At 40.9% G+C, this 127242-nt stretch overlaps 12 protein-coding genes, 1 long non-coding RNA gene and 2 pseudogenes across 15 annotated transcripts; 2 read left to right on the top strand and 13 right to left on the bottom strand.

Annotated features, from left to right (window-relative positions):
- Nucleotides 1–7762: 7762 nt before the first annotated feature.
- Nucleotides 7763–8968, bottom strand: LOC105910612 (interferon-inducible GTPase 5-like). Its single transcript, XM_012839336.2, has one exon. It carries the CDS (start codon nt 8966–8968, stop codon nt 7763–7765), a length of 1206 nt encoding a protein of 401 aa, XP_012694790.2.
- Nucleotides 8969–9359: 391 nt separating this feature from the next.
- LOC122133310 lies at nt 9360–10842 on the bottom strand. Its single transcript, XR_006152679.1, has 2 exons — nt 10786–10842; nt 9360–9654 (listed from the first exon to the last, which is right to left on the bottom strand). It is a non-coding gene; the product is annotated as an uncharacterized LOC122133310 (long non-coding RNA).
- Nucleotides 10843–25666: 14824 nt separating this feature from the next.
- LOC105910613 (interferon-inducible GTPase 5-like) lies at nt 25667–26938 on the bottom strand. The gene has a single exon (XM_012839337.2). It carries the CDS (start codon nt 26936–26938, stop codon nt 25667–25669), a length of 1272 nt encoding a protein of 423 aa, XP_012694791.2.
- A 9742-nt stretch (nt 26939–36680) lies between these two features.
- LOC105910617 lies at nt 36681–42996 on the bottom strand. The gene is made up of 2 exons (XM_031576038.1): nt 41692–42996; nt 36681–38078 (listed from the first exon to the last, which is right to left on the bottom strand). Exons 1-2 carry the CDS (start codon nt 42994–42996, stop codon nt 36702–36704), a joined length of 2682 nt encoding a protein of 893 aa, XP_031431898.1. The 3' UTR covers nt 36681–36701.
- Nucleotides 42997–46619: 3623 nt separating this feature from the next.
- LOC105910641 (trypsin-2-like) lies at nt 46620–48892 on the bottom strand. Its single transcript, XM_012839363.2, has 6 exons — nt 48812–48892; nt 48320–48470; nt 47883–48133; nt 47652–47788; nt 47126–47227; nt 46620–46746 (listed from the first exon to the last, which is right to left on the bottom strand). Exons 1-6 carry the CDS (start codon nt 48849–48851, stop codon nt 46699–46701), a joined length of 729 nt encoding a protein of 242 aa, XP_012694817.2. The 5' UTR covers nt 48852–48892; the 3' UTR covers nt 46620–46698.
- Nucleotides 48893–52339: 3447 nt separating this feature from the next.
- Nucleotides 52340–54215, bottom strand: LOC105910642 (trypsin-2). The gene is made up of 6 exons (XM_031575755.2): nt 54109–54215; nt 53867–54017; nt 53316–53566; nt 53066–53202; nt 52655–52756; nt 52340–52416 (listed from the first exon to the last, which is right to left on the bottom strand). Exons 1-6 carry the CDS (start codon nt 54146–54148, stop codon nt 52369–52371), a joined length of 729 nt encoding a protein of 242 aa, XP_031431615.1. The 5' UTR covers nt 54149–54215; the 3' UTR covers nt 52340–52368.
- A 2531-nt stretch (nt 54216–56746) lies between these two features.
- Nucleotides 56747–58794, bottom strand: LOC116222304 (annotated as a pseudogene).
- Nucleotides 58795–64366: 5572 nt separating this feature from the next.
- On the bottom strand, nt 64367–69236 carry LOC116222423 (trypsin-2-like). 2 transcript variants are annotated; one of them, XM_031576423.2, is made up of 7 exons: nt 69135–69236; nt 66375–66456; nt 66133–66283; nt 65574–65824; nt 65324–65460; nt 64872–64973; nt 64367–64696 (listed from the first exon to the last, which is right to left on the bottom strand). In XM_031576423.2, exons 2-7 carry the CDS (start codon nt 66412–66414, stop codon nt 64649–64651), a joined length of 729 nt encoding a protein of 242 aa, XP_031432283.1. In that variant the 5' UTR covers nt 66415–66456; nt 69135–69236; the 3' UTR covers nt 64367–64648. The 2 variants fall into 2 exon arrangements, with proteins under 2 accessions (XP_031432283.1, XP_031432284.1); XM_031576424.2 differs by lacking the exon at nt 66375–66456 and having other exon boundaries at nt 69135–69209.
- Nucleotides 69237–72233: 2997 nt separating this feature from the next.
- Nucleotides 72234–74197, bottom strand: LOC105910644 (trypsin-2-like). The gene is made up of 6 exons (XM_031576446.1): nt 74092–74197; nt 73850–74000; nt 73277–73527; nt 73027–73163; nt 72605–72706; nt 72234–72429 (listed from the first exon to the last, which is right to left on the bottom strand). The coding sequence occupies exons 1-6, from the start codon at nt 74129–74131 to the stop codon at nt 72382–72384; spliced, it is 729 nt and encodes a 242-aa protein (XP_031432306.1). The 5' UTR covers nt 74132–74197; the 3' UTR covers nt 72234–72381.
- A 5916-nt stretch (nt 74198–80113) lies between these two features.
- Nucleotides 80114–82139, bottom strand: LOC105910645 (trypsin-2-like). The gene is made up of 6 exons (XM_012839368.2): nt 82040–82139; nt 81798–81948; nt 81266–81516; nt 81017–81153; nt 80610–80711; nt 80114–80434 (listed from the first exon to the last, which is right to left on the bottom strand). Exons 1-6 carry the CDS (start codon nt 82077–82079, stop codon nt 80387–80389), a joined length of 729 nt encoding a protein of 242 aa, XP_012694822.1. The 5' UTR covers nt 82080–82139; the 3' UTR covers nt 80114–80386.
- A 2864-nt stretch (nt 82140–85003) lies between these two features.
- Nucleotides 85004–87056, bottom strand: LOC105910633 (trypsin-2-like). Its single transcript, XM_012839356.3, has 6 exons — nt 86962–87056; nt 86719–86869; nt 86167–86417; nt 85917–86053; nt 85490–85591; nt 85004–85330 (listed from the first exon to the last, which is right to left on the bottom strand). Exons 1-6 carry the CDS (start codon nt 86999–87001, stop codon nt 85283–85285), a joined length of 729 nt encoding a protein of 242 aa, XP_012694810.1. The 5' UTR covers nt 87002–87056; the 3' UTR covers nt 85004–85282.
- Nucleotides 87057–90149: 3093 nt separating this feature from the next.
- On the top strand, nt 90150–91946 carry LOC105910618 (trypsin-2). Its single transcript, XM_031576449.2, has 6 exons — nt 90150–90216; nt 90356–90506; nt 90697–90947; nt 91060–91196; nt 91530–91631; nt 91727–91946. The coding sequence occupies exons 1-6, from the start codon at nt 90177–90179 to the stop codon at nt 91772–91774; spliced, it is 729 nt and encodes a 242-aa protein (XP_031432309.1). The 5' UTR covers nt 90150–90176; the 3' UTR covers nt 91775–91946.
- A 2380-nt stretch (nt 91947–94326) lies between these two features.
- Nucleotides 94327–113309, bottom strand: LOC105910620 (E3 ubiquitin-protein ligase NEURL3). 2 transcript variants are annotated; one of them, XR_004164690.2, is made up of 5 exons: nt 112934–113309; nt 112086–112589; nt 111823–111975; nt 111192–111671; nt 94327–94793 (listed from the first exon to the last, which is right to left on the bottom strand). XR_004164690.2 is itself a non-coding variant. In XM_031576798.2 (4 exons), the coding sequence occupies exons 1-4, from the start codon at nt 113016–113018 to the stop codon at nt 111523–111525; spliced, it is 891 nt and encodes a 296-aa protein (XP_031432658.1). In that variant the 5' UTR covers nt 113019–113309; the 3' UTR covers nt 110652–111522. The 2 variants fall into 2 exon arrangements, 1 of the variants encoding a protein (XP_031432658.1); XM_031576798.2 differs by lacking the exon at nt 94327–94793 and having other exon boundaries at nt 110652–111671.
- LOC116222484 (E3 ubiquitin-protein ligase NEURL3-like) lies at nt 94792–99184 on the bottom strand. The gene is made up of 4 exons (XM_031576799.2): nt 98556–99184; nt 97026–97529; nt 96733–96915; nt 94792–95068 (listed from the first exon to the last, which is right to left on the bottom strand). The coding sequence occupies exons 1-4, from the start codon at nt 98572–98574 to the stop codon at nt 94920–94922; spliced, it is 855 nt and encodes a 284-aa protein (XP_031432659.1). The 5' UTR covers nt 98575–99184; the 3' UTR covers nt 94792–94919.
- LOC116222485 lies at nt 103020–109764 on the top strand (annotated as a pseudogene).
- Nucleotides 113310–127242: the final 13933 nt, after the last annotated feature.

Genomic DNA, 127242 nt, shown 5'->3' with positions numbered 1-127242 from the left:
GGTATTGAAATAAAACATGACCTCCAGTGTGTTATAAGACTGGTAGGTAGCATTGTGGTATTGAAATAAGTCACTTTATTGTGACCTTGATCACTGAGCACTGAGGTGGCATAGTGTCACGTCTGCGCTGAACTCAGCTCCGGCCATGCCCCCTTTCTTGACTTTGTACTCACACACACTTCCTCTACAGCCTCAGGGACCATGCACACGTACGCGTTACAATGCGTTGATCCAACGGATGACGGAGGAGGAGTCTGGCGCATGGGGTTGTGTTGATACCAGAGACGTTATAGTGAGATTGACAGGTCAACAAACCAATCACGCCACTTGCAAGCTGTTTACCTTGTCAGTAGTAGCATGCTAACATAGATAGATAGGTGACAAAGACACCTCGCAAATCCTATCAGACGTATTTTTCAGTTACAATAAAGGGGTTTTTACATTGTACAGTGTCTATTTCTCGGTAACTTTTAAAAAATCTAAGCAAAAAAAAGTCAAACAAACAACCTTTAGGTACAAATACGACCATCTACGGAGTTTGGTCGCCATCTTTTTTTTTTAGCTTCCCGCTTTTCAGACGTGAGCATAAACGCGATCTGATTGGCTAGCGCCTGTGCTGTCAGTTATGCATGAAAGGCAATTTGATTGGCTGACGCATGTGTTGCCTCTCGAAAAGTTGAACATTTTTCAACTCTTGCTGCAAGCAACGCATGAAACGCAACGCAACGGAACCCAACGGAGCCACAATTCGGTTTGGAAAAAGGATGACGTCACCCCATTCAAAGTGAATGGGGATGCGTCAACCTTGCCGGATCAACGCATTCCGACGCAACCGTGTGCATGCTCTGTAACAGAGCATTCACACGCTTCTGTTGGAATGCGTTGATCCGTCAGGGTTGACGGATCTCCATTTACTTTACATATTTAAGCTGTCATTTACCGGAGCTACATATTCCACCTGTTTTCATTTCAGCTGCTTTAAGTCAGTAATTGTATTATATTTCAATGATATAAACCTGTGCAGCAAATCTTCCTCTGCAGGAGAGCACAAAAGAATCCTATATATCAAGATCGAGAAAAACTCTCTTCCGGTGTTGCCATTAAATCTGACATATTAAACATGAAACCTAAAAGTGGACATTTCCTGCCCTCATTCTAAGCTAACGAAAACACAACAACCTAACGAAAACATAATTATGAACCTCATATTCCATTTCTATTAATGAATGCCACTAAAAACTACACACTTTGTGTCATTGTTTGTGTCATTATACAAAGACTGAGGACAAATGTTGGGTAAAGCCTACTGTAAGCATCCGTTCACATCAAAACTAGAGTCACTAGAATGCTGCCCAACAAGATGGTTTGAAAGTTTCCAGCAGACACGTATCATTTGCACAACGTATTCTCGTCAAAAACATGCATGCTGAAGACATTTGTCATGTTCTTATCTTTACCACACAAAAAAGGGAAACTGTTGTGTAGGTAAATATTTGTATACTGTATTATACCTCTGTTTTTTGTACCTAAATGTATGTATTTATATTTAAAAAAAAGGTTACTTCAGTGTGGGGAACATAAAAATTAAATTGTTGCATGAAAATCATGTCCATTTTAGTTTGAATTGATTAGCCACGTGACATTAGTAATTAGGTAATATTAACGAATGATAAAAGTTTTTTATTAATAGTAAGATTCACTAGTTGTATAGGCTAATGTCTACAATCAGAGCTGCATCACCTAATGCTGTATCGTGTGTCAACATAAAGAAAATAACTCAAAGACAAAAACCTTTCATACAAAAAATGAACAAACATCTTCCAGTGTATCACAATTGTATTAAATACTTACACTTACAAATATCGATACTGTACATTCATTATAACATTTTGCCTCCCTACATTTACAAGGTGGAGATATCAGTAGTTAAAACCGTAACCTTTTCAATCAAGTAAGAAATAATATATGCCTTTTTTGTCAACTTTCTCTGTTGACTTAGAAAGAGCCTTACTGTATAATAGATCATTCAGAAACACTTCTGAAAAGATAAACATTTGAGACCCGTGCGTATCCTTAATTCACTATCACTAACTGCTTATTTGAAGCTATTTATTCAGTGTCTAAAGCAAAATTATTTATTATGTCAGGATCATTTTCTATTACAGTTGTTTATCCAGTTGGCTGCATTATCCTGTACTTGGCTTCTTCTCTGCTGCTACTTACTCACTCACTCCAGCACTCACTCCCTCACTCACTCACTCTCTCACTCACTCCAGCACTCACTCACTCACTCCAGCACTCACTTACTCACTCACTCACTCACTCCCTCACTCACTCCAGCACTCACTCACTCACTCACTCACTCACTCCAGCACTCACTCACTCCAGCACTCACTCACTCACTCACTCCAGCACTCACTCACTCTCTCACTCACTCACTCACTCCAGCACTCACTCCCTCACTCACTCCAGCACTCACTCACTCCAGCACTCACTCACTCTCTCACTCCCTCCCTCACTCACTCTCTCACTCACTCCAGCACTCACTCACTCACTCACTCACTCACTCCAGCACTCACTCACTCCAGCACTCACTCACTCACTCACTCACTCACTCCAGCACTCACTCACTCTCTCACTCACTCACTCACTCCAGCACTCACTCCCTCACTCACTCCAGCACTCACTCACTCACTCACTCACTCACTCCAGCACTCACTCACTCCGGCACTCACTCACTCACTACAGCACTCACTCACTCCAGCACTCACTCACTCACTCACTCACTCACTCACTCACTCACTCACTCCAGCACTCACTCACTCTCTCACTCACTCACTCACTCCAGCACTCACTCCCTCACTCACTCCAGCACTCACTCACTCACTCCAGCACTCACTCACTCACTCACTCACTCACTCCAGCACTCACTCACTCCGGCACTCACTCACTCACTACAGCACTCACTCACTCCAGCACTCACTCACTCCAGCACTCACTCACTCACTCACTCACTCACTCCAGCACTCACTCACTCTCTCACTCACTCACTCACTCCAGCACTCACTCCCTCACTCACTCCAGCACTCACTCACTCACTCACTCACTCACTCCAGCACTCACTCACTCCAGCACTCACTCACTCACTCCAGCACTCACTCACTCCAGCACTCACTCACTCACTCACTCACTCACTCACTCACTCCAGCACTCACTCACTCACTCCAGCACTCACTCACTCCAGCACTCACTCACTCCAGCACTCACTCACCCACTCACTCACTCCAGCACTCACTCCCTCACTCACTCCAGCACTCACTCCCTCACTCACTCACTCACTAACTCCAGCACTCACTCACTCACTCACTCACTCCAGCACTCACTCACTCACTCCAGCACTCACTCCAGCACTCACTCACTCCAGCACTCACTCCAGCACTCACTCACTCCAGCACTCACTCCAGCACTCACTCACTGACTCACTCACCCACTCACTCCAGCACTCACTCCCTCACTCACTCACTCACTAACTCCAGCACTCACTCACTCACTCCAGCACTCACTCACTCACTCACTCCAGCACTCACTCACTCCAGCACTCACTCACTCACTCACTCCAGCACTCACTCACTCACTCACTCCAGCACTCACTCACTCACTCCAGCACTCACTCACTCACTCACTCCAGCACTCACTCACTCACTACAGCACTCTCTCACTCACTCCAGCACTCACTCCAGCACTCACTCACTCACTCCAGCACTCACTCACTCACTCACTCACTCACTCCAGCACTCACTCACTCCACGTTCACTCCAGCACTCACTCCACGTTCACTCCAGCACTCACTCCTGATTACCAAAAGGAACCCAGTCAGGAGGATATTTGGAGATGCACATTATCAATTCAATTCAATTCAATTCAATTCAACTTTATTTCGCCATGTATACAGATACTAGGAATTTTTTTTGGTTTTCTCCATGCAGGCTATAGTATCACAAATAGAACAACAAGACAACACAGAACAACAATACTAACAATACAAACTAAACAAGCTGTGGTAAGTATTGCTAAACTAAACGAGCTGCGGTAAGTATTGCTAGACTAAACGAGCTGCGGTAAGTATTGCTAAACTAAACGAGCTGCGGTAAACGAGCTGCAGTAAGTTTTGCTAAAATAAACGAGCTGCGGTAAACGAGCTGCGGTAAGTATTGCTTTGGCATCCTCCTCCCTCTCTTTCATTCCCTTGGTCAACAGACTGTGGCCATAGAAATTCCTCCTGCTGCAAGGGTGCCAATGCCTACAATAAAGGACATTGCGTACTGCACAGTGGCAGTGGTTATAACCATAGGTGTAGAGAGGTATTGCTTCAGCACGCTTGGATTCACGCCATCCCTAAACTGTGATGTCAGGGCTGATTTTAGTTCCCATACAGGTTTGTTCACTCGCACAGACAGCCTTTGGAGGGATTCATCATCTAGGCCAAAAGCCTTGTGGACTTTGCTGAAAAAGCTCAACAAAATGGCAAAGTCACATGCCAAAGACAGACCAGGAACAGGATGTATTGCAATTGCCCCAGCACCAAAGGCGGTTAACCAAATCATTTTTCCAAACTGCTTTCTTTTCATCGTCAGAACCTCCATAGAGTACACAGGCAGTGACTGAATGAGGGCTAATCTCTTATTCTCAGGAAGATCCTCCCTCAGGGTATCGACCAGATGTGGGAAATCTTATTTTTGTAAATGAAAGGAGGAGATCAGGAAGACCTTTGGGTTTCCTAAATCTCTCAGGTGTTTCTGACAGTTCCATCTGATATTGGCAAGGACCTGCTCTTCAGGGTGCCCTGTAGTCTGCTGCTCTGCGTACATGTCATTGTCTATCTTCGACCTAACAAAGTAATAGTAATTTTTCTGTAGAGCTTAATAGAGCTTTTTCTTCTTTGGCCAGCAAGACATCATTTTCCTTGAATCTCTCGGAAGTGATGATGATGAAGACGTCATACGTCTCGAATTGGCGTTGGCGTTGACAAATGTTGATTTTCCTGCCCCGGCCATCCCAGTAACTGCCATATGAAGTGTGACATTCTGCAGCTGCTCAAGTTTACCCTTAATTATGTTAGTAGCTGCTGCCATTGTGGAGCTAGATTTATAGATTTCAACTATTTCCCTGAAATAGTATTCGCTGTCAAGGTCAATGTAGGTGTTCGATGCTCGTGCCATGGTGATTCTGAAAAGGCAAAGCAAAAGTAAAAATTGTACATGTTACTGTTTTCATATATGTGTAATATGTTATGCTAATCAGTAGTACATTATTTATGCAATTCATATTAACTCACAAAAGTGGCCAGCCTTCATATTTTTTTCTTTGGACATATGCAGACATAGGAATCTGTGACTGTGACCTGTTAGAATACAGAATACAGAATTATTTTAAAAACAACCGTTTGCTCTTTCTTGAGACTAAGTCCCTTGTACGTCGCTTTGGATAAAAGCGTCTACTAAATGACTAAATGTAAATGTAAATGTTTTGTAAAAAGTCTTGGCAAAGTTTCTTTCAAAGCAGGGTTTGCAGGTATAATGGAACCTTGGTGGTGAATACACTCTTATGCAACAGAATTATAGTCAAATCTGTGGTGAGTACACTCTTGTGAAACAGGATTATAGTCTCTGTAACATCTTTGGAAGGAATTACTTTGCAGACCAACAACGGAACTGGGAGTAGGTGAAGGTTTCAGCGTGTTTGTCTGTCTGCGCTTTGCTGAAATATAATATTTTATTAAAGTGGCATTATGCAGTAATTGTACATCAGGATTATGGTTAGGATAAGCAGTTTTACCTTAAAATAACAGCTTTAAAAAAATTGGGGCGCTACAATGACTTTTAATATGGAGAATCGCCTCCGTGCCATTGCCATACCAGGGTCCATAGGCATATTACTGCTAAATGTAGGTTTGCCTGAAGCCGCCTCGGTTTCTACGGTCTGCCGAACTAGTAAGTAGCTTATTTGCCATTCTTGCTTTGTCTTGTGTTGCACTTGCTTGATGTTTGACTGTGTTAGGACAGTTGTTGACTAACTAGTTTGTCATAATGTCAAAGTCAGCACATTTCAAGAGATTTTGTTAGTTTTAGCCGCTAGCATATCGTTAGCGATTAGCAATTGTTCCGTTATGCTACTTTAAAGGACCCAATCTCGGTAAACCTAATTAACCTGACTCTACTCAATTTCGCAACTCAGTTTAGTCCCTGATCTTTTAATGCAATAGTATTTACTCGTAAGGTAGACTGACCTAAGGTCATTTCTTCTGGATGCCTACAATCCGAATGTCTCTCTTGCTTTGTATTAACTGGTTTCTTCTAGGAATAGTGTTGCTCAGGATATCGCCACGGCCATGTTCTTAACTTTGGCGTATTCCATGGCCACAACCTGTTACTAGTTCTGGAGAATAGCTCAGAGGCTGCAGTGCTGACACAGATTGCTACACTTACCAGCATTAGACCTAACCGGTTCAGTTACTGAGCTCCAGGCTGCTGCGTGACCTCAGTATAACCATTTGGCCCAGTGCAGAGGCTGTGAAGCAATCCACCGCTGTATAACGCAGAGTAACAGCACAGTACAGTAACAGAACTGTACATGTCCAGCATTAGCCAGGCACCTCAAGACTTTCATCACTGCTTTCTGGTTTTAAATTAATCCTAGTCATGCGTCGTGGACATCCCGCTACAGACTAATTCTTCTCTTGTTAATAATTTCATCAGAGGCAACAGTGGATCAGAGCATCACAATTTATTTGTCAGGTGCAGTTACTAAGTCAGTTACACATTCAGACATTTACATTCATCTAAAATGAACAATCAAAAGTCCCAAATACCTAAGAGAAGACATATGAAACATTTAAACACCCAGAGGGGGTGGACATACTTGGCTGCTCAGAGGATGATGGGAGAGGGAGTGTCTGGCTACAGAATACTCAAGATGCTTTTTGCAAGGATCACACAGAAAGGATTCATACATGGAGTTATTTTAAAAATGGAGGGGTATGCTACCTCCAGGGGGGGCTTCCTTGCAGCCTATAGGGGTCAGAATGTTTCTTTATTAAAACTAATCTCTTCAGATGCAGGACTGAGACCACTCCACATCACTCACACTGAGACCATTCAAATTAAACCAAACATGAGAAAGTAATCTTCTTGCAATTCCATACAACACTTATGTACCCCTTAATTCCATTTCCTGCCCTTTATTTAACCCTTGTGTGGAAATGCACAGGGAGAGAGAGAGAGAGAGAGAGAGAGAAAGAGAGGGCTAAGACAAGAGTATGAATATCGGTGTGAGAAAAGTCAACCCGGTGGAACAGTGCAGTCCTGGAATGTTCTTGAAGACATGTTCTGTAAACAGCTGACCCACCCACAACTGCAGAGTATTGGAAACTAGAAGACCATCTGTGTGTTATGATCTAAAGATTACCGGCCCGCGATTTCAAACCTTACAGCTTCTAGTTACAATCCTTACATGTGTACCTCAACCTATTTACAGTTTAAGAGGAACATCTCTGACATACACATGTAAATATGTGAGTGTTTGTGGCCACACATTCACATTCATGTACAGAATTAGTTTTTGTGAGAGTATGTCTATTATACAATTGATTCCAAACACATACTTTTCCAGTGTTCTTTGCTTGTAGGTGTTTTGTTGAGTTTTTATTGTGTTGCCTCACTTAGATAGACCCATAGATTCCCCCACCATATAGAAGTTAATGAATCTACTCCTGCTGCAGCAGTCGTGCCTTCTCCAGCACAGATCTGGTATCATTCTCCATTTCTCTGAGGCCTTTATTGAGCAGGTGGTGGATGATGCCTACCGTCACGGCTCCAGCAGGCAGGTGTCCGAATGGGATCACACAGCTCAGGAGTCCCTTGAGGGTCATGATGGCGGCCACTGAAGGCGTTTTGAAAAAAGACATTACCACCTCAGTTGTGACTCCATCCTTAAACCTGGAGGTTATTTCAGCTTTCAAGTCCTGCCAGTTCATTTTCACTCTCTTTGCAAGGATCTGTAGAGAGGTATCTTCAAGCCCAAAAGATCGGAAAATGTTACTAAGAAATGCGGTGACAACGCCATAATCACACACCACCGTCAGACCCGGGAGAGGAACCACGGCTACAGCAGCAGAGCCAAAGGCTGTAAGCCAAATCATCCTCTGAAAATGCCTCTTCTTCCTCTGCAATGCCTCCATGGAGTACACTGGTAGAGACAGAATGAGGGCGTGTTTCTTGTTGTCGGGGAGTTCTCTTTCCAGAGTGTCCATCAACCTGTTGAAATCATATTCTTCGAAGTTAAAGGAGGATATCAGAAAAACCTGTGGGTTTCCAACACTTTTCAAGTTCTCCTTACAGTCTTCTCTGATCTTAGATAACAACTGTTCCTCATTGAAGTCTCTTCTTTTGCTTTCTGCATTGATGTCATTGTCAATCTTTGAACGAATGAAATAAAACAGTTTTTTCTTCTTCGTGATTGCTTTGGCCAGGTTTATGTCATTCTCTTTGAACCTCTCTGAGGTGATGATGATGAAGAAGTCAAAGCGCTCAAAGTGCATGTCAGACAGATACGTCTTGGCGTTAAACTTAGGAGTACCGATACCTGGCAGATCCCAAACGGTGACATTTGGCATTGTGGGATGCGGGTAGGCCGTGGGCGTCCTTGTGGTCTCCGTCACTCCAGTATCAGCTGCCCCCTCATCATCGTTACCCAGTCCCCGTATGGCGTTCACAAAAGTGGACTTTCCTGCTCCTGTATTTCCAGTTACAGCTATGTTGAGTGTCACATGATCCAGACTCTTGATGTTCTCCTGAAACTCTTGTGGAGGCTGTGTAAATCCCTTAGTGATGTCTGCTTCATCATCTTCATTGTAAATGTATATGCCATTGTCACGTTCAGGCTCCGCCACCCTGTCTAAATCACCTGACATGGCGGCTCTGAAAACAGAGACAACTATTAAGAGCCATAATCAGACATGCCAAAGCTGAAATGCTGTTCTATACTGTGGACTTAAATGCTAGAAAGGAAACATGACTTGTAATGTTCGTTACTTGTATGTTTGTAATTATTGTAATTACAATAACAGAAGAGGCAATGACAAATGTCCACACGTGATTAGCCCTGATATAAACAGTGGTGTCAAAAGTAAACACATTCGTTACTCAAGTAGAAGTATTGATACTGGAGTTTAAAAATACTCTGGTAAAAGTTGAAGTATCGACTTAACCTCTTTACTCAAGTAAAAGTAAAAAAGTACAGGCTCTAAAATGTACTTAAAGTATAAAAGTAAAAAGTAACCTTAATAAAAAAAAAAAAAAACATTTAAAGCTAAACTAGTTGGACTTAATATAATTGACACGACTGTAAGAAATAGAAGCTTAATTTAATAGCTGATGAGTGCTACATGGAGCCCAAGACATGGTCAAAAATCTCATACAAAAATATAATAATGCTGTCAAAGACAACAAACTCGAAGAGCATGTTTTTCTCAAACTTTATTGGAATTCAAGTAGACCTCGACCCCATTTGCACATTCGTCTCTCATCAAGGGCCTTTGTAACTAGGTTCATAGTCTTCGCATATTCTGCCAGAAATGCAAGCTCGACAGGAGTAAACCTGTTAAAATAACAAATGAAAAACTCAAAATGTCATATTTTTTTCATGGAAAACCTTCAATTCAATAACAAACCAATTATGTAATGCTAATCATCTGTGCTGAGGGTTAGTAAATATACTGTATTTATAGTGTTTTATAGCTTTTATATTCAAAGTGAAAGAATATAGATATAGTTCAGCTTTAAAAATTAAAAGGGGCAGGTATACATGGGTATTTGTTGTCGCATTCAAACCAACAGGACAGCTCAAAACAAATGTGACACTAAGGACTACATGAATTATTTTGGCGTGATACATTTTTCAGTTATCTCCCAGGACAATCACAAGCCTAACTAACACATTTTCTGTGGGAACCACTGATACATAAACTGAATATTAAACAGCCTTATATTAGCTTACTACTGTGCAGTGGCGTTTCTACATTAGGGGCACGTGGGGCATTGCCCCACCAGATCCCCATGACGCTGTTTTGCAGAAAGCTCAATCTGTGCTTTGTGGCAAAATATATCTTATTTTATTTAATATGCATAGTAGCGTGAATGTGTTTGTGTATGTGTGTGTGAGAATAAGCTTGACTCACAAGCATTATAGTCCTGTTTTGGAGTAATTTGATTCATGTGTGTTTCTGTCTGTGTCCTTGCTCTGTGAAATGCTGCAAAGGAGCTGTCCTTCTCTGCTCTGTGGGCTACGGCGCAAGCTTAAGACCGTTGCCATGGAAACATTAATGAGCGTGAACCACACAGGTCAAAGATAACATTGGGAGATAGGGCACTATCAGATGTGCCCCACGAAATCTGCCTAGCGACTCGAATATTGCGAAAACCGCGAGAACTGTATCCTGTGACCAAGAAAAAAAAAACATAGTCAGATCATATCAGACAGACCAATGCCAGTAACGTTACTGCTAGTTAGCTATCGCTAGTTTTCGAGTATTTTGGAAGTTTTAAGTCAGACTACAATGAGGAATGTAGACTATTTTTGTGAGGTGACATGACCTCATACAAAATTGCCCCAGTAGGCAACTGCTAGCAAGCGAACCAAGGCATGTTGGCATGTTCCTCTGCTAGCCAAGCCGTCGCAAGCATTGTAAATCAACCATTATAATAATAATAATAATAGTACAGAGCTTACCTCTACATGTTTTGAATGGCAAAAGTACGTGGTTCTTGGGTTCGAAAAGTTTGCATCCGACGATTTCGAACAATTCTTTGAGGTAGGGCCAGGGATGTGGAAGGTTTTGCTGTTCTCCATCGCCACTACTGTCTTGCATCTTCAGACCCTTCAGACATCTCGCCAGAGTTGCCATCTCTTTCTGATTCTGCGATTGCCGCGCGTTGTATCATTTGTTCGCCTCTGTTGTCTTGTTTTGCGTCATGCGTAAAGAAGATGGATAGCCTAACCAATGAGTGTTATGGGTTTCTATGCTTCATCCAATTACGCTCGAAATCAGTATATCTGGATGGCGCCATTGATCTGTATTGGATGTCGCACATTTGAAACTTTTGAAATAAAACCGGAACCAAGAGTAACGAGCCTGTTTTAAAAATGTAAGGAGTAGAAAGTACAGATACTTGTGTTAAAATGTAAGGAGTAGAAGTAAAAAGTTGCCAGAAAAATAAATACTTGAGTAAAGTAAAGATACCTAAAAATTCTACTTAAGTACAGTAACGAAGTATTTGTACTTCGTTACTTGACACCTCTGGATATAAACCTATAAATAGCTGTAATAGTTGCAAGCGTAACAGATGGAAGAGCTGGAAGTACAGTACATTATGTGGTGATTTTTTTTTTTTTTTACTTTATTTGGATAGGACAATATGGAGTGACATGAAACGAGAGGTAGAGAGAGATTGGGAGAGGCATTGGGAAAGAGATTGGGAGAGGGATTGGGAGAGAGATTGGGAAAGAGATTGGGAGAGAGATTGGGAAAGAGATTGGGAGAGAGATTGGGACAGGGATTGGGAGAGAGATTGGGAAAGGGTTTGGGATTGGGAGATGGATTGGGAAAGAGATTGGGAGAGGGATTGGGAGAGAGATTGCGAGAGGGATTGGGAAAGGGATTGGGAGAGAGATTGGGAAAGGGTTTGGGAGAGGGATTGGGAAAGGGTTTGGGAGAGGGATTGGGAGAGAGAGTGGAAGAGGGATTGGGAAAGAGATTGGGAGAGAGATTGAGAAAGGGTTTGGAAGAGGGATTGGAAAAGGGATTGGGAGAGAGATTGGGAAAGGGTTTGGGAGAGGGATTGGGAAAGGGTTTGGGAGAGGGATTGGGAAAGGGTTTGGGAGAGGGATTGGGAGAGAGATTGGAAGAGGGATTGGGAAAGAGATTGGGAGAGAGATTGAGAAAGGGTTTGGAAGAGGGATTGGAAAAGGGATTGGGAGAGAGATTGGGAAAGGGTTTGGGAGAGGGATTGGGAAAGGGTTTGGGAGAGGGATTGGGAGAGAGATTGGAAGAGGGATTGGGAGAGGGATTGGGAAAGGGATTGGGAGAGAGATTGGGAGAGGGATTGGGAAAGGACCGCAGGCTGGATTCAAAGCCCAGCCCCTGGGGGCACATGGACCCGTACATGGTTGGGATGCTGCCGCTTGTGCCGCAGCCCATAATACAAATTAGAGGTAAAGTGTTATTCTACTGCTGGGAACCCTGAACACTGTTGTTAAGGTTACTAACATAGAACGACTGGGAATGTAGTGTAAAAAATCTGACCATGCTTTAATGTCAAATTATCTTCGTAGGAAACTTGATAGAATTTTGTATATATATAATAATAATAATAATAATAATTAATTTAATTTATAACGCACTCTATATTCACATGAATCTCAGAGTGCCACAGTGAGAACATAGTTAAAAAACATGGTGATACATGGTATATATATTTATGTACAAAAGTAGTGAGCAAATGTTATGCCACCAACATAACATTTAAGTGAATCACTAGGACTTTGGCTTAGACATGACTTGAATACAATGAAAATAATTTCAGAAATGTCACATATCAGAAATCATATATGTTTCCACGATTAATCGCGATTAAAAGTTTGTTTTTCTTCTTAAGACTAAATCTTATAAATTAACGAGTAATCACTTCATACAGCGTGAATTTTAAACACTGTTGTTTAATTGTATTTTTTTTTTTTTTTAAACACAATGGTGCCCCTCGACGGTAAATCGTAAGATCTTTAATGTGCTTTGCATTAAGGTGATAGCTAAATTCAGCTTGACAAATGCTACATACAACTTCAACTTCAGACTTTCTGCCCAACAATCCCTCAGCTCTCTCCATCTCCAACTACCACAGTGGTTCTCAAACTTTTTCTGTCATTCCCCACTTTGAACAAGGGGGGCTTTTCAAGCCCCACCTGTCCCTCATCGCTCCCATAAAATGGTAGGCCAAGCTTAAAATGGTCAATTATTGAAATAACCTGAAGTAAAAACAAATAGCATCTTATTTAGGTCAGCAAATGTATATTGCTTGGAGTGATTTAATGTTTCATGTTGTAGTGTATTGTTGCTATGGACACGCACACATGGACTATGAAACCATTGGTCAGGACATGTAACAAAATACACCACTTCCAACCACAAATAAGAGATACATTTAAGCCACTTCTGATATTAACAAATACATAGTCTAAAAACAATTGACAGCATGCAAAGTTAATAACAGCGACTTCACGCAGAGGCTCTGGTTTAGGGCCCCCCTGAGCTCAGGGGCTCTTGGGCCTGGGCCCGTTCAGCCCGTTCGGTAATCCATCCTTGCACGCACACACTATTGTATTTCTTTCTGTTGACAGACTTTTACTTTGACAACTGTGACAGTTAGTAACGCACATGTCTAGTAAGCCTCTATTAAATTATGCTTTCCCTTGCACGCTCAAAAACAATGACTACGTTATTTAGCTGTCTCACACTGTGATAAATATGTTTAAGTGACCTATATTTAAATTCTATGAACTGTGTTAGTTCGTTGTAACGTAAAATGTAATTATTATTAATTTAGATAGGTTACGTTCTAATATGTGACCGTTAGCACACCATTCATTCATAACTCCGTTGGTGGCAGACGTTATCACTTATTATCCAGCTGTGTTGTAATCTGTTGTTGCTCTGATTCTTGGTGTAATGAATCTAATAGTAACTTGCTGTGTTTCGTTTCTTGTGTATTATTGTTTCACTCATAAGTTTTCACCTGACATCAATAAAGGAGCAAGGCGAGTTAACCGTAGCCTTCACAGCCCTAACTAAATTAAACTAAAATTGCGCTAACTGCGTTGAAATATTTTATCGCGTTAATTGCGGCCGCATTAATCGCATAGATTAACGCGTTAACGCTGACAGCCCTAATATTAATACATTCAAAAAACCTAGAACTACTGCATAGCCGTGCAAATAGAATAATTAACATTCTTGTGACAGGGTGCCATCACTAGGATTGATCTCTGACTGACATATCAACCATCTAAACAAACCCATGTATGTCATGCCATGTATGTAACTTCATGGTATAGTGTTCTCCTCATGGTATAGTGTTATAGTGTTCTCTATTTGCATGTATGTAACTTCATGGTATAGTGTAAACGTGTTCTCTTCATGGTATAGTGTAAGAGTGTTCTCTTCATGGTATAGTGTAAGAGTGTTCTCTTCATGGTATAGTGTAAGAGTGTTCTCTTCATGGTATAGTGTAAGAGTGTTCTCTTCATGGTATAGTGTAATAGTGTTCTCTTCATGGTATAGTGTAATAGTGTTCTCTTCATGGTATAGTGTAATAGTAATTTCTATTTGCATGTATGTAACTTCATGGTATAGTGTAATAGTGTTCTCTATTTGCATTTGATGTTGTCACAGAGAGCTGGCGAGTTTTCTGATGGCTGTGCCTGGAGACAGATGTATCAGGAGTGTATACACATAAAATTGATGCTCAGCAAAGCAGAATTTGTTGCAGAAATCAGTATTTTTAAAATGGTGTTTTTACACGAAAGTGCATACCTCCATGCACACACTAAGGGCCTCATTTATTAACAGGATTGCGCCCATTTCAGGCGTAAAATAGCGGGTAAAGACATAAAACCGTATTTCCAAAGGAGGCGCACCTGAGTAAAAGCGCAGATTACCGCTGCTGGGTATGGGGCGCCGTTTGTAAAATGTTGCACGTTCGAAAATCCTGCTCAGTTTTGCTACATTTAGCATTTTCATATGGAACAAAAAGCACGACAATATTCGAATGTCACTTTTTCAAGCATTTAGAGAGAAATTCTGGTAAATTCATGCGATAACTTTTCCAAGGATATTTTTTGGCAGTAACACAAAGTTGTTGAATAATATAAATGTTTCATCTAAATGTAAATGTTAAATATAAATGTAAATGTTAAATATAAATGTAAATGTTAAATGTAAATGTTAAATGTAAATGTAAATGTTAAATGTAAATGTTAAATGTTCAGTCTACATGTCAGATTTGAAGACTGAACCTTACAATATTTACGGTAATTGGCTTTCATAGTTTTCACGTCACGTCAGAATTACCAGCTTGCGGGCAAGAAAACACACTCCACAGCTGTCTACCACTGGAATTTATACTGGAACTGACCATCTTTCATTCAAGATTATTTAATATATCCGCTTTAAAATTGTCTGACATAGGTAGTAAAATGCCAGACAGTTGTTGCTCGGTTGGCTGTTCAAATCGGCGGGGAGACAAGCCCGGCTGTTTCCAGCTGATTGTAGACGTCTTCTGGGTCAACTTTTCTCAGGCGGGCAGTAAACTAGCCTTCTTTTTGGAGCTTGCAATAAAAGCATTAACCCTGTTTTGGTCGCCTCATTCATCAGAATAACTACCTAAAACGGGAATAGATCAAGAAATAAAGTCAAGAAACAAAGCATCAACACGATTAAAATTGGATTACCCGGTTTCTGCTCTGAGATTGCGACAAGTACCTAAGCAACTAGGCTAGGCTACTGTATTTTGTCATCCAACTGGTAATACTACAATGCCAGTAGAAAATACTTGGGAAGATAATTTCAGTTGTCATTCGCCAGACCAGGTGGTTGTACTTGTGTTAACCAGGAAATTGTGTAAAATGATAAAGAACAGTGTTGGGTAGGCTAAAGGTTGCTAGATAACAGCATGTAGCTCGCTAGCTGGTAGCTAGCTATTAAATGGCAATCATCTTTGCTCTGATAATGAAGATGTTTATTAGTTTTCACCTTCCAGACGACATTGTTATTAACCCATCCCCTTCTGAAAATTAAATTACTATCTGTGCTTTTGGTAGGCTTTCAGTTTTTGAGGTGTGTAGGGGGATGGATTTTCTATTAGATATATGTAAATATCTCCAAACTGGAGCTCAGGCAGGGACTTCTACGACGTTAGAAATACAAATATCAGCGGGTGCAGTAAAGGGATCACAGGTTCCCAAAATGTAATTTTTTTTCTAGATATCTCTGTCTGGCTATTGTGGTATGATCTGTGTTTGATGGCGATCGTAATTGAGTAGGTTGCACTGCTCGACGATGTCCACTGTTGGTCGACACATTTTGCCCGCAAGGTATCCCTGGTAGTGTTACTGAAAGCTATGAATTACCGTAAATATTCTAATGTTCTGTCGTCAAGTCTGACATGTAGACTGAACATTTACATTTACATTTAACATTTACATTTACATTTAACATTTACATTTAGCATTTGATATTTGTATTTACATTTAACATTTACATTTAACACTTATATTTAACATTTATATATAACATCGAACATTTACGTTTATATTTAACATTTACATTTACATTTAACATTTACATTTATATTTAACATTTACATTTAACATTTAACATTAACATTTAGATGAAATATTTATATTATTTAACAACTTTGTGTTACTGCCAAAAAATATCCTTGGAAAAGTTATCGCATGAATTTACATGAATTTCTCTCTAAATGCTTGAAAAAGTGACATTCGAATATTGTCGTGCTTTTTGTTCCATATGAAAATGCTAAATGTAGCAAAACTGAGCAGGATTTTCGAACGTGCAACATTTTACAAACGGCGCCCCATAGCTGGGAGGGTATAAGGGAAAGTGGGTGTTCGTCGCAAAGAGATGGGAGGAGATGCGTAAAGTGCGCCTAATTGTGTATTAGTAACGAAACAAGAGGTGTTTTAGCATGACATATCAGCTGCTAAATGAAAACCATGTGCCTGCAAGAAATTTGAAAAATACGAAGAAATGTTTTTTTTTTTTTATGTTTATTTTTGATATATAATTTAATATAGGCATATACAAATTGTCCCACCAGCTAGCTGTTACCCAGAATCACCGCTCATTGTATGGTTTAAACCGTATTTTCACTTCATTTTCAAGCACACCGAGTACAGTGCACACCTTCTGCGTAGGAGTAACGGGTATCTATTCAGGAAAAGTACTTGTACTCGAAGTACACTAACTAAACTACCGGAAAGTAGATTGTAGAGACAGAGCATTATATTCATTTCACCTTCCATGTTTATTTTGACGTTATAGCCTCTCGAGCACAAGCTACCCCCAGTGCCATGGCAACCAAACGTCTGAAAACTTCAGTTTCCCCTGTCCAGGCTACAACTCCAGTTTTCAAATGTATCCGCCTAGGGCAGCGTTTTTGAAAAGCATGGTTTTCAGTGCTGGAATACGCCGTTTTAAAGTAAGGGGTGTTGTGTATTCCTACAAGACTATTTAACGGGATGCTATGGCACAGTTAACCTGGCTATTAAGTATCCTAGCTATCTAACTTAGGGAACCATCTTAACAGTTTGCAGTTGCCTGTGTGTGATTAACTCATGTTAATATGTGTGAATATGAACTCGTGAACATAAACTCGTTAATATGAAGCTGCACAGGCACCCTGAGGGGTAACCATAGTAACCCAGAAACTCAATGTTCGCTGAAAAGATTAATTTCCCCAAATCAGCTTACCAATAAAAGACAGTCTTGAATTCAAAGTGATCACAACTTTTAGTGTGGACGGATGGGCTAAACGGAGAAATATTTATAAGTTTCTATATTTACCCGGGTTAGTTTGCTGTAACCTCGTGAACCAAAAGCTCTAATTCTAATTCATCATCCATGGTGGCAGGAACACGCAGGCTCTTTCTTCCCTATTTTAGCGGAGCGCTAAATAACACTAATGGGCGGTGTTAGGCGCTGATTACGACGAGGTTCTAAATACCACGGAAAAATACCATGCGGTATATGCGGTTTGGCAAAAGCGCAGATTAAGCTGCGGTCGCAATGTTAGTAAATGAGGCCCTAAGACTGGTGAGAAGAGAGTGAGGATTTATTTAATGCATATGTATGGTTTCATAAACAAGCCTGATTACCGGGGGAAAATATTATTTCTGCATGATTAGTGGGTCTAAGGTTGCATGGCTGTTATGTAAAGATCAGGTATTGCCAGCCTGGTTCTGGCAAACCCACATCCCTGCATTCACTGTGGTCTGAACCTATTCCATTGGATTCCAGTTTGGGCTCTGGGTGTCAATCGAAATCTATTGAAAGTGATTATTTCTGCTAGTAGCTAACCTCACAAATGAGTTCACCCCGGCAAAATACTAATTAAACTGAGCAAAAAAGTAAGAAGAAACATAATGTGTACCCTGTGCAAAGGCCTAATCGATTCTCTGCCATTTCCCTCAATTTTATCTAAATATCTTCTGATAGAATGCAACATTTTCTCTGCCCCCCTTGACACTAGCCATTTTGAAACTACCTTTGTTGCCATCTCATAAACAATGCCCTAATTCCCATTGAGTAGTCGTCCAAAACCGCATTGACAGGTGATACTTGACCTTAGGAGGGTATATCCTTCACCGACCTTTGGAGTCCTTGTCATGTATTGCACTGTTCGATCCTTTAAGTAGTTTAACTGGGGATTTACTGAAACTGTGAGTCTGTTCTTTTAAAAGTTCTTTTAAGATGTCATGTGTAGTTACATTCCAACCGTTCAGCATTCCTGGCACTACAGGGACCTCTGAGTGATAATAAATCATGCGTTTCCATGGCAATGCTTTGCTGTGCTGAACACGTCACCCCCATATGGCACACTGTGAGACTATAGAGCGCTCTGCCATCTAACCTGCCGGGTCAACACCATGAACAATCTACAGCCCAACGTTTAACCACGGATCATGACTGATTTAATCAGGACATATTTAATTTATTATTATTGTAATTATATTATTAATTATTATTATTATATTTAAATCCTGCTGTTTAGGCCCCTGCTGCATTTAAGCCCCATCATTACGTTTCTGGCTTCTTCTGTTGCAGTATTTACACAGGTAACATAATAATAATACTATATAAATATAATAATAGATAATATTATGAAAGACACAGCAGATTTGACTCTAGACACACTTCACTAACGGCCTCTGTAAGTCGGTTTCATTGAACAGCCCTTTAGCCTCTGCCTGTAAACACCTACAGTTCATTCCCAACAACATTTCTGTTTGTACTGTACTTTGTTACAAAGAAAATCTCTTACCTTTCTCTAGACATATACCAGGCGGTGCACTACAGCTAAGCAATTTGTCTGCAAATTGCTGAATGCCGTGGTCTGAAAATATCAGTCAAAGATAGCAAACAAAGGAATCATTAGGCAGAGTGAGCATAAGAGTTTGACATTTGTTCGCACTGACCAGCTTACAGGCTCCATTTAGAAAACACCTACCATGGAGGACATCAATGGAATATGTGTGACGCCTGTTGGAGTGTAGGTGATTACTCTTTTGTGATGCCTGGGCTGGTCTCTGTCCCAGATCTGGCCTGTCTTGTGTTGTCTGTCTACCAGCTGCTATGTGATCTGTGGAGTAAACGGTTGGCTTTAACGTCGGATAAGAAACCACATTGAGATATGTTTGCAAAAAGACTGACAATTCTTTTTTCTTCTTTACTCACTTGCTATTAACCTGATTAACGATTAAACTGAATGCTTTAATTTTCAATATTTATATCTACGAGGGTGACCAACTCCTGTTTAAGAGATCATTAAATGACCAAAACTCACAGACTTACCTTGGGAGAAATGAATGAACAAGCAATCACTCACGTAAAACTTGCCAAATGAAGTTCTACTGGCTGCCTTTCTTTGAACACCACAGACACTGGGGGTGGAGTCCCAGGTTGAGGTGCATTGGATGTGGTGTCATGTACCTCCTGTGATGTTTGTGTGTGTGTATTTTTCTTGTTCTCCATTGTTTGTTTTGCCTATAATTGTATTTAACATATCACTAAAAGTGTGAATAGATATGAAATTAAAAGTGTGAACAAGTATTGCAATTATATTTTCATTTCACGTAGGATATTCTCCGAATACAGTACACACGTCTAGAGGCATTATGCAACAATGCCACAGCACTGCTTACAGCTTAGCCATGGTACTTCAAAAAAATTATGTTTTGAAATGTTGCTCAACTGGATTGATACCCCATTTACCGACAGGGAAGCAAGGGAATTTTTTTTACTTACTGAAAACATTTATGGAATGTTCTCGAAAAAAACAATACCTTGCACTGATACAAGTTCAGTTTTCCATCAAATGTACATTGGTAGATAATGACATCCTTTCATGATGCATGGCAGTGAGAGCCACTCATGAAGACGCAACCATGGCAACCTCCTAGAAATGGTGCTGTCATGGAAAAAGGTGTCCGGGTGCCAAAAGGGGTCCGGGTGATGTAATATTGGCTTCGAACGACTCTTGAGTGACAGTTGCTATACCAACGCTAGCATTACGTCACTGGACACTTTTTTGGAAGTGACAGACTTGCGCTGCATTAAATACCTCAATAACGCAATTTACCCCAGAGCATCTTCCATTATACTTCTCTACCTGAGACCAGCTTGCCTGTATTTTACCTGCCATAAACCAAGCAAATGTGCTTTATGTTTGACTGTGTAAGGCTGCGTTCACACTTGACTTCTTTTTTCAGCTGCCAGCCCCTTTTTTACATGCAACCCTATGGGAAAAGGCAAAAGGCGGACGCCTTTTAAAAAAGCGGCCGCCTTTTAAAAACTTCTAAAAAAGCGCAACTCCCGATGCCTTTTTGAGATCAATTTTCTCAACTTTTCAGAAAAGCGCTGGGTGACGTCAAGCGCCTTTTTGACAGCTGACCAATCAGGACGAGGAGAGTAGGTACCAGCGTACCTTCCCTAGTAACCTACTGCCTTAGTTTAAAAAAAAATGGCGGACCAAACTCCGTAGTTCATCGTATTTGTACCTAGAAGTTTTTAGTTTTACTTTTTTTTGCTTAGATTTTTAGAAAGTTACCGAGAAATAGACACCGTACAATATAAAAACCACATTATTGTAACTGAAAACTACGTGTAAGAGGATTTGCGAGGTGTCTGAGCTACCTAGCTAATGTTAGCATGCTACTAGCCGTTAGTGATTAGCAATTCCTCTGTGTTTTTGCAAAGCATCTGCCCCAACTTTCTTTTCCCGACATTTACATTTATCTTGTACATAATCCATCCCCATAAACCGGAGATTTCAAGAGTACAGAAACTCTCCTGAGCAGGCAAGAGTGCCGATATGGGCTAACGAGTTGTAGCTAAAGCCCTAGCTAAAGGGCTAAACAGCTCGCTAGCTATTAGCACTCTAGCTTGCTCAGTAGAGTGCTAAGACACAGCAATTATTCACGATTGTATCAACATGCTGCATTTCACTTAACAGGTCAGTCATTCCCTAAATCTTTAGGAATAGAATACAATTGTATATCTGTGTTGGCGCATTCAACAGCACAACATATCCCCTCAGCTTTTTGAACTTTCTGTGGGTTGTGACCATAGGTTGTAACCTTAATGTCTCTGTGTCGGACACAAATATGGCGGCGCTTAAACACAGTGACGTCACATGGTATCCATGAATTCTGAAGCGCCCAAAAGGCACTGAAGGCAGCGTTTTTTTTCTAAAAAAGAAGTAAAATGTGAACGCGGCCTTAGGAAAGTTGTTGACTCGCTAGTTAGTTATAGTATCAAAGTAATCAAATTTCAGGTTCGCGCTAGCATCTTGTTAGCGATTAGCAATTCCTTTGTTGTGTTGCTCTAAGAAAGTCCTTAATGTGTTGTGATATTTAGACATATCTGACGGCACCCACAATTACATTTTCACAAAACAGGGAATTGTTTGCAGCACCTTTAACTGTAGAGCACAACGAAGTAATTGCTAATCGCTAACGAGATGCTAGCGGCGAAACCTGTTGGAATTTGCTACATGATACCTGCAAGGCAGGTGTAGCTAAAACTACAGCTTAGTCTCTTAATATTGTGCCTAAAAGGACACTATGTAACCCGGACACTTTTTGGCTATCAGTCAGATAGTCTCAAGAGTTGTTCGAAAGCCATAACCTGCTTTTTAGTCTCTTAATATTGGCTGCCAGTCTCCTGTAAGTAAGCACATAGGTTTAGCCACTAGCATCTCGTTAGCGATTAGCAATTCCCCCGTTGTGCAACAATCTTAAGCGATGTTCAGTCTCTCATATTGTGTAAAAAAAACCTGCAGATCAGTCATCAGCAATGAAATACACCACATAAACTGATTTTAGGCTAATCATTTGGCTGCCTCCCATGCCCTGGAACAGGAACGATGTGAATGCGCACACCATCGTTGTCAGACAGTTGGACAAGTCAATGTCAATGTGTATGTCGTCATCTGGAATTTATCACAATGTTTAGTCAGATATTGATAACGATAAGTGGTGGCTTTGCAACGTGCACGTCTTTCATGTTCATGCTCAGGGGTCTCGGTTAGCAAGAATTGAGGATTATGAATTGTGATGCATGTAGAAATAGAAAATAATGCTATAATTCTGTATATATACTGTAGGTCTGTCATCTCAAGTAGCTATTTATAGCTATTTCTGTGTTATGATACACTCTTGATGGCAGCTCAATACTTAATTGTCAGAAATGTTGTCATTCTACAGGTCTAGTCTATGTCAGACCACACCTTGACCGGATGGTAGAGACTGGAGCAAGTTGGACAACATTCATCAGATGAAGATGATTTATTTTCCTCAATGAAGTCCAGAAAGTCAGAAGGTACAGGGGAGTTACAAAGGTACCTAGCCTGTGTCTCAGTCAATATGGATCTGCTGAACGCCTTTCAGAATATCAAAAAACTGTCCCTGAAACTCAATACTGGCCTACCTGCCTTGGCCGCCTGCGAGCGACTCTTCAGCTGTGCTGGATAGCTGTTCACTGCAAAGCGAGCCCGGATGAGCTCTACTCACCTTGAAAATCAGCTGCTGCTCAAGCTCAACTAGAAGTTTGTAGACTAATGCTCTAAAGGTGGACACAAGTAAAGTAACTAAAGTTTAAATATACAGTGTGATAGTGGCATTTTAACTTTTATTTTAGCTGTCTTGTGGTTCATGTCTTGACATGTCCTCCCAAAAGTTCCTAAATGTTGTGTTAATGTTTAATGTCATTGCAGTTATATTTATAAAGATTCTCCTTTAATACAAAATAAATCGTTTTTGTATTGGATTTATGACCCCTTGTCCTTTTTTGCACTATATAGGAGCGGCCCTCATCAAGTAACTAAGTAACTTTTACTTAAAGTACATTTTAAATGAACTACTTTTTACTTTTACTTGAGTAGATTTTTAGATGGGTAATTTTACTTGTACTTAAGTAAAATTTCATCAAAGTAATTGTACTTTTACTTGAGTACAACATTTCAGTACTTTTTACACCTCTGCTAATAGCACAGTATCTCTATGTGGCACAGGATCTCTAATAGCACAGTATCTCTAAGTGGCACAGTATCGCTATGTAGCACAGTATCTCTAATAGCACAGTATCTCTAATAGCACAGGATCTCTATGTGGCACAGTATCTCTAATAGCACAGTATCTCCATGTGGCACAGGATATCTATGTGGCACAGTAGGGCTGAACAATTTGGGAAAATAATCTAATTGCGATTTTTCCCCCCAAATATTGCGATTGTGATTAAATATGCGATTTTTTTATTTTATCCCAATTTTTTTCCCAACAAATCGTAATGAATGATTTAAATATGACCAACACAATATTAGATACATTTAGTGTAAAATTTTATTTCCCACATTTTACATTTTTATTTAACGGCTCATTACAGAATCAAGAACAACAAATCGGTGGCTTTGCCACTGTGCATTTAAGTAATTTAAACAAAGTCATTGTAAGAATAAACACAAGGCATGCACTTTTTAAACACTGTGTGCAAAATGTGTGCACATTTAAAAAATTTTAGACCACGTTTTTAATCACGAACGTTGCGGTTAGAAAATCGCGTTCTATCATATCGCGATTAAATCGCAAATGCAATTAATCGTTCAGACCTAGTATCTCTAATAGCACAGTATCTCTAATAGCACAGTATCTCTAATAGCACAGTATCTCTATGTGGCACAGTATCTCTATGTAGCACTCATGAACTCCATCAGAAGAAAGCAGGCAGCACAGCATGAACACAGCCCATCACCAGGCAGCACAGCATGAACACAGCCCATCATGATTTATAGATGAGTCTCAATAGTCTCATAACAGACCTCAGTGCTTCCATTTACCTCAGGCACGAACTGGGTCTCATGCTCTTCCCTTCAGTCAAATGCTTGTAGGCCTGACATAATGTGATTGGTCAACGGTATTGATTAATAAGTAGGGGCATATACAATGGTCCCACCCTGTGATGAGAGTTTTGTCTGGATAGATCAACTGTGGAAATCCTGCTGATATGGACAGCCTGGTTGAGTGGAGACACAGACTTCATGTTTCAACAGTTTCCTGTACTTTTCATGTTTGTCTTTCTTATTACACTGTTGTTTGACAGAGATAGCATAAACATTCTCTGGATGTATTTTTGTGTTGAATTTTAGCCCTAATAGTGACCTTATATCCTTTTTGATAGATGAAATAGTTCCTATCTTATGAAAGCATTATCAGAAAAACAGGATATGTAAGGTGGAGAAAGTGTCCCTGGAATTTGTCAGTCGAGTTTTATTAAATTGTGTTTTTTTCCCTGAGTGTCGCTCATAAGCACTTGCACTCAAGACTCAAATCTGTAAATGTTTCATTCGAGTCAGAGGAAACAGAAAGCTTTGGTCACTCAGGACTAAAATCCTGAAAATTCCAGTGTATTTAAGTGTTCACGGAGCAGTTCCATAAAATCAAAGTAAGTAGGCCATCGATGTACATCTCTGACTGGATAATCATTACATTACATTACAACATTCCATTACACTCAAAGAGCTTCTGTCTGTGGTTGTTTCCCTCTCCATACCTGTCCTTCCTTAAAATAGTGTGTGGCACTCCTTAGGCTCAGATGTCAGGTAGAGGCTCTTGTCTTGTTCTTGGTGTAGCTTATTACATGTAGATATAATGAGTGACATAGACACATTAAGTAAATCACACAAAGCATATGAAAAAAAAATCACAAAACACGCAATGAATTATTACGCGGCCATTTTATTAAGAATCATAGAGAAGGAGTATAACTGACAATGCACAAGTCACTAGATTACAAATATGTTCTTTTCCATCATACGCTGTGTACATTCCTTCCACACACTAGAGAGCACAGTAAAACATATAGTTATTATAGCCATCAACTCTGTTAAGAATGCATGCATAGCTTCCTGTTGTTTGCCTAAGTATCCTTAAAAGGTTGCAAAATGCTTTATGGTTTTGTTGATGCTCATGATTCCTCATCAAATAAATGTTCACTCTGTCTCTCTGTTTGTATTTCATAGGATTTCATTTCACCTGTCCATGCATCTATTGGCATTGTTCTCTCAGACCTTCATTGGACTGTCTGATGTCACAACATGTTTTGACCTCTTTAGACATTATCCTTTATTCCGTGTTTAAATTGTGAAGGGTGACAACCCTAATAGGCCTCTCTATTTCATTATTAAACATCAGACAGTTTGATCCACACTCCGGCGGAGCATGCAGGTATGCACTACTCCTGCTCCTGCTCCTGCTCCTGCTCCTGCTATGGCTCCTTCTCAGGTTCCGGCTCCTTGGTGTCTTTATCTCTGTCCTCCTTCTCTTGCTCTGATGCTTCAAGGCCTGCACCTAACAGCACTAGTTTGGCATCCTCTGCCATCTCATTAAGGCCCTTATTGAGTAGATAAAAGATTGTGCCAAAGGAGACTCCTCCTGTAGCCAGAGTGCCGACGACGGGTATGGTGCTGAGAACATACGCAATAGTTATCGCTGCTCCCATTTCGGCAGTGGTGAAAAACTTCATCACAACTTTCCTGTCAACTCCCTCTTTGAAGCGTGATTTCATCGGCTGCTTGACCTCTTCAGTGGACTTGTCCACTCTTCCGGAAAGGATTTTGAGTGACCTGTCATCCAAGCCAAAGGCGTCGAAGCATCTTTGGAAGAAGGCTATCATTATTCCAAGATTACATGCGAATGACAAGCCTGGTACTGGGGCCATTGCAATGGTGCTGGAGCTAAATGCTATTAGCCAGATTAGCCTCTGCAGGGCCTTGGTCTTCTTGTCAATCATGGCCACTGAACAAACAGGAAGGGACTGAAGCAGTGCCAGTCTCTTGTGCATTGGGAGCTCTTCCTCAAGAGTGTCAATCAGGAGTTGGAAATCGTAACTGCCGAGGTCGCAGGAGGATACTAGGAACACTTTAGGGGCTCCCACTTTCTTCAGATTCTTTGTGCAGTCCTCCCTGATTTTGCTGAGAACCTCCTCTTGGCTGAAGTTCTTTTTCTTCATCTCGGCGCGGATATCATTGTCAATCTTCGAACGCACAAAATAGAACAGCTTCTTCTTCCTCATAATCTCTTTAGCCAGCATGATATCATTCTCCTTAAATCTCTCAGAGGTGATAATGATGAAGAAGTCAAAGGTTTTGAATTTGACGTCCTTGAGGTACTGCTTCGCCTTAAACTTTGGGCTTCCGATACCTGGCAGGTCCCAGATTCGTACATTGGCCATGGTGGGGTGGGGGTACATAAGGGGTTCCATGGTCGTCTCCGTCACCCCAGTCGGTGCTGAACCCTCATCATCATCAGGCACCCCTCGGACAGCATTGACGTAAGTGGATTTTCCAGCGCCCGTATTGCCCGTTATGGCAACGTTCAGGATGACATTTTCAAGCAAGTCAAGCTTCTCTTTCACCTTGGAGGTTGCTGCGTCTGCAGAAGTGTTGTAAGTCTTGATGATTTCAATATCTTCATCTTCAGGGTTGATGCGCGAAAGAGCATCAGCAGAAGGCTCTGGGATGACGTACTCGTAAGACATCTGTATGTATCAATGTGTGTATGAATCTGGAAAGAAACAAATTGTGTTGGCGTTCAGTTTTGTTCTCAAGTTAAGTCCATCTTTGACCTTTGACCTGTGTCTGTAAGGAATTCAGTCCTGGGAAACTGGTTCCAGCCCAGCTGATGTGAGTGTGATTTCACTGTTGATGGAAGATAAAGTTTTCACAAGACTTCCGTCTCATTCCAGCAGTATCTGATTGAGTCCTTATTTGAACTCTAATAGTTTCAAATTCAACGTCAAACCATCTGTTGGATCAACTATTGCTTTTTCACATTTAGTACTGCATTCAGAATAATTGCAAAGTTGATTTCACAAAGTAAATGCTCTTATGATCTGAATTTGAGTTATCTTTGTTATCTGTGCTTGCGTTGTCATATATCACTACACACCTTTTAGTCATGATCATTCATTTAATATTTTTAAGGTTCTTCATGGAGCTTTCAGATTCTGATGGAGTGCCATTTAATTTACTCAATTCAAGGCACTTGTTTGGATTTCAAGTTAAAATGACAAAATGTAACATTTAGATTTTCTATCAAAAGAAGTAATTGTATCCATAACTTACCTTAGTTGCACAGACGATATGTGAGCTACAACAGCACTGCACTACAAAAAAAATCCAAACAAGTGCTTAACTTCCTTCATGCCCTTGTTAAACAGAGACATGGACAGTGGGTGTGGCTTTCAGCCTCTCTGGACATGGCGGATAACATCTGTCCTTGAAGATGAAAATCTGGGTCTGTTAAGTTAACCCCTGTCAGCTAGCTTGGTTATGTTACTCCACCTGTGTGAAGGTAAATGCTGTTACAAATAATGACACGATGTCTATCTCAGTAATGTTATTACTAATCTGTTAGTTACAGTGCATGAAATGCCCTGTATTGTTTTTCCTAGGCTTCTTATTCTTCCGACTTCTTCTTATTCTTTGTGTGATCAGGTTTGCTCATTAGGCTCACAGTAATTGGAGCTTGGAGTAAATGGGAATGTAACGTCTTCCGGGAGATGTAGGGGTATCGCTGTCAGTGCTGGCTCAAAGGATAGGAGCACGCTGGTTTTCCTTGTCGCAACTCCACGCTGTGGCATTGCGTGGCAAGTCTTTCCCCTATTTCTAACAAGAAGATCACAGGTGGCTGGCTGTGTGAAAGTCTGACCACTGTTGTCCCCTGGACATATGAAAATTTCACTTTTTTTAGTGCCTTTACATGATAATTTGGGTATCTGGCATGTCTATCTACCAAAAAACACTGGAAAAAACAACCCAGGTGGTTTGTTATGGTTTCTCTATATCAGAAATGTTACGCTTCAGTGAGCATTTCTGATTTGCGACCTGGTTTTAGTCACAATGGGCGCTCATTAGAATTACACCTACCCATTGCATTGCCATGTAGGGAGTCTCTCTACATGGCCTTGGACCCCCAAACTTTGTGAACGTACGCCATTTTGTTGTTGCATGTGTTGGATAAGCTCAGATAAGCTAGTTAGCACCATGAAGCGAAGTCGGCACACTAACTGCTCCGTGGTCGGCTGCACAGACCTACACCGAACCCCCGCCTCAGAAGAGCTAATTGGATTGATGGGGGGCACGTTCACATGTAGCGGTTGGGGGAAATGTGTTCTTGTATCTGTACATTTGTAAATAATTGGGAACAGGTGAGGGGTGGAGACACAGGTACACTGAACAGGAACACAAGGCAAGGGTAAACACTGGAGCACATGGCAGGAACAAGGAAGCACAAAGGACTAGACACAGGAAGTAAACAATGGCAAACAGGAAGTCACAAGAGCACGGAAGGGATACAAAGTAAAAGCACAAGACAAGGACAAGGCACAATCCTGACAAAAGCAGGCAGCACAGCATGAACACAGCCCATCACCAGGCAGCACAGCATGAACACAGCCCATCATGATTTATAGATGAGTCTCAATAGTCTCATAACAGACCTCAGTGCTTCCATTTACCTCAGGCACTAACTGGGTCTCATGCTCCTCCCTTCAGTCAAATGCTTGTAGGCCTGACATAATGTGATTGGTCAACAGATACTGGTATTGATTAATAAGTAGGGGCATATACAATGGTCCCACTCTGTGATGAGTGTTTTTTCTGGACTATTCATGTTTGTCTTTCTTGTTACACTGTTCTCAAAGTTTGACAGAGATAACATTGTTATTTTTTTTAGCCCCCCTTAATATCCTTTTTGATAGATGAAATATTTCCCAACTTATGAAACGATATCAGAAGAACAGGATAGGTAAGGTGGAGAAAGTGTCCCTCAGTCTTGATGAAGATGCAAGTTGGAATGTGTCAATCGAGTTTTTATAAAATTGTCTTTTTTTCCCCCTTACACGAGTGTCACTCATGTGTTTTACTTATTCATTCTTCATAAGCACTGGCACTCAGGAATAAAATCTGTAAATGTTTCAGTTGAGTCCAAACTTTGGACACTCCTTACTAAAATCATTATGAGCACATAACACCAATATTACACTCACTACACTGGCTCCCTGTCTCTTTCCGGATTGACTACAAAGTCCTTATACTCACCCATACATGCATAAATGGGCATGCACCTCCCTACCTGCAAGAATTAATTACTCCCCAAACCTCCACCTGCACCCTCAGGTCTTCAAACAGCTCGCTCCTCCGCGTCCCCAAAACAAAGCTCCGCACCATGGGCGACCGGGCCTTTTGCTCGGCAGCGCCACGCTTATGGAACAGCCTCCCTGACCACCTAAGGGCAACGCAGACGCTGGACTCCTTTAAAGCTGGACTAAAAACATTTTTATTCAGGAAGGCATTTCTGGCCTTGTGTTAAATCGTATGTTAAAATGTTAAAAAGTTTTCTATGACTGGATAATCAACCAACCAAGTCAATCACTGGTTTCACCCCTAGATGGAGTACAGACGTGTAGCTTTTCATCAGCTCAAGCCTGTAGAGACGGACTTGCATTCAACTTGGGTAGGTGCTCTACACTGGCAGGGAAAAAAAGGTATGTGGAGTATGTGGAGTGCCAGTGAGCTGTGATTGTGTATGACAGAGCCAACTTTTCAAAAAACCTTGGAGTGAGATTCTGTCGGGGGTGACCAACATTTTGCCGCGCACGCAACCACACACGTTGGTGGCTCAAATATCAGGAAATTGGAATTAATTTGGCGTGGTACCCATGTTGTGACCTGCATTCTTGTGGTTTGTGGGGCCCAAACTCGTTGATAGGGACGGCCTACTGGAGATGGACAACATTGGTTACATTCTGTGAAGCAAAGACATAGCTGAAGGTCCACCCCCAGGACATTTTGGTTTAAGTAGATGTTATTTCCTGCATTCTAGTGGATTTTTGGGTGGTATGCTAAAGATGTGCAATACCTGAACTTATTCTGATTCATGTTCATCTGATCATGACTTGTAGGGCTTCTAGACTTGAGCTGAACATTCAACCAGAAAACTATTGTTGTGCCTCAATGACTGTCTATGTACCACAATATAGCCTAATTAATAGACCTGTGTTTAAGATTTGACCATAGGTTGATTGACATTTTGATTACAATGGTATTCAACTAATTCTTAACTGAAACCTAACCTAGATTGTTAATAATTGTATTCTTAAGAGCACTTCATGATTTACGTTCAGAAAACAATTACACAAGATTAGTTAGGGAGAAATATTTTTCATTATTCAAAGCCTCCCACCACACGTTCCATCAAACAACAAAGTGCAACAAATAAAGTGCTTAAACAGTAGCCTTTTTAAGCAATACAATGGATCAACACATGACAAAATAAATGAGGTATCAGATGCAGATCAGAAGCTGGTTAGCCATTTCCTAAGATCTGTGGGCAAGGTTGTACTGGCCTGTGGCCTTCTTGGAGGCCTTGATGACCTCTGAGGGGGGCTCCCATCTGAAACAGGGCTCCCATCTTTATTGCCATTATTGAGGACAGGGTGCCATCCAATGCCAGGCTATTTCTGGTCTTAGTTTTGTTCAGTCCCACAACTGAAAACACCCTCTCAGCATCTGCATTCGAATGGGCAACACCAGGACCAGCTTGGCAACGCAGCAAGCCTCTCAAAAAAATCTAAATGAAAATCAACACAGCTTCATGGAATGAATCCACCTGCCTGTTAAGTTTAGCCCTGGTTGTGAACCCAATGTTCAACTTTTTCCCTGTACAGATACAGCATATCAGCTTAACATAAATGGTTTAACATAGGCTACTGATGCAGCAATATCAGCTTGACACATAGGGCAATAAATCCAACCAGAAGCTCACTGTTGGAAGGACTACCACAAACCTAAGGTTTCTACTCATGAAGTGGCAAAAGGCTAGGTACAAGACTAAATATCACATTTTATCTATCACATATCACAGTGTATGATCATACTAATAGCCAAACACTAACCTGGCAAATGGTTTGCCTTCTCTTTATAGGCAATTTCACAAGGCTCCTCATGGCCTTGCAGAGCTGCTGGAACCATACATTTGGAACATAGCTTGCGTACGAATTTCACCATATATGACAGACATTTACAAAACTAGTATTAGATACCTGCAGATAACAGCTGAGTTTACATTCACCACACAAAATCAAGTTCACACGCACAAACGAATAATTTCTTTAAAGATTTAAAGTTTAAGAGAGTGAGTACTTAATTGAACCACATGTCATTAACATACCTAGTCTCTGCTCAGTTTGGAGATTAGATTTTCTTCAGCGATGTATTCTCTTCCCGAGTTTCTACCGCGTTTGTCTCTCTTTGTAACTCTTCTTCTGTCGCTAACTTCTAGACTTCTTGGGGTAAATAAGGTTCCATGGCAATGTTCCGAAGGCCCATTATTCCGACAGCCCGCTGTTCCGAAATTATGAGCACAGCAACGTGAACCACTATAGCCCACATGCACATCCCAATGAATCACACAATCATAAACATATAAATGCATTTATATTATACACACATGGCATAATGTCCTGCGTCAATCTGCCGGTGATTTCCTTCGCATGAGTGGTACCCCATATTCAAAACCAGATTAGGCTAAATTAACAAATATTGCCTAGGAAAAGTTATATGCGTGATAGCCTGGTGAGCGTCTCCGCTGCGCAAACTAAATGCTGTGTGTGTTTTGTGCCACTTAAAATATTTCAAAATTTCGCCAGGAGGACTATTTTTCGGAATATTGAGATTTCGGAATATCGGGCTTTCGGAACACTGGGCCGTCCCCGTAAATAAGATGTCTATGCAGCGAATAGGGTTACAGATGCGCTCCTTAGCGCCAGCTACCCTCGGTGAGTTTGAAAAGGAACGAACGCCTCTCGGCCCAAAATCAGATATTTTTTTTGGCGTGAGAAATTGGATGTGTGGCGTGAGTGCGTGTGAAAACATGCAAAAGCGTGTGTCACACGGCGAAACCGTGTGAGTTGGCAGCTCTGGTATGATCATTTGCCTTAAATTGAGAATTTAAGATTGAATAGTGTTTATGAGAACTATGAAGAAATTGTGTTGCATGTGTAATGTAGAAATGAAAATATTGATAGTTGACCAGTGACGCTAAGAATAGCGTAATTTGATTGGATGTTTGATTTGATATGAAAGAAAAAGAAAAACACCATGAAGCAGTCAGAAGCTATTGGACATTGGAGCAAGACAGTCTTTTACCTACACTTAATGACAGTTAACTTGTTAGAAAAGTATTATCCTGAATGTTATACTGTATTTTTGAATCATTTTAAGTAAACTTTCAAAAGAAGAATTTCGGATGACAGACTTTTGTTTCTGAACGTTGGTGTCGAGTAAGAAAGAACTTTGAGGTCCTAAGCTAATGGGCTAAGCTAGGCTGCGCCCACATCTAAGTAAAAAGACTAGCTCAAGTCAAGACTTCGCTCCTGAAGCCGAGCGCACCAACAACGCTGAGGTAATCCACTGGGCTAAGCTAGTGAAGCGCTAACGAAGAGCAGTTGTGCTAAGCTAGTTGCTAGCGAAGCAAGAAGACTGAGCCTGCCGAAAACGGAATCGGAGAACAATTCAATAAGAAAAGTAGATGTACCTTCAGTGCGAGCCATCGGCTGAACGAAGCTTTCCCTGGAACAGGTCTGACATTTTCTTTGACTCTATTAGCCTCCTGGCGATGCTAACGCTAACCTGCTAGCGCATCATCTAAAAGTGAGATATCCACTCAATATTCTGTGCAGAAAGTCATTGATCTTTAACTCAAGAAATCCTACACATCCAGTTACTCTTTTCACAAGTGTCTGTGAATGTATTACAAGAGTAAGAAGCTGTGGATAATTCGAGGAATTGTGACAGTTTGTGTGTGAAGATATCTGAAGTTAAATGAAATGGCAGCTAAAAGCGGAGCTACGCGTGTTGAGCACAAGAGGGCGCCAAATCCCACAGAAAAGGCTGTAGAAGAGAAAATTAAAAGGCTGAAATGCGAACGCAAGGGAAAGTTGGCACAGTTAACCAAACAGAAAAATGACTTGGAACAATTTAAGGAAAATTAACACAATGTTAAATTCATTATTATTATTATTATTATTATTCAAGATGAAGCATTACTAATGTTTGAAAGATACTTAGGAGAGTATGATCGCATTAATGAAGAATTGTGTCAGTTGATAGATGAAGAGGATAACAAAGTGGATCAAGATACTTTTGTGAACAGATATTCAGAATTCAAGAGGTTTATTGAAAACGTGTATAGCATGCCGCACCATGACCATGTGAATGCATACAAATGTCACAAATGAAATGACACAAATGACTATATGAACATCTATTTATTGAACTTTAACAAAACTGCAAAGTGCAAATGTAAAACAAATCTTTTTTGTGGCATTTAGTCCAGCGCTTCTTTAATGTGTCTTGTCCATATATTGAAGCAATAATGATAACAAATACAAAATTCTAAATAATAAATACTTTATATAGCCACATATTAAAATAAGAAAATTAAGACACTTTTCAGTCCTCCTCATATATTAAAGCAATAATAATAACAAATACAAAATTCTAAATAATACATAATAAATTCTTTATATGGCCACATATTAAAATAAGAAAATTAAAACACTTTTCAGTCCTCCTCGTGGTTTCTCTGAAGACTGAATCTTTCCCAAGAGTCGGCGATTACCTATCAAATAGGTATGAAAGTCCTTGCAGGTCATGTGTTTGAAATTGTACTGGGTGCACAGAATCCCCTTCAGCACTTGAGATTTTTTGAGCTGTCACCGAATCTGGGAAAATCTTTCTTAGCAAACCAGATGTGCAGTCCATTGATCTGTAGCTGTTGTGATGCTTTAATGTATGAAAAGCAAGGATACCCTCTGCAGCCGTAACAGAAGTGTCTGTTTTACTCACAAAAAAGTCTGTCACTTTACTCGATGAGCTCTCTCCTCTTGCTGCAGTTTTGTGTTTTGCAGAGTGCACGTGAGCTTCCAAATCGCTGCCACCTTTATTTGCCACTGTCACGTAAGTGCCTGCTCTGCATGTCATGCACTCAGCTTCCGAAGCATCACGGCCGAGGCGAAAATATGGGTATTTTTTTTGGAGTTCGTCCGTGAACTTACATTTACGTTTTGGCATGGCTGCAGATGTCATGGCCTGTAAACAATGCAACTAGTGGAGGAGGCGGCAAGGTGCTCAGTGTTGCCAGATTGGAAATGGTGAAGTATCGTACCAAAGGCTCAAAATGGTCGTATTTGGAGGATAATTATCGTGTATCTGGCAACACTGAGATCGGTCGACCAATGACTGTTCTCTCTACAGTCCGAGCTCGCGCAAGAAGGTGGAACGTAAGGGAGATACCATTTCCAAAACTTGTAAGGGCGTAATAACTAGTTTGTGAAATACCTAGAGAAACACAAATATCCGACGAAGCAAAATCCTGGACGTTTTTGGAATCCCTGCCGGACGCATTTTTTAGGTCTCGAAAAGAGGACATGTCCGGGGAAAAGAGGACGTCTGGTCACCCTATGTATGAAGAATTTGAAGATGTTCATGAGTCAGTGGATGATTTCCTTAAGCCAACTACAAGATCTAGAGCTGAACCCCTGATACGTAGGCAAGAAAACCTTGGCAGTGTTGATGATTATGTGCGTTGTGGAGCTGGTAAGCACTCTCTTACTTTCAATCCAAAGCCATCTGTTCAAGTTGGTGCTTCAGATAGAAGAGAGCCATCATCAAGGCTTGTCACAGACAGCAATACTCCACGTCCTGAACGTCATGATCACACTGATTCTTCTACAGGCAGCCTGTTTGAAGTGCTACAGCGTCAGAATGAAGTCACTGAGATGCTCATCAAACAGCAGAGTTTGTCTCAATTGCCTCAACGAGACATACCAACGTTTACAGGAGATCCTCTGACTTACAGATCATTCATAAGGGCCTTCGAGCATGCCATTGACAGTAAGACAGACAGCCATCAAGAACGGTTGTATTACCTCGAACAGTTCGCGAGTGGAGAGCCACTTGATCTCATTCGCAGCTGTGAGCTGACAGAGCTTACGAAGAAGCTAGAACGTTGCTTGATCGTCACTATGGAGATGAACTGACCATCGCCACAGCTTACATCAAGAAAGCAATGGAATGGCCTCAGATAAAACCAGAAGACAGGAAGGGATTTAACACCTTTGCTTTGTTCTTGATTGGATGTTGTAACAGTGAATGATGTGGATTACATAGACGAAATGAACAATCCCACCAACATGAAGTGCATCTTGTCCAAACTTCCATTCAAATTGAAGGAAAGATGGAGAAGTTATGCGTATGACATCCAAGAAAGAAGAAGGAAAAGAGCCAGATTTCCTGATCTTGTAGAGTTTGTCTATCGTCAAGCAAAAGTTGCCAATGACCCATTGTTTGGAGACATCCTGGACTCCTCTGCAGATAATCAGAAAATCTTCCAGAAGAAACTCAGCAGTGCAAAAGGTGAGTCTAGGAAAAGCAGCTTGGCTGTGAACACGTCTGCAAGGGAAAAGGATGTCATTGGAGGCCAGCCTGAGAGGAGAACTCTTTAACTCAGTTAAGTCAGTGAGTGTTTTCCAAAGTCCTTGTCTGTACTGTCCGAAGAACCATGCACTGAACTTGTGACGGACTTGCATTCACCTTGGGTAGGTGCTCCACACTGGCAGTGAAAAAAAGGTATGTGGAATGTGGAGTATGTGGAGTGCCAGTGAGCTGTGATTGTGTATGATAATTTGCCTGTGATAACATAACATTACATTACATTACAACATTCCATTAGACTCAAAGAGCTTCTGCATGTATGTGTATGTCTCTGTGGTTGTTTCCCTCTCCATACCTGTCCTTCCTTAAACTAGTGTGTATGTGTCTGTGGTTGTTTCCCTTTCCATACCTGTCCTTCCTTAAACTGGTGTGTTGCACTCCTTAAAGGCTTAGATGTCAGGTAGAGCTCTTGTCTTGTTCTTGGTGTAGCTTATTACATGTAGATATAATGAGTGACATAGACAAGTTAAGTAAATCACACAAAGCATATGGAAAAAAATCACAAAACACACAATGTATTATTATGCGGACATTTTATGATAAATCAAAGAAAAGTCACTACATTACAATGTTTTTCTTTTCACCTGTCCATGCATCTATTGGCATTGTTCTGTCAGACCTTCTGTCAGACTGTCTAAATTGCGAAGGGTGACAACCCTAATAGGCCTCTCTATTTCATTATTAAACATCAGACAGTTTGATCCACACTCCGGCGGAGCATGTCTCAGGTCTTTGAATCTGTCTTCACATGCAAGTATGCACTGCTCCTGCTCCTACTCCTGCTCCTGCTCCTGCTCCTGCTCCTGCTCCTGCTCCTGCTCCTGCTCCTGCTCCTGCTCCTGCTACCCGCTTCTGCTCCGGTTCCTGCTCCTTGGTGTCTTTATCTCGGTCCTCCTTCTCTTGCTCTGATGCTTCAAGGCCTGCACCTAACAGCACTAGTTTGGCATCCTCTGCCATCTCATTAAGGCCCTTGTTGAGTAGATGAAAGATTGTGCCAAAGGAGACTCCTCCTGCAGCCAGAGTGCCGGCAATGGGTATGGTGCTAAGAATGTACGCAATACTTATCGCCGCTCCCATTTCGGGAGAGGCGAAGAACTTCATCACAAGTGGCCTGTCAACTCCTTCTTTGAAGCGTGATTTCATGGGCTGCTTGAGCTCTTCAGTGGACTTGTCCACTCTTCCTGAAAGGATTTTGAGTGACCTGTCATCCAAGCCAAAGGCTTCGAAGCATCTTCGGAAGAAGGCTATCATTATTCCAAGATCACATGCGAATGACAAGCCTGGGACTGGGGCCATTGCAATGGCGCTGGAGCTAAATGCTATGAGCCAGATTAGCCTCTGCAGGGCCTTGGTCTTCTTGTCAATCATGGCCACTGAACAAACAGGAAGGGACTGAAGCAGTGCCAGTCTCTTGTGCATTGGGAGCTCTTTCTCAAGAGTGTCAATCAGGAGTTGGAAATCGTAATTGCCGAGGTCGCAGGAGGACACTAGGAACACTTTAGGGGCTCCCACTTTCTTCAGATTCTTTGTGCAGTCCTCCCTGATTTTGCTGAGAACCTCCTCTTGGCTGAAGTTCTTTTTCTTCATCTCGGCGCGGATATCATTGTCAATCTTCGAGCGCACAAAATAGAACAGCTTCTTCTTCCTCATAATCTCTTTAGCCAGCATGATATCATTCTCCTTAAATCTCTCAGAGGTGATTATGATGAAGAAGTCGAAGGTTTTGAATTTGACGTCCTTGAGGTACTGCTTCGCCTTAAACTTTGGGCTTCCGATTCCTGGCAGGTCCCAGATCCGTACATTGGCCATGGTGGGGTGGGGGTACATAAGGGGTTCCATGGTCGTCTCCGTCACCCCAGTCGGTGCTGAACCCTCATCATCATCAGGCACCCCTCGGACAGCATTGACGTAAGAGGATTTCCCAGCGCCCGTATTGCCCGTTATGGCAATGTTCAGGATGACATTTTCAAGCAAATCAAGCTTCTCTTTCACCTTGGAGGTTGCTGCGTCGGCAGAAGATTTCTCGTAACTCTTGATGATTTCCTCAACTTCTTCATCTTCAGTGTTGATGATCGGAAGAGCATCAGTAAAAGGCTCTGGGATGACGTACTCGTAAGACATCTGTATGTATCAATGTGTGTATCAATCTGGAAGGAAAAAAATTGTGTTGGCATTTAGTTTTGTTCTCAGGGTGAAAGCTAATTTCATCTTTGACATGTGTCTGTAAGGAATTCAGTCCTGGGAAACTGGTTCCTTCCCAGCTGATGGGTGTGTGACTTCCGTACTTGTGGTAGATGAAGCTTTCACAAGACGTCCGTCTCATTCTAGCAGCATCTGACTGAATCTTTATTTTGAACTCTAATAGTTTCACATTCAACGTCAAACCATCTGTTGGATCAACTATTGCTTTTTCACATTTAGTACTGCATTCAGAATAATGGAAAAGTTTATTTCACAAAGTAAAGGCTCTTATGATCTGACTTTAAGTTATCTTTGTTATCTGTGCTTGCATTGTCATATATCACTAAACACCTTTAAGTCATGATCATTCATTTAATATTTTTTTTTAGTCCTGCCTTCAGAATTATGGCAAAGTTGATATTACAAAGTAATCAAATCATATAACACTCTTATGACCTGAATTTGAGTTATCTTTGTTATCTGATTTTGTTATCTTTGTATGTTATCTCATGTATCACTACAGACCTTTTAGTCATGGTCATTCATTTCATATTTTTGAGGCATGATTTTTTTAATTGCCTTACATTTTACAAATATATAAAACATTTAAACAGAAGTGCTACTCTTCATAGAGCTTTCAGATTATGATGGAGTGTCATTTAATTTACTCCATTCAAGGCACTTGCTTGGATTTCAAGTTAAAACAACAAAATGTAACATTTTGATTTTCTATCAAAAGAAGAAATTGTATCCATAACTTGCACAGATGATATGTGAGCTACAACAGCAGTACAAACAAATCAAAACAAGTGATTGTACGTGATTATTCTTTTGTGATGCCTGTGCTGGTGTCTGGCCTGTCTTGTGTTGTCTGTTTACCAGCTGCTATGTGTTCTCTGGAGTAAACCATTGGCTGATGCCAGATAAGCGTAAACACACTGACAAACTCAAAAACTCGTAGGAGTCTTATTTAAGATATGTTGAGAGAAATGATTAAATTAATTGGTCATTTGTGCATTCTTTTTTCTTCCTTACATACTTTTTTTTATTAACTTGATTAACGATTAACCTGAATGTTTTAATTTTCAATGTGTATATCTACGAGGGTGACCAACTCCTGTTAAATAGATCATTAAATAACCAGAACTCACAGGCTTACCTTGGGAGAAATGAATGAACAAGCAATCACTCACATTAAACTTCCCAAATGAAGTTATACTGGTTGCCTTTTATTGAAAACCAGAGACACTGGGGGTGGAGTCCCAGGTTGAGGTGCGTTGGATGTGGTTTCAGGTACCTCCTTTTTTGTGTGTGTGTTTTTTTCTTGCTCTCCATTGTTTGTTTTGCCTATGATAGTATTCAACACATCAACATGGCACTAAAAGTGTGAATAGATGTGAAAATAAAAGTGTGAGTAGGTATTGAAATTATGTTTTCATTTCACGTAGGATATTGTCTTTATACAGTACCTACATCTAGAAGCATTTGAGCAACAATGCCACAACACTGCTCACAGCGTAGTCATGGTACTAAGAAAATTATGTTTTGAAATGTTGCTCAACTGGATTGATACCCCATTTAATGACAGGGAAGTAAGGGAATTCATTTTGCTTACTGAGAACATTTATGTAATGTTCTCGGGAAAAAAAACAATACCTTGCACTTAAGACAGATTTTAGTTGAGATACAAGTTGAGTTTTCCATCAAATGTACATTGCTAGATAGTGACATCATGACATGATGCATGGCAGTGAGAGCCACTCATGGAAGACACAAATGCAACCATGGCAACCTCCTAGAAATGGAAATGGCCATGATGGTGTAATTCATATCTAATACAGAACTTTGATGAAACAACGCAGTGTCTTCCTGTCTTCAGTGAGTTCCTATTCAGAGCCATATCTAGTCGAATCACAGTATCGCTAATAGCACAGTATCTCTATGTGGCACAGTATCTATATGTGGCACAGTATCTCTATGTGGCACAGTATCTCTATTTGGCACAGTATCTCTAATAGCACAGTATCTCTATGTGGCACTCAGGAACTCCATCAGAAGAAAGCAGGCAGCGCAGCAAGTCAAGTCAAGTAAAATCAAAGTGTTTATTGTCTTGACTTGACTTGCTGTGCTGCCTGCTTTCTTCTGATGGAGTTCCTGAGTGCCACATAGAGATACTGTGCCACATAGAGATACTGTGCTATTAGAGCATGAATACAGCCCATCACCAGGCAGCACAGCATGAACACAGCCCATCACGTTTTTTAGATGAGTCTCAACAGTTACATAACAGGATAGGTAAGGTGGAGAGAGTGTCCCTCAGTCTTGATGAAGGTGCAAGCTGGAATGTGTCAGTCGAGTTTAATTAAATTGTCTTTTTTCCCCCTTACACGAGTGTCGCTTATGTGTTTTACTTCTCCTTAGTTCACAAGCACTGGCTCTCAGGACTTAAATCTGTAAACGTTTCAGTTGAGTCAGAGGAAAAGAACAGAAAACTTTGGACACTCCGGACTAAAATCCTGTATTTCAGTGTTCATGGAGCAGTTCCATAAAATCAAAGTAAGTAGGGCATCAATGTACATCTCTGACTGGATAATTGTTGTGTCAGATTTGTAGGTTTGAGATAAGGAAAAAACTGTATATTCTGATCCAATTGTGAAGCAAATTAGGTTTATTTAGTCAGTGCAATACCAACAGCATAAACCTGAGCTTGTCTCTAGACAACACTGATATTACAATGGTTTGAACATCATTTTATACATTAGCTTGGCCTTGGTGTTTATCCTGTCACCATATATCACTTAGCATTGCCCCTCTAATTGGGCCTGTATGGCCGTGGCTATAGCTATGGCATGACAGTGAAACTTTTGAAAACCTCTGACCCTTTGGAGACTACAAAACAGGCCTTGAGGGATGGGTCTTGGGCCACCTGCATCCAGATGTGCTCTAATTAACCTCTCAACCATCTTGTCTTGTTGTAGCTTATTACATGTAGATATAATGAGTGACATAGACAAATTAAGTAAATCACACAAAGCATATGGAAAAAAAATCACAAAACACACAATGTATTATTATGCGGCCATTTTATGATAAATCAAAGAGAATGAGTATAACTGACAATGCACTACAGTCACTACATTATAATGTTTTTCATTTCACCTGTCCATGCATCTATTGGCATTGTTCTCTCAGACCTTCATTGGACTGTCTGATGTCAAAACATGTTTTGGGCATTATCCTTTATTCTGTGTTTAAATTGCGAAGGGTGACAACCCTAATAGGCCTCTCTATTTCATTATTAAACATCAGACAGTTTGATCCACACTCCGGCAGAGCATGTCTCAGGTCTTTGAATCTGTCTTCACATGCAAGTATGCACCACTCCTGCTTCTACTCCTGCTCCTGCTCCTGCTCCTGCTCCTGCTCCTGCTCCTGCTCCTGCTCCTGCTCCTGCTCCGGTTCTTACTCTTGCTCCTACTCCTGCTCCTGCTCCTGCTCCTGCTCCTGCTCCTGCTCCTGCTCCTGCTCCTGCTCCTGCTCCTGCTCCTGTTTTGGCTCTGGCTCTGGCTCCTGCTCCTGCTCCCTGCTTCTGCTCCGGTTCCTGCTCCTTGGTGTCTTTATCTCGGTCCTCCTTCTCTTGCTCTGATGCTTCAAGGCCTGCACCTAACAGCACTGATTTAGCATCCTCTGCCATTTCATTAAGGCCCTTGTTGAGTAGATGAAAGATTGTGCCAAAGGAGACTCCTCCTGCAGCCAGAGTCCCGGCTATGGGAATGGTGCTGAGAATGTACGCAACACTTATCGCCGCTCCCATTTCGGTAGAGGAGAAGAACTTCATCACAAGTTTCCTGTCAACTCCATCTTTGAAGCGTGATTTCATTGGCTGCTTGAGCTCTTCAGTGGACTTGTCCACTCTTCCTGAAAGGATTTTGAGTGACCTGTCATCCAAGCCAAAGGCTTCGAAGCATCTTTGGAAGAAGGCTATCATTATCCCAAGATCACATGCGAATGACAGGCCCGGTACTGGGGCCATGGCAATGGCGCTGGAGCTAAATGCTATGAGCCAGATTAGCCTCTGCAGGGCCTTGGTCTTCTTGTCAATCATGGCCACTGAACAAACAGGAAGGGACTGAAGCAGTGCCAGTCTCTTGTGCATTGGGAGCTCTTTCTCAAGAGTGTCAATCAGGAGTTGGAAATCGTAATTGCCGAGGTCGCAGGAGGATACTAGGAACACTTTAGGGGCTCCCACTTTCTTCAGATTCTTTGTGCAGTCCTCCCTGATTTGGCTGAGAATCTCCTCTTGGCTGAAGTTCTTTTTCTTCATCTCGGCGCGGATATCATTGTCAATCTTCGAGCGCACAAAATAGAACAGCTTCTTCTTCCTCATAATCTCTTTAGCCAGCATGATATCATTCTCCTTAAATCTCTCAGAGGTGATAATGATGAAGAAGTCAAAGGTTTTGAATTTGACGTCCTTGAGGTACTGCTTCGCCTTAAACTTTGGGCTTCCGATACCTGGCAGGTCCCAGATACGCACATTGGGCATGGTGGGATGGGGGTACATAAGCGGTTCCATGGTCGTCTCCGTCACCCCAGTCGGTGCCGAACCCTCATCATCATCAGGCACCCCTCGTACAGCATTGACGTAAGAGGATTTCCCAGCGCCTGTATTGCCCGTTATGGCAATGTTCAGGATGACATTTTCAAGCAAATCAAGCCTCTCTTTCACCTTGGAGGTTGCTGCGTCGGCAGAAGTCTTCTCGCAAATCTTGATGATTTCCTCAATTTCTTCATATTCAGGGTTGATGCGCGGAAGAGCATCAGTAAAAGGCTCTGGGATGACGTCCTCGTAAGACATCTGTATTTATGAATGTGTGTATCAATCTGGAAGGAAACAAATTGTGTTGGCATTTAGTTTTGTTCTCAGGGTGAAAGCTAAGTTCATCTTTGACCTGTGTCTGTAAGGAATTCAGTCCTGGGAAACTGGTTCCTCCCAGCTGATGTGTCTGTGACTTCCCTGTTGGTAGAAGATGAAGCTTTCACAAGACGTCAAACCATGGATCAACTTTTGCTTTTTCACATTTAGGATGGCATTCAGAATAATGGCAAAGTTGATATCACAAATGAAATGCTCTTATGATCTGAATATGAGTTATCTTTTTTTATCCGTGCTTGTATTGTCATATATCACTACACACCTTTTAGTCATCCTTCATTTTATATATTTTTTTCACATTTAGTCCTGCATTTAGATTAATGGCAAAGTTGATATCACAAAGTAAATGCTCTTATGATCTGAATTTGAGTATTGTCTTGTCTTGTCCCTCTGTAGTGTTTATTTAGTACAATGAGTCTATTTAGCATTTTTTTTTTCTAGGTTAGTATAGGGTTATTATATGTTTAGTATATTGTATTGTATCATAAATCACTACACACCTTTTAGTCATGGTACATTTTTAATTGCCTTACATTTTACAAATATATAAAACATTTAAACGGAAGTGCTACTCTTCATGAAGCTTTCAGATTCTGATCGAGTGTCATTTCATTTACTCCATTCAAGGCACTGGCTTGGATTTCCAGTTAAAATGACAAAATGCAACATTTTGATTTTCTATCAAAAGAAGTAACTGTATCCATAACTTACCTTAGTTGCACAGATGATATGTGAGCTACAGCAGCACTGCACTACAAAACAATCCAAACAAGTGCTTAACTTCCTTCATGTCCTCATGAAACAGAGATGCGAACAGCAGGTGTGGCTTTCAACCTCTTTTATTGAAGAGGAAATAAAATAAAATTACAGTGGTACAACCCTTGTCAAGACAAATCCTGTCAGCTGGCTTGGTTATGTTTTTTATGTTTGTTGTCTGCACCAATATGCCAAAACAAATTCCTGGTAGGCGTAAACTTACTTGGCAATAAAAACAATTCGGATTCGGACTCTGATTGGTTATGTTACTATGTTATAATAACAACATGATGTCTATGTTCATTTTCTGAAATAATAAATAAATAAATGTACAATGCTTTTTGTATATTCTGATTCTTCTATACCATATCCTGAATACATATTTGCCAAAGTAATGAATGCACCCCGTTCTTACAGGGGAGCCCTCGCTCTCCTGCTCTCAAGGTCACCCACAAACTCTCTCCTACCTGGCTCAACAAACGCTCTAAATCACTAGAGCAACCCTTTTCCCCCAAGACTGGTAACGTCGATACGGTGGGCATATACAGCTACTACAGCATAATCGCTTCACGGCTAAGCATAAGATTGTTTAACCTTTGTCAATGTACATGTACGGTTTTGTTTTGTTTACTGAACGTTACTGTTGGGATGTATTTTTATTGTTTGGTTATTAGGTAGTTGGCTTCGCCACACCATACAAGAATTAGTGTTAGTTATGCTCTCCAGAGATGTAGGGTCTCTCATGCATTACTAGCCATTTTTCTTTTCTAACATGGCACCATAATAACACAGATCACACATATGTTGGCCTTAAACATAACCACACAAGTAGAGAAAACTCAAGTGTTGGCCTTAAACATTACCAAACAAGCAGAGAAAACTCGAACGTTGGCCTTAAACATTACCAAACAAGCAGAGAAAACTCAAACGTTGACCTTAAACATTACCAAACAAGCAGAGAAAACTCAAACGTTGCGCTTCACATAGGCAATTTTGTTTGACCTCACTGGTGTTGAGGGCTTCGCACGCAAACATGCCTGCGGAACTAAGGAAACCAAACAAAGAAACACACACATTCTTTCTGGCACACACCAAACACACTTAGGGCCCGATCACATGAGATGCGTCTCTACAGGTACAGCCACTTCAAAAACGTCTTGGCAAAGCGCTCCGGGCAAAACAGCCTGGTGTGCCTGTGGAGCGGGGCTGCGTGCGCAACCATGCGTTCGCCGATTAGTGTTTGAATAATAGGCTGACCTTGAACTATATAGATCATCATAATTAAATACCGCTAATTTTAACCTTTCGTCTGCATTTGCCATTGTCCCACCGTTCCCATAGACACATATACATGTATATATGTCTATGGTTCCTACCGGCATCAAAACAGGAAGGAAGTGGTAAAGTAGTAAAGCCTGCATATGATTGGCTGCCTGGGCCGAGTGTGACATTGATGAGCTGTGCGACTCCGCACCTTGTGCTGAAAAGTTGAGAATATTTGTACTTTTATGCACGCCTAAAAACAGCTAGAAAAACGTGAAGAGCGGCGCATAAAAGGCGCACCGTACCATAGGAAAACAATGATTTTGCTAGCGACGCGTTTTTGGAACCGTGTCTCGGTGTGATCGGCCCCTTAAACAACACACGCACTCACTCACACAGAGACACACACACACTCTCTCTATCCTTCACACACACACGCTCCCCTTTAGTTCAAAAGTTGGGTCCATCTAGTTAGATTACATATTGTATGTTTTACTTCAGATCGCTACTTGAATAAATGCTTTTGGTTGTATATGCTGGTCTATTTAATGTTGCACAAGAGTGAATGCTGCCAATTTTTTCTTTTCAGAACTCCTAAGAGTTATTCAGAGTTCCAAATTGATAGTTTAGTATTTTTTATGAGGCTGATTTGTGACTGATCTTTATTTTGACTACTGGTTGGCACACATTCTGTTCAACTTAATTGATCTGCATAGTTGTTGAATAGTTTATAGTTTATTGGTGCTGCTGTCAGGATAGTACCAATATTATCTTGGTGGCGCTTTTGAAGAGAGTATTACTATTTATGCACAATAGCACCAACATGTACATATATTTATAACATATTTAATTTAATTTAATTTGTTTAATTTAATTGTAATAGCACCACATTCTTATTGAATTATACTTGTACATATATTTCCTATTGAAGTATATAATCCACTAAAAATGAATTTATATTTAATAACATTCAAAACACACTAATATGTAATGCACTGATCAAACACTTCTGTATATTTTTGGGGTTGTATGCGTTATAACATCAATTTACATATTAGTGCTAATTATTGGACATATATTAAGTACACTGAGGTACTACTGAGTTTTTAGCACATTTAAATACACTTTATTTCTACCTGGGTACCACCACTATAAGCAATGCTGTGTAATATGTATATATGTGGATGCCAGACTGCAGTGGGAGTTGACTGACAGTGGTAATAATAATAATAATAATAATAATAATAATAATAATAATAATAATAACTTGGTACTTAGTACTTGGTAGTTATAATAGGTGGTATAGCAGCTCTGTCTAGCTTGCATTCATAAGTTTTGCCAAGTTGTCACTTACACAGTATATATATGTGTGTATACTTTAGATGTTTTTTTTAATAAATGTGGGTGTAGGGTTAGACTATCTGTCAGGATCAGTCTCATTGAAACACTTGGTTGACGGTTAAGGTAGCTTTCTTTAACAAAACAAATGCAAAATGTGACCTGTAAAAAACACAGCACACAAAAAATGTATTTTAAATGATTTTATTCAGATGACAAGCTTCTATCCCTCAGAGCTGAACTGAGATTGAAAAGCAGAGATCTGATCTAGTAGCTGGCCATGGTCTCAGTGAGCCAGCGGTTGAAGAGGCAGACCTGAAGGAAGAAGGCTTGATTAGCAGGAGTACACACATGATGGAATCATCAACCAAATAGTCTCTGTGATTGTGTGGGTGTGACCTCAGATTATTGATCATTGACAGAGTGAAGAAGAGTAGAAAGGGTTCATAAGTCTGTTATATTAGCTATGCTATGATTTTCATTTCTTTGTGTTGGTTCATTAGGGTCTGAGTATTTTTTATTTATATTTAGGGAATGGAATCCAGAGTAGTGCATCAATACCAGGATCCCAAATTGCATTTCAATATAAAATTCCTATTATCAATACTATAAGCACTAATATTGTGCACAGAAAAATAGATTACACTAGTAAACCTTTGGTATTATTCTCTAAATCATATTGGCTGAATCTTACCTTGGCGTAGACACCAGGGTGGCCGGGCTCAGCACAGCCGTATCCCCAGGACACAACACCCTGCAGCTCACCGTTGCACACCACGGGGCCACCAGAGTCACCCTGAGACAGAGAGAGAGAAGGAGAGAGAGAAGGAGAGAGAGAGAGAGAGAGAGAGAGGGAGAGGGGGGGTAGAGAGAGAATGGTTACTCTTTTTTTACACACCATCTGAAACATAAGATTCATCTGAAACATGAGATTCATCTGAAACATGAGATTCATGCTCAGTGTCTCAGAGCGTCCGAGAGAATGCTGAGCACATGTTCTGTTCTGCGTTTGCTGCCCTGGTCTGTTATCGGAGGTGTGCAACAAGTAACCTTATCAATTCAATGTTATTTATATATTATTTATATGTTATTTATAACGCCATTACAATAACATTGTCTCAAGGCGCTTTACAGAGTGTAGTGCCTGAACCCCCAAGGAGGGGCGGCAGAAGGGAAGGGGAAATATATGTATGGTGAACATGTGGACCAATATGCCCTACCTGGCAAGAGTCCTTGCCGCCCTCCATGTATCCTGCGCAGAACATGGACTGGGTGATCTGGCCGGGGTAAGCGTTTTCACAGTCGCGGTCAGAGATGATGGGGATCTCCAGGCACTGGAGCTTGTCACCGTCGTCAACTGCAGGATGTAATGAAGGGGAGCATCACACAATGAACACAAATGATGACCTAGGCTTTGACCTTGAGGTAAACTTCGGGGGGGCCATACTCACAGGAGCTCATGGTGTTGCCCCAGCCGGACACGAGGCACATGGTGCCAGCGGCGGCACAGCTGGTGGGCAGGGCCACGGCCTGCACGTACTGGTTGAGGGTGGCGGGCTTGCTCAGCTTGATCAGCATGATGTCGTTGTCGATGTTCCAGGAGTCATAACTGGGGTGGCGGATGACGCGGGAGGAAGAGATGAACTGCTCGTTTCCCTCGCGGATTCCAATGTGGTGCTCGCCCATGCGAACTTCCACGCGGCTGGAGGAAGGAGAGATAGAGAGAGTGAGTGACTGACAGAATCAGAGAGGAAGACAGTTCACTAACTCACGTAGGAAGATCTGAAAAGATTCAATAATTCAAAGATGCATAACTATTCCAGGGTCTTTCTTCTACGGCCATTATTAACCCTTCAGACGGTAAAAACATTTGATTTTCGTGTCTCACGATTTGTAGCAGTGAGCAGCAGACACGACCCAGTTCTCGTTGACCAGGGAACCACCGCAGAAGTGGTAGCCGGAGTTCAGAGACACCGTCCAGGGCTTGGTGTAGGGCTCACACTCATACCCGCCAACAATCTTATCTTCATCCAGAGCAACTGCACACACAAAACAATTATAGAACATAACAGGAAATGATATGGCATATAGGCATATATTTAGATAAAATGAAAATAGATGAATCCTTCCTTAAACATGAAGGCTAGTCAGGCCCACACTAACAGTCCTCTGCAGGTTGACCCCCAGCCGGTAGCCATTTTTGTTTTTACAACTGGGTGAACTAAGACAATGCAGAGTCTTAATTCACAGCACGTATCAAGTAACTATGCTGGGATTCAAAGCGCTGACCTTTCAAATGGCAGCCTTACCCGTTAGCTCACTAAGCTATGTGCTCTGCACCTGAGAACAGGTGAGACTAGTTATTGAGGTGCATACTCACAAGCTGCTCCCAGGAGCACAAGGAAGACCAGGGACTTCATGATTGCTGAATTATCCTGTCGATGGTGGTCTGACCCCGACTGCTGGTATTTATGCAGACCGGACAAGGCTCAGACCCCTTCATCACGGCCTACAGTCAGAAAACTGACCAATCAGACACCAGTCCCAAAGAGCTGGCAAATGTTATAATGTCAAAATTGTAATGATTGGTGAGATATCTGTTGTATTAATGATTCACTGGCCTCAAGGGCACAAACAGAAAAAGATTAAATGTTCATGTACTGTATCTTTACCCTTCGTGAGAATGTCTAAATACCACTGGAAAGGTGAAATGCACAGATGTAATTAGAAACCGGTGGTCACATCTGATCTGAAGCTTGAGTTTGTCTACGGTTTATCACAATATATTAATTGATAGAAACATTTTACATATTTCGCTTCTTTTTGATGTCTGATTAAACATGAAATCAGGACTAATAAAATTAGGATAGGTGTTGATGCTTGTTACCATGTGACCTTAAGTGCCCTGTTACCTTGTGATGAATGTTTTCCTTCCAAAGCGTCTGTTGTGTTTCCCAGCAGTTGGTGTTTTCTCAGCCCACTTCCATTTTTAGGTCCTTATTTTGCAAGACTTCAGGAACGATTCCAGGAACATTTAAATGAGCTCTCCTGAGCACTCTCAATGTTTTAGGTTCAACAAAAGCATGGTTAAGTAATAAATACTACCAAAATGACACTTAAATCTTGGAAATACATTTACGTTTATATGCAAAAACATGTATTTGCATCTTCATTTCGCTTTTTAGTAAAGAAAAAAAATGGATCTTATTGAATATTAGGAGAGGTCAGCTGAGATTTTTTTTTAACACGCATTACAGATAATCGGTTGAAACAGCAAGGGTAGCTAGCAAGTGAAGCCACCACAATTTACAGAAAAACCCTAATCCACCAGTATTTTGATTTGAGGGCTGTTGCATTTTAAATAAAAATAAAAAATTTGACCCCTTCAGACTGGCATGTTACAATTGTCCTCAGCCATTGTTACAACTGTCCCAGACACAGGGCACTCACTGCATTTAGATGAAAAGGAGACAAATAGTCAGGCACATGTGCTTGAATTAGTGAAGTTACTATAGAGATGAGAGGTGTGTGTTGCATATATGCTGAAGGGGACATATTATGATAATTTCACTTTTTTAGTGCTTCTACACATAGATTTGGATATCTGGCATCTGGTAACCAACCCAAACATGCTGAAGAAAAGACAACCCAGTCCATTTGTTATGGGCTGTCCATGTCAGAAAAGCGAACTCTGTTCTCAAACTGCTTTGTGGTTCCTGGCACAGAGCAGCACCACTTTTCTGACTGTCTGACTGTTTTGCCAACCTGCTATGGCATTAATACTGATAAAGTTGCCATATTACCTACCGTTAATTGTTTACCTACATTTATTTCTTTATCTGTTCATCAAATTGATGTTTACTAACGACATTTTCTCTCTCTAATAGCTTGACCTTTGCCCACATATGCGCACGGCTTTGAAAACCTGTGTTCCTCACCACCGTAATCATTAAGTACATATACGCTATTAGGCAGCCAAGCTCTGCCCACTCACTTTGTCTCTTTTCTCTAGACTGTCTCTGCTGTGGGATGCTGCTGTAGTCTCTCCACCTGATGTACTTGCAGAAACCCTTTGCCTACACACATACACCTACCCATCCCCCCAGCACTGTTATGCATTAATTCTACTCCACTCAAGATACATCTACATACTCTCTGCTAGCCTCTTTCCCCGCAATGTAAATAATTGCCACCATCGACATAGTTTTCTGTTTCATTGATCTAGTAACCCTTGTAATAGTAACCTTACGAGCACACTGTATACCCACTAAGATATTCTACAATACTTGAACGCTCTCTCTCAATCTTATTCACTATCAATTTTGTATGTATCATGTATATACCACATTGACACATCCTGATACATGTAGGAATTAATCTGCCATGTTTCTAATTGCTTCCCCTCCCTCCCCTTCTCCCGCCCCCTCCCCCTTTCTATCTCTACCTCTCTCCCTGCTCCATGCAGATGGCCCCCCTCTATCTCTACCTCTCTACCTGGCCTGCTCCATGCAGATGGCAGGGTTCTGCTCAAGGGTTCTTTCTGTTACGAGGGAGTCCTTGGCCCTGTCACCTTTGTGCTTGCTCCATGGGGGTTCAGGTTCTGGGTTCTGAGAAGCGAGACAATTGTTTTGTTTTGGTGCTATATATTAAAAAAAAATGTACTTAATTTATTTGAATTGAATTGAAGACAGCCCTAATAGCCGTCTAGGTTTAAAAATGACATTAGATACTAACTAATTTAGTAGGTAGAGTACTAAAAACGTTCATCATCAACTGCTATTGTTTTCACACATTGACATTAGTCATTGCCTCCCTCATAATAACAAAAGTAAGAGTTGAAATAATCGTGTGACTGATAAAAAGTAACTAAAAATAAAGATGAGATGCAAAACAAATGAGGATGAGGATGAGGATGGTCACATACATGTAGTGTACAGCAGCAGCAGCTCCAGCACTGGTGAGCAAGGGTGAATATTAACTTCACCAGGAATTCCGGTACACATTATACAAATGAAAAGCCCTAAGACACTGGGATCTAGCATTGAAGTACATTTCTACTTTGTTTTTATATAATTCCAATGTACTTTTGCACCTTTGTGTTAATGTATTACTATTTAGCTTTTAATTATTTCATCTTGAGATTATGAGTATCAAAAACGGCAAGTGTATATTTAACTACAACTGATGCAGTGCATGACTAACTACTGTTTTGGCATTTAGAAAATTGTGGAGGGCATAAACATAAACCTTAGGTGCTAATGTTGTGAAATCATATGTGTACTTATCTTGAAAATGACAGTATCATGTCACACCACACTCATGACATTATTCGGTACTGGTTATTTCATATTGTGCTCTTTGTTCTATAATTCTACAGATCTTCTGAATAAACACAGAGTAGACTTAGTCATGGTCTCACCCACAGTGGTCTCACCCATTGCCCTCACCCACAGTGGTCTCACCCATTGCCCTCACCCACAGTGGAAGTTGGACCATGCCCCATGTTTTTTTCCAGTTGATATCTCTGTCAGTGCCTTCTTGAGTGCAACACAATACATGTGACTATATATTGTATACATTATATACTAAGGCTGTGTTGTCCTACTCACTCCTGTACCAAAACAGTTAAAGTCAGTCAGTGTTTACACCCACAAAATAAGCCAAAAGAGACTGTGTTTAATAATAAAGTTGTTTATTGTGAACAAGATTACTGAGGTAAACTGCTTTTCTCAGATATAGTTCGAACAGCAAAATGGCATTCATTCTATAAAAGAGTTGGATGGAAAAAAGTAAACTCATTGTACAAAACCTGTTCACATTTCACACCTTCTTAAAACTGCAGTGAGTTGTTGCTAAACTGCACAAAATGATGTTAAAGTGAATAACTACATCAGTCAAATGATGTCACTTTGATGTTACTCCGGTGTTGAGACACGCTTAATAGCTGGCCATGGTGCTCTCAAGCCAGTCATTGAAGAGGCAAACCTGGAGAAGCAGGTAAAAGAACATTAGCACATTTATAGAAAGTAGTTGAAGACACTGTCATCAACCTAGTATTTTGCATTTTTATATGCAATTATTTTATAATGTGAAATCATTTATTTTCAATCTCTATAGCACTGCATATATTTTCTTTGATCATTGCTGTGCTTGTTATGTTATGTTAATATTAACCACACGAGGAATGATGACCAGTCTGGATACTTTGTGTCAGCAATCTTACCTTGGCGTAGACACCGGGGTTGCCGGCCTCAGCACAGCCGTATCCCCAGGACACAACACCCTGCAGTTCTCCGTTGCACACCACGGGGCCACCAGAGTCACCCTGAAACAGAGAGAGAGAGAGTGAGAGAGAGAGAGACAGAGAGAGAGAGAGGGAGAGATGTGTTTGGAGAATCCATGGAGTAAGCTACTGCCGTGGTCTCTCCAGATCATCGAATAATGACCATTTTTAGCTTTGGTCTTATTATGGAAAGCCTTATAAACTGAAAACCACAAGTGACTAAATGTTCCCTAATAACTATATTTTGATATTTTGTTTGGCTACTTACATTATAAATTAATTTCAAAACATGTAGAAATAATTAAAGACACTCCAGTGCTAAGGTTCCATTTGTTTGGTGCAGAAATGTACCTGGCAAGAGTCCTTGCCGCCCTCCAGGTATCCAGCGCAGAACATGGCGTCGGTGATCATGCCGGGGTAGGAGTTGTCACAGTCGCGGTCAGAGAGGATGGGGATCTCCAGGCACTGGAGCTTGTCACCGCTAACAGCTTAAGAGACACAATGAGGTCATTAATGGATTGAAAGGGCATCAAAACTAACTAAGGACTGTTTGTCATTCCGGTAGGTTCTGTAATGGTCAACCTCAGGGTGGCATACTCACAGGAGCTCATGGTGTTGCCCCAGCCGGACACGAGGCACTTGGTGCCAGCGGCGGCACAGCTGGTGGGCAGGGCCACGGCCTGCACGTACTGGTTGAGGGTGGCGGGCTTGCTCAGCTTGATCAGCATGATGTCGTTGTCAATGTTGTAGGAGCTGTAGTTGGGGTGGCGGATGACGCGGGAGGATTTGATGAACTGCTCATTTCCCTCAGTCACTCTGATGTGGTGCTCGCCCATGCGAACCTCAACACGGCTGAGAGGCAAGGGTTGCAATGCATACATTAGTACCATGAACACAAAGGTATATTGTCATTATTATTACTTTGATTTATGATGACTTTTGTGAACCATTTTTTGTAATAGTATTATATCTTATCATAACATGAAACACCATTTACATTTTATGAAAGTTCAACGTTCAATGTTCAACATTCAACGTTTAATGTCTGTTGTACACTTAAGGTCTTTGAGTTATTCATGTTGTTAAACCAGGACTTTGGCTTGTCTTGAAATAAAACCATTAATGGTACATTGGTTGAGTGCAGAAACGTACGATTTGTAGCAGTGAGCAGCAGACACGACCCAGTTCTCGTTGACCAGGGAACCACCGCAGAAGTGGTAGCCGGAGTTCAGAGACACCGTCCAGGGCTTGGAGTAGGGCTCGCACTCATACCCTCCAACAATCTTATCATCATCCAGAGCAACTGCACACAAGGCCAAAACATCATGCATTAGTCAAAGGAAAGTATAATACATTGTTTTGCAGAAAGTACAGACATTCTGCGTGTTACTCACAAGCAGCTCCCAGGAGCACAAGGAAGACCAGAGACCTCATGATTGCCAGTTGATTCTGTCGATGAAGGTCTTACCTGGACACCTGGTATTTATACAGATCGTGAGCTGAGGTGCTGTTGTTGAAACCAAGGCTATTGGTCAGTAAGTGACTAATCAGTTTCTATTTCTAGGCAGACTTGTGTTTTTAAGATAAAAAGAAAACAGCTGCCCTTTTCCCAAGACTTGATAATGTATGGTGGCTTCATTCCCTCAAAGCTTATTTAAAATGCACATAATAGCCCGTGTCTTCTGTTGTCTGATACAATTTGACCAAATTAAACATTACATACAGTGTATACATTTATCCATTTTTAATCAGATAATTGTGAGAAACAAGTCTGTAGAAGTACATAGCCTAGAAATCACAATGCTGTAAAACTTCACATTTATTTTTCTGAACTGATGAGCCAGATAATTGAGATCTCTGCAGCTCAGAAGTGCAGGAGAGAATGGAATAAACTCCCTCACTCACTCAATAACAACTTACTCACTTACTGAATCATTATTTATTCATGAAAGCGTTTAATGACGACAATGTGTTTATAGCTGTTAGTAGAAGAGTTACTTATTCTTATTATAGTCACTATTATTGAGCTGCATTGTTTTGTATTAAAGGTGCCATACAAATAAAGTTTATTGTTATTATTATCATACAGCTGCTGTTTTTTGTTTTAGTATGCTGCCTAATTATGTTTGGGCAATTGGGCAACTCATTTCATCACCAGAGGACTATGGAAAAAGTTCTGATTAGAGCCTCTTGCTGCCCAGCTGCCTAGTTCTAGCTAGTTCTATATGATTAGTAAGGGATAATGTATAGTCCAACGGAGGGGTCTTGTTTCGTCCTGAAGGGATTTTACAATAATGGCCGCCGGACACTACATTATCTTGCTTATTATATGGTTACTTGACAAAACAGTAGACGACATTCCTCCAAAATACCTCTTTTTAATGATTTTGCTGACGTTTCGTATTTTCCGCTAAGAAAAAAAAAAATTCTTTATCACGCAAATAGAACTCTAAAGTTCCAGGTTTTGCGTAGCAGCCCATACTTGCTGACTTCAGACTAGTGGGCTACAGTCAGCTATGTTGTTGTGTTTAGCAGCAGTGGGCTACAGTCAGCCATGTTGTTGTGTTTAGCAGCAGTGGGCTACAGTCAGCCATGTTGTTGTGTTTAGCAGCAGTGGGCTACAGACAGCCATGTTGTTGTGTTTAGCTGCAGTGGGCTACAGTCAGCCATGTTGTTGTGTTTAGCAGCAGTGGGCTACAGTCAGCCATGTTGTTGCGTTTAGCAGCAGTGGGCTACAGTCAGTCATGTTGTTGTGTTTAGCTGCAGTGGGCTACAGACAGCCATGTTGTTGTGTTTAGCAGCACTGGGCTACAGTCAGCCATGTTGTTTTGTTTAGCAGCAGTGGGCTACAGTCAGCCATGTTGTTGTGTTTAGCAGCAGTGGGCTACAGTCAGCCATGTTGTTGTGTTTAGCTGCAGTGGGCTACAGTCAGCGCATGTTGTACTGTGTAAAAGGGCCTTTATGGATCCCAGGTACAGCATGCGACTTGTGTTGCGTCTGTCACCAGCCAGTTGTGCACTGTTGTTGTATCCTGCCACCCTTGCTATCCTTATATAACTGAAATGTCCATGCATCATGTCAGCCAACATAACATAGCATAGCATAGCATAACATAACTCATCAAAACTAAACATTTATAACATTTCCAACATGAATCAAAGTATAGACTTGACAAGTTTTGGAAAATATGGAACATTTTCCACAATTTCCTTGAGAATAACAACATGGATGTTGATGGTTGGATGGATGATAAGATGGATTGAGTCCTTATAGTTTTGGTTTTGTTTTCATTTTGTTCTCTCCTTTAAACAATGTAAGCTAGCTGATGTAATCCTAATGACTGTAACACACTGTCTACTGTGACACGAACATCTATTGTATGTGCTATATATGAGAGCGAATTGCATTATATGTGCCTTGTTGTGTTGTCTTGTATTGTTTGTCTGTAAAATGAACACAATTCTTAATAAATATATGTTTAAAAAAAAAAAAGTCTCATCAATTGATTGACATTGCTGGATTATTTGACGAATGTTACCAATCAACATTCAATCAAATATGTCTGGTGCTCCCAGCTTGTATATATGCAGTTTTGTGAAAATTGTGGAGGGCAAAAACATAAACCTTAGGTGCTAATGGTGTGAAATCATATGTGTACTTATCTTGAAAATGACAGTATCATGTCACACCACTCATGACATTATTCGGTACTGGTTGTTTCATATTGTATTCTTTGTTCTATAATTCCACAGATCTTCTGAGTAAACACAGAGTAGACTTAGTCATGGTCTCACCCATTGCCCTCACCCACAGTGGTCTCACCCATTGCCCTCACCCACAGTGGAAGTTGGATCATGCCCCATGTTTTGTTCAGTTGATATCTCTGTCAGAACCTTCTTGAGTGCAACACAATAAGTGTGACTATATATTGTATACATTATATACTAAGGCTGTGTTGTCCTACTCACTCCTGTACCAAAACTACTAAAGTCAGTCAGTGTTTACACCCACAAAATAAGCCAAAAGAGTGTGTTTAATAATAAATTGTTTATTGTAGAGACAAGATTATGAGTATGTACAAGATTATTGAGGTATACTGCTGTTCTCAGATATAGTTTGAACAGCAAACTTGCATTCATTCTATAAAAGAGTTGGATGGAAAAAAGTAAACTCATTGTACAAAACCTGCTCACATTTCACACCTTCTTAAAACTGCAGGAAGTTGTTGCTAAACTGCACAAAATGATGTTTAAGGTGAATAACTACATCCGTCAAATGATGTCACTGTGATGGTGCTCCGGTGTTGAGACACGGGCTTAATAGCTGGCCATGGTGCTCTCAAGCCAGTCATTGAAAAGGCAAACCTGGAGAACCAGGTAAAAGAACATTAGCACATTTATAGAAAGTAGTTGAAGACACTGTCATCAACCTAGTATTTTGCATTTTTATGTGCAATTATTTTATCATTTTTTTATTTTCACTCTCTTAACCACACAAGGAATGATGACCAGTCTGGATACTTTGTGACAGCAATCTTACCTTGGCGTAGACACCGGGGTTGCCGGCCTCAGCACAGCCGTATCCCCAGGACACAACACCCTGCAGCTCACCGTTGCACACCACGGGGCCACCAGAGTCACCCTGGGACAGAGAGAGAGAGATAGAGAGAGAAGGAGAGAGAGGGAGAGAGCAAGAGAGAGAGAGAGAGAAAGAGAGAGAGAGATGTGTTTAGTAGAATCCCAAAAGTAAACTACTGCAGCAGTGTCATAACTCTAAATAATAATATCTTTCAAAAGAGACCATTTTCAGCTGTGGTCTTATGATGGAAAGCCTTCTATACTCAAAACCACACATGACTTTAAATGTTCCCTAATAACTAAATTGTGATATTTTGCTTGCCTACTTAAATTATAATTTAATTTCAAACATTTGTCTGGTGCGGGACTGTACCTGGCAAGAGTCCTTGCCGCCCTCCAGGTATCCAGCGCAGAACATGGGCGTGCGGTGATCATAGCCCGGGGTAGGAGTATGTTCCAACAGTCGGCGGTCAGTAGAGAATCGGGGATACTCCAGCGCACTGGAGCTTGTCCACCGCTAACAGCTTAAGAGACACACATGAGGGTCATTCATGGATTCGAAGGGGATTCAAAAACTTAAACTAAGTGACCGTTTGTCATTCCGGTGAGGTTCTCTGTATGGCAACGCTCAGGGTGGCATACTCACCAGGAGCTCATGGTGTTGCCCCAGCCGGATCACGAGGCCCTTGGTGCCAGCGGCGGCACCAGCTGGTGGGGCAGGGCCTACGGCCCTGCACGGTACTGGTTGAGGGTGGCGGGCTTTGCTCAGCTTGATCAATCATATGATGTCCGTTGTCAATGTTTGTAGGAGCTGTAGTTGGGGTGGCGGATGACGCGGGAGGGATTTGATGAACTGCTCATTTCCCTCAGTCACTCTGATGTGGTGCTCGCCCATGCGAACCTCAACACGGCTGAGAGGCAAGGGTTGAATGCATAGATTAGTTACCATGAACACAAAGGTATATTGTCATTATTATTACTTTTCATTTATGGATGACTTTTGTGAACCATTTTTGTAATAGTATTATATCTTATCAGAACATGAAACCACCATTTACATTTTGTGAATGCTCAATGTTCAATTTTCAACATTCAACATTCAAAGTTTAATGTCTGTTGTACACTTGAGATAGTTCAGTTATTCTTGGTGTAACCAGGACTTTGGTCTGTGTTGAAACAAAACCATTAATGGGTACATTGTTTGAGTGTAAAAACGTACGATTTGTAGCAGTGAGCAGCAGACACGACCCAGTTCCTCGTTGACCAGGGAACCACCCGCAGAAGTGGTAGCCGGAGTTCAGAGACACCGTCCAGGGCTTGGAGTAGGGCTCGCACTCATTACCCTCCAACAATCTTATCATCATCCAGAGCAACTGCACACAAGGCAAAACATCATGCATTAGTCAAAGAAAAGTATAATACATTTTTTTGCAGAAAGTACAGACATTCTGCGTGTTACTCACAAGCAGCTCCCAGGAGCACAAGGAAGACCAGAGACCTCATGATTGCTAGTTGATTCTGTCGAGGAAGGTCTTACCTGGACACCTGGTATTTATACAGATCGTGAGCTGAGGTGCTGTGGCTGAAACTAAGGCTATTGGTCAGTAAGTGACTAATCAGTTTCTATTTCTAGGCAGACTTGTGTTTTTAAGATAAAAAGAAAACAGCTGCCCTTTTCCCAAGACTTGATGATGTATGGTGGCTTCATTCCCTCAAAGCTTATTTAAAATGCACATAATAACCCCTGTCTTCTGTTGTCTGATACAATTTGACCAAATTAAACATTACATAAAGTATATACATTTATCCATTTTTAATCAGATAATTGTGAGAAACAAGTCTGTAGAAGTACATAGCCTAGAAATCACAATGCTGTAAAACTACACATTTATTTTTCTGAACTGATGAGCCAGATAATTGAGATCTCTGCAGCTCAGAAGTGCAGGAGAGAATGGAATAAACTCACTCACTCACTCACTCAATAACAACTTACTCACTTACTTAATCATTATTTATTCATGAAAGAGTTTAATGACGACAATGTGTTTACTTTATAGCTGTTAGAAGAAGAGTTACTTATTCTTTTTATAGTCACTATTATTGAGCTGCATTGTTTTGTATGAAAGGTGTTATACAAATAAAGTTTATTGTTATTATTCAGCTGTTGTTTTTTGTTTTAGTATGCTGCCTAATTATGTTTGGGCAATTGGGCAACTCATTTCACCACCAGAGGACTATGGAAAAAGTTCTGATTAGAGCCTCTTGCTGCCCAGCTACCTAGTTCTATATGATTAGTAAGGGATAATGTATAGTCCAGCGGAGGGGTCTTGTTTTGTCCTAAAGGGATGGATTTTACAATAATGACCACCGGACTATACATTATCCCGCTTATTATACTGTTTCTTGCCAAAACGTTAGACGACATTCCTCTAAAATACCTCTTTTTAATGATTTTGTTGACGTTTCGTGATTTCCACTAAGAAAAAATTGTTCTTCATCACGCAAAAAAAACTTTAACGTTCCGGGTTTTGCGTAGCAGCCCATACTTGCTGACTTCAGACTAGTGAGCTACAGTCAGCTATGTTGTTGTGTTTAGCAGCAGTGGGCTACAGTCAGCCATGTTGTTGTGTTTAGCAGCAGTGGGCTACAGTCAGCCATGTTTTTGTGTTTAGCTGCAGTGGGCTACAGTCAGCCATGTTGTTGTGTTTAGCAGCAGTGGGCTACAGTCAGCCATGTTGTTGTGTTTAGCTGCAGTGGGCTACAGACAGCCATGTTGTTGTGTTTAGCAGCAGTGGGCTACAGTCAGCCATGTTGTTGTGTTTAGCTGCAGTGGGCTACAGACAGCCATGTTGTGTTTAGCAGCAGTGGGCTACAGTCAGCCATGTTGTTGTGTTTAGCTGCAGTGGGTTACAGTCAGCGCATGTTGTACTGTGTAATAGGACCTTTACGGATACCAGGTAGCTACAGCATGCGACGTGTGTTGCATCTGTCGCCAGCCAGTTGTTCACTGTTGTTGTATCCTGCCACCCTTGGGGGTCAGCCCTATGTTCCCACAGCCCTATGTTCCCACGGCCCCATGTTCCCACATTTCTAAGGATTTTTTTTTCACTGACAATTTTGAAAATTATGCCCTATGTTCCCACAGCCCTATGTTCCCACAGATCTATGTTCCCAGATTTGTTTTGAAAAATGAGTCCCGATGTTCCCACAGTCCTATGTTCCCACATTTCTAGATTTTTCTGAAAATTAAACCCTATGGTCCCACATTTCCTGTTAAGCCCCAGCCGTTTTCGGGACAAAAACACCAACAAATGCATTCCTAAATTAAATGATCAATTCCTCCACAATTATACAGTCGATTTGCATGTTCATGTTGCAAAAAAAAAAGTACAAATATCGCCATTTTGAAAAAAATTGCGGACCCGCCCGCGGGTTAGGGTTATTATTTAGGGTTATAGGTAAGGGTTAGGTTAGGGTAAGATGAACTGTAGGAACATAGGCCCTAATTTTGTAATGAATATTACAAATGTGGGAACATAAGACCTCATTTTGAAAAAGCTCTTAGAAATGTGGGAACATAGGGCTGTGGGAACATAGGGCTGTGGGAATATAGGGCTGTGGGAACATTGGGCTGTGGGAACATAGGCACGCTCCCCACCCTTGCTATCCTTGTATAAGTAAAATGTCCATGCATTGTTAAGTTCTCAGGTGTCTTTTGTCTACTCTCTGGCCCAACTTGAAATGGCCTGGTGCACGAACCCCAAAGGACAACTCGTTCCAACTCAGAATAATTTTATTTTTCTTTGTTCGTTTGGTCTGGTTGGCTCATTTAGATTGAAAACCTTAAAAACACAAAAAGCACAAGTTATACAAAAAAGTCAAATAAATTTCAAACAATCAGTACCAAGTACCAAGATTACAACTAACACAAAAAGCCAAACTCAAATGCATGCAGCAAACTGATATGCATGCTGCCTGTATGTGTGCAGCTTGGTTGTTATCATTACACAAGTTCAAACAATTTGTACTACCATCATCAACCAGCAATGACTAACAGCACTTCCAACAACCAATAATTATCACAATAGGAAACAAAACAAGTAACAGTACCAGTGGCTTCTTTGGTTGCACCACGAGTAGATCCTTTGTTTGTGTGTCTCTCTCTTTCTCTGCTGAAATGTTTGCTGAGAACTTACCGTTCCTTCACAGGTGCTCCTACTTAAAATAATGAGCAGGCTGCACTGGCCTGCTAGTGGTGCATTGTGGGACTTGCAGTTTTTTAAGCACAGTCAACCGAAATCAAGACTGACAATGTTCATTTCACCTCAACATGCATCATGTCAGCCAACATAACATAGCATAACATAACTCACCAAAACTAAACATTTATAACATTTCCAACATGAATAAAATTGGACTACAGACAACGCGTGCTGTGTAGAAGGTCCTTACTTAACATAACTCATCATTACTAAATATTAAAGCAGCCTCTGCCTCTCCCTCTCCCTCTCCCTCTCTCTCTTCCTCTTCCTCTTCCTCTCCCTCTCCCTCTCCCTCTCCTGCTATGCTAATTAAGTAATTCAGCAAAGGCTTTTGTGAAACAGCTGTAAAAGTCTCATCAATTCAACAAAGTATAGACTTGACAAGTTTTGAAAAATATGGAACATTTTCTACAATTTCCTTGAGAATAACAAAATGGATGTTGATGGTTGGATGGATGATAAGATGGATTGAGTCCTTTTAGTTTGGGTTTTGTTTTCATTTTGTTCTCCCCTTTAAACAATGTAAGTTAGCTGATGTAATCCTAAAGACTGTAACACACTGTCTACTGTGACACAAACATCTATTGTATGTGCTATATATGAGAGCGAATTGCATTATATGTGCCTTGTTGTGTTGTCTTGTATTGTTTGTCTGTAAAATGAACACAATTCTTAATAAATATATGTTTAAGAAAAAAAAAGTCTCATCAATTGATTGACATTGTTGGATTATTTGACGAATGTTACCAGTCAACATTCGATCAAATATGTCTGGTGCTCCCAGCTTGTAAATATGCAGTTTGGTGAAAATGGTGGAGGGCATTAACATAAACCTTAGGTGCTAATGGTGTGAAATCATATGTGTACTTATCTTAAAAAAATGACAGTATCATGTCACACCACACTCATGACATTATTCGGTACTGTTCATATTGTACTCTTTGTTCTATAATTCTACACATCTTCTGAGTAAACACAGAGTAGACTTAGTCATGGTCTCACCCATTGCCCTCACCCACAGTGGTCTCCCCCATTGCCCTCACCCAGTGGTGTATAAAGTACCCAAAAGCCATACTTGAGTAAAAGTAAAGATACCTTACTGGAAAATGACTCAAGTAAAAGTAAAAGTAACCTTTTAGAATACTACTTGAGTAAAAGTCTTAAAGTATCTGATCTTGACTGTACTTAAGTATCAAAAGTAATTTTCTGATATTAAATGTACTTAAGTATTGAAAGTAAAAGTACAAGTAAATGCTGTTAATAAAAAAGCAAAGAGTCAGAATTTTGAGAATTATGAAGTTTATTCCGACTAGAATGAGCATACTTATAAACTGGGCCTTATTTGAACACAATGTTAACACAATAGGCAATACTAAAGCAGCACCGAAAGTAACAACCCAGTCATTACTTGAAATTGAAAAATGTTTTGTTCATCTTCAAACAAAACGTCCCAAAAAGCCATTATGAATTTTTAAAATTTTAATCTTTGTAACATTTTGTGAATGGGCTGCTGAGTATCCCAAGGCACAACCTGAGAGCAATAACCTGGCGATCTGATACAAAGCCATAGCATTACATCAGGATCATCAGTTTTACAAGCAAGTTATCGGTACAGTGACTGTGAAATACTTTCAGCAACAGGCAGACCCATCCCTTGAACAATAACGTTACTAGCAGCCATTTAGCTCCACACTGCTACGTTACTGTATTGTAGATTGACACCATCCTAGCTAGCTAGTTAGATACCTCGCCAGAGATGGAATAAAGAATAAGAATAAATCATCTTTGTAGGTTATTAGCTAGCTTGAAATATTATATACAGAAATTACCCAGCGGTGAAAGAACATGACTAGTCTACAAGGGTGCTGGTGGCAGTTAATGAAGAGGTTGTGGGGTTTCTAATTTTTTGATTGAGACCTGTGTGCTTTTGCTTCGATTATTGTTGTGTCCCCTTCGTTGTTGATCTTAATGTTTTGGATATATCCTTCCACTGCATATTGCAGTCCATTTTGCCTTGATCTGGAGGATATCGCGGAGATATTAGCCTACTCCAAAAAGAATCACTGACACTGACAGACAGTATAGTGCATGAACGAGTTCAAAAGACGTAGCAACAGTAACTAAGAGGACGGGGCTTTTGCGAACGGTCAATAGCGCATTAACGTGCGCTAGGACCACTGATTCGCCAAACCTGCTTGCAGTCTGTGTTCTACCACAGTCCCCGACGTTGGTCTCATCATTCTCATGAATTGAGAATTCTAAAGAAGATTTGATTTTGTAACGAGTAACGAAGGTTTCAGGGGAAATGTATCGGAGTAAAAGTATCAGTTTTCTTTGCAAAATGTAGCGAAGTAAAAGTAAAAGTAAACAGAAATATAAGTAGTAAAGTAAAGTACAGATAGCAAAAAAAACGACTTGGTACATTCCCTTTCCGGTTAATGTCATTTGTAAATTTGTTTCGCCACTTGTAAATTTGTATCGGGACTTGTAAAAGTGTTTCGCGTAATGTTAATTTGTTTTCTGAAATGTTAATTTGTTTTCTGAAATGTTAATTTGTTTCGGGACTTGTAAATGTGTTGTGGTAATGTCATTTTGTTTCATGATATGTAAAAATGTTTTCCAAAATGTAAATTTGTCTCAAGCTTTGTAAAAGTGTTTCAGATTTTGTAATGTTGATTTGCACCTCTCGGCCACCGTAGATTATATATCGTATACATTATATACTAAGGCTGTGTTGTCCTACTCACTCCTGTACCAAAACAATTAAAGTCAGTCAGTGTTTACACCCACAAAATAAGCCAATAGAGACTATCTTAAATAATAAAGGGGTTTATTGTAGACAAGATTATGAGTATGTACAAGATTATTGAGCTATACTGCTGTTCTCAGATATAGTTTGAACAGCAAACTTGCATTCATTCTATAAAAGAGTTGGATGGAAAAAAGTAAACTCGTTGTACAAAATCTGCTCAAATTTCACACCTTCTTAAAACTGCAGGAAGTTGTTGCTAAACTGCACAAAATGATGTTAAAGTGAATAGCTACATCAGTCAAATGATGTCACTTTGATGGTACTCCGATGTTGAGACACGGGCTTAATAGCTGGCCATGGTGCTCTCAAGCCAGTCATTGAACAGGCAAACCTGGAGAAGCAGGGAAAAGAACATCAGCACATTTATAGAAAGTGGTTGAAGACACTGTCATTCACCTAATATTTTGCATTTTTATATGCAATTATTTTATCATTTTTTTATTTTCACTCTCTTAACCACACAAGGAATGATGACCAATCTGGATACTTTGTGTCAGCAATCTTACCTTGGCGTAGACACCGGGGTTGCCGGCCTCAGCACAGCCGTATCCCCAGGACACAACACCCTGCAGCTCACCATTGCACACCACGGGGCCACCAGAGTCACCCTGAGACAGATAGAGAGAAGGAGAGAGAGGGAGAGAGAGAGAGAGAGAGAGAGAGAGAGGGAGAGAGAGAGAGAGAGAGAGAGAGAGCGGGAGAGATGTGTTTAGCAGAATCCATGGAGTAAGCTACTGCAGTGGTCTCTCCAGATCATCAAATAATTACCATTTGTAGCTTTGGTCTTATGATGGAAAGCCTTATAAACTGAAAACCGCACGTGACTCTAAAAGTTCCCTAATAACTACATTTTGATATTTTGTTTGGCTACTTACATTATACATTCATTTCAAAACATGTAGAAATAATTAAAGACACTCTAGTGCTAAGGTTCCATTTGTTTGGTGCAGAAATATACCTGGCAAGAGTCCTTGCCGCCCTCCAGGTATCCAGCGCAGAACATGGCGTCGGTGATCATGCCGGGGTAGGAGTTGTCACAGTCGCGGTCAGAGAGGATGGGGATCTCCAGGCACTGGAGCTTGTCACCGCTAACAGCTTAAGAGACACAATGAGGTCATTAATGGATTGAAAGGGCATCAAAACTAACTAAGGACTGTTTGTCATTCCGGTAGGTTCTGTAATGGTCAACCTCAGGGTGGCATACTCACAGGAGCTCATGGTGTTGCCCCAGCCGGACACGAGGCACTTGGTGCCAGCGGCGGCACAGCTGGTGGGCAGGGCCACGGCCTGCACGTACTGGTTGAGGGTGGCGGGCTTGCTCAGCTTGATCAGCATGATGTCGTTGTCAATGTTGTAGGAGCTGTAGTTGGGGTGGCGGATGACGCGGGAGGATTTGATGAACTGCTCATTTCCCTCAGTCACTCTGATGTGGTGCTCGCCCATGCGAACCTCAACACGGCTGAGAGGCAAGGGTTGCAATGCATAGATTAGTACCATGAACACAAAGGTATATTGTCATTATTATTACTTTTCATTTATGATGACTTTTGTGAACCATTTTTTGTAATAGTATTATATCTTATCAGAACATGAAACACCATTTACATTTTGTGAATGCTCAATGTTCAATTTTCAACATTCAACATTCAAAGTTTAATGTCTGTTGTACACTTGAGATAGTTCAGTTATTCTTGGTGTTAAACCAGGACTTTGGTCTGTGTTGAAACAAAACCATTAATGGTACATTGTTTGAGTGTAAAAACGTACGATTTGTAGCAGTGAGCAGCAGACACGACCCAGTTCTCGTTGACCAGGGAACCACCGCAGAAGTGGTAGCCGGAGTTCAGAGACACCGTCCAGGGCTTGGAGTAGGGCTCGCACTCATACCCTCCAACAATCTTATCATCATCCAGAGCAACTGCACACAAGGCCAAAACATCATGCATTAGTCAAAGAAAAGTATAATACATTGTTTTGCAGAAAGTACAGACATTCTGCGTGTTACTCACAAGCAGCTCCCAGGAGCACAAGGAAGACCAGAGACCTCATGATTGCCAGTTGATTCTGTCGAGGAAGGTCTTACCTGGACACCTGGTATTTATACAGATCGTGAGCTGAGGTGCTGTGGCTGAAACTAAGGCTATAGGTCAGTAAGTGACTAATCAGTTTCTATTTCTAGGCAGACTTGTGTTTTTAAGATAAAAAGAAAACAGCTGCCCTTTTCCCAAGACTTGATGATGTATGGTGGCTTCATTCCCTCAAAGCTTATTTAAAATGCATATAATAACCCCTGTTTTCTGTTGTCTGATACAATTTGACCAAATTAAACATTACATACAGTATATACATTTATCCATTTTTAATCAGATAATTGTGAGAAACAAGTCTGTAGAAGTACATAGCCTAGAAATCACAATGCTGTAAAACTACACATTTATTTTTCTGAACTGATGAGCCAGATAATTGAGATCTCTGCAGATTAGAAGTGCAGGAGAGAATGGAATAAACTCCCTCACTCACTCAATAACAACTTACTCACTTACTGAATCATTATTTATTCATGAAAGAGTTTAATGACGACAATGTGTTTACTTTATAGCTGTTAGAAGAAGAGTTACTTATTCTTTTTATAGTCACTATTATTGAGCTGCATTGTTTTGTATGAAAGGTGTTATACAAATAAAGTTTATTGTTATTATTCAGCTGTTGTTTTTTGTTTTAGTATGCTGCCTAATTATGTTTGGGCAATTGGGCAACTCATTTCACCACCAGAGGACTATGGAAAAAGTTCTGATTAGAGCCTCTTGCTGCCCAGCTACCTAGTTCTATATGATTAGTAAGGGATAATGTATAGTCCAGCGGAGGGGTCTTGTTTTGTCCTAAAGGGATGGATTTTACAATAATGACCACCGGACTATACATTATCCCGCTTATTATACTGTTTCTTGCCAAAACGTTAGACGACATTCCTCTAAAATACCTCTTTTTAATGATTTTGTTGACGTTTCGTGATTTCCACTAAGAAAAAATTGTTCTTCATCACGCAAAAAAAACTTTAACGTTCCGGGTTTTGCGTAGCAGCCCATACTTGCTGACTTCAGACTAGTGAGCTACAGTCAGCTATGTTGTTGTGTTTAGCAGCAGTGGGCTACAGTCAGCCATGTTGTTGTGTTTAGCTGCAGTGGGCTACAGTCAGCCATGTTGTTGTGTTTAGCAGCAGTGGGCTACAGACAGCCATGTTGTTGTGTTTAGCTGCAGTGGGCTACAGTCAGCCATGTTGTTGTGTTTAGCAGCAGTGGGCTACAGTCAGCCATGTTGTTGTGTTTAGCTGCAGTGGGCTACAGTCAGCCATGTTGTTGTGTTTAGCAGCAGTGGGCTACAGTCAGCCATGTTGTTGTGTTTAGCTGCAGTGGGCTACAGACAGTCATGTTGTTGTGTTTAGCAGCAGTGGGCTACAGTCAGCCATGTTGTTGTGTTTAGCTGCAGTGGGCTACAGACAGCCATGTTGTTGTGTTTAGCAGCAGTGGGCTACAGTCAGCCATGTTGTTGTGTTTAGCTGCAGTGGGCTACAGTCAGCGCATGTTGTACTGTGTAATAGGGCCTTTACGGATACCAGGTAGCTACAGCATGCGACGTGTGTTGCATCTGTCGCCAGCCAGTTGTTCACTGTTGTTGTATCCTGCCACCCTTGGGGGTCAGCCCTATGTTCCCACAGCCCCATGTTCCCACATTTCTAAGGATTTTTTTTTCACTGACAATTTTGAAAATTATGCCCTATGTTCCCACAGATCTATGTTCCCAGATTTATTTTGAAAAATGAGTCCCGATGTTCCCACAGTCCTATGTTCCCACATTTCTAGATTTTTCTGAAAATTAAACCCTATGGTCCCACATTTCCTGTTAAGCCCCAGCCGTTTTCGGGACAAAAACACCAACAAATGCATTCCTAAATTAAATGATCAATTCCTCCACAATTATACAGTCGATTTGCATGTTCATGTTGCAAAAAAAAAAGTACAAATATCGCCATTTTGAAAAAAATTGCGGACCCGCCCGCGGGTTAGGGTTATTATTTAGGGTTATAGGTAAGGGTTAGGTTAGGGTAAGATGAACTGTAGGAACATAGGCCCTAATTTTGTAATGAATATTACAAATGTGGGAACATAAGACCTCATTTTGAAAAAGCTCTTAGAAATGTGGGAACATAGGGCTGTGGGAACATAGGGCTGTGGGAATATAGGGCTGTGGGAATATAGGGCTGTGGGAACATTGGGCTGTGGGAACATTGGGCTGTGGGAACATAGGCACGCTCCCCACCCTTGCTATCCTTGTATAAGTAAAATGTCCATGCATTGTTAAGTTCTCAGGTGTCTTTTGTCTACTCTCTGGCCCAACTTGAAATGGCCTGGTGCACGAACCCCAAAGGACAACTCGTTCCAACTCAGAATCATTTTATTTTTCTTTGTTCGTTTGGTCTGGTTGGCTCATTTAGATTGAAAACCTTAAAAACACAAAAAGCACAAGTTATACAAAAAAGTCAAATAAATTTCAAACAATCAGTACCAAGTACCAAGATTACAACTAACACAAAAAGCCAAACTCAAATGCATGCAGCAAACTGATATGCATGCTGCCTGTATGTGTGCAGCTTGGTTGTTATCATTACACAAGTTCAAACAATTTGTACTACCATCATCAACCAGCAATGACTAACAGCACTTCCAACAACCAATAATTATCACAATAGGAAACAAAACAAGTAACAGTACCAGTGGCTTCTTTGGTTGCACCACGAGTAGATCCTTTGTTTGTGTGTCTCTCTCTTTCTCTGCTGAAATGTTTGCTGAGAACTTACCGTTCCTTCACAGGTGCTCCTACTTAAAATAATGAGCAGGCTGCACTGGCCTGCTAGTGGTGCATTGTGGGACTTGCAGTTTTTTAAGCACAGTCAACCGAAATCAAGACTGACAATGTTCATTTCACCTCAACATGCATCATGTCAGCCAACATAACATAGCATAACATAACTCACCAAAACTAAACATTTATAACATTTCCAACATGAATAAAATTGGACTACAGACAACGCGTGCTGTGTAGAAGGTCCTTACTTAACATAACTCATCATTACTAAATATTAAAGCAGCCTCTGCCTCTCCCTCTCCCTCTCCCTCTCTCTCTTCCTCTTCCTCTTCCTCTCCCTCTCCCTCTCCCTCTCCTGCTATGCTAATTAAGTAATTCAGCAAAGGCTTTTGTGAAACAGCTGTAAAAGTCTCATCAATTCAACAAAGTATAGACTTGACAAGTTTTGAAAAATATGGAACATTTTCTACAATTTCCTTGAGAATAACAAAATGGATGTTGATGGTTGGATGGATGATAAGATGGATTGAGTCTTTTTAGTTTGGGTTTTGTTTTCATTTTGTTCTCCCCTTTAAACAATGTAAGTTAGCTGATGTAATCCTAAAGACTGTAACACACTGTCTACTGTGACACAAACATCTATTGTATGTGCTATATATGAGAGCGAATTGCATTATATGTGCCTTGTTGTGTTGTCTTGTATTGTTTGTCTGTAAAATGAACACAATTCTTAATAAATATATGTTTAAGAAAAAAAAAGTCTCATCAATTGATTGACATTGTTGGATTATTTGACGAATGTTACCAGTCAACATTCGATCAAATATGTCTGGTGCTCCCAGCTTGTAAATATGCAGTTTGGTGAAAATGGTGGAGGGCATTAACATAAACCTTAGGTGCTAATGGTGTGAAATCATATGTGTACTTATCTTAAAAAAATGACAGTATCATGTCACACCACACTCATGACATTATTCGGTACTGTTCATATTGTACTCTTTGTTCTATAATTCTACACATCTTCTGAGTAAACACAGAGTAGACTTAGTCATGGTCTCACCCATTGCCCTCACCCACAGTGGTCTCCCCCATTGCCCTCACCCAGTGGTGTATAAAGTACCCAAAAGCCATACTTGAGTAAAAGTAAAGATACCTTACTGGAAAATGACTCAAGTAAAAGTAAAAGTAACCTTTTAGAATACTACTTGAGTAAAAGTCTTAAAGTATCTGATCTTGACTGTACTTAAGTATCAAAAGTAATTTTCTGATATTAAATGTACTTAAGTATTGAAAGTAAAAGTACAAGTAAATGCTGTTAATAAAAAAGCAAAGAGTCAGAATTTTGAGAATTATGAAGTTTATTCCGACTAGAATGAGCATACTTATAAACTGGGCCTTATTTGAACACAATGTTAACACAATAGGCAATACTAAAGCAGCACCGAAAGTAACAACCCAGTCATTACTTGAAATTGAAAAATGTTTTGTTCATCTTCAAACAAAACGTCCCAAAAAGCCATTATGAATTTTTAAAATTTTAATCTTTGTAACATTTTGTGAATGGGCTGCTGAGTATCCCAAGGCACAACCTGAGAGCAATAACCTGGCGATCTGATACAAAGCCATAGCATTACATCAGGATCATCAGTTTTACAAGCAAGTTATCGGTACAGTGACTGTGAAATACTTTCAGCAACAGGCAGACCCATCCCTTGAACAATAACGTTACTAGCAGCCATTTAGCTCCACACTGCTACGTTACTGTACTGTAGATTGACACCATCCTAGCTAGCTAGTTAGATACCTCGCCAGAGATGGAATAAAGAATAAGAATAAATCATCTTTGTAGGTTATTAGCTAGCTTGAAATATTATATACAGAAATTACCCAGCGGTGAAAGAACATGACTAGTCTACAAGGGTGCTGGTGGCAGTTAATGAAGAGGTTGTGGGGTTTCTAATTTTTTGATTGAGACCTGTGTGCTTTTGCTTCGATTATTGTTGTGTCCCCTTCGTTGTTGATCTTAATGTTTTGGATATATCCTTCCACTGCATATTGCAGTCCATTTTGCCTTGATCTGGAGGATATCGCGGAGATATTAGCCTACTCCAAAAAGAATCACTGACACTGACAGACAGTATAGTGCATGAACGAGTTCAAAAGACGTAGCAACAGTAACTAAGAGGACGGGGCTTTTGCGAACGGTCAATAGCGCATTAACGTGCGCTAGGACCACTGATTCGCCAAACCTGCTTGCAGTCTGTGTTCTACCACAGTCCCCGACGTTGGTCTCATCATTCTCATGAATTGAGAATTCTAAAGAAGATTTGATTTTGTAACGAGTAACGAAGGTTTCAGGGGAAATGTATCGGAGTAAAAGTATCAGTTTTCTTTGCAAAATGTAGCGAAGTAAAAGTAAAAGTAAACAGAAATATAAGTAGTAAAGTAAAGTACAGATAGCAAAAAAAACGACTTGGTACATTCCCTTTCCGGTTAATGTCATTTGTAAATTTGTTTCGCCACTTGTAAATTTGTATCGGGACTTGTAAAAGTGTTTCGCGTAATGTTAATTTGTTTTCTGAAATGTTAATTTGTTTTCTGAAATGTTAATTTGTTTCGGGACTTGTAAATGTGTTGTGGTAATGTCATTTTGTTTCATGATATGTAAAAATGTTTTCCAAAATGTAAATTTGTCTCAAGCTTTGTAAAAGTGTTTCAGATTTTGTAATGTTGATTTGCACCTCTCGGCCACCGTAGATTATATATCGTATACATTATATACTAAGGCTGTGTTGTCCTACTCACTCCTGTACCAAAACAATTAAAGTCAGTCAGTGTTTACACCCACAAAATAAGCCAATAGAGACTATCTTAAATAATAAAGGGGTTTATTGTAGACAAGATTATGAGTATGTACAAGATTATTGAGCTATACTGCTGTTCTCAGATATAGTTTGAACAGCAAACTTGCATTCTTTCTATAAAAGAGTTGGATGGAAAAAAGTAAACTCGTTGTACAAAATCTGCTCAAATTTCACACCTTCTTAAAACTGCAGGAAGTTGTTGCTAAACTGCACAAAATGATGTTAAAGTGAATAGCTACATCAGTCAAATGATGTCACTTTGATGGTACTCCGATGTTGAGACACGGGCTTAATAGCTGGCCATGGTGCTCTCAAGCCAGTCATTGAACAGGCAAACCTGGAGAAGCAGGGAAAAGAACATCAGCACATTTATAGAAAGTGGTTGAAGACACTGTCATTCACCTAATATTTTGCATTTTTATATGCAATTATTTTATCATTTTTTTATTTTCACTCTCTTAACCACACAAGGAATGATGACCAATCTGGATACTTTGTGTCAGCAATCTTACCTTGGCGTAGACACCGGGGTTGCCGGCCTCAGCACAGCCGTATCCCCAGGACACAACACCCTGCAGCTCACCATTGCACACCACGGGGCCACCAGAGTCACCCTGAGACAGATAGAGAGAAGGAGAGAGAGGGAGAGAGAGAGAGAGAGAGAGAGAGAGCGGGAGAGATGTGTTTAGCAGAATCCATGGAGTAAGCTACTGCAGTGGTCTCTCCAGATCATCAAATAATTACCATTTGTAGCTTTGGTCTTATGATGGAAAGCCTTATAAACTGAAAACCGCACGTGACTCTAAAAGTTCCCTAATAACTACATTTTGATATTTTGTTTGGCTACTTACATTATAAATTCATTTCAAAACATGTAGAAATAATTAAAGACACTCTAGTGCTAAGGTTCCATTTGTTTGGTGCAGAAATATACCTGGCAAGAGTCCTTGCCGCCCTCCAGGTATCCAGCGCAGAACATGGCGTCGGTGATCATGCCGGGGTAGGAGTTGTCACAGTCGCGGTCAGAGAGGATGGGGATCTCCAGGCACTGGAGCTTGTCACCGCTAACAGCTTAAGAGACACAATGAGGTCATTCATGGATTGAAAGGGCATCAAAACTAACTAATGACTGTTTGTCATTCCGGTAGGTTCTGTAATGGTCAACCTCAGGGTGGCATACTCACAGGAGCTCATGGTGTTGCCCCAGCCGGACACGAGGCACTTGGTGCCAGCGGCGGCACAGCTGGTGGGCAGGGCCACGGCCTGCACGTACTGGTTGAGGGTGGCGGGCTTGCTCAGCTTGATCAGCATGATGTCGTTGTCGATGTTGTAGGAGCTGTAGTTGGGGTGGCGGATGACGCGGGAGGATTTGATGAACTGCTCATTTCCCTCAGTCACTCTGATGTGGTGCTCGCCCATGCGAACCTCAACACGGCTGAGAGGCAAGGGTTGCAATGCATAAATTAGTACCATGAACACAAAGGTATATTGTCATTATTATTACTTTTCATTTATGATGACTTTTGTGAACCATTTTTTGTAATAGTATTATATCTTATCAGAACATGAAACACCATTTACATTTTGTGAATGCTCAATGTTCAATTTTCAACATTCAACATTCAACATTCAACATTCAAAGTTTAATGTCTGTTGTACACTTGAGATAGTTCAGTTATTCTTGGTGTTAAACCAGGACTTTGGTCTGTGTTGAAACAAAACCATTAATGGTACATTGTTTGAGTGTAAAAACGTACGATTTGTAGCAGTGAGCAGCAGACACGACCCAGTTCTCGTTGACCAGGGAACCACCGCAGAAGTGGTAGCCGGAGTTCAGAGACACCGTCCAGGGCTTGGAGTAGGGCTCGCACTCATACCCTCCAACAATCTTATCATCATCCAGAGCAACTGCACACAAGGCCAAAACATCATGCATTAGTCAAAGAAAAGTATAATACATTGTTTTGCAGAAAGTACAGACATTCTGCGTGTTACTCACAAGCAGCTCCCAGGAGCACAAGGAAGACCAGAGACCTCATGATTGCCAGTTGATTCTGTCGATGAAGGTCTTACCTGGACACCTGGTATTTATACAGATCGTGAGGTGAGGTGCTGTTGTTGAAACCAAGGCTATTGGTCAGTAAGTGACTAATCAGTTTCTATTTCTAGGCAGACTTGTGTTTTTAAGATAAAAAGAAAACAGCTGCCCTTTTCCCAAGACTTGATAATGTATGGTGGCTTCATTCCCTCAAAGCTTATTTAAAATGCACATATTAACCCCTGTCTTCTGTTTTCTGATCAAATTTGACCAAATTGAAACATTACACACAGTATATACATTTATCCATTTCGATGTTCAATTTTTAATCAGATAATTGTGAGAAAAAAGCCTGAAGTACATAGCCTAGAAATCACAATGCTGTAAAACTACACATTCATTTTTCTGAACTGGAGTGCCAGATAGTTCAAGTTCAAGTTCAAGTTCAAGTGCTGTATTTGTCACATACATGAACATGTAGTGAAATGTAAAAAACGGTCTACCCTCCACACTGTGCAAAAAGAAAAAATGTAATTAAATAATTGAATAAGGAAAGACTGCTTGAGATATCTGCAGCTCAGAAGTGCAGAGGAGAAGGGAATAAACTCACTCACTGACTCAATAACAACGTACTCACTTACTGGAATTTAATGTATTTATGAAAGAGTTTAATGACAATAATGTGTTTATTGCTGTTACTTATTCTTTTTATAGTCACTATTATTGAGCTGCATTGTTTTGTATGAAAGGTGCTATACAAATAAAGTGTATTGTTATTATTATTATTCAGCTGTTGTTTTTTGTTTTAGTATGCTGCCTAATTATGTTTGGGCAATTGGGCAACTCATTTTAGGACCATGGAAAAAGAGGGCCATGTTGTTGTGTTTAGCAGCAGTGGTAGGGTGACCAGACGTCCCGGTTTGACCGGGACAGTCCCGATTTCGAGTTGCGTGTCCCGAGTCCCGACAAAAACCTGTCGGGACGCTAAAATGTCCCGGTTTACACCAACCACTATGAAATTGTCCCGGTTGTCAGCGATTACATAGCCGATGTGGTCTTATTATTAGGGTTGGGTACCAAGAACCGGTACCAATATGGAACCGGTTCCAATACCTACCCGGACCGAAATGCAACGCAGATTTCGGTGCTTCATTTCGGTGCCTGTGTCGCTACACAATGGTAGTCCTTTGGGGGATCGTAGTCCCTCACATTGCGCATGCGTCATTTTGCGACACTGTCGACTGCTGTCGACAGCGAAGCCGCGCGTGCATGCGTCACAACGACAGATCTGTTTTCAATCATGGAGAAAAGCGACAAAAGCCAGTTTTTTGAAAACATGACCATTTATTTAAAAACAAAGAAGATGTCACAGTGGACAAAACAGATGAGGTGGAGGATCAAAAAGTCTCTCCCCAGTTTCGTTTCATATGTTGACGTAGAGCCTTATGCTGTTAGCCGTTTACAACATTATTAAATATAACATTAAATATACCCACATTATGCGTTAAGACAAGCCCCATATGTTGATGTTGATGTTGAGCCTTATGCCGTAAACCGTTTGTGTCTGAGCATGCGCAATGTGAGGGACTACGATCCCCCAAAGGACTACCATTGTGTAGCGACAGCCTGCGCCAATTGAACACGGTCGCTAGGCAGATTCCGTGGGGCGCATGTAAAACTGCCCCAGCTCCCAATGTAAACTTTGTCCTGTGTCGCTCACGCTCATTGGTGTTTTCATAGCAACAGTCTTATGACGGTGAAGTGCAGGCAGCATTTCACAGAGCAAGCACAAACAGAACTAGCCATCAACCTTTTAACAGAGAAAATACCGAAAGGTAAACGGTCAAAAGTGTGGCTGTATTTCGCACAAAAAGATTCAAACATCGCGACGTGCAGCAAATGCAACAAAACAATTGCGTGAAAAGAGGGGAGAGAAGGCAAGAGTCAAAGGCAGATCAGCAACCGAAGACTGAAAAATAAACGGAGATGACAGCTAACCTACGGTAGTCTCTTAAAGGGGCAGTACACATTTTCTCGTACTCAGTGTGTTCAAGTAACAAGATTAACTATAAACAAGATAGAAAAGATAGGTAAACAACTCATAAAATGGTGAAATTTCATGAAATAAATGCAAACAAAATAATACATTTTTGACTCCAAAGGCAAATATGCTCTTATTTTTGCAAAAGAAGTTTGAAGCTGTTTTTTGTATTTATTTATATTTATTTAAGTATACTATAAACTGTTGTTTACAGTTAATATAATGTTCATAGTTTGAAGTTAAAAAGTTTGAAGCTGTAGTTTGAAGCCAAGTGTTTTGTATGTTTTTTTTATTTATAATATACTTTAAACAGTTAATATATTGTTCAATTTGAAGAAAAAAAATTGCCTTGGGAATAAAAAAAGCCTTTCTTTAATGTGGTCAATCGTCGCTTTGTGCTTAAAAAAATAAAAGTATCAGTTCAGGCACCGGTATCGTTTTAAAAGTATCGGTTTAGCACCGGTATTGGAAAAAACCCAAACGATACCCATCCCTACTTATTATAGCCCGATCATTAACTAAACCCATGTAGAAGGACTAATAAAGCGTCCAGCAGTTGATTTGAACAATGTGTGTGTGTGTCAGTCAATGGTAGTGGTCTGTGTCTGCATAATCTGTGCAGCCAGCGTTACAATGTATATTTGTAAACATTGTTGCAAAAGCCTCTTCTATCTGTCTCGTTTTAATGGTCAGGCTATATCCATAGCTAGTCCAGGGCGATGATTATGCAGCGTTCTGCATACACTGCAAAACCTAGTTTTCTGTAAGCCATGGTGGTAGCGCAGATGTGAAAGATCATGTGAAAACAGCCAAACATAACCCCAGGTGGGTAGAGGCAGGGGCTAGCAGCATAGCCACCTATTTTAGCAATGTTAGCGCTGGACGTGGTGAGCTCAAGCGGGCTGCTGAGGAGGGGACGTTAGCCAATGAAATGATCCTCTAACAAATATACGGAATGAATGTTTCCAATAGGGTGTGTGTGTTGTTGGAATAACACTGGTAACACTTTACGCTAAGGGTACAGGATACAATTATCATGAATTCACGCATGAATTCATTGATGTAGTATATGTAATATTATGCATTATGTCATTAATGATTTATGTATTACTGCATTCCTTAATATCCCATGAATCATCAGGAATTGACGTGTTCATTTGTCATTCGTGACCTCATAAATTAACAACACAACTAAAGCATTAGGTACGGCACATCATTATGAATTGTGCTTTAATAAGTATGATCATGATTATTTCTTTTTATGCAAAACAATGTGGTCATCACTGCGCAAATTCTGATTTGAACACAACTTGTGCCTAATAATGTACCCACCTAATGCTTTAGTTGATGTGTTGTTCATGCATGAGGTCATGAAAGAGAGGCTATGAACTCATGTCAATTCCTGATGATTCATAAGATATAAAGGAATGAAGTAAAGCAGAATAATAATTCATAATTCATGTACCCTTACTGTAAAGTGTCACCATAACTTTAGTTCAAGCCTGTGGCAGCAGTTCAAAATAGTTTGTTTATTGCCATGCAATGAAAAATACCTTTTCACAAACGTTTTCACAAGTTCAGTGGGTACATTTTCCAAAAGAATGCTTTAATTCTGAAAAATAAACTTGGTCCCACACAAAACTCACTCAATGTCTTTTAATATTTTTTCTTAGATATGTAGGCTACATAGAAAATGCATGAATAATAACTGAGATACCCCATTATGTTGTGAACAGTAGGCCTACGTGTGCTGTTGGCAAAATCTATGTCTATGTCTGACCTGGGCACATGTTCAGGATAAAAAGCGTGTGCGTGTGCGTGCACGAGCGTTACGGTCGCGCGCAAAGTGTCCCGGTTTTAGGTCTGGGAAATCTGGTCACCCTAAGCAGTGGGCTACAGACAGCTATGTTGTTGTGTTTAGCAGTAGTGGGCTACAGACAGCTATGTTGTTCTGTTTAACAGTAGTGGGCTACAGACAGCCATGTCGTTTTGTTTAGCAGCAGTGGGCTACAGGCAGCCATGTTGTTGTGTTTAGCAGCAGTGGGCTACAGACAGCTATGTTGTTGTGTTTAGCAGCAGTGGGCTACAGACAGCCATGTTGTTGTGTTTAGCAGCAGTGGGCTACAGACAGCCATGTTGTTGTGTTTAGCAGCAGTGGGCTACAGACAGCAATGTTGTTGTGTTTAGCAGCAGTGGGCTACAGACAGCTATGTTGTTCCGTTTAGCAGTAGTGGGCTACAGACAGCTATGCTGTTGTGTTTAGCAGTGTTCCTCACCACCGTAATCATTAAGTACATATACGCTATTAGGCAGCTAAGCTCTGCCCACTCACTTTGTCTCTTTTCTTCTCCTCCCAGTCTAGACTGTCTCTGCTGTGGGATGCTGCTGTAGTCTCTCCACCTGACGTACTTGCAGAAACCCTTTGCCTACACACATACACCTACCCATCCCCCCAGCACTGTCATGCTTTAATTCTACTCCACTCAAGATACATCTACTAACTCTCTGCTAGCCTATTTACCCGTAATGTAAATAATTGCCACCATCGACAGTTTTCTGTTTCATTGATCTAGTAACCCTTGTAATAGTAACCTTACGAGCACTCTGTATACCCACTAAGATGTTCTACAATACTTGAACGCTCTCTCTCAATCTTATTCACTATCAGTTTTATATGTAACATGTATATATACCATTATATATAGCATCTGTTTGTATTTATCATCTTCATTTACCTCATCATAATATATAATCATAACATAATTATTTCCCCTCCCTCCCCTTCTCCCGCCCTCTCCCCCTTTCTATCTCTACCTCTCTACCTGGCCTGCTCCATGCAGATAGCCCCCCTCTATCTCTACCTCTCTACCAGCCTGTACCTTCCCAAGATGGCGGCGAGTTGGCACGTCGCAGCAATCATAATCATATATATATATGTCTATGGCAGCAATGCCCTTCTCCATGTTTGTTTATCCGCCCATTCTTTTCTTTTCCGGTTCCGCAGCAGTCAGCAGCAGACTTTTACAAAATAAAAGCCTGTGAACAACAGACTTTTACAATAATAAAATAAATGATAAAACTTGCGTTAACGCGCGATAAAATAATTGTCGGCGTTAATTAATTGATGCGTTAACGCAATAATAACGTGTTAACGTGCCCAGCCCCAATATATATGATTATGATTGCTGCGACGTGCCAACTCGCCGCCATCTTGGGAAGGTAAAGGCTGGACTGTAAACAAACGCAAGTGAACAGTGGAGCTGTGGTGGAGCTGGATAAAAAGCACTATAGCGTTTACATTTCTCAACCGCTTTAATTGAGTCGTTTGTATATTCAAGGGTTTATGATCTACGTGGAGTACCAAACAAAGTTTGGTCTCCATGTTACTTAGAATCTCGATAGTTAGGCTAAAATTGCCAAAGACATACATACATGTGATAATTGCAAATCATTCAACGAAACAGACAGTGGAGGGAGGTCTCGACAGACTACGTACAGCAGAGTAACTGCCAGCAGTGAACTTTTTGGTGCTTCACCACAATCTAACATTAATGCCCTGGCAGTGGCAATGAGCTTTCATTTTGTATTTGCTTTCATAACATTGTTTAAGTTGAGATTTAAACTGAATATTTTATTTAACTGCTACTGTATTAAAATGCTGATGTTAAAAGTGTTTGCACAACAAATGTTATGGCACTTTCGTTCATATGGCAGAACATTTAAAATAAAAGTGCGCTATACACTACTTTTTAATTAATTATTGGATTTTGCGTATACAAATGCGATTAATCGTGATTAATCAGGGATATCATGCGATTAATCGCGATAAAAAAATGTAATCGTTGCCCAGCCCTAATACTAAGGCTGTGTTGTCCTACTCACTCCTGTACCAAAACAGTCAGTCAGTGTTTGCACCCATAAAATAACCCAAAAGAGACTGTGTTTAATAATAAAGGCGTTTATTGTGGACACACGGAACAAGATTACTGCGGAAAACTTTTTTTCTCAGATATAGTTTGAACAGCAAAATGGCATTCATTCTATAAAAGAGTTGGATGGAAAAAAGTAAACTCACTGTACAAAACCGGTTCACATTTCACACCTTCTTAAAACTGCAGCGAGATGTTGCTAGACTGCACAAAATGATGTTAAAGTGAATAACTACATCAGTCAAATGATGTCACTTCGATGGTACTCCGGTGTTGAGACACGGGCTTAATAGCTGGCCATGGTGCTCTCAAGCCAGTCATTGAAGAGGCAAACCTGGAGAAGCAGGTAAAAGAACATCAGCACATTTATAGAAAGTGGTTGAAGACACTGTCATCCACCTAATATTTTGCATTTTTATGTGCAATTATTTTATAATTTTTTTATTTTCACTCTCTTAACCACACGAGGAATGATGACCAGTCTGGATACTTTGTGTCAGCAATCTTACCTTGGCGTAGACACCGGGGTTGCCGGCCTCAGCACAGCCGTATCCCCAGGACACAACACCCTGCAGCTCACCATTGCACACCACGGGGCCACCAGAGTCACCCTGAGAGAGAGAGAGAAGGAGAGAAAGAGAGACAGAGAGAGAGAGACAGAGAGAGAGAGAGAGAGGGAGAGAGAGAGATGTGTTTAGCAGAATCCCAAAAGAAAACTACTGCAGCAGTGTCATAACTCTTAATAATAATATCTTTCAAAAGTGACCATTTTCAGCTGTGGTCTTATGATGGACAGCCTTCTATACTCAAAACCACACATAACTCTAAATGTTTCCTAATAACTAAATTGTGATATTTTGCTTGCCAACTTAAATTATAATTGAATTTCAAACATTTGTCTGGTGCAGAAATGTACCTGGCAAGAGTCCTTGCCGCCCTCCAGGTATCCAGCGCAGAACATGGCGTCGGTGATCATGCCGGGGTAGGAGTTGTCACAGTCGCGGTCAGAGAGGATGGGGATCTCCAGGCACTGGAGCTTGTCACCGCTAACAGCTTAAGAGACACAATGAGGTCATTAATGGATTGAAGGGGATCAAAACTAACTAAGGACTGTTTGTCATTCCGGTAGGTTCTGTAATGGTCAACCTCAGGGTGGCATACTCACAGGAGCTCATGGTGTTGCCCCAGCCGGACACGAGGCACTTGGTGCCAGCGGCGGCACAGCTGGTGGGCAGGGCCACGGCCTGCACGTACTGGTTGAGGGTGGCGGGCTTGCTCAGCTTGATCAGCATGATGTCGTTGTCGATGTTGTAGGAGCTGTAGTTGGGGTGGCGGATGACGCGGGAGGATTTGATGAACTGCTCATTTCCCTCAGTCACTCTGATGTGGTGCTCGCCCATGCGAACCTCAACACGGCTGAGAGGCAAGGGTTGCAATGCATAGATTAGTACCATGAACACAACGGTATATTGTAATTATTATTACTTTTGATTTATGATGACTTTTGTGAACCATTTTTTTAAATAATATTATATCTTTTCATAACATGAAACACCATTTACATTTTGTTCAACATTCAACGTTTAATGTCTGTTGTACACTTGAGATAGTTCAGTTATTCTTGGTGTTAAACCAGGACTTTGACCTGTGTTGAAATAAAACTATAAATGGTACATTGGTTGAGTGCAGAAACGTACGATTTGTAGCAGTGAGCAGCAGACACAACCCAGTTCTCGTTGACCAGGGAACCACCGCAGAAGTGGTAGCCGGAGTTCAGAGACACCGTCCAGGGCTTGGAGTAGGGCTCGCACTCATACCCTCCAACAATCTTATCATCATCCAGAGCAACTGCACACAAGGCCAAAACATCATGCATTAGTCAAAGGAAAGTATAATACATTTTTTTGCAGAAAGTACAGACATTCTGCGTGTTACTTACAAGCAGCTCCCAGGAGCACAAGGAAGACCAGAGACCTCATGATTGCCAGTTGATTCTGTCGATGAAGGTCTTACCAAGACACCTGGTATTTATACAGATCGTGAGCTGAGGTGCTGTGGCTGAAACTAAGGCTATTGGTCAGTAAGTGACTAATCAGTTTCTATTTCTAGGCAGACTTGTGTTTTTAAGATAAAAAGAAAACAGCTGCCCTTTTCCCAAGACTTGATAATGTATGGTGGCTTCATTCCCTCAAAGCTTATTTTAAATGCACATAATAACCCCTGTCTTCTGTTGTCTGATACCCCTGTCTTCTGTTGTCTGATACAATTTGACCAAATTAAACATTACATACAGTAAATACATTTATCCATTTTTAATCAGATAATTGTGAGAAACAAGTCTGTAGAAGTACATAGCCTAGAAATCACAATGCTGTAAAACTACACATTTATTTTTCTGAACTGATGAGCCAGATAATTGAGATCTCTGCAGCTCAGAAGTGCAGGAATAAACTCACTCACTCAATAACAACTTACTCACTTACTGAATAATTATTTATTCATGAAGGAGTTTAATGACGACAATGTGTTTACTTTATAGCTGTTAGAAGAAGAGTTACTTATTATTTTATGAAAGGTGTTATACAAATAAAGTTTATTGTTATTGTTATTATTCAGCTGTTGTTTTTTGTTTTAGTAGCTGCCTAATAATGTTTGGGCAATTGGGCAACTCATTTCAGCACCAGAGGACTATGGAAAAAGTTCTGATTAGAGCCTCTTGCTGCCCAGCTACCTAGTTCTACCTAGTTCTATATGAAAAGGGATAATGTATAGTCCAGCGGAGGGGTCTTGTTTTGTCCTGAAGGGATTCATTTTACAATAATGACCACCGGACTATACATTATTCTGCTTATTATATGGTTACTTGTGTAGTGAGGGCAGTAGAGGGGAAGATGGTTATACCCCAAGTTATAGTCCGACTACGCCACCCTAGGGAAACCTTACACCTGTAAGCCCCAGGGAATACTTTAAAGTAAATTTCAGTATACTGTTTTATGTACTGTTAGTCTCAGTTTAAACACAAAAGGCAAAAACAGGTTCGAATGCACGAGGCGACAGACAGGGATTCCAGTTTAAGAATGTTTATTGATAACTCAGGGAAAGGGGAGTGGGAGTAAAGAGGTGGATTGTGAAATAACCTGCAAACAAGACTCACTAGTTAGCAAGATACAAAAATATATTTATTGGATAGTATTTATGCCGGTAAGGCTAAAACAGGGAAACACTAGACTAGGGTATAGGCAGTGCTAAGTAGGACTTACCTGAGGGAGGCAGACTAGCAGACGGCGTGCTCTTGGATCCACACCGCTCACACGTGCACACACACACACACAAAGTGGTTGTAAGGTGAACTATTACACGGCAAGCAACCCACAGCACACTGCACACACAGCTAGGGATGGGAATCGAGAACCGGTTCCTGTTAAGAACCGGTTCCCAGTGGACCGATTCCTTGGAATCGTTAGCCAAAGTCCTTTTCGATTCCGCTATCGATATATATATAAAAAAAAAAAAAAATTGGATTTTTTTTTTCCGATTCCGCTATATATACTTTTTTTTTTAATTTTAATTTTTAGATTTTTTATGTAAGTGCCGTTTAGGTATGTCACGTGCACGCAGTTTTGTTTTAGACTGCAGCCAACATGGCGTCTAGGCAGAGGTATGGTTATATTTCACGCAAAAAGTTGACCTCAGGGCCACTTGTAATGCTTGCAAAACGTCTCTTTCGTCAAAGGAGGGGAAAACTACCATTACTCCGAAACATTTGTCCATACTGCATGCAATAACTTTGCAGGAATGTCATGTTTTTGAGCGCTACGGAGTGACGATAACGTTAATGAATCTCAACCAAGCAACAGCAGCGCGGCTAATGTTAGCGCTTCATCTGTTAATATCGAAGGTAAACTCTAACAGTCTATTGTGTTAGTGCCATTGGTTTCATTGTGTAAACCAGCTTTCACTATTTGTTTATGTCAGTTGTATTGTTAGTTCAAGGAGAATACACTTAAAAAAAAAAAAAACAGCACTATAATTGGCCAGTTCAAATATTATTTAGCACAGCGGTTCTCAAACTCTGGTATATCAAGGACCCCTAAACTACCACAAATTAGACCAAGGAGGGATCCCTATTTGATAACATTATTTTCCAGGCTCCCCCATCTGATTTTTGAGTTTAGATGTTTTATTACAAAAATTGTATGAAACCCATTACCAAATCAGTCATACATTCTGTTACTTATGGTTGGAATTATAGTCAAAACAAATATTTTTTTTCTTTGTTGGGACCCCCTAGCACCCCATCAAGGAAAAGGATCCCTAGACTATGGGTCTCTGGACCCTACTTTGAGAGTTTGTTGACCTATTCTTAGGTTTGTTTTTGGTTATTTAAAACATGTAAATGTATACATACATACTGTATATGCGGTGCATCATCTATTCAGAGAATATTATATAACAGAAAATTAACGTAAACAAACCGTTTGTACTCTTTTTTTTTCCTTGCCCAAAAAGAATCGATAAGAGAATCGATAAGGAATTGAATCGATAAGCAAGAATCGTTATGGAATCGGAATTGTTAAAATCTTATCAATTCTAATCCCTATCACCCATTGCCCTCACCCACAGTGGTCTCCCCCATTGCCCTCACCCACAGTGGTCTCACCTATTGCCCTCACCCACAGTGGTCTCACCCATTGCCCTCACCCATTGCCCTCACCCACAGTGGAAGTTGGACCATGCCCCATGTTTTATTCAGTTGATTCACCTTCTTGAGTGCAACACAATACATGTGATTATATATTGTATACATTATATACTAAGGCTGTGTTGTCCTACTCACTCCTGTACCAAAACAACTAAAGTCAGTCAGTGTTTACACCCACAAAATAAGCCAAAAGAGACTGTGTTTAATAATAAAGGCGTTTATTGTGGACACACGGAACAAGATTACTGAGGAAAACTGAGAAAACTTTTCTCAGATATAGTTTGAACAGCAAAATGGCATTCATTCTATAAAAGAGTTGGATGGAAAAAAGTAAACTCACTGTACAAAACTAGCTCACATTTCACACCTTCTTAAAACTGCAGTGAGTTGTTGCTAGACTGCACAAAATGATGTTAAAGTGAATAACTACATCAGTCAAATGATGTCACTGTGATGGTACTCCGTTGTTGAGACACAGGCTTAATAGCTGGCCATGGTGCTCTCAAGCCAGTCATTGAAGAGGCAAACCTGGAGAAGCAGGTAAAAGAACATTAGCACATTTATAGAATGTAGTTGAAGACACTGTCATCCTCCTAATATTTTGCATTTTTATGTGCATTTATTTTCACTCTCTTAACCACACGAGGAATGATGACCAATCTGGATACTTTGTGTCAGCAATCTTACCTTGGCGTAGACACCGGGGTTGCCGGCCTCAGCACAGCCGTATCCCCAGGACACAACACCCTGCAGCTCACCGTTGCACACCACGGGGCCACCAGAGTCACCCTGGGACAGAGAGAGAGAGAGAGAGAGAGAGAGAGGGAGAGAGAGAGGGAGCAAGAGAGAGAGAGAGAGAGGGAGAGAGAGAGAGATGTGTTTAGCAGAATCCATGGAGTAAGCTACTGCCGTGGTCTCTCCAGATCATCAAATGATTACCATTTTTAGCTTTGGCCTTATAAACTGAAAACCACACGTGACTCTAAATGTTCCCTAATAACTACATTTTGATATTTTGTTTGGCTACTTACATTATAAATTAATTTCAAAACATGTAGAAATAATTAAAGACACTCCAGTGCTAAGGTTCCATTTGTTTGGTGCTGAAATGTACCTGGCAAGAGTCCTTGCCGCCCTCCAGGTATCCAGCGCAGAACATGGCGTCGGTGATCATGCCGGGGTAGGAGTTGTCACAGTCGCGGTCAGAGAGGATGGGGATCTCCAGGCACTGGAGCTTGTCACCGCTAACAGCTTAAGAGACACAATGAGGTCATTAATGGATTGAAAGGGCATCAAAACTAACTAATGACTGTTTGTCATTCCGGTAGGTTCTGTAATGGTCAACCTCAGGGTGGCATACTCACAGGAGCTCATGGTGTTGCCCCAGCCGGACACGAGGCACTTGGTGCCAGCGGCGGCACAGCTGGTGGGCAGGGCCACGGCCTGCACGTACTGGTTGAGGGTGGCGGGCTTGCTCAGCTTGATCAGCATGATGTCGTTGTCGATGTTGTAGGAGCTGTAGTTGGGGTGGCGGATGACGCGGGAGGATTTGATGAACTGCTCATTTCCCTCAGTCACTCTGATGTGGTGCTCGCCCATGCGAACCTCAACACGGCTGAGAGGGAAGGGTTACAATGCATAAATTACTACCATGAACACAACGGTATATTGTCATTATTATTACTTTTGATTTATGATGACTTTTGTGAACCATTTATTGTAATAGTATTATATCTTATCATAACATGAAACACCATTTACATTTTGTGAATGTTCAACGTTCAACGTTCAACATTCAACGTTTAATGTCTGTTGTACACTTGAGATAGTTCAGTTATTCTTGGTGTTAAACCAGGACTTTGGCCTGTGTTGAAATAAAACTATAAATGGTACATTGGTTGAGTGCAGAAACGTACGATTTGTAGCAGTGAGCAGCAGACACGACCCAGTTCTCGTTGACCAGGGAACCACCGCAGAAGTGGTAGCCGGAGTTCAGAGACACCGTCCAGGGCTTGGAGTAGGGCTCGCACTCATACCCTCCAACAATCTTATCATCATCCAGAGCAACTGCACACAAGGCCAAAACATCATGCATTAGTCAAAGGAAAGTATAATTAAAAAAAATTGCAGAAAGTACAGACATTCTGCGTGTTACTCACAAGCAGCTCCCAGGAGTACAAGGAAGACCAGAGACCTCATGATTGCCAGTTGATTCTGTCGATGAAGGTCTTACCTGGACACCTGGTATTTATACAGATCGTGAGCTGAGGTGCTGTTGCTGAAACCAAGGCTATTGGTCATTAAGTGACTAATCAGTTTCTATTTCTAGGAAAACTTGTGGTTTTAAGATAATAAGAAAACAGCTGCCTTTTTCCCAAGACTTGATAATGTATGGTGGCTTCAATCCCTCAAAGCTTATTTAAATTGCACATAAAAACCCCTGTCTTTGTTATTTGATCTGTCAATTTGACATTACATACAGTATATACATTTATTCATTTTTAATCAGATAATTGTGAGAAACAAGTCTGTAGAAGTACATAGCCTAGAAATCACAATGCTGTAAAACTACACATTCATTCTTCTGAACTAAAGTGCCAGATAGTTGAGATCTCTGAAGCTGAGAAGTGCAGAGAAGGGAATAAAGTCACTCACTCACTAACTACTTACTCACTTACTGGATTATTATTTATTCAGGAAAGTCTAATGACGAGAATGTGTTTATAGTTGTTAGTAGAAGAGTTACTTATTCAGCTGTTGTTTTTTTGTTTTAGTATGCAGCCAATTTTTTGGGGGGCAATTGGGCAACTCATTTCACAACCAGAGAACTATGGAAGGAAAGAGTTCTGATAAGAGCCTCTTGCTGCCCAGCTATGATTAGTAAGGGATAATGTATAGTCCGGCGGAGGGGTCTTTCATCCTGAATGGATTTATTTTACAATAATGACCGCGGGACTATACATTATCCCGCTTATTATACGGTTACTTGCCAAAACAATAGAAGACATTCCTCCAAAATAACTCTTTTTAATTACTTTTTTGACATTCCGTGATTTCCGCTAAGAAAAAAATTGTTCTTCACGCAGAGAACTTTAAAGTTCCAGGTTTTGCGTAGCAACCCATACTTGCTGACTTCAAGTTAGAGAACTTTTAGGAACATTCTGTGGAGCTGTAAAATAATAACTACTTACTAACCGAGATTGAGGTCATGCCAAGAAATATCAAACTGAGGCTTTAACATATAGACTGAGCGACAGCGAGGCGTGACCAAGCGGCCATTTTGAAATTCACGTCAGAGTTTCTGAGTTGCATAATGTGTTTTGTTTATTTATTTAGTCTGTTTTGTTTTGTTATGGTTTGTTTATGCATTGTTCTTCTGTATTATGTACCCTCAATCAGGGCATTGCTGCAAAAGAGCCCTGTGCTCAGTCAATTCTCCCTGAATAAATAATGATGATGATATGTATATATGTCTATGGGTGAGGAGGGCAATACGCGGGTGGCATGACCACGTGTTAGCCAATCAGAATGCTCCTACTGTCGTTGCCATATAATACATTTAAGAAATATAGTACGAGTGCCAGTGGGGTAGGTAAGGGATATTCCCACGGGTGGTGTTCGGCCGTAGCCACGAGGCCGGAGCATAGCATTTGAGATAAGTAAGGAAGACATTTGGGAACGTGCATATCTTGTCCGGCGTGGGTTAAGATAGAAGAGGGGCTTGCATGCCTATTCAGTGTTATGGAACTATTGCCACAAAAGAATACAGAGAGGCAGACAACAGGAGAAAACTTAATTCTACGCCATTCTCAGTGGGCATGGGCAAGAGCACACAAGATATTGGGGATATCACAATATAAACAAAGCTATTTTTCAATATGGAATAATCCCTCTGTATTTGGAAATATGTATTCTTATGGCAAACATGGTTGGTGAAAGGCATACGGGCAGCTCAAGGTCTTTACAGAGAACAATTATTTATGTCATTTGAAAACCTTAAAGAACATTTGAACTTAGCAAATAGAGGGAATTTTTAGAGGTATTTACAGCTAAGAAGCAGTTGTTGTAATAAATAAGTTGTTTAAAATGGATTTAACCAAGGACAACAAATGTTGGAAGTGTTACAACAAAGTGGGTACATTTCTCCATGCCTTGTGGGATTGTTCCTTAGTATTGCCTTTTTGGAAGGCAGTATAGCAAGAGTTTGAAAGATGGCTTGGACAACCCCTGCCAGAATCCCCACAGTTATGCCTGTTAGGGGATAGGTCTCAAATCCCACCAGGCCTGGCTAAAGCAGAAACTGGCGTGATGATAACAGGTTTTATGTTAGCAGACATAATTATTCTACTTAAGTGGAAGAGCCCACACAGACCAGAGGTTACAGAGTGGCCCAAGCTCATGACAGAGATAGCCGCTTTTGAACTTATGATAGGAAGGGTGCAGAATAACTCAAGCAAAACCAGCCAAGTATGGCTGTATTTGTCTCCAGTTTTGGTACAAACTCTTAGAAGGGATGCAGGACTTTAATGTATATAATGGAGAGGGGTGTATGTGTATTACACTTAATGTATATAATGGAGAGGGGTGTATGTGTATTACACTTAATGTATATAATGGAGAGGGGTGTATGTGTATTACACTTAATGTATATAATGGAGAGGGGTGTATGTGTATTACACTTAATGTATATTTGTATGTAAACTGTAATGGGTCTGGAAGGGTTCATATATGGGCTGCCTTTAAGGTTCGGTTTTATGTTTGTTTTTGCGTTTTTTTTTGTTTGTTTGTGTGTTTTCCTTCTCAAATGTGAGATGTTTTGTAACACATATGTGTAAACTCTATGTATATATGGACTTGCATCTTTAAAATGAATACAAAACTTTAATGACAAAATAATAAAAAAATAAAAAGAGGTCCTTAATTACAGGAATTATGTGTTTCTAACTGTTTTAACTCTTGTACTCTTACCCATGTAATCATGTGGAAGGCAAAGCTTGCATACAGTATGTAAATAAACATGGAATTACTGAACAGTACTATGACCTCTTCCATGAGTGGCACATCAGATGGAGGGTGAATACAGTACATTTGAAAGTGAGCATTTCAATGTCCTTTACTGCTAGAGTTGGGTGTTCCTTGCATATCTTTGAGTTTGAAGGCTACCACGTGAAACACATCAGATGTTACACGCTTCACCTTTCTCACGGGAGTGCAGGCACAAGCACATGTTCCAATGCATTTCACATCACAGCACCACTGAGTCTCTACATTCTCATTGGCTGGCTACTTTCTGACGGGGTGTGGTAAGTGTGGTAGATCTGTATAAATGCCCTGGGTCCAGGCTAGTCCTTCATCGACAAGATCAATCAACAATATGAGGTCTCTGGTCTTCCTTGTGCTCCTGGGAGCAGCTTGTGAGTACAGCTTGTGCTGAACTGGTGCTCTTGGCTGATATGTGTAGCTACACTCTAAAAGACGCAGCAAGACATTCATTGGGTCATTTTTCTAGCATTGATGTTTTTCTGTAACATGATGTTTTGGCCTTGTGTGCAGTTGCTCTGGATGATGATAAGATTGTTGGAGGGTATGAGTGCGAGCCCTACTCCAAGCCCTGGACGGTGTCTCTGAACTCCGGCTACCATTTCTGCGGTGGTTCCCTGGTCAACGAGAACTGGGTCGTGTCTGCTGCTCACTGCTACAAGTCGTACGTTTCTGCCTTTCTGCCATTTGTGTATTTACTAGAAACAGCACAGTGCTATAAAAATGAGTAACTATTTAAAGTGCATAATGTACTCAATACTATTGATGACTTGAATGACTTGACATGTTAATGTGTCCAAGGAATTGTTTATGCATTCTGTGAGTGAGGTATGTTCCCTTCTCTTGCCTCTCAGCCGTGTTGAGGTTCGCATGGGCGAGCACCACATCAGAGTGACTGAGGGAAATGAGCAGTTCATCAAATCCTCCCGCGTCATCCGCCACCCCAACTACAGCTCCTACAACATCGACAACGACATCATGCTGATCAAGCTGAGCAAGCCCGCCACCCTCAACCAGTACGTGCAGGCCGTGGCCCTGCCCACCAGCTGTGCCGCCGCTGGCACCAAGTGCCTCGTGTCCGGCTGGGGCAACACCATGAGCTCCTGTGAGTATGCCACCCTGAGGTTGACCATTACAGAACCTACCGGAATGACAAACAGTCCTTAGTTAGTTTTGATCCCCTTCAATCCATTAATGACCTCATTGTGTCTCTTAAGCTGTTAGCGGTGACAAGCTCCAGTGCCTGGAGATCCCCATCCTCTCTGACCGCGACTGTGACAACTCCTACCCCGGCATGATCACCGACGCCATGTTCTGCGCTGGATACTTGGAGGGCGGCAAGGACTCTTGCCAGGTACATTTCTGCACCAAACAAATGGAACCTTAGTACTGGAGTGTCTTTTATTATTTCTACATGTTTTGAAATTCATTTATAATGTAAGTAGCCAAACAAAATATCAAAATGTAGTTATTAGGGAACATTTAGAGTCACGTGTGGTTTTCAGTTTATAAGGCTTTCCATCATAAGACCAAAGCTAAAAATGGTAATTATTTGATGATCTGGCTTACTCCATGGATTCTGCTAAACACATTTCTCTCTCTCTCTCTCTCTCTCTCTCTCTCTCTCTCTCTCTCTCTCCCCCTCTCTCTCTCTCTCTCTCTCTCTCCTTCTCTCTCTCTCTCTCAGGGTGACTCTGGTGGCCCCGTGGTGTGCAATGGTGAGCTGCAGGGTGTTGTGTCCTGGGGATACGGCTGTGCTGAGGCCGGCAACCCCGGTGTCTACGCCAAGGTAAGATTGCTGACACAAAGTATCCAGACTGCTTGTTTTTTTTTTCTTTTAACATGCCAGTATATTATATAACTTTTGTCTCTTTTACTAAACAGGTTTGCCTCTTCAACGACTGGCTCACCAGCACTATGGCCAGTTATTAAGTCCTGTCCTAAGACCTGGACGACCAGCAGACTCAAGTTCCTGACTCACTGGAAAGGCTCACAAATGAACAACTTGCCATTCAGTGTCTCACTGTAACATCATATTGTGCAGTCACAGCACAACCCTCTGTCACAGAGAAGTTGTGTGAAAATAAATGGTTGTGAAAAATGATATTTAATGTTCAGCTGTTTTTTTTCATCATTCGTAATGCAAAGTAGGTCCACAATGCTTCCTCTGGTAGTTCATTTTGATGTATGCAACAATACAATGTTACATATCCTATCTATGGGGAAAATCACACTGCTGCTAGTCTTGAGGTATTTGACAGTTATGTAAGGCTCTGCATAGAGTAATTATTAATGCATAATGACCATTGTATTCAAATGAGTGGGTTAAGTGGGTCTTAGATGTGAAGCTGACTTAGGGACTGAGATGTCCCTATATTGTTTATTCTATATGACCGGGTCTTCCATGTCATCACCTTTCCTCAATCGGAGTCCAAAAAACAATTATATCTGGCGAAATTTCAGTAATTTCTCTTGTTGTCACTGGAAAAAACATCATATGGTCACTAGGTGGCAGCATATCTTCAAAAACATAGAAACCATTCTTCAACTAGAAGAAGCAAGTAGCCATACAACAATTCTGATCAGTTTATTTCACTTTTACGGTTTTATCACGTCTAAAGGATGGAATTTATCAACTTTCCTCAATCTGAGTCCTTAAACAAGTCACATCTGTGTATTCTTGATCTCTATATTGTAAGGACAGATTCAAGTTTGTCCTTCCAAAGTCACACGGAAATGTTCAAATGGCCGCAATATGGCCACCTAGTCACTAGGCAGCATATCTCCAAAAACATGGAAACCAATCTTTAACTAATGTAGGTGGAAGCAAGTTGCTTAACTAGAACTCTGATCAGTTTATTTCACCTATAATGGTCTTTTATAATCTTACCATTCCCATTTTTTTGTAGTTTTAAAAATTAAAATGGGTTCAGTCTTCTTGGTGGCTTTTGGTGAGAGGATCCTTTCTACTTATAGCAAGAATGTGGGAGACGTGATGTCAATACAAAATCAAGAACACACTAACAAACCTTTTGTGCTTTTGTCATTTTATATTATTACCACAGTTTGAGTCTTCACAGATATAAGTTTAGGAAATCAAACCGGACTGAATTGTATTGTAATATGAGTGGTTTAGTGGTAAGTCTGAATGTATTTCTTAATTATTATAACAAATTCAAATGATTAGTTTTGCCTGTATACTTGTCATTTTGTACCTACGTTCTTGTTTTCTAAAGGTAGCTCGAGTTTGACTGACAGGGCATAATGGCTGCTCCCGAGTTCCTTTTAATCAGAATGCGTTTGGGGTTTCTGGCTTTGTGTTTAGCTTTGAGAGGTTTATAATAATACATGAAAGGTCTTCAAGAATACATTTCCTTTTTACACAATTTTAAAAACAAATGTGATCTCAGAGCAGGAATTGAAAACCCTGAGCGATCAAACAGGGTCATTGTTGCTGGTCTACCTTTGGGCATGGTGTTGAGTCAGTCCACAATGTTTGATATAGATATATAAAAGGGTTGAGTCAGTCCACAATGTTTGGTGTAGATATATAAAAGGGTTGAGTCAGTCCACCATGTTTGATATAGATATATAAAAGGGTTGAGTCAGTCCACGCTATTTGGTGTAGATATATAAAAGGGTTGAGTTAGTCCACAATGTTTGGTGTAGATATATAAAAGGGTTGAGTCAGTCCACGCTATTTGGTATAGATATATAAAAGGGTTGAGTCAGTCCACCATGTTTGGTGTAGATATATAAAAGGGTTGAGTCAGTCCACAATGTTTGGTGTAGATATATAAAAGGGTTGAGTCAGTCCACGCTATTTGGTGTAGATATATAAAAGGGTTGCTGAGAAATGAGCCTACTTCCTGTTTGGTGGCTTCATCGCTTTTAAGGGTTAATGCTTTCAATATGACCCAAGAAATCCAGTGAGGCCACATTTTCGAATTTGACTCATTCGGTTAAAAAGTCATGTGCGTGAATGAACCTCCAACTTTGAACCAAAGGTGGCGATAGAGCACTTGAGTCACACACATCAAACTTACTGCACAGAATCAGGGTTGGAGCCAAAATCAGTGAGCCAAATTCACAACATTTTACCTTCTGGTTCTAATCTAGAGGCTGCCTTAGACACCCTAGCCAGAAGAAGAAGTGGAAAATGCTGTGAAATTTGGCACACTGATTTTGGCTCCAACCAAATATATATGTTTGAATGCATAACAACAAGAAAGGGTAGAAACACACAGGGGGCCAGTGCAGATTCGCTGCTCGACCCCCAAAAACATTCAACATTCAACATTCAACATTCATCACCAATTTAATCATGAGCTGTTCAAACATGACACCTAGTCAGTGATGTGTGTCTCCCCATTCTCTCTCTCTCACTCTCTCTCTCTCTCTCTCTCTCTCAAAAAACATAACAAAACAATCGTCGACCATAACCAAATGGATATGTTTTGTGAAGTCATAATTTTATTATTTTTACAAATATTCACAGTACAAGTACCAAAATGAATATATAAACAGGATGGCAGAACATAATATATGTCCATTCCATTTTATGGTGTAGGCAGTACACACAGTACACAAACCATTTTTAGTCTATCTAAAATATTTAGTACATTTGGTTTATCTGAACTTTTTTTTATCTTTATCAACACAGTATTTAAAGTGCATAAATGCAGTACAAAATGATCAAAATGCAATAACATATAGCACTTCTTGAGGTAGGGTGCAGGTATACTTGCGAGTGTCTACCAAATGCATCTGGGTTGTGTGTCTTTATTAGCCTGTGGGCAGCACGGCAGCACCACAACCACCGCATGGAACCTTCTAGACACTGTCGACACAGAGGACACGTCCCGGACTCTTCTAGACACTCTGCCGACACAGAGGACACGTCCCAAACTCTTCTAGACACTCTGCCGACACAGAAGACACGTCCCAAACTCTTCTAGACACTCTGCCGACACAGAGAACACGTCCCAAACTTATCTAGACACTCTGTCGACACAGAGGACACGTCCCGAACTCTTCTAGACACTCTGTCGACACAGAAGACACGTCCCAAACTCTTCTAGACACTCTGCCGACACAGAGGACACGTCCCGAACTCTGCAAACACCCTGTTGGCACAGGGGAGACACAGGCAGCGATGTCCGCAGCGGAGGGCCAAACTAGCTTCACGATCCTGGCACACCGAGCACAAGTCCTCTGACCTGGATTCTGGAAGATCACAGAAGAAAAGTCTTAGACCAGGGCTCTTCAACCTTTTTCAGCCCAAGGACCCCTTGGCTGAGAGGGACACTGAGCAGGGACCCCCACCCCCGCCGCCCCAAATTTAGGCCTGATATTCAAATATTTTATTTTGGAACTAAGTGTCAGTCCCACACACACACACACACACACACACACATTACACGTGTTTGAACAGAATTACACATCATCTGTAACACACAACTCATTTCAATTTATTCTGTTTATTATTGAAAAATGGTCACACAGCCATCACTCTGAATTCAATTAGGGAGGAACAAAGAATTGAGTAGCTTGAGAAGCCATACATATTGAGATGCAGGAGGAATTTATATTATGTAGGCAGCTGTCTGGACGCACAACAAGTTGGATGAAATATCTCATGATGAAATATCTCATGCCTAGTGAGAGGCCTGACGTTTGACAATTCATCACTCATGTCTTTGGCAACAAGATTCTCCCTATGAACCATGCAGTGCGTCACACATGGTTCTTGCACCGTCTGTGTACATCGCGACACATTTTGGCCAGGGTACATCATGTTCACGGAAAAAATCACTTCGAAATTCTCTGACCTTGTTGTACGTCCAGGCAGCTGCTAACAGAACATAAATTCCTCCTGCATCTCATTTTGGTCGACAAACCACACAAACGCTAAAGCTGGGCGTTGTTTGACACATCGGTGGATTCATCTAATTGGGTGCAAAATAATCTGTCTTCGGGAGTTTCGCGACAAGTTGTGCCCTCACATCAGCTGCCAATTCATCAATAGGGCGGGCAATGGGATGCTTTTCAGTTATTTTACGTACTCATCCTTCCCAAACCTTATTTTGCACACACTAGCTGCTGGCAATATTAAACTTTCTGCAATTATGTATGGCTTTTGTCTCATCAAGGTCTGCTGGCCCTCAAACAATTTAAAACGAGCCTGGAAATATTAAATGTTTTTTTCTTTCAAGTGAGCATGTGTTGTCTTTAAGTGTCGTTGCAGCTTTGATGGCTTCATACTTTCGTTTGATAGCACGGAAGAGCAGACCATGCACACTGGTAATTCGTCACCATCGGTCTCTTTGTAGGTGAAGCCAAACTTAATTATTTGAATATTTATCATACGTGTTTTCTACCGTTTGCGCTTAATCCTATTCATGGAAGGGGTGTTGGCATTATCTGAAGGTAGATCATCTGAACAATGGCCATCAGCGGTGTCTGACATTGAGGTTTTGTTCCGAGGAATTACAAAACGATTATTTCAAATTGTATGATTATGGCAGTTAACGTGTTTTGGCACCAGATAGCTAAATGTAGCTAAAAGTGCACATGTTCCCATGGTGATCAAATGATCGCGTGAAGATTCATGGGTAGCCTATGTATTATTTTATAAACGAATAGAACGCAATTTTCTACGTTCTGTTTATGTTTATGTAGCCTAATCGACATTTTTAATTTTTTGGAAGAGGGAAACCATGCTTCAGATGAAATAATTTGGCGGACCGCCTGCAGTACCTCTGGTTGAAGATCAATGGTCTAAGACTTAGACCAATGCCTGACTCAAGGTTTGCATATTGTAAAAGCAATAACAAGTTGCTCCCTACATTTTTTTTTTAGGTATTTCTACTATATGATTTGATACTAACCTGTTCTCCAATGGTTGTCATTGTTGCTTTGGTCCTCTTGAGACGGTTTGCTCTTCTTTTGAGCCATCTCTATCTTTCTCTTTAACAGAGCTGGGGTGTCTTCATAGCCACATTGAAATAAGCTGTGAGGAACAGGGCAGGATTTTCTCATAACCATACCCATACAAGTCCTCCTTACAGAACCTGGAAAGTAGAGACATAACCAGAAGATCAGTCAATGACTGTAAGACCCACTGGCTATAGTTGGCCTATAAGATAGAAATGGCATCAGTGTACACCGTCTGTGAACTCACCGAGTAAGAGCACTGTGGTCGACTGCCCGTAGACATCAATAAAGGCCCAAAGGGGAAGAGTGAAATCCAAATCAGTGTGCGTATATTCACGCCTTCCAGTGGATGTCTTGTAACCCATGTGTCCCTTACGGGTCATCCAGAAGGTGATCGTGGTGCCAGGCGGGCAGTAACTATGAGGAACCGGCCGAGCGCAGTACCCGGGTCTGTCTGTGAGGTCGGGTATGGCCAGGGGTGGGAGAGGGCGGGTGGTTGGGCACACGTTGGTGAAGCCCACCCGCACTGCGCCCTGCCAGGCTGAAAGGCTGCGCTCCACCTTGATCTGCACCTTCTCCTTAGGGTTCACCGGGCGACTGCTGAACACTAGGCCATCATGGAAGGTCTCCAAGTCCCTCGAGGCCCTGCAGTTCCCATGGCTGAGGGTGACCTTCTTGCCCACGGCCCCAGGGTGGAAGGTCAGAGGACCCAGGCAGGTCAGTGCACAGGGACGGGAGTGCCTGGCCCATACTGGTCAATGACAAAAATAATCAATCAAAGTGATTAGAGAGATCCGCAGCAACTGATCAAAACCAAATTACAGTATCTTGACTGCAAAGTCTATCAACCGACTGGTTTGGCCTGTGTGTAATGTCATCAGGCTTGTGTGTCTTGCTTATCCTAGCCTTTGTTTTGTAGGAATTGGAAATGGTTTTAGTCTTCTGATACTGTTCTGCTATCCTCTGAAGCACAGGGTGAGGGGAGTCTGTGTCCTCTAAACAGCTCCCTGTTGTTATCCCAATCACCCTTTTGTTGACATTATCGTGTGTCCAATCACATTGGCCAAACTGGTTTACATGTAATCATGTAACCTTCGGAGCTCTCACCCACTTATAGAGCTCTCTCTCCCCAAACATGTTGTAAATGACACATTTGAAATTGACTTCATAATCTAAATCAATTCATATAAATTCAAAACACAAAGGATTCTTTCGTGTGCCCCATCAAACTGCTTATTTTTACAGAAGTAGCTGGTAAGAAAGAGTGTTCAAGAGGTAAAATAGTGTAAAAGAGTTAAAAAAGTGGTAAAGTGGTAAAAGAGTGTTAAAGAGGTAAAAGAGTGTGTCCATGCACGGCTCAGTGCAATATTATTATTTGGGAAAGCAGGTGACTGAGAAATTGCCACTGCCACTTCCCTTTCACATTCTTGCCATATTTACTGGCTTAGGGCCCAGGTTTACTGGCAAGCGTCCATGATGCAGATGTACTGTAACTACCACAACATGGCAATGCTGGCAACACGACAATCTTCAACTGTCTGCTATTTGAGGTGTAATAGCCTTCATCATTCACAAGGTGAGTTCCATGATAGGTATCTGTATGACTGAATGTTAGTAGGATAGACTGAGCTCCAACTAGCAAAAACTAAAAACAAGAGATTTGATCTGGAAAAGTGCAGGTTGGTACATTTCTAAAAAAAAGAACCTTCTTTCATGTTAATATTACTGCAGCTTTGCAATGAAAGAAAAGTTTTACAAATGGTGTAAAAATGCTTACCATGCATGTTGTCTGTCATTTCTTTGGATTCTGTATGTGCACATGTATTGTAGTCGATGAGATCTGGTCAGACCCATAGACTCTTCTGGTAATCTGTTAAACTGTCTGTTTCTGTTTGACTGAACTTTTATCTGCCTGCCTTTATAGCAACAGAAACGCACGTGCCTGGGGTTTACAAACATTGGTCATCAGGGAGAGGCACTGAAAAGGAAAGGGGAGGGGCTGTCGAATTGTTGGAAAAGTACCTAGAAGTCTGTGCGCATGAGTCTGACAGCTTCTGTTTGCACTTCTGTGAGAGTGAAAGTCAGTGGGTTGGGAAAGGCAAGTCGGCAGTTGAGTTTTCATACCATGTTTTTCTACTTCAGTGTTCTAATGCATGATAAGAAGAAAATCTTTATTTTTACAAAAAAATGTACGTACTATAACACTAAAAGTTGCTTTTAACTACTTTGTGAGATCCCAATTGAGATTGCAAAAAAACATACAAAGTAAAAGTTAGACATTTCTACTGGTCAGGCAGCACAGCTAGTGTGAAGATGGATGAGTGTGATCGAGTGTGATGGAACTGCAAAATAGCTATTCTACTGTTGTTCTGTATCATTTGTATCTTTAACATATATTGATGTTTCCTGCTCTGATTGGCTGTTGCATGGTGGTTATTGTGTGAGCATATAAATGCTCATATAGGGGACTGATGGAACTGGAAATATTGCTATTCTGTTGTTGTAAGACATTAACTCCTTATGTTGTATCTGCAACTCATTTTGGATGTGTACTCCGTCTGTTTCACTGAGACCTGAACAAGTGGCTTGTGAACCCTCCCCCCCCCCCAGATAGGCTCCTTCCTGCTAAGACCCTTTGTGCCATAGTATCACCCCCCCCCCCCCCCCCCCCCCCCCCATAGGTGAACCCCTCACCCCCACTGTCTCCCCCTTCCTCTCACCTGAAGGGTGTGGTCATCCCCTCTTCTATTGTATTCTACCTGACTGAAATGTATAAATGCCTACACATTCTGCTATCAGGTGTGGGAGACTGAACTCTTGTAACTATCACACAGTCTGTGAAACTCCACCAGGGACTGGTGCTCTGGGCAGCCCCACGGACAACATGAGTCTGTTCCCCAGTCTGGAGCATGGCCTAACCATTACACATGAGTCTGTTCCCCAGTCTGGAGCATGGCCTAACCATTACACATGAGTCTGTTCCCCAGTCTGAAGCATGGCCTGACCATTACACAATAAAGCTTTTATCAGACTGATGCAACTGCATCTTGTCTAGCATTAACATTGTGCACTCGTCTTGAATTTAGCATTGAGATCCTGATTACATTGAGAATACTGTGAGCAAGATTGAACCACAAAAAAGTTGATTATCATTTTTAATTTTTCTTTTGGGTGAGATGCTCCATGTAAGATCTTACAAACTCACAAATGTAATAATACATAGGACCATTTTCACTGCAGCCATTTCTCATTTCATCTCAGACACTTACACAAATATTTTACTTCTTATTACATGCACTGGTAGATTGCTGCTTCATATCACAAGCAGTCCTTGTTGGTAGATGGTAGGTTGTTGTTGGGAGGTGGTTTATATTACAAGTTGATATTTTTGCAACTTTAATATGCATGGTGTCCTCCGGTGGTCTACCTAGAGTTTTCAGAGTAACCTCTTTATTGTCAGTAGCAGGGTCTGTAAATCAGGTACAGGTTTACATACCACAATGTCTACATGTTTACATGTTTACATACCACAATGTTTACATGTTGACATACCACAATGATAAGAAATGTTTTCTTACTTCTGCCAAGTAGATTATGTTTAGGGTGCGATTTGTTTGTTTGTCTGCAGGATTACGGAATAACTCCTGCCCCAATTTTCATGAAACTAGGTGTAATGTGGGCCAAAGAAGAACCCGTTAAAGGAAGAAGGAAGGAAGGAAGGAAGGAAGGAAGGAAGGAGCCGATCCGAATCACGGGGAGGATCCACAAATTCAGTTTTGCTTTTATTAATGTTGCAAGGGGCATTTGGCCTTGGCTGAAGTCTTGAGTGGAAGCCCTTCCAGTTACTTCTGTAAGAGACAGGACAAGCAAACCAGGCCTCTGTTTAGGATTGGAGGGAGTAGACCTCAAGGCTGCCCTCAAGGCTGCCTTTAGGCCATACAACAAATCAAAGGCTGCCTTTTTGTAGGGGGAGGGACCCCTCATTTTTTAGAAAGGCCCAGTGAAGAGCTGTTTGCCTGAAACCTATTTCATAAATGACTGCCATTCATGCCTTATGTTGTAGGTTTTTTGTTTTGAACACATCATGGCTATTGAGGAATTATACATCATGCAATTTCCTTCATAGGTTCAGTTACAAAGTCCTGTGAACATCTCACAAATAGGTTTTATGAAAACGGGAATTTGTCTCACCCAGGGATGTGCAAATATAAAGTAAACCGCACACCCATAATAAACACATTGTGATAAGTATGACAAGTTATTATGGGCCTCCTTGCGCCTTCACTAAATGAAAGACAGTGGGGTGCTGTGCAGTCATTATGTGACCTGTTAGGATTCCCACCCATTTTCATTGACATTTCAAAACTTTTCCATGACTTGTCAAGGACCCTTAGTGATTTGTCGCTGACCTTTCACAACCTACAAGTACACAAAATTGCCTAATTTACTCCACAGGTTTGAGTCTAATGTGTTGATGAAAATTAAACAGTGACCTTTAACATTCATTTTCTAAAAGGCCAGTTAGGCTATGTCAATTCCAGTGGAAACGCTAAATTAATTAAACCTACTTACAACAAGATTACTTTTCCAAAACTTTCAATGAATTTACTGAATTTCATGATTTATCCAGGCCTGGAAAATGGGATTTTAAAGTTCCATGACTTTTCAAGGATGGAAAAAGAAAAAAAAACATTGAATTTTTTTTCTACAGGGGGCACAATTTCAAGTTCCATCCCCGGTGCTGGGATCATAAGATCAGAATAGAGTTCCATCCCTGGTGCTGGGATCATAATATCAGAATAGAGTGCTTGAGGGATTCGATAAAGGAACTAGATACACTTAAGCGTACTGTAACTTTGACACAACTTGCAGTGATACAGAGTGAGTGTGTGCTGTGATGTTAGTATGACCATTTCAGCAGGAGACTGAGGACATGCAGCAACATAAATTACTTCAAATATATCTGCCGTTACGTTTCTAGGGGCACAATAACTAAATATCAGTCTTCAGCAGTTGAGTAAAATTGAATTCATTTTCTTTCAAGTTTGAGGTCCAATATTCCAGCAATCAGGATCTCAGTAATGGTTAATCTCGGTCAGCTAGGTTGTCAGCTGTTTGGCCCTTACACCATCCAAATCGGTGAATCGGAGCGTAAACAAATTTGTATCTAGTGCAGATCATATTGGTCAGTTCAAGTATATCTGTCCTCAAGCCTCAAGATATTCCTTGACTCTCAGGCCTGTCAGTAGTTGCTATCAGCCATCACTTTCAACCTACTGACAGCAACTCCACCTTGGCCTGCAGCTGATTCAAACAAGTCTGGCAAGAATAATCTTACAAAAAACAAACAAACAAACATTCCATCTCTTTTATTTTGACACAATGTTCTGTTTTATTTTGACACAGTCATCTGCAGGAAGCAGCCTGTGAACACCTCACAAAAAGGTCCAAAGTCAGTGGATGCATGATCACGCTGGGTTCTATTGTCATTTCATTTCATAGCTCTCATTTCGCTTTCATTTCTCTGTATCCTCCATTAAATTAAAACGATTATAAAGCAGTCTAACAAGCTTTGGTGCTTTGGTCCAAGACTAGCGAGCTAACTTCCTAAAAGGCAGGCTAAAACTCAAAAGAACAGCACACAAACAACAAGCCACAGGGGAGAAAGGTCCATGTCCCACAGTTGTGGCCATGAGGACACGTCTGAAAAAGACACAGGTGAGAAAGGTCCATGTCCCACAGTTGTGGCCATGAGGACACGTCTGAAAAAGACACAGGTGAGAAAGGTCCATGTCCCACAGTTGTGGCCATGAGGACACGTCTGAAAAAGACACAGGTGAGAAAGGTCCATGTCCCACAGTTGTGGCCATGAGGACACGTCTGAAAAAGACACAGGTGAGAAAGGTCCATGTCCCACAGTTGTGGCCATGAGGACACGTCTGAAAAAGACACAGGTGAGAAAGACAGCACAGTACAGTAACAACAACAATCACTACTACACGTATGACACATGTAAAAAAAATCAGCCCAGAACTTCTGATGAAAACTGATGCCAGATAAAGACTCACCCATTCAAACCATGTTATTGTGCCGTTTACTGTTGTAGGCAACATTTGTACGGTGACTGCATCCTTGGAAATGGCGCCACCTGGAGGATGACTGAGAGGAAGCCCTTCCCCCTCACGTTTGAGGCAGTGGAGGAGGAGCTCCCCACACAAGAGACCTCATGATTGCCAGTTGATCCTGTCGATGAAGGTCTTACCTGGACACCTGGTATTTATACAGATGATGCGGTGCGGTCCTGTTGCAAAACCAAGTCTATTGGTCAGTTAGTGACCAATCAGGCCAGGCCAGGACAGACACCTGCCAGGGCTTGGAGTAGGGATGGCGCTCATCTGCTCACTGCTACACATCATGCCATCTGCACTCAACTGAGGAGCCATTTGTGCATTTACTAGAAGCAGTGCAGAGCAATAAAATGTGTTAGAATAACATGTTGGGCTGATAACAAAAAGTACTTTGTTACCACTAGTGTATTGTAGAGTTATCGTATTACAGATAAATGTAAATGTATGACTTTGCATGTTAATGTGTCCAAGGAATTGTTTATGCATTCTGTGAGTGAGGTATATTCCCTTCTCTTGCCTCTCAGCCGTGTTGAGGTTTGCATGGGCGAACACCACATCAGAGTGACTGAGGGAAATGAGCAGTTCATCACCTCCTCCCGCGCCATCGGCCACCCCAACTACAGCTCCTACAACATCGACAACGACATCATGCTGATCAAGCTGAGCAAGCCCACCAGCCAGAACAAGTACGTGACAACTCTTACCCCGGCATGATCACCGACGCCATGTTCTGCGCCGGATACCTGGAGGGCAGAAAAGACTCTTGCCAGGTAGTTTACTTTTGGGATTCTGCCAAACACATATCTCTTTCTCTCTCTCTCTCTCTCTCTCTCTCTCTCTCTCTCTCTCTCTCTCTCTGTCTCAGGGTGTTGTGTCCTGCGGATATGGCTGTGTTGAGGCCGGCAACCCTGGTGTCTACGCCAAGGTAAGATTGCTGTCACAAAGTATCCAGACTGGTTATTAGAGCTTTTGTGCATTTTCAAACGGCAAGAAATTAACAATTTTCTTTTAACATGTGATAGGTGAAAATTCACCCTAGTTACCTCAGGACTCCGGAGCTGCATATAAGTATATTTATTAGACAAACAACAATTGCAATCGGGCTCACTCCCAGCACAAGGCTGAAAGTGAAGCAATGATAAACACATCGCACAAGGTTTATATAGACAGAAGTTGAGCGTTCAGCAGAGAAAACCACGTGGTGGATTTCTCACGTCCGAGGCAAGGATGGAAGTTTTGCAAGGTTAGAAGAAGCACAGTTCGACCCTTCTTATCACTTCTGGTCTAAACATGCTCTTGTACATATGCAGACTAAGTGGCACCTAATATTCCAAGTTACACACACGCAGAAACACAGAAAAGCCATGTTCCTGCTTACATAAGTACATGATTCATATAAGGTAATTAATAATACAAGGCACTTGATTATTATATTCTTAAGTCATTAACAGTGTTTGGAAATTATCTCCATCAGTCCCTCCTTTTATCCGTTTCAATGGATAATTCAAAATCACCACTCTGAGCTTCATCACATGGATTTTCGGAACAGAGATCATTACTGAGCATCACTCCATATCATTATAAGTTAATCATTTAAAATGTCATCATATTTCTCATCACACATTTGTATACTTTGCATTTGTAGGCCAACATAGTGAATGTCGACTGTGTGTGTGTCATTAGCTCGCCTAGGCTTCAGATAACATTCGAACAAGGCCTCTTTGCTGTGTCCTTGAAGGCCCTGTTTCCCATCAGGCATCCTGCAGAACACATCGGCTGTTGAATATTACTGGGCAGGAAAATGTAAACAGTCTTTTTGTGGAAAGTGTGTGGGCAGTCTGGTTCACCCATTTCCACCACGGATGATCTTATAGGCCCCATCGCGGACATTTGACCAAGACCGTTGCCTGTTGTGATCAATATGTTAAAAGTCCCAAAATGTAGAGCAGTACAGTTATGATCAAAAGTTCCACACATTGTTTCATTTTCCCCTTGTAACTCCCCATGACTTCACAGAGATAGGACCGCCCCGCCCTCCCAGTATCCACTAGGCTCTTTTACCCCACTGGACAGTGTTGTTTTCTTCACCAGGTTTGAGACGAAAAATTGCCTAACGCAAAGAATCCCCTTTGTAGCTGGACTTCTGTCACAGTGGCCCGGCCTTGGAAAACTGTAGAGGAAGACAGCTCCTATCCTCTGTCTCTTTCTAAGGAAGGCTTACTCGTTTACAATGTGTTAGATGTATCCAGGTGGCTCTCTCTGCTATTTTGACTGTGGTAGATGTTGACAGTAGCACTTTGTATGGTCTGTCCCACTTGGGCAAGTGGCAGTGTTTTCTTTTGAGGCTGTTGATTATTACCCAATCTCCTGGCCCAACCTTGGTTTCAGCCTCACAGGTTCCTGCGGAGCACAGAGAGTTCTGAGAGCATTTTGCTAATTCACATTTTTGCCATATATTCTGCAAATGTATATTCAATCTCTTAGTCTGTTTCAGCAAATGGTTTGAGAGTTTAGGCAGTGTAGATTCTTCCATACATCATTTCAAACAGTGATAACAACATGCATGCTTAATTTCACTAATTTCACTCTTGGATTCTCAATTTGCTCAGATGGTTGTTGTAGTTTGGCCTGGTTATTGGCCTTGTCTGCTTTGTGGTTTCCCAATGAAACTGGGTCTTTTGCATGTGTGTCAGTGCAATTAGTTCCGCTGCCTGTGCGGAATAGTGTGGAAGTAGTGGCTATGCGTTCAAGGTTTATTAGCTTGAACCATCAACAAACAATAGTTAAATCAGCTTCTGGAAAAGGCATATCTTGTAGGTCAGCTCTGGCTGCCATAGTTTTTATCTGTCCTCTGCCGTAAGTAAAAGTGTAACTGGGTTAAATGTCACGCAGCGCTCAATATTGATATGAGGCTGAGTGAGCAAAAAAAAATTAAATAAATAAAAATAAGCATGTGGAACTTTCAGTGTAAGTGTCTGTTTAGTACAATAGGAGCAGAGGCCTGCACCGCCAAGGCTGCAGCCACTACTGCTTGTAAACATTCAGACATTGCTTGGGCTACTGGATCTAGCCGTGTTGCCTAGTATGCCACTGGTATCAACTTTAAGTCCCCACTTATACATTAACACAGATGTTATATATCCTTTTTTTTTTAGTCTACAGTTTGTATGAATGGCTTTGTCATGTCATGGATGTGCTAGGACAGCAGAACTGACCAACAGTTGTTTTATCTGTTCAAATGCCTGCTTTCCATCTTCAGGCCTTTTAATAATATCTCCTGCTGACCTGGGCTGAGAATAAAGTAAACTCTGCAACATTTGTGTTTCTAACTCGTGGTTAGGAATCCATTATCTCAGAAGTTAGTCATTCTCAGAAAATACATAATTTATTTCTTTGTCTGTGGCTGAGGTGCTTTTTAAGATAGCTTTACTTTAGTGGACCATAGCTGCTAATGTTGTGGCCTTGTTTCTGCTAAAAATCCTAACAACGCCAGGGTATGTTGTTTACAGGTCTTCTTATCTGGAGGAACAGCACTAGATGTTCAACAACAATTGACTGTCCCTCGAACTGTAGCTAAGTTTGAGCTCATGGCTTGTGAGAATACAGTCTTTTGAGCCAGCACTCAGCCCCCACCCATCCTGTCTTAGTCCAATGTATCAGTCTAGGTTAATGTAGTTAGTGTGACAGGCTTACATTTCTCTTAAAATCTTTTTTGGGCTAAACAGTGTATATTATATACATAATAATATTTTGGGACATCATTGTTTAATTTATTCTAAAACCCATGTATTGTTGGAACAATTCTAATGCCCAACCCACATCACATCTCTTCCTAATAAGTTTGTAGGGCATGTTTTTGAAACATAATCTGTATTTTGAAATATCTCTCCTGTTTCAAACTCTGCTTTTAGATGTCTCTTTCTTCTTACAACCTTACTGTTCTGGGCATCTAATTCTCTGATTACTGCTCAGCAGGCACCAAAGTCACATAAAACAAAACAAAACAAAAAATCATTGGCTTTCTTGCCACCATTAACGTTAGCTTTGCTCTGTTTGGTGCAACCAATAATGTAAAAACATTTTCAAATCAGTGTTACAATTTTCTTCTTGTTGTAGACATTTTAAACCACCTCTTATTGCTATTATCATGTGCGTCTTCTGCTTTTGACGCACTTTTTCCCATTTGTAAGTTATTTTATGTATTTCTCTTAATACCTCTAATAATAACTGCTCTTGAAACCTTTTAAATTACCTTTATCTTATTCTTCACACTAGGGTTAGTTATGTTTCTATTTTCAGACTCTCATAGTTTGTTCTTGAGATCGCAATGCTGAGTCAACCCGAGCCCGACCAGAGGTCCTCCGTCTCTCTCGTTTTGTGAGGAGGTTGAGGCCAGGGGATTTCCCTGGGGTGATCAGTCCCCTACTGGTTCCGGGTCAAGGCATCTCAGTAATGCGAAATCAGTCCTTTAATTACATAAATTATGACTATAATTATCTGTGTTTTACCCATTGTAAAAAGTTTGTCTCAATCCCACAGAAAAATAACACAGGAGTATCTCTGACTCTTGCAAATTCTTTATCTCTTAAGCAGACTGGAGATAGCTCTTTTAATTCGTCTCCCTCAGGAATATATCTATTCGTAACGTACTATACCCCTCTAACTGAGCTATAACTGAGTTTCTCAATGTTTGTGTTTTGTCTCTTAAGGAGACCGGAATATACCTCAGCATCCAGGAGTATCTCTAACTCTAGCAAATTCTTTCAGGAATATATCTAAAACAGTTAGTATCAACCCCACAGCAAAACACCAGGTAAAGGGGAATGGATAGACCTTTAAAAGACTTCTCCGGAGTCGTCTAGAAATAGGTCTAGAGAGTTTGTACAGGCTTCCAGTGGCCAAGGGGATATATCTCTCATTTACCCCGAAGAGTTTGTACAGGCTTCCAGTGGCCAAGGGGATATATCTCTCATTTACCCCGAAGAGTTTGTACAGGCTTCCAGTGGCCAAGGGGATATATCTCTCATTTACCCCGAAGAGTTTGCGGAGGACCCCCTACCACGCAGGTTTATCTCTCATTTACAACCGAAGAGTTTGCGGAGGACCCCCTACCACGCAGGTTTATCTCTCATTTACAACCGAAGAGTTTGCGGAGGACCCCCTACCACGCAGGTTTATCTCTCATTTACAACCTTTTAACACAGCTAGCAAATTCGTTCAACACACGAGGCAAGCAGGAATATCTCTAACAACTTTGTAACCTTAAAGAATTCCTTCTCTACCCCGCGGAGAACAGGCAACACAGCCCCACTCGAAGACACGTGTACACAAAACCGAAACAAACAATAAACCAACAATATACTACCGTGCACTTACAACAAACAAACAATATACTCACAAACAGCTCGGAGTCCACACCCTACAGTCCAATTCTTTTCCTTCACTCTCGGCTCTCCCCGCTGGCAGGCCCTGGCCTCCTTCCAATTCAAGTTGGAGGTCTTTAGAAAAACAGAGTCTCATACTCCTCCGTATGGTTCAGATCCTGATGATTAGCCCAGCGTGGAGAGCCGTTGAGGTTGTTGGAATCCCGGTCACGAGCCCCCAATTATGATAGGTGAAAATTCACCCTAGTTACCTCAGGACTCCGGAGCTGCATATAAGTATATTTATTAGACAAACAACAATTGCAATCGGGCTCACTCCCAGCACAAGGCTGAAAGTGAAGCAATGATAAACACATCGCACAAGGTTTATATAGACAGAAGTTGAGCGTTCAGCAGAGAAAACCACGTGGTGGATTTCTCACGTCCGAGGCAAGGATGGAAGTTTTGCAAGGTTAGAAGAAGCACAGTTCGACCCTTCTTATCACTTCTGGTCTAAACATGCTCTTGTACATATGCAGACTAAGTGGCACCTAATATTCCAAGTTACACACACGCAGAAACACAGAAAAGCCATGTTCCTGCTTACATAAGTACATGATTCATATAAGGTAATTAATAATACAAGGCACTTGATTATTATATTCTTAAGTCATTAACAGTGTTTGGAAATTATCTCCATCAACATGTGTGAATATTATATAAATGATAGTTACAATTAGTTTTTTGTCTTTTTTATGAAACAGGTTTGCAACGACTGAGTCACCAGCAATATATCCGGTTAATAAGCCCTGGACAAAAAGTTGACTGGCGAGTTGATGACTCACTGGAAAGGCTCACATGAAGTATTTACTGTTCAGCTTTGTTTTTTATCACGCATAATGCAGAGCATGTTCACACTACTTCCTTGATGTATCCAACAATGCAAAGTTACGTATCCTATCTATTGGGAAAATCACACTGCTGCTCTTCTTGAGGTATTTGACAGTTATGTAAGGCTCTGCATAGAGTAATTAACAACGTCTAACGACCCTTGTATTTTAATGGGTTGGTTAAGTGGGTCTTAGATGTGCAGCTGACTTACTTCAGAGATGCCCCTATATGGTTTATTCTATATGACCATGTCTTCCATGTTATCATCTTTCCTCAATCTGAGTCCAAAAACCAATCATATCTGGTCATTTCTCTTGGTGTCACTGTAAAAAAAATCATATGGTCACTAGGTGGCAGCATATGTTCAAAAACACAGAAACCAGTCTTTAACTAACGTGGATGAAAGCAAGTAGCCATACAACAACTCTGATCAGTTAATTTCACTTTTACGATTTGATCACGTTTAAAGGATGGAAGTGGCGGTTCTGCCAGTTCTAAAAAATATAACTAGATCAGTCTTATTGGCTGGTTTTTGGTGAGAGGATCATTTTTATTGATAGTGATACAATGGGTGATGTGATGTCAATACACAATAAAAAAAAACACGAACAAACCTTTTGTGCTTTTGTTATTTTATATTATTACCACAGTTTGAGTCTTCACAGCCATGAGTATAGGGAATCAAACAGGGCATTGGAAGCCGCGTGGGGCAGCCGTGGCCTAAATATGAGATTATCGGTCTTGCGTCCGAGTTAGTTACTTTCTCTGAACCAGCAGTGAAAAAAGAAAGAAAGATGTCCACAGAATAAAGCCGTCAACAGACTGAAGATGTAGACAGAATAAAGATGTCGACAGAATAAAGCCGTCAACAGACTAAAGATGTAGACAGAATAAAGATGTCGACAGAATAAAGATGTACACAGAATAAAGGGCGCTTTCCCCTTTCTTAACATCCACTGCTGAGGTGTTCTTGAGCAAGGCACCCAAACTGCTCCCGGGTGTGTTTGTGTTCGCTGCTAACGGAGGAGTTAAATGCAGAGGTCAATCTTCTTGACCAATAAATTGTCCTAATTCAAAGCAGCGTCCTGGACAGACGGAGTTGACTGAATATGAGTAGAGGTTTGTGGGTTTGCTGGGTATGTGTATAGTAGATCGATAGTGGACCATAAATGGAGTGTGATATATAACTATCAGTCAGTAAAAGTGACAGTAAGCAACAACCAGACCAATATGATCCGCTGATTTGATGGCTCATTTCTTCCGCAGAGATTACTCTTTTAAGTGCTCTGTTTTTTTCCATAGCGAGAACAAGATTTTAGTGGTTTGTCTGAGTTTATTTATTGATTATTATAACATATTCAATTGATTGATTATTTGGCTGTTCAGATACGACACACCCCATCTGTCACTTAGTTAGCTAGTCTCCCCGTTTTCTCGCTCTCTCTCTCAATCCCTCTTTTGAAAAACAAGGATCAACCATAACCAAATGTATATGTTTTGACAAGCCATGATTTAATTATATTTACAAATATTGACAAATGTATTCACAAATATTTACAAGTACCACATTTAAATTGTAAACAGGACTCAAAATATACAATTTATGGTATAAACAGTTCCCTCAGTAGACAGATTATACTTTTTGATCAGTTTGGTACATTTTTTGTAAACCTTAAACAAGTCACATTGATCAAACATGGGAAAAGTCTTCCTCAAAACAGTATTTAAAGTGCATAAATGCTTTTCAAAATGAGTATTCAAACCAGTATTTAAAGTGCATAAATGCTTTTCAAAATGAGTATTCAAACCAGTATTTAAAGTGCATAAATGCTTTACAAAATGAGTATTCAAAACAGTATTTAAAGTGCATAAATGCTGTACAATATGATCAGAGTGCAATAACATATAGCACTGCTTGAGGTTTGGTGCAGGTATACTTCTAGTGTCTACCAGACACATCTGGGCTGAAACCTGTCAGTGTCCTTATCAGCCTGTGGGCAGCACGGCAGCACCACAACCACCGCATGGAACCTTCTAGACACTCTGCCGACACAGAGGACACGTCCCGAACTCTTCTAGACACTCTGCCGACACAGAGGACACGTCCCAAACTCTTCTAGACACTCTGTCGACACAGAGGACACGTCCCGAACTCTTCTAGACACTCTGTCGACACAGAGGACACGTCCCGAACTCTTCTAGACACTCTGCCGACACAGAAGACACATCCCAAACTCTTCTAGACACTCTGCTGACACAGAAGACACGTCCCAAACTCTTCTAGACACTCTGCTGACACAGAAGACACGTCCCAAACTCTTCTAGACACTCTGTCGACACAGAGGACACGTCCCAAACTCTTCTAGACACTCTGCCGACACAGAGGACACGTCCCGAACTCTGCAAACACCCTGTTGGCACAGGGGAGGCACAGGCAGCGATGTCCGCAGCGGAGGGCCAAACTAGCTTCACGATCCTGGCACACCGAGCACAAGTCCTCTGACCTGGATTCTGGAAGATCACAGAAGAGCTGTCTTAGAGGAATGCCTGACTCAAGGTTTGCATATTGTAAAAGCAATACGAGTTGCTCCATTGAAAATGACAGATTTCAAAGCTTCATTTGGCCTGCCTTCAGAAGGTCTTTCTACTGAATGATACTAACCTGTTGGAGGTTTGTTATTGTTGCTTTGGTCCTCTTGAGCCATCTCTATCCGTCTCTTTAACCGAGGTGGGGTATCTTCATAGCCACATTGAAATAAGCTGTGAGGAACAGGGCAGGATTCTCTAATAAACTTAAAAGTCCTCCTTGCAGAACCTGGAAAGTAGAGACATAACCAGAAGATCAGCCAATGACAGTAAGACCCACTGGCTATAGTTGGCCTATAAGATAGAAATGGCATCAGTGTACACCGTCTGTGAACTCACCGAGTAAGAGCACTGTGGTCGACTGCCCGTAGACATCAATAAGGGCCCAAAGGGGAAGAGTGACGTCCAAATCAGTCTTCGTATTTTTACACATTCCAGTGGATGTCTTGTAACCCAGGTGTCCCTTACGGGTCATCCAGAAGGTGATTGTGGTGCCAGGCGGGCAGCAACTATGAGGCACTGGCAGCGCGCAGTACCCGGGTCTGTCTGTGAGGTCAGGTATGGCCAGGGGTGGGAGAGGGCGGGTGGTTGGACACACGTTGGTGAAGCCCACCCGCACAGCGCCCTGAAAGGCTAAAAGGCTGCGCTCCACCTTGATCTGCACCTGCTCCTCACGCTTCACCGGGCGACTGCTGAACACCAAGCCATCATTGAAGGTCTCCAAGTCCCTCGAGGCCCTGCAGTTCCCATGGCTGAGGGTGACCTTCTTGCCCACGGCCCCAGGGTGGAAGGTCAGAGGACCCAGGCAAGTAGGTCCACAGGGATGGGTGAGCTGGGCCCATACTGGTCAATGAGAAAAAAAAACTAATTTTAAAAAGAGAAAAATTGGATAACGTGTAATCATGTAACCTCTCTCCTCAACCATGGTTTTATTATCAGATTTGAAATTAAGCTTTTATTTGAATTTGATTTCATCATCTAAATCAATGATGCTACTGTAACTGCCCCACAATGGTTGCTATCTGTATGACTGACTGGTGGTAGAATAGCCTGATATTTAGAAGACATTTAATCTGTAAAAGTGCAGGTTGGTACTTTTCTAAAAATAACCTTTCATGTAAATATTACTGTAGCTTTGCAATGAAAGAAAAGGTTAACAAATGATGTAAAAAATCATAAATTCTTACCGTTCATGTTGTCTGTCATTTCTTTGGATTCTGTATGTGCATGTGTATTGTAGTCAATGAGATCTGGACTGACCCACAGATTCATCTGGTAATCTGTTAAACTGTCTGTTTCTGTTTGACTGAACTTTTATCTGCCTGCCTTTATAGCCACATAAACGCACGTGCCTGGGGTTTACAAACATTGGTCATCAGGGAGAGGCAGTGAAAAGGAAAGGGGAGGGGCTGTCGAATTGGGAGGAGACTTGGTGTTGGAAAAGTACCCAGAAGTCTGTGTCTGTGCGCATGCGTCTGTTTGCAGTTGTGAGAACAAGAATCAGTGAGTTTGGGAAGGCATGCCGGCAGTTGAAATCTTCTGTCATGTTTTTTATGCCATGTTTCTTTACACATTCTTTACTTATGTTTTCCAGTGTTCTAATGCATCTCTGTCACAAACATGTACATATAAGTGTGAATTGCTTTTAAATTCCATTGATAGAAATAAAAAACATTAAAAGAACATAATGAACACCCCTAGCCCCATAACAAATCATAACACAACCTTCATTAATGTTTCTACAAATAAACTACTTTGTGAGATCGCAATGTGAAAGTTTGGTGAACTGAACTCTTTCCAGGCAGAGCTATGCTGTACTGTATGCTTGGACCAGAATCAGCAAAATGCCACAAAGCATGGCAGCTATGTAATCATCACACAGTTTGTGAAACTCCACCAAGGAATGGTGCTCTGGGCAGCCCCACAGACAACATGAGTCTGTTCCCCAGTCTGGAGCATGGCCTGACCATTACACATGAGTCTGAGCATTAAAATTGTACTTTCGTCTTGAACTTTATATTCAGATCCTGATTACATTGAGAATACTGTGAGCAAGATTAAACCACAAAGAAGTTGATTGTCATTTTTCATTTTTTCTTTTGGGTGAGATGCTCCATGCAAGATCTTACAAACTCACAAATGTAATAATACATAGAATCATTTTCACTGGAGCCATTTCTCATTTCATCTCAGACATCTAAAACAAATGTTTTACTTCTTATGTCATGCACTGGTAGATTGCAGCTTCATATCACAAGCCGTCCTTTCCTTAGTGTCTTACAGGTGGTTCATATTACCGATCCATATTTTATTCTGACAATCTCTGTCGGACATATAATATGTACGTATTGCAGCATTAACATGCATTGTGTACTCAGGTGGTTCACCATGAGTATCTCTATCTCTAATCTCTCTATTGCCAACGGCAGGACCTGTACATCTTTACAGATCAAACCAATGGAAAGGTTTTCACAGGTCATCGATGAGAAATCTTTTATTACCTCCGCCGAGGAGGTTATGTTTGTGTTTGTTTGTTTGTCAGCAGGATAATGGAAAAACTACCTCCTAGGGTTTCTGTTTCATTCTGACTGGTGCTGAATAAGGTTCATAAACGAATTGCAAATCATGGCCTTGGAGGAATTATACAACACGCCATATATACATTTATACATTTATACATTTCTTTATAGGTTCAATTACAAAGTCATGTGAATATCTCAAGCTAAATATGATGATCTATAGTCAGAGGTGGGAAGGGGAAGCAAAAGCTGTGCCCAAGTAAAAGTATTGTTACTTTATAATAATAATAGTTACTCAAGTAGAAGTTAAAGTAAAAGTAGAAATGTATCATTATAAAATGAGTACTCAAGTAGTGAGTAACTTTATAAGATGATGTTTTTTACACCTATTATGCATATGTATTTTATTCAAATGTGGGTTGATGCCAAATGCATGTCTAGTAAACACAATGTAGCATGGCCATCTGTCCCTTAGAGTAAATCACATTCTGAATAAACCTATAGGGTTCAAATGTAGTCTGGAGGGCTGCTGGCCATTTGGGTGCCCCCAAAAAAGACATTATTAAAAAGATAAACATTATTATAGTTATAAATGTTAATATGTAAACAATAACACAAAAACAAGTCGCACAAATGTTGACGCAAGCGACTAAAGCAAACAAAAGGCCTATACCTTACCAGCTTTATGGATATTATCCTCTTTATTCGGTTGAAACTGCTAATAACATATTTTGCCCATCCTCACATTTTTATTGTGCATCTTTTTTCAAATACTCAGTTAAAAAGAAATGTTGCCAACTTGATGATGTTTTGATTAATGGTGTATTGTCACTTTAAGAGTTTTGGTTTAGGCTATGTTCTCTATGTTTTGACTTTAAGATGATAACTGGGAGGACTGTATTGCAGTGTATGGCTGGGACACACAGTAGTTGAAGTGATATGAACCTAATAGGCTACTCCAAAAGAATGTCCATTAAATATAGAACTAAATTAAATGGAGCAGAGTTTAGGAGTTCTACAAGTCATTCTGTACTTTGACTAATGACAGATCAGTTTTCACAGGTCATCAATAAAAAAGGTTGTATTACCTTTGCCGAGGAGGTTATGTTTGTGTTTGTTTGTTTGTCAGCAGGATAATGGAAAAACTACCTCCTAGGGTTTCTGTTTCATTCTGACTGGTGCTGAATAAGGTTCATAAATGAATTGCAAATCATGGCCTTGGAGGAATTATACAACATATAATTTCTTTATAGGTTCAATTGCAAAGATAAAAACATCTCAAGTTGCATGCTGTGAATGTAATAAAAGGATTGCAATGACCAAAGCCTTCAATAAAAATCTTACTGCAGATAAGCATTAACAGTCACATGAATATTACAGACAACACCACAACTGTCTTTTATTTAGTGAAGGCGAAAGGAGGCTCATAACTTGTCATACTTTTCACAATGTTTAATATGGGTGTGCTGTTTACTTTCTGTCTGCACATCCTTTTGTGAGACAAATTCACGTTTTCACTTATGCTAAATTGCAGCTTGTGTGCAGTTCATCCACCAGTGTCACAGCTGCTGCACATAGAAGAGCTCTAGTATACAGTGCATTTCCTAGTTATCACGTGATTTCCTAATAACCATCTCAGCCCCTCCAGCATGACTTGTCAGTCAAACTCTGGTAAATATTAACATTGCACTGATAAGAAACATGTTGTCATTCAGAGCCTTGGCAGGAAAACAGGCCCGGGGACAGGACTACAAATCGTGGCTCCTGTGAAAAATCTCAAACGATATACAGTACTTCTGTGCACAAGAACATCTGAAACAATGCTGTAAAGTGAGAATGCTCTCAAAATGACATGAACATTTTAATTAGTGCTGTCAAACGATTAAAATATTTAATCGCGATTAATCGCATTTATTGCATAGTTAACTCAAAATGAATTGCGATTAATCTCAAATTTGTATCTATTCTAAATGTCCCTTCATTTATTTATTTTTTCCATCATTTTATTTTTATTTTAATGCCCTTATCAACATGGAACAGTGAATTGGCTTGCTTTATGCAAATGTTTTATTTTATTGAAAACCAACATTACCAAATAGGGCGGTACAAAATAAAATTTCAGGTAAACAAGGACTCAACCTATAGTGCAGTTAAACCATGGCTTAATATTGTATTTTTTTTTCAAGTTTGCTGGGAACATAGCAGTCAGGCCTCTTATTTCAGAAACAATGAACCGTAACAGTTAGGTTACCAATAAAAGGTAAGCCTACTACTTCTTTTCTTTCAGCCAGCTGCCTGTTGACATTTTCAGACAACAGTGAAGCTTGCTTCTTTTGCACAACACAACTTTTAAAAAGTAAACTTTCCATTCAGAAGCTTTTTATCATCCATTTCGCCGTATGTCGCTCACCATTCACTCACCGTAACGTTAGCCTACTACACAGTTTGCGAGGCCAAAAAGAACATTAATCTAAAAAAAAAAATAAAAAAAAATCTCTCGCGTTAATCTCGCGATAAAATAATTAACGGCGTTAAAATGGGTTTGAGTTAACGGCGTTAATAACGCGTTAAACTGACAGCACTAATTTTAATATATAGACACACTAAAACAGAAGAAATAAAAAAAAAAAATGCCTAAAACATTTACACAGTGGTGTGGTCTAAATATCGAATACTTCTGCTTTTTCTATGGTCCTACCTCACTCCTCCCCATATTGCACAGGTACCCCTACATATGCACATCACAATGTTGGAAGTACATTGTTGCAGACACATATAGCCCAATTTTATTTATGTTGGAAATTTTACATATGTTTAGTTTTGATGAGTTATGTTATGTTATGTTGGCTGACATGGTGCGTGTGAATTTTAGTGCTACAAGGATAGCAAGGGTGGCAGGATACAACAACAGTGCACAACTGGCTGGCGACAGACGCAACACACGTCACATGCTGTACCTGGGATCAGTAAAGGCCCTCTTACACCGTACAACATGGCTGTCTGTGGCCCACTGCTGCTAAACACAACAACATGGCTGTCTGTAGCCCACTGCTGCTAAACACAACAACATGGCTGTCTGTAGCCCACTGCTGCTAAACACAACAACATGGCTGTCTGTAGCCCACTGCTGCTAAACACAACAACATGGCTGTCTGTAGCCCACTGCTGCTAAACACAACAACATGGCTGTCTGTAGCCCACTGCTGCTAAACACAACAATATGGCTGTCTGTAGCCCACTGCTGCTAAATACAACAACATGGCTGACTGTGGCCCACTGCTGCTAAACACAACAACATGGCTGACAAGATGGCTGAAGTATGTTGTGAGAGGTGCTGGGCTTTAATGCATCATTCATGTCTATAGGATGCAGCAGAGAGGAATGTCTTTAGTCTAGATTTAAAGATGGAAAGAGTGTCTGCTTCTCAGATGGAGGCATTAAGATTATTCCACAGGAGGGGGGCTCGAAAGCACAAGGCTCTGCCTCCTATTGTGCTTTTTGATATTCTTGGAATTACAAGGAGACCTGCACTCTGGGAAAGAAGTGGTCTTGGTGGGCAATAGACCCTAATCAATAGAATGGCCTAATCAATAGGTGTCTGTCTGAAACCTATTTCATAAATCCCTGCCAGTCATGGCTCATGTTGCTGTTTTAAACACATCATGCTTTCTGTTTCATTCTGACTGGTGCTGAATAGGGTTCATAGATGCATCGCAATTCACGGCCTTATTATTATAAAACACGCAATTTCTTTATAGGTTCAATAACAAAGTCCTGTAATCATCTCAATCACAATATGATGATCTATAGAGGTCAGAAGTGTGTAGAGGAAGCAAAAGCTGTACCCAAGTAAACTCTGATTACGTTTTGTAATCTCAATGATTTTATTACAAAGTCCAATGGGTTGAATTAAAACAGCTGGCGTGATCATCTCACAGATAACCTGCATTCACAGCCGTGTTTTGTTAAAGGTCATAATACAAAGTAAAGTTAATGTTAATGTTATGGAGTACAAGTAGATTTTTGTAATCATCAATGTACTTGAGTAAGACTGAAAGGTAATTAGTAGGTCATTCAGAACTTTGACGAAAGCTGTTTCAGTGCTGTGTGATGGGCGCTAAAGCCAGATTGTAGGTGTTCTTGGATCCTGTTTTCATGTTTTCACCTTTTCGTCGCACTAAGGGTGCCAATAAGTCTGGAGGGCAATGTAGTTGAAGTGATATTGGTTCAATATAGCTGTGACATTGATGTACAAACCAGAGGCCAATGCGGAGTCTACGTATAACTTCATGTCTCGAAAGCAGTCATCGTTGTAGACTAGAAGCTGTGCGTGTGGAAATACAAATGATTTAATATAAAAGTAGCGAGTCATGTGTAACCTAATGTTATGGAGTATAAGTAGATTTTTTTAATCATCAACGTACTTGAGTAAGAGTGAAAGGTATTCTGGATTAAATGTAATCAGATGCAATTAGTAGGTCATTCAGAACTTTGACGAAGGCCTTTTCAGTGCTGTGTGATGGGCGCTAAAGCCAGATTGTAGGTCTTCTTGGATCCTGTTTTCATGTAGAAAGGAGGTGGATGGTATTTCTCAAAGTGATCAGCTGTTTGGCCCATCCACATTCCAAAAGATAAATCGGCCCAGACTTCCCCTACTATAAAACTCTGATTACGTTTTGACATCTAAATGATTTGACTACATTGGGTACAATGGGTTGAAATAAAGCAATAACAGGTCCATCTCACAGGCAATCTGCATATACAACCCTGTGCCGTGCAGGGATAAGCAAAGTTAAAGGTACATTATGATACTTTCTTTTTTTAAATCATAACCATCATATGGTATTTCACTGATCATACTTTTATTCCTGAAGAAAATAAACCTAATGTATTCCTAAAGAAAATAAACCTCATGTATTCACCTTTGATTCCTAAAGAAAATAAACCTCATGTATCCCTAAAGAAAATAAACCTCATGTATCCCTAAAGAAAATAAACTTCATGTATTTATATAGAAAGTAAACCTCATGTTTTCACTTTGTTTAGCTCTACCTGTAACAGAATGTATTTTTGGTCCAACAAAACATCACTAGGGGGTTCTGAAGATCCTTTGGGTCAGGTCAATTTGTCCTGTGGCACAGTAATAGCTGTCATCACGTGATATTGTGCATGCATAAACCCAGGAGAAATAATGATAATGATTGGACTGGTCAAGGAAATGTGGCAGGGTCAGAGGCTGTAAGCACAATCAAGGTAGATATAAAACCCTTTTGGGCAACATAACCAACATAAAACGAAATAAGGCACTTACTTAACAACATTGGTGTTTTTTCAATATTATTACAATAAGACTACTGATAATAAGAATAAAACTACCGTCAGGTAAGAAATAGGGAAAAATCACCTTTATTTTGCCATGTTTTGGCACCATTATTGTGGAATGCTTGGTATTAATGTTACCTATAGTCCTCAAACCAAACATAAGGGACTTTGCCTTCTTGATATAAAGGCAATATGGACAAGCACATATCTCTTGGATTATTTGATTTCAATGTGATCTTATGTAATCTACATAGATCATCATCCACTTCGGAAACATAGGATAGTGTGTTGATTTTCTTCTTCTCTTATAACTTGAAAAGAATAAAATGAATAGTAATCAAGTAATAAAACTTTGAACCGTTTCATTTTGACAACATATTATGATCTACATCTTCTTTGGACATCTCACAAGATAACTCATATTATTAAACATATTGTGGTAAACATGATAGTTTGAAAAGTTTTACTATTTGCCACTTCTAAAAGAGGTCACAGTACAAGTTTGTCAATTCAGAACATAATAAAGTAATTCCGAAGTCAACAACGCTTCATGAGACCCAAGGTGAACCAACACTCCCAAGCTGTTGGGCCTTGACAAATCCCAGTCTGCAGGTGACTGAAATGCTGATAAGGGGTCTGAAAAGTAAAAATGCGTTCTGAGAACATTTAACATGTTTTCTTTTTCATTTTGCCATTTTATTGTCATTAATTATAACGTTACAGTTACAGGATGCAATTTTTTTAAGGGAGACTTGAAGGCAACGTGTCAATGAAGCCGTCATCACTTCACAAATGAGTGTCTTGGATAGAATACTTTTTGGATAGGATACTTAACCAACGCTCATATCGTACATGTGTGTGTTCTCTGCACATTTGTTATCTCTGTCATTTCCGACCATAGTTGTGTGTGTTCTCTGCACAGTCATTTAACATGGCATGCTTTTGCTTTCTTGCTTTCAGTAGACTTTTCCCGTAATCGCCTTGTCCTGCAGGTGTGGAGAGGTTAATCAAACAAACATTTCATCTGTTTCATTTTGACATGGTGCAGTCATCTGAAGGAATGAGTTCAAAAGTACAGCATGTTTATGAGATCAACACAAAGCATTGTGCAAATGAAGCAACCTTTGAACACTTTACAAAAAGTCTAAAAGTTCGGGGGACACTTTTAGACAGTATCAGTGAACGCATGATCACGCTGGGTTTTATTTTCGTTTAATTTCATAGCAACCCCTGTGTTCATGAATCTGATCCAATTTTTGTAATATATAAAAGTCATGAAAAAAAACAGCTGTAGAAATATCTTGCATAAGCTCAATAGACCATTGGACATGAAAGTATATCCCACACCCTGTGAATAACTGAACGACAGGTTATAATGATCTCCATCTCTGTGGAAGACTGAGGCCATCTTAAAGTATAAGAATATGTCATGCTATGAAAGGTTTTCTTCCATTTTCACAGTGTGGTCTGTCCCTGCCTACAACTACATAGTGTAGAATGGATGGCTAGTGGAACAACAGGAGTGTTTACCTGTCCCTAAGCATAATTAATATGTAAACAATAACACAAAAACAAGTCACACAAGCAACAAAAGCAAACAAAAGGCCTATACCTTACCAGCTTTAGGGGTATTATCTTCTTTATTATCTTCTTACTGTACATCTTTTTTAAAATATTCAGTTAAAAAGAAATGTTGCCAACTTGATGCTGTTTGATGATGTATTGATTAATGGTGTATTGTCACTTTAAGAGTTTTGGTTTAGGCTATGTTCTCATATTTGGACTTTAAGATGATAACTGAGAGGACTGTATTGCTGTGTATGGCTGAGACATACAGTGCCCTCCAGAATTATTGGCACCCTTTTGTAAAAATCAGCAAAACGAGATACGAATTTTTTTTCTTTATTGTTTATCCTCATGATCTTTCATTCAGAATATTCACAGAAATCTAACCTTTAATTGAAGTAACATAATTGAAAGAAAACATTACATTCTTATCATGGAACAAATATTTTTCTCAAAAATATGTGTGCCACAATTATTGGCACCCCTTCATTTAATGTTTTGTGCAGCCTCCCTTTGCCAAGATAACTGCTCTGAGTCTTCTCCTATATTGCGTGATGAGGTTGGTGAACACATGGCACGGGATCTGAGACCATTCCTATACAGTATCTCTCCAGATCCTTCAAAGATCTGCCACCATACTTCACAGTGGGTATGAGGTGCTTTTCCGTATGGCTATCTTTCTGTCTACGCCAAACCCACCTTTGATGTTTGTTGCCAAAAAGCTGTATTTTGGTCTCATCTGACCATATAACCCAGTCCCATTGAAAGTCCCAGTAACATTTGGCAAACTGTAGGCGCTATAGTTTGTTGTTGATTGACAGCAGAGGCTATATTCTGGCAACCCTCCAAAACAACTTGTGGTGATTTAGGTGGCATCTGATGGTAGTTTTTGAGACTTTCTAACCCCAAGACTCAACTAACCTCTGCAATTCTCCAGCTGTGATCCTTGAAGATTCTTTTGCCAGTCGAACCATCCTCCTCACGGTGCGTGGGGTCAATGTACACACACGTCCTCTTCCAGGCTGATTCTTAACATCTCCTGTCGCTTTAAACTTCTTAATTATTTCCATGACAGTGGAAATGGGTTATTTCAACTATTTCGAGATTTTCTTATGTCCATTTCCTGATTTGTGCGGCTCAACACCTTTTCGTCGCACAAAGGGTGCCAATAAGTCTGGAGGGCAATGTAGTTGAAGTGATATTGGTTCAATATAGCTGTGACATTGATGTACAAACCAGAGGCCAATGCGGAGTCTACGTATAACTTCATGTCTCGAAAGCAGTCATCGTTGTAGACTAGAAGCTGTGCGTGTGGAAATACAAATGATTTAATATAAAAGTAGCGAGTCATGTGTAACCTAATGTTATGGAGTATAAGTAGATTTTTTTAATCATCAACGTACTTGAGTAAGAGTGAAAGGTATTCTGGATTAAATGTAATCAGATGCAATTAGTAGGTCATTCAGAACTTTGACGAAGGCCTTTTCAGTGCAGTGCTGTGATGGGCGCTAAAGCCAGATTGTAGGTCTTCTTGGATCCTGTTTTCATGTAGAAAGGAGGTGGATGGTATTTCTCAAAGTGATCAGCTGTTTGACCCATCCACATTCCAAAAGATAAATCGGCCCAGACTCGCCCCTACTATAAAACTCTTATTACGTTTTGATGTCTAAATGATTTGACTACAAGGTACAATGGGTTGAAATAAAGCAATAACAGGTCCATCTCACAGACAATCTGCATATACAACCCTGTGCCGTGCAGGGATAAGAAAAGTTAAAGGTACATTATGATACTTTCTTTTTTTAAATCATAACCATCAAATGGTCTTTCACTGATCATCCTTTAATCCTAAAAAAATAAACCTCATGTATCCCTAAAGGAAATAAACCTCATGTATCCCTAAAGAAAATAAACCTCATGTATTGATAAAGAAAGTAAACCTCATGTATTCAATAGTGCTGTCAAACGATTAAAATATTTAATCGCGATTAATCGCGACTGATCATCCATTTCGCCGTATCGCGCTCACCATTCACTCAAACCGTAACGTTAGCCTACTACACAGTCTGTGAGGCCAAAAAGAATGTTAATCTAAAAAAAAAATTAAAAAAAATAATAATAAAAAAAAAAAATTATATATAAAAAAAATCGCGTTAATCTCGCGATAAAAAAATTAACGGCGTTAAAATGGGTTTGCGTTAACGCCGTTAATAACGCGTTAAACTGACAGCACTAGTATTCAACTTTTATTCATAAAGAAAATAAACCTCATGTATCCCTAAAGAAAATAAACTTCATGTATTCATAAAGAAAGTAAACCTCATGTATTAATAAAGAAAGTAAACCTCATGGTTTCACCTTGTTTAGCTCTACCTGTAACAGAATGTATTTTTGGTCCAACACAACATCACTAGGGGGTTCTGAAGATCCTTTGGGTCGGGTCAATTTGTCCTGTGGCACAGTAATAGCTGTCATCACGTGATATTGAGCATGCATAAACCCAGGAGAAATAATGATAATGATTGGCCTGGTCAAGGAAACGTGGCAGGGTCAGAGGCTGTAAGCACAATCAAGGTAGATATAAAAGTCAAAATGACATGAAGTAGTAAAAGTGAAGTTCTCTCACCTCTTTTATTAGAATGACAAACGCACGCCACAGGCTATCCGGGGTGGGGGGTGGGGGGAGTAACCGCCTCTGGAAAGCGTACCTGGGTGAGGGTGAGGGTAGGAACTGGATACGAATCCAGGTTAAGGCAAGGCAAGGGAAGGGATGAGATGGGGAGTGGGAGAGGGAGAGAGAGAGAGAGAGGGATTGGGAGAGGGAATGAAAGGGATATAAACGCTGGTCACCTTAGGCACCCAAACATCTTGCAACAACAGGCTTCTTCACTTCAATACTTCTTCTTGGGCATGTTGTATCGCTTCTCTTAGACTCCTCTTCCTCTTCCTCCCTCTGGGACCAGTGGAGTAACCGCTCTTAGACTCCTCTTCCTCTTCCTCCCTGTGGGAGCAGTGGAGTAACCGCTCTTAGACTCCTCTTCCTCTTCCTCCCTGAGAGAGCAGTGGAGTAACCGCTCTTAGACTCCTCTTCCTCTTCCTCCCTGTTTCCACTGTGGGAGCAGTGGAGTAATGGCTCTCTGACTCCTCTTCCTCTTCCTCCCTGTGGGAGCAGTGGAGTAACGGCTCTTAGACTCCTCTTCCTCTTCCTCCCTGTGGGAGCAGTGGAGTAATGGCTCTCTGACTCCTCTTCCTCTTCCTCCCTGTGGGAGCAGTGGAGTAACCGCTCTTAGACTCCTCTTCCTCTTCCTCCCTGTGGGAGCAGTGGAGTAACCGCTCTTAGACTCCTCTTCCTCATCACGTGATATTGTGGGAATAACTGCCTCTGGATGGGTGAGGGTGAGGGTGAGGGTAGGAACTGCATACGAATCCAGGTTAAGGCAAGGGAAGGGAAGGGATGGGGAGTGGGAGAGGGAGAGAGAGAGAGGGATTGGGAGAGGGAGAGAGAGAGAGAGAGAGAGAGGGATTGGGAGAGGGAGAGGGAGAGGGATTGGGAGAGAGAGAGGGAGAGGGAGAGGGAGAGAGAGAGGGAATGGGAGAGGGAGAGAGAGAGGGAGAGGGAGAGGGAGAGAGAGAGGGAGAGGGAGAGGGAGAGAGAGAGAGAGAGAGAGAGGGATTGGGAGAGGGAGAGGGAGAGGGATTGGGAGAGAGAGAGGGAGAGGGAGAGGGAGAGAGAGAGGGAATGGGAGAGGGAGAGAGAGAGGGAGAGGGAGAGGGAGAGAGAGAGGGAATGGGAGAGGGAGAGAGAGAGGGAGAGGGAGAGAGAGAGGGAATGGGAGAGGGAGAGAGAGAGAGGGAGAGGGAGAGAGAGAGGGAGAGGGAGAGGGAGAGAGAGAGGGAATGGGAGAGGGAGAGAGGGAGAGGGAGAGAGAGAGGGAGAGGGAGAGAGAGAGGGAATGGGAGAGGGAGAGGGAGAGGGAATGGATGGGATATGAACGCTGGTCACCTTCCTCCCTGTGGGACCAGTGGAGTAACTCCTCTCAGCAGGACCCAGGGGAGCCAGGCCTCCTCAGAATGACGTGATTTGAGATGTGAAAGTCTCTGTAACAATACACATGTCAGATATACTTGATGAAACATTTCACTTCATTATATGTCAGTTTTGCTTGTGTATATTATTCCTGTGGTGACGGGAAAGCTTTTCAATGTGAAATCGTAAGCTTCTCTTTCCAGTAGGCTTGTATGTACATTGATGCTGCAGATAAGAGGGGAAGCCAAACTAGGTGTACACCCTCACTAGATACTCACGAGAGGTCGTTCTAGTTATACTTATTACTTATAATTATACTTATAATTATTCAATTCCTTGTGCTTCCCACACAATTCAATTCCTGGGGACTTCCCACAGCGGCCAATACTCTAAGTGTCACATGCAAATACTCATACCCAACAACCTAGCCTAATAACTGCCCACTCATAGATCCTGACCAACAGGATACAACAACAGTGCAGAACTGGCCGGTGACAACCGCAACCCGCACCTCATGTTCTACCTGAGATCTGTAAAGGCACTCGTTCACAGCACACCATCCGCAGTCTGTAGACCACAGCTGCTAAACAACAAACAATTGCTAAACGATAAGCTATATTCATGTATTTCAATTGCCAACACATTAGTGGACAAAAATAGACAAAAAGACACCTGTATAGCCCATCATTTAGGATTTACGAGACTAACGTCAGAGGCAGGAGCTGTGTCTGTTCATCTTGTCAGCCTTACACCACTGACCCAGCCTGACCTTTCACAACGATGAAGGCTTGCTTAACATATCAAAGCATTAGTTCAATCACATTCATTTGATTTGTATCCTGTTACAATGCTTGTTGCATATGCTAAAATGTGAATGTAAAACCTTCATTTGAAAGTTTTTTCTTTGCAAATGAATGTTCCTGGACCTCTGCACAGAAAGCGAGTTAAACGATCACCTTCATGTTAGACTATTCACTATTACCATTATTGAACACAGATCATATTTGGTCACTAGTAATTCAGTTTCATTTTGACAACCTATTCAGATCTAAATCTCCTTTGGACATATCACAGATAACTCAAACATAATGAAGTAAGCATGATAAAGTTGTATTTATTTATGTATTGCCTCTTGTTATCTAAAACTGTTAATAGAGGTCACAGCACAGGACATAGTACACGTTTGTCATTGTCAACGTGTCAATGAAGCCTTCATCACTTCACAAATGAGTGTCTTGGATAGGATACTTAACCAATGCTGTTATCGTACATGTGTGTGTTCTCTGCACATTTGTTACCATAGTTGTGTGTGTTCTCTGCACAGTCATTTCTTGTAGTTAGAGCGACAATATGGCATGCTTTCGCTTTCTTCGTTTCAGTAGACTTTTCACCTAGTCACCTTGGCCTGCAGGTCAGGAGAGATTAATCAAACAAACATTGCATCTGTTTCAAGATCATAAAGATACGCTAAAAATAATTGTAAACACATCAATGTCATTAAGTCATAAATGATATCCTTCCTTTAGCCAATATAATCTGATAAAGGTTATGTTTAGTTTCATTATGAACACGTTTACAGTTAACCCACACTTTTATCTTTAATCATTTTCAGCACCTGGGGGCTGATCTCGGTAATGTCACCTGGTCTTTTGGGACCCTATTACAAGGGTATTCTAGTTTTGGCACATAAATGTAAATTGTTACTTGTCCCCAACTATCTCCACGGCCATGTTCTAGCTAAATCTATCAAACAACTAATTGTTGGTAGGATAGATTACCTGCCTGTCAGGCAACTTCGGCGTCACTCTGAAAATATTTGTCCCTCACCTGCGATTTAAATTTGGGAAGGCCACACCAATGATTATCCCTGCAGTCCCCATTTCGTTTTGCTTCATGTTTTTTGCTTCTTTGACAACAAAGATTCACACTACCTTGTTTTTTCTTGTACTAAATAATAATTAGGATCCTCCATGTCAAAACTTGGACTCTCAAACATCTCAAAACACAAAATGGTTAGACACTGACTCCTCTTCTCTCTTCTTCTTTATCTTCCAACTTGTGC

Source organism: Clupea harengus, chromosome 11 (genome assembly GCF_900700415.2).
Source record: "Clupea harengus chromosome 11, Ch_v2.0.2, whole genome shotgun sequence".
Taxonomy (NCBI): domain Eukaryota; kingdom Metazoa; phylum Chordata; class Actinopteri; order Clupeiformes; family Clupeidae; genus Clupea; species Clupea harengus.
The sequence above is the reverse complement of the archived record's forward strand: the minus strand, read 5'-3'. Positions and strand labels throughout refer to the sequence as shown.

Excerpts from the sequence above, each read along its gene's own strand:
- LOC105910612 (XM_012839336.2), bottom strand. The coding sequence starts at position 8,968 with ATGTCAGGTGATTTAGACAGGGTGGCGGAGCCTGAACGTGACAATGGC.
- LOC105910613 (XM_012839337.2), bottom strand. The coding sequence starts at position 26,938 with ATGTCTTACGAGTACGTCATCCCAGAGCCTTCTGCTGATGCTCTTTCG.
- LOC105910617 (XM_031576038.1), bottom strand. The coding sequence starts at position 42,996 with ATGTCTTACGAGGACGTCATCCCAGAGCCTTTTACTGATGCTCTTCCG. Across the intron at positions 38,079-41,691 it reads CAGGAGCCAGAGCCAGAGCC|ATGTCTTACGAGTACGTCAT; the intron begins AAAACAGGAGCA and ends TGATACATACAG.
- LOC105910641 (XM_012839363.2), bottom strand. The coding sequence starts at position 48,851 with ATGAAGTCCCTGGTCTTCCTTGTGCTCCTGGGAGCAGCTT. Across the intron at positions 48,471-48,811 it reads TGTGCTCCTGGGAGCAGCTT|TTGCTCTGGATGAAGATAAG; the intron begins GTGAGTATGCAC and ends TTGTGTGTGCAG. Across the intron at positions 47,789-47,882 it reads GGGCAACACCATGAGCTCCT|TTGACGACGGTGACAAGCTC; the intron begins GTGAGTATGGCC and ends TACATCCTGCAG.
- LOC105910642 (XM_031575755.2), bottom strand. The coding sequence starts at position 54,148 with ATGAGGTCTCTGGTCTTCCTTGTGCTCCTGGGAGCTGCTT. Across the intron at positions 54,018-54,108 it reads TGTGCTCCTGGGAGCTGCTT|TTGCTCTGGATGATGATAAG; the intron begins GTGAGTAACACG and ends CCTTGTGTGCAG. Across the intron at positions 53,567-53,866 it reads GCTGCTCACTGCTACAAATC|CCGTGTTGAGGTTCGCATGG; the intron begins GTACGTTTCTGC and ends CTTGCCTCTCAG.
- LOC116222423 (XM_031576423.2), bottom strand. The coding sequence starts at position 66,414 with ATGAGGTCTCTGGTCTTCCTTGTGCTCCTGGGAGCTGCTT. Across the intron at positions 66,284-66,374 it reads TGTGCTCCTGGGAGCTGCTT|TTGCTCTGGATGATGATAAG; the intron begins GTGAGTAACACG and ends CCTTGTGTGCAG. Across the intron at positions 64,974-65,323 it reads GCGGCAAGGACTCTTGCCAG|GGTGACTCTGGTGGCCCCGT; the intron begins GTATATTTCTGC and ends TATCTGTCTCAG.
- LOC105910644 (XM_031576446.1), bottom strand. The coding sequence starts at position 74,131 with ATGAGGTCTCTGGTCTTCCTTGTGCTCCTGGGAGCTGCTT. Across the intron at positions 73,528-73,849 it reads GCTGCTCACTGCTACAAATC|CCGTGTTGAGGTTCGCATGG; the intron begins GTACGTTTTTAC and ends CTTGCCTCTCAG. Across the intron at positions 72,430-72,604 it reads ACCCCGGTGTCTACGCCAAG|GTTTGCCTGTTCAATGACTG; the intron begins GTAAGATTGCTG and ends CTGCTTCTCCAG.
- LOC105910645 (XM_012839368.2), bottom strand. The coding sequence starts at position 82,079 with ATGAGGTCTCTGGTCTTCCTTGTGCTCCTGGGAGCTGCTT. Across the intron at positions 81,949-82,039 it reads TGTGCTCCTGGGAGCTGCTT|TTGCTCTGGATGATGATAAG; the intron begins GTAAGTAACACG and ends CCTTGTGTGCAG. Across the intron at positions 80,712-81,016 it reads GCGGCAAGGACTCTTGCCAG|GGTGACTCTGGTGGCCCCGT; the intron begins GTACATTTCTGC and ends TCTCTCTCTCAG.
- LOC105910633 (XM_012839356.3), bottom strand. The coding sequence starts at position 87,001 with ATGAGGTCTCTGGTCTTCCTTGTACTCCTGGGAGCTGCTT. Across the intron at positions 85,592-85,916 it reads GCGGCAAGGACTCTTGCCAG|GGTGACTCTGGTGGCCCCGT; the intron begins GTACATTTCAGC and ends TCTCTGTCCCAG. Across the intron at positions 85,331-85,489 it reads ACCCCGGTGTCTACGCCAAG|GTTTGCCTCTTCAATGACTG; the intron begins GTAAGATTGCTG and ends CTGCTTCTCCAG.
- LOC105910618 (XM_031576449.2), top strand. The coding sequence starts at position 90,177 with ATGAGGTCTCTGGTCTTCCTTGTGCTCCTGGGAGCAGCTT. Across the intron at positions 90,217-90,355 it reads TGTGCTCCTGGGAGCAGCTT|TTGCTCTGGATGATGATAAG; the intron begins GTGAGTACAGCT and ends CCTTGTGTGCAG. Across the intron at positions 91,632-91,726 it reads ACCCCGGTGTCTACGCCAAG|GTTTGCCTCTTCAACGACTG; the intron begins GTAAGATTGCTG and ends TTTACTAAACAG.
- LOC116222484 (XM_031576799.2), bottom strand. Across the intron at positions 96,916-97,025 it reads GACCACAGTGCTCTTACTCG|GTTCTGTAAGGAGGACTTGT; the intron begins GTGAGTTCACAG and ends TCTACTTTCCAG. Across the intron at positions 95,069-96,732 it reads TGACAACCATTGGAGAACAG|AATCCAGGTCAGAGGACTTG; the intron begins GTTAGTATCAAA and ends GTGATCTTCCAG.
- LOC105910620 (XM_031576798.2), bottom strand. The coding sequence starts at position 113,018 with ATGAATCTGTGGGTCAGTCCAGATCTCATTGACTACAATACACATGCA. Across the intron at positions 111,976-112,085 it reads GACCACAGTGCTCTTACTCG|GTTCTGCAAGGAGGACTTTT; the intron begins GTGAGTTCACAG and ends TCTACTTTCCAG. Across the intron at positions 111,672-111,822 it reads CAATAACAAACCTCCAACAG|AATCCAGGTCAGAGGACTTG; the intron begins GTTAGTATCATT and ends GTGATCTTCCAG.